Genomic DNA, 131,043 nt, shown 5'->3' with positions numbered 1-131,043 from the left:
AGGTCCAATTGGCCTATTTAAACAGGCTCTTGTTGAGGATGGTCACAGCTGATGGAATAAATAATTTTTGTAATCGTTCTTCCTGGCCATGGGAACTTTCAGTCTGTGGCCTGATGGCAGCAACTGAAATGCTGAGTGGAGGGGAAGGGAGGGGTCATTGTAGATTTGGATTGCCTTTTGGTTGGACATGAGTGTTGGCTTTGTCTAGATGATAGTGGACTTTATCCAAGAGAGGAAGTGTGGCATCTTCAACACCTTAATTAGCTCAGTATATGAAGCCTACATTCCAAAATATAAGTTGATGAAGTCAGTGATCATTCACAAACTTGATTTCCATTGAAAAAGAATAAAAATGTACACATAACAGGAGCTTCTATCAAGAGGAAATATGTAAAAAACTGAGAACTTCAAAATAATCCAAATATTTCATCTCAGTCAAAGAGGAGGCCATATCAAATTTCTTCGGAAAAAATACATGTTAAAGTTAAACTTCAGGAAATCCAGTATGAATGAGGATTTCTCAGTTAATGGGGTTTTGTAGAGCTTTTACAGTTTATAGTGTTTCCATAAGTGTTGCTACTATAACCAAGATACCAGAGATGTTAACCAAACTTTACTGAAGAACTGACCACCAACGAGTCACTGTCAACCTTATACATTTGGCGGAGTGATATTAGTCTGCGGAGTGTGACATTATCATGACAGTAAGCTCTTGTGAAGACACCTGGGAAAAGGCCCTCCCCTCACCACCTAAGAACCAGCAGAGAGCGCCAGAAACACAGCCAGCACAGATTAAATGAAAGTAGTGGGACATTTACACACCAAAAAAATCCTTTTTTATGACAATTACAAGTCATAAGGGGGGGCTTTTCCTTCGTTAGGTGTCCCTTTAGGTGTTCAGATAGCAAAGATGCAATGCAAAATGCACAGTCAGACTTAGACATTGAGGCAGATCTAACCCTTCATAACAAAGAGGTAAAAAAGGTTTATTTGGAGCCCATATGTATAATGTATTACAGATACCTACATAATGAGTTGCACTGCATGTCTAATTCATTATAAGAGTTGCTCTAAACCTTCATTATACATATGTGCTATGCGTTATGTCATAATAAGGCATTATATGTTGTGGATGGTGCATGATACACTAGAAGAGGTAAATAAGAAATAAAATAAAAACATAAATAACTGTCATCTTAACTATAAACTGAGAGAGGACCAAAACATCTGTTTGTATTGGCATGGCAAGGTGTTTCATTGGAACTGCATGGGTGGTACCTGCAAAGTGAGTATGTAGCAGTATGGATACAATAATACAGCAATATGAAAAAATAGTAGTAGAAAATATGACAATATTTTCAATATTTTTTTTAAGGCAAAAAGTCTGATGCTTCACTGTACAGCTGTCAGAAGAGCCCCTGGTCCCAAAACTCCCAGGTGATTGGAGAGTGACAGCTGCTGGTAGGAATAACTTCCTGCAGTGTTCCTTGTGGCACCTGTTTGGCCAGTAGATCGTGGAGGGGATGCAGGACATCCTCAAACAACAAAAGTCGATATAGCATCCCCCTTGCCATTACCAGCTCTAATAAGCAGCCTGTAAAAGGCTCCAGAGTAATCCCCAGCACAGAGCCAGCACAGAGCCAAATGCTCTTGAATGTGTGCTGTTTTGTTAGGATCAACACATGGTGTTATGGTCTTATTCTGCTTCTGTCTGACCTCTACTGGCTATCTGCCCATCCAAGTAGACAATGAGCTGCCATGAGTATTTTAAACCATTACCACACTTTCCACCCACACGGAAAGCATCATTTTATTCATTACACTTTATAACTTTTCATGCAAAACAAACAGAACACCAGCACGCACAGATCAATAGTCCTCTTATTTATTGTAGGTGAAGGTGGTGTGACCACAATAATCAGAGAAAACAGTGACTAATGTCACAAGCTGAAATGTAATGAATATATAAAACTGAATTCCCAAGACCAGAAACATATAGTAAGAGACTATATATGAAGAGCTATACAATCCAGATTAATAAATGAAAATGCACATAAATAAATCAAAACAATTACTACTAAATATTATAAAGAAACATAATGTACACATATTCAAATTGTATATGACCTCAACTGAAGAAAAATTAGTCTATGCTTAAAACTAACCACCATGTACTAATGAATGCTCTATGTAAAGAGAGGGCTCAAAAATAAAAGTAGCATAAGGAATAAAGAAGAAAAATCCCCGGTGGCCAGATAAATTCAGCTGGCCATGATGTATGGTCCCCTTTAAAAGAAAGAAGAGCAAAAATAATCTGTAGCATGGACAAAGTATTTGAAGAACAAGCTTTTGATATCTGCAATCGTTTCAGAGATAGAGGCTATAATGATCATGTGGTTAGTAACACTTTGGATAAAGTGAAAAACACAGACAAAAACGGCTTATTAGTCCTTAAACCTCCCTCTAAGAGGGACTCAAAAATTGTGGTGGCTTCCATGTTCTCTCCATTATCCAATAAGAATAAGAGGTGTGTTATCAAACACTGGCATATTTTATCCAGTGGCCCTTTAGTAGGTCATTCTTTCAAAGATATGCCAATCTTTGCCAATAAACACGCCAAGAACCTGAGTGACTCCTTGGTCAGGGCTGATCGTTAACATTTTCTGTCTAACCTACCAGGTGATCATTTCCCATGTTTGAACTGTTACCATTGTAGCACTATGATTAGAAGAGATATTTTTTGACATCCACATACTGGTAAAAACATCAGCATCAAGAGCAAAAGCTGCAGAACCAAATATGTGGTCTATCTCTCTTGAAATGTTCTTGTGGGTTAGCATATATAGGTAAAACTAAACAGGAGTTAAAAACTAGGATTTCTGAACATAAAAGTAGCATAAGGAATAAAGTTGAAAAATCCCCGGTGGCCAGATAAATTCAGCTGGCCATGATGTATGTTCCCTTAAATTTCAAGGTATAGAAATGGTACATCCTTTAAAAAGGGGTGGTGATAGGGACAGATTTCTGAGAAACATATTGGATTCATAAATTACAAACTGAGAGCCCAAAGGGTCTGAACAAAGAACTGCTGCTGGGTTGTTTCTTATAATCTATTGGGGTCCCCTCTATATTAGGATTCCACATTTAGATTGTGTAGATGTGTTGATTGTGTTGTCATTTATTCTTGACATTGTGTCTACAATATTTTACTGTGCTCTCTTGAAAGGATTCAAGCTAGTTGACAGGGTCATATAGCTTTTAATTACTTTGCTTTTACATGCTATTTATCCTTACTATATTTTGTAGATGTAGTTTTTCCTGACATTTTTTCTATGATATTTTTCTATATACTTGAAATATACTTATATATTTGAAAGGGTTCAAGCTATTTAATGGGGTCACATAGCTCTTAATTAAATTTTACATGCTATTTGTCCTTCCAATATTTGGATTTCTTATATGTATTTTGTGGATGTATCTATTCTTGATATTTTTCTATGCTCTCTTGGTAAAAGTCAAACTACAGGGTCATGTAGCTCCTAATTTATTTCCTTTTACACTTCATGTGTCCCCATCATAGACAAATCTTGTTTCAGAGATTTTTCTGTTAACTGAGCAGTTTGAGCCCTCTATATAAATGAAGCATTCATTAGTGCATTTTTGGACAGTTTTAAGCATAAACTAATTTTATTACCATTCTTCCTCAGTTGAGGTTATACACAATGTGAATGTATGTACACCATAAAGGTTATTTCTTTAATATGTTTTGCAGTAATTGTTTTTTTATTTTATTTATGTGCTTCTTCATTTATTAATCTGGATTGTATAGCTCTTTATATATAGTGTCCTTCATTAGGAGAGGTCCGTATCTATGTGGTTCATTCACAGGTGGATCCTATTATTCAGTAATGTACTCTCTTTGCTGATTGGTGTTTCAGCATTACCTGTTTTGTATATAAATTGCCATTTCTGCAGTTTTGATTATGGTCTAGCTGAAACATTCTTTTTTTCCTACAATAAATAAGAGGACTATTGATCCATGAGTGCTGGTGGTTTATATATAGTCTCTTACTATATGTTTCTGGTCTTGGGAATTCAGTTTTATATATTCATTACATTTCAGCTTGTGACATTAGGCATTGTTTTCTCTGATTATTGTGGTCACACCACCTTCACCTACAATAAGTCAGATGACTATTGATCTGTGAGTGCCGGTGTTCTGTTTGTTTTGCATGAAAAGTTATAAAGTGTAATGAATAAAATGATTCTTTCCGTGTGGGTGGAAAGTGTGGTAATGGTTTAAAATACTCATGGCAGCTCATCGTCTACTTGGGTGGGCAGATAGGTAGTAGAGGTCAGACAGAAGTGGAATAAGACCATAACACCATGTGTTGATCCTAACAAAAGAGCACACATTCAAGAGCATTTGGCTCTGTGCTGGCTCTGTGCCGGGGATTACTCTGGAGCCTTTTACAGGCTGCTTATTAGAGTTGGTAATGGCAAAGGGGATGCTATATCGACTTTTATCCCTAATGGCATCCCCGCCATGACCTACAGGCCAAACAGGTGCCACAAGAAACACTAGAAAGTGGAAAGTGTGGTAATGGTTTGTGCCGGTGTTCTGTTTGTTTTGATCCTTACCACAACTGTATACCCGATACAGTGTTCAAGATTTGGAGCTGTGCGCGCTGCTCCTCTTCACTATAACTTTTCATGCAAAACCTGCAGAATCCATTATGCCTTAGGCTTCATGAAAAGTGTTACTGAACTGTGTTGTGTTCCCAATTTAGCTGTTTGCAAAAAACACTTTTTAAGATTAAATTCTTACATTGGAATTTGTTGTTGGCCCTGCTTTGTTGTCTGTCATATAAGTCAGAAAATGTCTCACACAATTCATATTTCCATATCCATATTGTATCAACGTACACCTTTTACATGCAAAAAGTGTTACTATTATTGTACAAAGTAACATTTTCATACTGTTAGTATATAGTTATGATATAATAATTCAGACACAGAACAGGAATTTCAATTTTAGCTTTTTCATAATGGTAGCTGCATGGCTGTTGTATTGGAAAATATTTCTGCCATGCATGCCACTGTTCCCCATAGGGAAATCCCAGCTGCCATCATCTGTTCCATTTCTCTCATAACTCAGGTGAACTTGATCGATCATGAGGAAATCAGTAATCATGATGTAATCTTCAGGAGCACATATTGACACTTGGTATTTGCAACTGTTTCAGCCTGCTTTGTTGTGCTCAAGGGTTGGTAGATGATGACCAACAAACATGTCCTGAGTGCTCAGCCATTAAGACACAAAATTCTGCGATCACATTTTATACAGATTTTCACTTCAGACTAGCAGCAATCCCAAAGCTGTGTGAAATCTTGTATCACCTGGTCTTTGTTCACAGCAGAACGAATTAAACCCAGGTGACTCAAAGAAGAACACTCCACTGTACAGTGTACAGCAATGCTGTGCTCTAATGCCTAACATACAATAATGCATTCATAATACTCAACAGACACTACAATTTCTACTGGTCCAACACATCAGGTTAAGTCAGGTCAAGATTTATTTATGTGCATCATCACACTGAGGTGCCACACATTTACAAAAAAAAACAAACAACATTTGCAGAAGTAGTAACACTGTACTCTGCATTAATGTTCAATAAGTGAGAAAATAACAACAAAATAGGAACAATGTTAAGGATAAAATTATAAAACAATGAAAACAATGTTGATTATAATGGTAAATAACAGGATCTGTGTTACAGATATGTGGGTTGAACCAGCCAAACAGGTTGCAGTGAACATGTGGGTTTAAGTCTGGCCTTGAAAGTTTCCAAAGAAGGAGCTTTTCTAATTTAGGTGGGAAGACTTTTACAAAAGTAAGGACCATGAAAGGAATATGCTCTGAAACCTGATGACTTTTTATATTAGCAACCATACTCAAGAGAACATTTACTGTGTGCAGGTTTAGTATTATAATGATTTATGAAGCCAAGCGCTAGTCAGGCTGCAGAGGAGGTGAAAAATTATCTTTATGCTTTCAACAAATTCATTTGTACATAGAGTCATCTAAAGGCAAAAATGTTTAAACTTGTTCCGAATGGTCACATTTGAAGGTGGGGGGAAAAGACTGCCATCATAGGGAAAAAATGTGATGAATTGTACAAATGGGGAAAATGACACATACTTTTGGACAGTCTCCCCTGGAAGGCATTCATGTTGTAGTACACAGAAAAAAATGATAGAAGTAGTTGTGTAGAGAATGAAAAATGAAAAGAGAGCTTGAAGCTTCAAACTCTGCTATTCAAAACCTTTCACACCCCTAGACACCTGGCCAATCACAGAGTAAAGTGGGCGTGATTGCCAGTTTTAGAAAGCTAGAAAAGTTATAGTTTGTGTGTGTGTGTGGAACTGGGGGTATTCCTGTTTTATAATTCAACAAGCACTCCTTTTGAAGCACACCGCCTCTTGCTTCTAGTGAATGTGAACAGTTCAACACCATGGTAAATGGACTGTACTTTTATAGCATCTTTCTAGTCGTCCGACCACTCAAAGTGCTTTTACACTACGAATCACATTCACCCATTCATATGCTGAATGGGTACTGGGGCTGCCATGCAAGGTCCCAACCTGCCCATCAGAGGAAATCTAATCATTCACACACATTCTCATACTGATGGCACAGCCATCAGGAGCTTAAGTATCTTGCTCAAGGACACATTGACATGTGAACTGGAGGAGCCGGGAATCGAACTGGCGATCTTCCGATTAGTGGACGACCCGCTCGACTTCCTGAGCCACAGCCGCCCCCATGAATAACTTTGAGAAGAGACTGTCCGAAAGTGTGCTCTGCTTCCCTCTTTTAATTGATTATCACATTTTGCCCCACTCTATGAGGGCAGGCTTTTCACCCCACATTCAAGTGTGGCCATTTGGATAAATTATAAACACTTATGCCTCTAGACGTGGTCTAACAACAGGTCTTACAATCTACTTTGTTTCAAGCATAACCTGGCCTTAAAAGGAAATCTATCAGTTATCCCAGCGTAGCACTTTTACTCTATAACACATTATTAATATACACCCTGCACAAAAAATAACAGATTGCCATCATAGTGATTTGGATACATATCGGAACTTCTTGGGTAAATTTTAAAATATGACTAGCAATTAGACACATAAAATTACAAATAAAAGGCATGTTATTGGGCTTCTTGCTTAGGTCTTCTTTAATCATGGCTTTTGCTACAGTGCTCATATTATATATTATACAATATTTTGTTTTCCAATAAAAGACAATCTACAGTGCATCTAAAAGTCATTCTTTAATTCAGCATGAAACATTTATTCAACTAAATATCTGACTTTTGCTCTGTTCGTGTATGATGTACTGTTGTGAAGTGATTTATTCTCCTTATTAACCATCACATCTTCCACCTTCCCCTCCTCTGCATTCTCTGCTTTTCCCATCATCCTCAGTGGCAACAGAAGCCCACCGTGTTGTTGGGTGGTAGTGTTTACCACCTGACAACAGTGAGCTCCCCCCTTGTCTTTAGTCAGGAAGTAAAGGAGGGCATTGAGCCATGCGTTGAATGATGCCAAGGGCCTCGTGATCTTGTAGCACATGGAGACCATGGTCATGGTGTGACAGGGAACTCCCTTGGTCACTTTCAACAGGAGAAAGATAGTTCTGGTAACATGGAAGGGGAAGAAACACAGAGCAAAGAGGAGGGTGATGGTGATGATGGTCTTGATAGATTTTCGTCTGCGATTGGCATACGGGGAGTGAGTGCCAAGGAAAATGGAAATCCCTTCTTCTCTTCCCAGTGCCCTTGACAGTCCATTGCTTCCTCTTCTCTCTCGTCCAACTATTCTAGGGCTACTCCTTTCTCGTCTGTCCATTCCCTCACGTCCTCCCTCTCTTGGACCTCTGTGGGACGAGGGTTGAGAATGCAGAGTCCTAAATATGGTCAGAACTACGTGAGAGTAACACCAAGCAATTATGGAAAAAGGCACAAAGAAACCTAACAAATGGAGGATGATGCCATAGGGCACATAATCAGAAAACTCTTTATCAATGGCATCATCCCAACAGTTCTGGTACTCTTCAACCATCCCTCCCCAGTTACCCTGGCTGGTATTACCGTTTATCAACAATTGCTCATGGTTGGGGTTGTCAGCACTGCTTGCATTGCCGCCAAGCCCTGCCAATCTTGTGACATGACCAGTCTGAGCAAACCGGAAGATAGGACAGGTCAGAGCAAACACTACAATCCAAACCAGGACACATGTGCACTTTACAGCCTTCTTGGTCTCTAGTGTAATGACTTTCATTGGGTGGCAGATACCAAGGTACCTGTGGACAGAGATGCAAGTGAGGAAGAAGATGGAGCAGTAGAGGTTAAAGTAGAAAAGAAAACGGACCAGTCGGCACATGAAGTCCCCAAAAACCCAGCGGTCACGCATTATGTAACTGGCCACAAGGAAAGGCAGTGATAGACCGTACATAAAGTCTGTGGAGGCCAGGTTCACCATGTAGATCAGTGAAGCATTCCAGCGCTTGGTTCGACGAAAGGAACGGAAGAGGACGACAGAGTTGAGGAAGATGCTAAAGATGAAGGTGAATGAGTAACAGATGGGGAGAAAGATGTACTTGTAGGACTCATCAATGCTGCAAGACGGAGGTGCAGGGGTAGTGGAGGGAGTGGAAAAAGGTGAGAAGGAGCTTAGGAAGTCATGGAGTATAGAGACAGTGATGTTTTGAGAAACTCCACTGCTGGATGCCATCATGAGGGATTAAGTGATTTTCACGTGAGCAAGAAGCTGAACAAAGCTGTGGGTTGTACGTCTGGCATTCTCTCAGGCTTCCTCTCTGTCATCCTTGTACTCCGTGATGTGAAATGTTTTGTAGGATCCTTTACAGTATACTCTAGCTGACTTTAGATGGTCAGGTCCAGGAGTGGGTGTTCACCTAAAGATAAAGAGACAAATTAGTCATAGTCACTTAATCTGATTAACTTTATCTCAATTTACTAGAGTAATCTGAATATTTTACTGGCTCTATGCACAAAACAACCATATCAGTGGAGGTTTGCAAGTATAGCTGATCAATGCCAGTCAGTCAGACAGTTATTTGAATGGCAGCTAAGATTGTAAGCTCTACAACAGAGTCATGTCATACTTACCACTCTGCTACTGTGAGTTTCTCTTCTCTAACCAAAATACTGTTTTCATTCATTATTTTTTTTCCAATTCTACTTCTACTTTGCCATTTCTTTGATTGCTGAATGCTCCTTTCAATGAATCTCAGATGTTTAACATTAAACATTGTGAAGATATGCAACCTCAAGTATTCTTTCTGAAATTGCTTTTTATTCACCCACTGTTTCCAGCAAAGAAGTGGAAACTGGCTCAGTTTTACAGCAACATTATGCAACGTCATGTGGCAACACAAGCTTTGGCCAATTAAATATGTGTGTGCACACATATTACATTACACATTACAGGTAACGTGAAGAGTTAAATTCTACTGTTTACCTGGCATTTGCCATGACTGAAGATAAAATGATTGTTGCCGTGATAACGTTGCAGTTATAAGATCCTGTTTCATTTTATTATAAACCACTGTAAAGTGTTTTGGTGTTTAGAAGGCCTTCAGACTCATGGATCTATCAGTCAAACTCATACTTTGTTGATCACCTGACCTTTCGTCTAGTGCCACACCAGGTCAAAATTTTCAATTTTTCAGTGAAATATCTCAACATCTACTGACTAGTGCTGGTACAAAATTTTATGAATGAATCCTAAAGACTTGGGTGATGCCCTGACTTTTCCTCTAGTGCCACCATATACACATGTATAAATTATTATAATAGCAGGATACATTTTTTGGTGTAGATTAAAATGTTTCAACAACTGTTGGGTGGATATCCATGAGATTTAGTACAGACATTCATGATGATGATGAACTGCACTAACTTTGTTGATCCTCTGAAATTTCATCTAGCGCCATCATCAGGTCAAAATGTCAATTTGTCCAACACCTGCAAAATTAATAACAGTCCCATCAGCCTCAGTTGCACTTCATATTTAGTGCTACTTGGCAAATGTTGGCATCCTAACATGCTAAAGTAAAATGAACATGGTAAACATCACCTCATTAACATCAGCCACATTGTTAGTATTGCCTTTTGAACATATTAGTATGCTAAAATTAGCATTTAGCTCAAGACATCACTTTAAGCACAGCCTCACAGAGCTGCCAGTTGCTGTTGACTCTTAATCTATCTCAAATCCTCTTGAAAAAACTGTCTACATTTGTTTTCTTGGCTCATATTGAGGGGGAGGACTGGAAAGAGGTAGTACTTTCTACTACCCCACCTTCCCCTATCGTTTGACTGTTGACTAGGGCCTTTGCACAATGTGTTGACCTCCTGTTGTATGCTGCTGATTCTTAGTGCTTGTTTGCCTTCCTGTGCACAAGGGTATGCTGCTGATTCAGTCTCTTCTCACCCCATTAACTCAGCAATAAGTAACCACGCTTCCCCTAGGTGTCTCCATGCATCCATCTGTACATTGGTCATACTCTCACTCTACATACTATGTCAGAGATGACCTCACAATCCCAAATTTTAATCAAATTTTCACATATACAGGACCTACAGCAACATCTAAGCCAACATTTTCCAAATAAACAACATTTACTCAGGTGATGCTTCACCATCAGCTGTACCCCTGCATATTAGGATCAGCACACAAGCAGGTGCAACTCTGTATGTTTGTGCAAGTGTTAAGTGAGCCATCGCCAGGTTATACCACCACTTCACCACGGAGTTCAAGTAAATAAGGGTAATGTGTCAACCAGTAACATGACATATTAGCATGTACATCTACATCCTATAACCTAAACATGATCTTACAACCTATGAGAGTCTCACTGATATGCTGAAGTTTAATGATTCTGTCTCACAGCTAAAAACAAGAGCAAAGCACAACATTTTAGAACTGATTTCTGGTGTTAATGGTTTATGAAATAACACACATTAATATAGTAAACCATTAATATAATCATTTGCATCAGGTGGTGTAATTACCGTTTTAAAGGTTAAGCTCTTTGACTACAAATCACACTATACTTTTTAATAAATAATTTTGCAGACAATCAACCAAATTGCTGTAATTGCAGTGAAAAACTGTAAATAAACAGTGAAAGGTCTCCATGGCATTACCTCATGATAACAACTTAAGTTCACAAAAGTGAATTCAGACTTGTTCACTTTGATGAATTATACAACTTTAGCAATTTTCAAGAGTCTGTTAATTGACACAAAATGGAAACCAATGGCTTCCTAAAAGGTTAGGAAAAAAAAGACAGACTTTAAATCACAGATATCCATTTTGCAAACCTGCTGCAATGTTTTACTGTTCTACTCTTCCATTGGTTCCCATTAATTTTTGTATGATATGTAAATCTATTAGTTGTTCCTTGAAACTTACTGGATGTTAAGATTTGATGTTGACCACAAGGATTAGACATCTCACCCAAGTTATAATACCATATGGAAATGAATGGAAACTAATGGCTGCCTGAAATGGTATAGAAAAACATCCAAAATGTAAAGTATACATGATGTGTAGTTAAGGAGCTCAAACACAATGGATGCAAACACATTCCTTTAAGACAGGTTAACTAAAGATCTTACATACAAACATCATGCATTCTTGTTCAAGCACATTCAGCTCTATCATTGATAAATAATTGGCATATTTTTTATGAGGCTTTGTTAAAGGTAAGTACCACATTTTCTTTGATTTTCTCTGTGGAGTTTAGGATGATAGGCCAGTAAGTTATCTTGAAAAACTGACAGCAAGAAGTGTAAAGTATATTAGTTTCAACAAACTGTAGAGGTAAGCAATAGTTTGGCTTGGATTTTACAGGTGATCAAATTTTGCTGCTGCTACTGAAATGCATTAAATCTGCTTAAAAATAAATTGTGTTTTTTTTTACGAGCCCATCAATAAAAATGAATAGTTTCTGTCCAAAACAAGAAGTGAACCGTACTGGATAGAAGCCAAATCAAAGTTGTTTTCCAGGAGTGGCTACTAGCTTCTGAGAAAACCGGGGATACACAAAGTCCAGCCTGTTGTATCATCTCCCTCTGAATTAATATTCACTCTCATTAAGAAATGTTCCAGGGCAGTTTTTGAATGTACTCAAAATTAGTTAAGAAAACAAATCATTAAACTGATATTTAAAAATGAACTGTTTTACTGCTTTGGCAAATGCTCTGGACCAAAACTAATTGCTATGAAGTCTGTATGTGTAAATGGAACTGCATCTAACTCATAAATACCTGCATCACTGCAATCTGCTGTTCAACAAAGAGCTTACCTGTGCCAGCACCGACTTTTGCTCCATATGGCTCCTGTTCTATCTGTCCCCCATCAGAATAATCACAAGAAAATACAAAAACATCCAAAAGGATTTGCCTGCAGTGCAACTACATAACAGCAGCTTCAAAAACACCTTTTCCTGGTTATTCAAAAAAAAAACTCAGCAAACATGAGTTGTAAACAATGACAGTCTTGCTATTGCAGTCTGTGACCTTGACTGTTTGACTACTTCAGCTTTCACCTTTTTCTGGTGCTTCTCTGAATAGTCCAACCAGTTTCTATGGTAATTCAGTCCCTCCCTCTGTCCCTCTGTGTGTCATCCAGTTCTTCTTCCCCACTTCACCTCTGTGTATGTGTGTGTGTGTGTGTGTGTGTGTGTGTGTGAGAGAGAGAGAGAGAGAGAGAGAGAGAGAGAGAGAGAGAGAGAGAGAGAGAGAGAGAGAGAGAGAGAGAGAGAGAGAGAGAGAGAGAGAGAACTCAGACTGCCTCTCTGCTCACCTGTTGATATAAACTGATGTTTTGCAATGGCAGCTGATCACCCTGAGAACACACAGATGGATGAATTGGTCCCACAAATACATTTATATACTTGTGTGGCAATTTATTTACTACATTCATTCCCTGTGCACTAACAGCACTTATACACAGGTCATGTCCTCAGTGTTGTTTCTGGAAATTTGCAAGCTTTAACAACCTGAGGAGTTAACATTCAACAATGACACATTTTATTTAAGTTTATTTAACAGTGGCAATACATATAATGCTAAGTAGGTGGTGCTACACATGTGGGTCATTAATGCAGCAATACATTTAGCGGGGGTTGCCTGGCTTGCACATGCATTTTCATGAATATTGGACATAGCACATCCACTAATTATATGTCATGTTACTGTATATCATGTGTAGACCACACCATGTAAATTTTATGTAAATCAGATGATGTTTGTCACACAAGGCTGACTTCCTGTTGTCAGTAAGTGGCACTATAACTATGACTTAATATTGACATGTACATGTGTTCAGGCCTGGACTCTTATCAAGCATGAGAAATTTGGGGCAGATTGGACAATGTAAAGTCGAGTTACAACAACTTCCTCTCTCATGTTTTGGGCAAAATTGACCTGCACGCCACATCAAGGGCGTTCCACTAAAACTCAAATGCTTTGCAATTTAGCATCACAAAAGTCTTAAGATGTCACCTACCAAATTTGAAGTCACTTGGGTTAATTCTGTAGGAGGTGTTCGTTAAAATACATCTGTAAATGGCCTCACTTTGCAAAAAAAATTGCACAGTAAATTCAAAATGGCTGACTTCCTGTTGGAGTTAGGGTATGGCTCCAAGAGGCTATTTTTTTAGGTCTGAAGATGTTACATCTGCCACATCCAAGCCAAGGACCCATCAGATATCAAGTTTTGCCACTTCTGATGCATGTGCAAAGTTTTGTGAGTTTTCAAGCAACCCTAGCACCTAAAAAATGCTAAAATTAATTAGGGAGGACTATAGCACTGACACTCCACGCCCATGCCCAATTGAGACCAAATCATCAAATCAAAATATATTCTAATTTGAACTTGGGTGAAAAATTCTGTGAGTTTTTGTGCATCCTAAAAACCTCAAAAGTGATGCACGAAATACAAAATGGCTGACCTTTTTCAAAAAAATGTATAATGTCCAGAATGGTGAGAGCAATGATCCCACCAAATTTCATGAACATCAAAGCAACTTTATCCCAATATGGCCCTGTGTTTGGGGGCGCTATAGAACCCACCGGCCATGCCTCAGCCCATTCACTACAGAACTTTCCAATTTGCAAATCCCTCAAAAATGATATTGCATAGGGGAATAATAATAATCTTTTAAAAAAAACCAATAAGTTCCTCTCACTTTCATGCTTGGGCCCTAATAATAATTGAGACACTGGCCGAGGAAATGGAGTTGCAGCCATTTTGAATTTAAGTCTAATAATCAACCCTAGACCTAAACTTAATTATGACACATTTGAAAGCCTTGCTGTTAGTCTTTTACACCCATCCTGGAAAACTTTATGGACAATTCTATTTGTTATAATATACCATCCTCCTGGCTCGTACTCTGAATTTTTATCTGAGTTCTCAGAGTTTTTATCACACGTAGTCCTTAGTACAGATAAAGTAATTATAGTAGGTAGTATAATATATGTATAGTCTTTAATATTCATGTGGACGTTGATAATGATAGCCTTAGATATATATCTAACCTCCCCCTCTCCAAGATCCTTGAGAAAGCAGTCACCAATCAGTTGTGTGACTTTCTACATAACAATAGTTTATTTGAGAATTTTTCACCATTCAGTCAGAGTTTAGAGCGCACCATAGCACAGAGACAGCACTGGTGAAAGTTACAGATGATCTGCTAATTGCATTGAACAGAGGACTTTTCTCTGTACTTGTCTTGTAAGATCTTAGTGCTGCATTTGACACCATTGACTATCACATCGTATTACAGAGACTGGAACATTTAATTGGCATTAAAGGAACTGCATTAAGCTGCTTTAAGTCCTATTTATCAGATCCATATCAGTTTGTGCATGTTAATAATGGATCCTCCATGCATGCAAACGTTAGACATGGAGTTCCACAAGGTTCTGTGCTTGGACCAATACTATTCACCTTACATATACTTCCTTTAGGTAATATTATTCAGAAACATTCATTATTATGCAGATGATACCCAATTAAATTTATCAGTGAAGCCAGATGAAATCAGTTAACTAAACTCCAAGCATGCCTTTAGGACCTTCTGCTTGGCCCTAAAAACCTTAGGAATACATTATCTTGATATAGCTAGTCTGGATGGCATTACCCTGGCCTTCAGCACCACCATAAGGAATGTAGGAATTATCTTTGATCAGGATATGTCCTTCAACTCCCACATAAAACAAATTTCAAGGACTGCCTTTTTTCACCTATGTAATATTGCTTGAGCCCTAATACCAATAATAGTAATAATTCTTCAAATACAATAGGGCCTTCACACCATCTGGTGCTTGGGCCCTAATAAGAGTACCTTCAAATACAATAAGGCCTTTGCACCACTCAGTACTCAGGCCCTTATAATAATTTCTTCAAATACAGGGTCTTCACACTACTCGGTGCTCTGGCCCTAATGAGAATTCTTCAAAATACAATAGGGCCTTTGCACCACTTGGTGCTTGAGCCCTAATAATCTCTACAAAAACAATAGGTTCCTGGCACTTTCAGTGCCAGGACCCTAACAACAATCTTTACAAAAACAATAGGTACATATTGGAACATATCGAGAAAGGACTGGTCATGACCAAACACAACAACTCTACACATTGTGATAACCAGCAGGATGGCTGTTAAATTTTAAAATAAAAGTTTACTGTCTGGATGTGGTATATGTGGGGTGGTGGGGTAGAAGATAAAAGAAATAAAAGAGGAATCAGATCCAGAGGTACTATAGGAATGGGGACCAGGTTTCTTCAAAAGAGTGTATATTGTATTTAAATGATTTAAATGATGATGCAAGTTTCTCCAAATGTGAGTGATCCCTAATTAGGTTTTTAGTGGTTTGTACATAATTTTGTTCTGTCTTTCCAGTTTTATAATATTGTCTCCTTGGCTATAGTTAGTGAGATTAGAAAGCTTGACGTGTTTGGGAATTTGTAATGCAGAGAGGTCTCCAAGCAATGTGATGGTGGGACACAAGGGAATATTCAGGTGGAGAATCCCAGATAGTGTGACCCCTGACCAGAAGTTTTGGACAGCTGGGCAAAGCCAGAAGTCACTGAAATAATTATCTACTGGTGGGACAGTGTGAACAGGTGTTACTTTGGGTAAAACCCATGCTGTAAAGTTATTCAGGACTTTATACTGTGTTAACTAGGTTTTGGCATTACATGACATTGAGAAGATATTTTTTGCATATTTGTTGCCAATTATAATCATGATGTGCATTGTGTATGTCATTAGTCCGTTTCCCAGCCGGGAGAGCAACTGAGGTGTCAAGGGATCCTAGGAATATTTGGGATAATGTTTTTGAGGTTTAAGGGACTGTAGCAGAAGGTATCCTAACCAGATGCCCAAACCACCCCAACTGGCTCCTTTGAATTGAATTGAATTGAATTTAACTGAACTGAACTGAACTGAGCTCCCAACTTTGAGGGAGAAGTCCACCTTTTTCCAGTAGAGCACCATGGCCATCATCTTGACCACTTCATATTCTGCTGCAAACTGTCCCAGTGTGTGATGGAGGTCATGGTGTGTTGAAGCAAACAGAATCACATCATCTGCAAAAAGCAGAGAGAGCATTCCTGAGGTCCCCAAACCAGACACTCTCCTCCCCTGGCTGCGCCTTGAGATCCTGTCCATGAAAATCACAAACAGAATCAGTGACACGGGACAACCCTGGCAGAACCCAACACCCACTGAGAATGAGTCTGACTTACTGCCAAGAATGCGGACACAGCTCTCACTGTGGTTATATAAGGACCAAATGGCTTGCAGCAATGGCCCTGGTACCCAATACTCCAACAGCACCGCCCACAAGATGCCCTGAAGGACACCTCAGAATTTGTAAGCCTTCTCCAAGTCTACAAAGCACATGTAGACTGGATGTGCAAACTGTCATGGCCCGTCAAGTATCCCTGCAAAGGTGAAGAGCTGGTCCATTGTTTTACGGCCACGACGGAATCTGCATGTTCCTCCTGAATCCGAGGTTTTTCAATTGGCCAGAGCCTCCTCTCCAGCACCCTGGCATAAGCTTTCCCTGGGAGCCTGAGTAGTGTGATCCCCCTATAGTTGGAGCACACCCTCTGTTTTTTTTCTGGGTTTTTTCAAAATGGGAACCACCACCCCGGTCTGCCAGTCTACAGGCACTGTCCCCAATCTCTATACGACACTGAAGAGGTGTGCCAGCCATGACAGCCCAACAATGTCCAGAGCCTTCAGCATCTCAGGGTGAATTTCATCCATACCTGGCACCTTGTCACTGAGGAGCACCTTGTCACGGCTATAGGATAGTTGATTTTTGGCAGGATGTTCATTTTAACTCTTGATATTCAGCCAATCAGTGATAAAGGTAGTTTATCCCATCTTTCTAGGTTGTCCTTTATTGCATGGAGTATAACAGATCATCCAAATTCAGAAAGATGTGGATTATTTTATTATTATTATTTATTGATGAGTGTGGTTGCATATTTAAGAGGTAAAATGCTGTCCTTCAAGTTACATTCAGTTGTAGGTCAGATTTTTACCAGTTGACGGAGTAGCCTGACACTGTGCTGTAATTAGTAATTAGATTATGGACTGACAAAAGAGAGGATGATGGTTTTGTGATGCGTAGTAAAATGTAGTTGTTACATGGGCTTATTGTATAGTAGTATGATTTGGTCTGGATTCCTGAAATGTGGTCACACTGCCTGATAGATGCAGACAGTAGTGGAGATAATGTTGAGTACAACTTTGTTGCTGAAATAGTTTAGATTTATGATTGTTGGTAATTACAGATGCTGTAGGTGAGTTGTATAATGTTTTTCTCCAGTTGGTGAAATATTCTCTAAATGCAAAGTGGCTCAGAGGAGTGAAAAGGAGGGTCCAGTCTACCCAAACAAACACCTTTTCAGCATTAAGAGATGCTATGGTGAAGGGTGGCTTGTTGGGGGAGTTACAGTTTTCATGGTACTGAATCAGTTCAAATAGTCATCTTGTATTTTCTGAGGAATTCCTCCTTTGATAAAAACCAGTTTGGTCTGTCTATCAGAGATGAGATGAAAGATTCCAATCTGAGTGATAAAGCTTTGCTTATGATTTAATGTCAGTGCTGATTAATGATTAGATGGTAGTTAGAACATTGTAGAACATGTGTGGTCTTTATCTAGGGATTTCTGTTATATAGGCAGTATTCATGTTCGGTGGAATGGCTCAGTCTTTGTAAATATCAGTTATCTTTTTAGAGAAAGGGGGTGATATAAGGTATTCTGTTTGATATCAGTAATTGATGCCTGCGAAATATGGCCAATGGGGAAGGAACCTGATAAATTTTCATTTGGAAATTTTATGATTTCTAATGTTGCTTTGCCCCCCTTAATATACACTTTTAAGGTAAAAAAAAAAAAAAAAAGTCGGGTGAAACTAGTGAACAATATAACAAGTAACAAGTAAAAGTGTAATTTTTCATATTTCCATTGTTTTTATGTATTTATGTATTTTCTCTTCCTTGGTGATCCAATTGGTCAAAGTGTAACTTTGAGACTGTAAAGGAAGAGTAAGGGAAAAGATTCCCTTGGATAATAGAGACAGCTGTCTTGATGATGAATCTAATGAAAATTGATTTGAACCTAGATGTTTTCTTTTTTTTGCTTGCTTGTTTGTTTCCTTCCTTTAAGCACTTGATTTTGTTGTGATATATAATATACAAAACAGGTGGGAAGTACAGTATTTGTAATTGTCCTTTGTAAATCCTCTGGCTGCCAATAGAAAAAAAAGAAAAAAAAGAATAAACATAACAGACGACAGTCATACAACAGGACTGTGAGACACTGGTGTGATGTGATGAACAGTCCTTGGTGTTGGTAGTGGGGTTTTGGGGTCATCACGAGATTCAGCTATGGAGAGGGGTCTTTGGTATTGGACATGGAGTGGAGATGTACCATTGCAATGCAGAGGTTATAAAAATGCTGTGGACAGAGGTATCTGGGAACATATTGAAATAAGGTAAGGGAGTGGAATGTGAGGATTGGGAAGGGGCAAGTGTAAGGCAAAGAGGCAAAAGGGACTGGAGGAATGAGGAGCAAGGTAGGTAATAGTAGCAAGATCACTAAAATGGCCAGGCTGATAAAAGCGTATTGCATGTATTATTTGTATCCGTGTATATGTAAACCATGATAGAAAACATTTAAGGACTTATATTCCATGAGGGAAAAAATAATTTAAAAAAAGAATGAACATTTTCCAAACCAGTTTATTTCATATCAGTGTGAACACAGACGTATATGAGGAAACAGTTTCAACCTGCTGATTTTTGATGAGAATTGGTGATGCTCCCTCTTTCCTTTTTTTGAATGTCAATAATTAAACCCTCCTCCTTCCTAGTATTAATGTTCAGGTAATTATCAGTTCACTGGCTGAAAAAAGCTGTCAACCTCACCTCTGAAAGTCTGATCCTCACCACTACATGTGAGGCTCACAATGGGCAGAATCATCAGGACATTTCTGAAGATGACATAACGCCTGGCTATGCCTATGATCAGTGGTGTGAAGGGTGAATAAATATGGTGAAAAATGTTTCCTTGGAAGCTGCCTTCAGAAGGTTTGTTGATCAGTCTGACATACTGGAGATTAGATCACCTAAAATGTGAGCAGTTGTGGAACTGTGAAGGTTAAAATCCAGCCTGGCGAATAATTTTCTGCTGATACATAAATGACTGAGTTATCTGCATACATTTGACAGGCAACATCTTTATAGCTTTCAGGAAGATCATTTATATGTAAGCTGAAGAGAAGAGGCCCAGTATTTAACCTTGTGGTACACCCATTTCGCAATTTTGAGGGGGTGATTTCACAAAGGTAATTTTAACACACTACTGTTGTAACAGAATTTATATTGTATGTGATTCCACTTGCCATAACTGTATTAACTCATAATCCCATCAAACCATAGTTCCATAAATTCATATAGCAATTGTAGTTATGGGCTCATAGGTGCCCTCTCTCAGTAGTTAAAATCAGCATGGTAACTGTGAAACTTGAACTGATATGCCTGAGATAGGCTGCTTAGCTCAGCACTGCACATAAATATTGTGTATCAATATCAACATGTCCTCTGTATGAATGCGGTTGTGGTATGACTTATTGAAATGCTATTGAGAAGTGTTATGAGTGGTTGTAACACATTTTTGAATGCTAATTTCATCATGTAACAAGGAAAAGTACCATCTGTAAACTAGCCAGCTAGCTGTTGTGCTAAAATAGCTTGTTCTTTTGTAGTGTGCTGTGTATGAGTTGACTGTGGCAAGCCAAATGTATGACTGACCACACAGAGTCAAGGGGTTGCTTAACTGGCCAGTTAGAGTGGCGTTTAACTGAGCTCACACTGTCAACATTCTAAATATGATGTAAACCAGTTTATGGCTTGTTATTTTCACAGCTACCATAGGACTCATCCTATGGTAGCCATAAATATCCAAACTTCATTTCATGGCTATCTGACCAATGGCTGTGAGTATATCTTGGTTTGGATCCAAGTGTTGGACAGAATGACATCATTGCCATTCTCAAATGGGCAATGTGTGGGCCTAAACTGAGAAGCAGAATTATTTCTTTGTTTTTCAACACCAAGGTCCCATGTTAACAGAAATTCACTCACTCACTCACTCACTCACTCACTCGCATACAAAGAGTGAACAGTGTGACTGAGTTATAGGCAGGTGACAATTTATTAATTCACGGACCAATACACAGCACATCAACCTGCCATTGTTCACACACATTGTAAGCAGTGACATCACTGATTGAACTAATACTTGTTCTTTTTAAAGGCACATTCCGTAATTACATTGTAAACAAAAGGGTCACCACCACCAAAATTCAAAACACAGGACTGGAACCTGCAATCACTCCCAAATTGATTGACAGTTTTTTTTTGAAATACACAATATTATATTATATATACTAGACCACAAAATCTAAGATATTAATATTGTTTGCTGTTAAAAATGTTTTTACATTAGTTTGTAAATATATGTAAACAAGGAACAGGGTCCTCTTCTTAGAGTGGAAACTCATGATCAAACCATGACCATAACTTGCATTATTAGCTGAGTGCTGGTCATGTAGGTTTATTTTTAAAGTAAGGACAGACTGTGGTTATTGTTATGTATTAAAATTTCAACACTGACTATGAGAAGTATGAGACAGAAATAAGGTTAACTGACTTCAGTGTCCAAACTACTAATGGTGAGTGTTCTGTTCCTTTACATCTCCTTGGTCCCTGACACACCAAGCTGACTGTTGGAGATTGGGCACCATTGGTCCATTTGTGGCCAACCATGTTAAGGGTGTGTCATGTCTAAGCCCTTTTGGAAACCTTGAAATTCCCAACTCTTGGTCCACAGTATTGGTACAATGCTGAATGTGAGTAAATTTTCAAATAAAAACTGGCATTGAAATAACTGGAAAACTGGAAAACATAAAGGCCACTTTGTTAATTAACATCAGGTAAAAAAACACTGAGTGGGGTTGGGTGGAAGCAGGGTGGGTATTCTGTCCAACAACAGTCCAAAACCTAAAGACATTCAGTCTACCATCACATAATATGAAAAAACAAAACAAAAACAAAAACAAAAAAACCCCAGCAAATCCCCACAATCAAGAAGCAGGAAATAGAGAATGTTTGGCATTTTTGTTATCAAAGTATGATTCTTCTGTTGATCAACTGATCAATTAGTCGACTCAACATTTCAGCTCCAGTGTACATTTCCACAGCATTAATTCCATCAATCCAACAACAGAGTCATGTCCGACTCACCACTCGCTCTGAGTTTTTTTTTTTCATTCATTTGATATTTCCTGTAATTTCTACTTTGACGTTTTGTTGATTGCTTGAAAAATATTTGTGTTTACAATAAAAACGGAGAGAAGCAGATGACATGACTCTATTGTTGTACTGATGGAAGCAGTGCTGTGGCAATGGACATTATGTTGAATTTATTAAGATGACAGGTAAACATAGAGAAAGTGTTGAGTTTGCATTAACAGGCAATGAAAATACTGTAGGACCAGATCAGAAAACAGTGAAACATCTTATTGAAATAAGTTTAAAAAAATACTTTCCAACTATTTTAGAATTTATGGTAAACAACTTTGCAGGTAAACGCATTATCATAGGGTTCTGCAGTTTTTTTTGCAGCTTTTCATGTGGTTTTGTAGTTTTGGTGTTTGGAAGGTGAAAAATATCAAAAACTGTCCCATGACTGTCACAAAAAAGGATGAAACAAAAAAATGAAAAAATACCTTCCCTTTCATATGCAAATAGCACTTTGGTGAAGAAAACAAAAAGATGTGCTGTATGTTGTGAGAAGAGCATGTTCAGATCACAACCACATGCATGAATACAACAATGAAATATTTTCTGACATCAGACACCAGAACTACACTTAGACAAAGTAGAAAACAATGACAGATTGCTCAGTTGGCAGAAGTAGCAGCTTCTTAATAGGAGTCCCTTTTATATTGCAGTTTCAAGCCTTTGGAAAAGATGCTAAACACTACAGCATGTATTTAAGCATTCAGTCCAGTGTTGAATAAAAGAAAGAATCTTTTTTTTACATTTAAAGGTGCACTGAGTAGGATTTAGAGGCATCTAGTGGTGAGGCTGCAAATTGCAACCAACTGAATACCCCTCCCCCTCTCCCCTTCCAAGTGTGTAGGAGAACCTACAGTGGCTGCGAAACTCACAAAAAATGTGAGAGGCCCTCTCTAGAGCCAGTGTTTGATTTGTCCACTCTGGATGACTGTAAAATGGTGGAAGAGGACCTGCTCCCTATGTAGATATAAAGGGCTCATTCTAAGGTGATAAAAAAAAAAAACATTCTTATTTTCCGGTGACTATACACTAATAAACATACTTATGAATACTGTATTAGATTTCTGCCAATTTTGTCCCACTAGATGCCACTAAATTCTGCATGCTTTATACTAAATATGTCCTAGCTGCATTTTCATGTGTTTAACTAATAATATTTGGTATTTTTACTATATACTTGAGTACTGTTTTTTCCACCTGAAAAGGTATAGGCTTCTTTTAACTATCTGAACTTCGATGGTCTTTATACACCCTTTGCAATTTCTTAAGAGCGAGGCCAATCTGGAAAGTGAAGCTAACTGTCATCAACACTGGATGAATCCTTTAAATGAACATTCTGGTATTTGGGAAAAGATGCTTGTTTACCATCAAACCATCATCAGTGTCATCTCTATGCTTGCAGAACAGATCAATGGCTTGATTGGTCCAGGAACTTAAAATCACACAAAGAAAAACAGGAACATGCAACAATTCAATTGTGTCTTCCAAACTCAAATTGTGCCTTCTTAAGCAGCAAGTGTTTGCAACACAGGATTTTCCATCTGCTTCCAGTCTTTGTGCTAAACTGGGTTTAACATGACCCAGTCTACCTCTGCTTTGGAAACAGTGTGGGATGAAACTGACTCTGAGTCAGAAGGCAAAGCTGAATGTTTCCCAGAACATCAGTGCGTTCCTTTAAGACAGCTGTCCATGGCCTGCATCTTGTGTGCAGTTGTTAACTGTACCGTATGGCTCCAGCACCATCACCACCTGCTGGACAAAGCACTCAATGACATGTGGCTTTCTTACAGTGCTGCCATGTGTGTGTTTAAAAGCTGGCTAAAAACAAAATTTCCCTTATAAACATACAACACAGACAACAACATTAAAAAATACTGTGCAACTGAAATGTCCAGGTCCTTTCAGGGAATGACACTCCTCACAGTAACTGGCTGGTCAGACCAACAGCAGCAGCCTAACTGAGATGTTTGTGGAAGCCACTGTGATACCGTCTCATTGACAACAATGTTCACAGACTGTGACAAATGTTTGTGTGACATAACTGATGCTGAGCTAGACGTGGTCAGCAGGTTCACAGCGATGTCAGATCTTGGACCTCCAGCAGCATTGCATCCTGCTCTGTCCTCAGCTGGTCCCGGACCTGGAGGCGACCCACCAAATCTGAGCTTAGGTCTGAAAAGGACAGAGGCACAAAAAAAAAAAAAAAGTCAGAGGGCATTCACGTGAAGTCATATATTGTTTCCACTAGTAGCAACACCAGCAGGTGACAGCGTTGTACTCAATGAGTAAGAGGCTAAAGGGTTCAAAAAGCTGAACTGCAGCTGCATCAGGAAATATCCTGATGGCATGAGGGAATAAAATATTGTTCCCGCTATATGACCCTGTGGCGGATGACAACATCCTCCCACTGTCAAACCCTTTTGAACCCCCAGCCGACCTAGAGGACAACCTGGAGGATATCTCAGCTCCATCTTCTCCGCTCCCCGCTGACCATATGAGTACACCCCAAATCAGGAAGCGTGTCTCCAAATCCTCCTGCCACTCTCCCCACCTCTCCCCTGTATCCAAGTGTCCGTGGATATCTGACCCCTCTACTGCGCCCAGCCCTGCTGCTCCTCAGCCCATGTCTTTGCAGTCAATGCAGAGGTACCATTCTACTCATCCACACAACTGGTGGCATGCTAGCGTTGCTAATGGGCGTTAACAGCTTACCGGTTTCTGTAGTTTTAAGGTTGCTGATATGACTGAACAAGCCCCTGCTATTATTGATTTGCATCCCTCTATTCACACTGATTGTGCATCTGAAAACTAATGACGTCATGAGGAAAATTCAGCAAAATTCCACTACGAGTTCCAGTCCATATCAAGCACTATTGAGAGCCCTGGAAAGACCTGTATTCTGTCAGGTTCAATTCCTTCCTTGAGGAAAAGCTCTGAACGTTTTAGCGGCTTTTCAGTCTTCATTCCTGGTTACAGACTTTCTATACAGCTACTAATGTGATTTTATTGACCACTTTGATTCATTTTGGAACAAAGAACATTTACTTAAATGGGATGGCATTCATCTATCCAGACATAGGGTGAAGCAATTTGTGTTGAATGTGAGGAAATCTTTTGACTGATTGACATATCTCTCTGCAGGCCCCTATCCAAGATAGTCCCTATTATTCCTGTGCTTATCAACAACCAATCCAAACTGCCCAGGGCTAAGTTAAATTTTAGGAATGAATATCACTCAAATGTCAATAGTAACCTAATTTCAACTGAGTATAAACCAATTCTGGATGCTGTTCAGCCCACCCTCTTCACTACTAAGCTTGGTCTTCTTAATGTCAGATACCTTTCTAACAAATTATTTTTTATGTTACAATTTTATTGTCAGTAATGATCTTGATTTTATTTCTGATCATCGAATCCTTGCTGACCTAAAATACTATAGTTCCCCTAGTTGAAACTTGCCCCCCTGGTGATTCTACCTGAACCAGCCCAGATTAACTGGCTGAGGGGGTGGTCTAGTTGTTTTTTTACAACAATAGTCTTAAATGTTGCAACATTATCTTTGGGTCTTTCTCTGACTTTGAAGCCCTCTGTTTTATTTTTTCAGGCAATCCACGGACCTTCTGCATTCTGATTTATAGACCATCCAAATCTGCAACTGGTTTATATCACAGAATTCTCAGAACTATCATCAATTGTTATCCCTAAATTTGACAATATTCTGATTCCTGGCGACTTTAATATGCATGCTTGCTGCCCTGAGAATTTTTTAGCTAATGAGTTTTCAAATTTGGTAGAATCCTTTAATCTGCTTCTTGCTCCTACTGGTCCTACCCATATCAAAGGCCACACAATAGATCTTGATTTATATACTTGAATTTTTTGTGGTTTTATTTGAATAATTATTTATTTGTTTTAAAGTTTTAACAAGTTTTAAGTACATAGCAGAATGTAAACCTGTGAGATAAAGTGTAAAATTGAATAAAAATTGAATAAAATGAATCAAATTAAATAAACCCATAAAAAGAAATATACAAACAAAACAGGCAAACAAATAAATAAAAAAAGTATTGTTTGTGAGGAAAGCATGTGCTATTACGGAAATAACATATGATCAAAAAGCCAGAAGGCTGGGCAAAATTGAAGATGTTTATCAAGTAAATTTACTAATGTTTCAATAACATGTACCCAGAGAGATTTTATAGTTACACAATCCCAAAAAATACGTATGCATAAAGGTTCCTTGTTCAGAATGGGAACACCTGTCACATAGATCAATATCAGTAAGTTTCAGTCTAAATCTGTGCTCCAGTATAAGGAAAACTCTATGTACAAGCTTAAAATGCACCAGCTGATGAGCAAGGTTCTTGGAAGAGGAGAAAAAACATTATTCCATATCTTAGGCCAATCTGATTCAAATCCAAGCTCATCAAGGTCTCTATCCCAGACTGATGTAACAGGTAAGGGGGTTAATGTTGTGTTTTGATAATCTATTATAGATTGAGGATACAAATGTTAAATGAAAAACTTTTCCCAAAGGGGATGGTAAACTGTGGGAGAGTCCCAAGGTACTCCATACGTTTTGAGGGCAGTATGAAATTTAAAATAGAACAACCACGAGGAGCCTGGTAAAGAATAAGAATCCTTGAGATCTTGGAAAGAACAGAGACCTTGTTGATAATATCACTAAGAACATATATACTCTGTATAGCTCATTGGGGGAAGGTGAAAGGCATGGAGCCTGTCAAGAGAAAGTTATTGTTCCATATATGGGTCAAATCATGAAACCTACGAGTGTAACATAAATATTTTTCCATTTGGTACCATGCAGTCAGGGAATTTGACATGATAGATTCCATATGTATCTGTGTTAGGAGTCTGATAGGATGACACAAGGTGTTCTCAAGAGGTCACCATGGTACACAGGAGAAGGAGTCAAGCCAAACTGGAATTATTTTCACTCTGCTTGGATATTGGGGTTACTGATCATAATTGTATTTTATTTAACACTATCCTGCCTATTATCTCAAACTGACATGAAGGTCAGACAAGCTCACACATTTTTAATTCCACTTCTGACACAATGTTCTGCCAAGACTTTGCCTCCTCTGATTCCAGATTTGCTCTTCAATGGACACCAATTATATTTTAAATGGTTTTAACAGTACCTGTTCAGCCATTCTAGACAGAGTTGCACTTTTTAAAACAAGAAAGCCCAAAATACTTCTAAGCCCTGAATAAATGAGGAAATTCATTCATTGAATAGAATCTGTCATAAAGCAGAACAGAAATGGAATGCCACACAATTAACTGTCCACCTTGACAGTCTACAAACATTAATGAAAACACACGATTCAGCAATTAAAAATGCTCGAGCAAACTATTTCACTGAGATCATTGAGAAAAACCAGCATAAAATTAGGTTGCTCTTTGATATTATTAGCCACACTACAGATGCCCTCCCTAATGTGATTGAGCCCTCCACAGAGATATGTGAGGAGTTTCTATTTTTCTTTTCCAACAAAGTCATCACAATAAGAAATCAAATTACCCCACTGTCTCTTGTAACACCCAAACCTCCTAGTCATTTGTCTTGCTCTCTAAATTTATTTCACCGTCTCAATTGATCATTTAGCGAAGACCATTACCAATATGAAGCCTGCATCCTGTTCTCTTTCATATCTGGCACTGTCCACAATCATTTTAAGTCTGCAATAGTCCACCCGGTTCTCAAAAAACCCTCACTAGATCCCACTATCCTGAACAACTTTTGTCCCATCTTCAAATTTCCATTCCTGGCCAAGATTCTAGAAAAAATAGTTGCAGAACAAGTAATTTCACTTTTGACTGGAAATGGCCTCTTTGAGAAATTTCAGTCAGGCTTTAGAGTGGGTCATAGCACAGAGACTGCACTACTCAAAGTGCTTGATGATCTTCTTTTAAGCAGCTGACTTTGGCCACTCATCTATTTTAATCCTTTTAGATCCCACCCCAGCCTTTGATACCATAGATCATTCAATTTTAATTGAGCATCTCTAAAAATGGGTTGACATCTCTGGCACTGTATTAGACTGGTTTCACTCTTATTTCTGAAATAGGACTTTTAGTGTTCCATTTACATGTTATCACTTGGACACATAATACGCAGACACAATATTAGTTTCCATTTATTTTTCTGTTGGGAAGCACTTTGTAACTATGTCTTGAAAATGCTATACAAGTACACACAAGTAGTTGATGATGATGATGATGATGATGATGATGATGATGATGATGATGATGATAATGGGGTGTTCTTGGTCTGCAACAATGTTTAGATAGGTGGTATATGTCAAAGTAACATCCACATGAATGCCAGGACCCAAGGTTTCCAAGCTTAACATTGCCCAGATCATCACACTGCCTCTGCCAGCTTGCCTTCTTCCCTTCTTCCATCCTGGTGCCATCTTTTCCCCCAGTAAACGATGCACACGCACCCGGCCGTCCACATGATGTAAAAGAAAACGTGATTCATCAGACCAGGCCACCTTCTTCAATTGCTCTATAGTCCAGTTCTGATGCTCACCTGCCCATTGTAGGCGCTTTTGGCGGTAGACAGGGGTCAGCATGGGCACTCTGGTCTGCAGCTACACAGCCCCATACACAACAAGCTGTGATGCAGTGTGTTTTGACCTAACCTGTCTATCACAGCCAGCATGAACTTTTTCAGCAAATTGTGCTACAGTAGCTCTTCTGTGGGATCAGAATGGACAGCTTTCGCTGCCTACATCAATGAACCTTGGGCGCCCATGACCCTGTTGCCAGTTCACCAGTTTTCCTTTCCTGGACCACTTTTGGTAGATACTGACCACTGCATATTGGGAGCACCCCACAAGACCTGCCTTTTAGGAGATGCTCTGACCCAGTCATCTAGCCATCACAATTTGACCCTTGTCAAAGTTGCTTAGACCCTTATGCTGGCCCATTTTTCCCACTCCCAACACATCAACTTCAAGAACTGACTGTTCACTTGGTGCCTAATATATCCCAACCCTTAACAGGTGCCATTGAAACAAGATAGTCAATGTTATTTACTTCACCTGTCAGTGGTTTTAATGTTGTGGTTGATATTTTAAACACTTACTTTTGATTACATTATTGAGAGTATTTAGGGCTCAGGTGGATTGATAAATGACTATTACTCATAACAGGTCTTTATTATGTAAAGCAGTAACAGTTTTGAGCAGCAGCCTGAGTAATGTTGATAACCTGTAACTCACAGCAAGAGAAATAATATAATCAAATATGGCTCTGTATTGTAATAACAGGTGAAGCCTACTTGCTGTTTCACACTGTTAATGAGATGCTTGATTCAAGTACTGGACGTCCTGATTCACAACTATTAAATCTATCAGTTTAAATCATTGATATGATATGTATAAAAGTTGTGGGAAACTGGCTTCTGAAGTAGATGAGATGCAATCAGCTGATTATTTCACCAGAAAAGACAGTTCTCTGTTGGTCTTGCTGAACTGCAAAGATACACCGTCCACTTGTAAGCGAAGTTACAGGGTCATGTTTGTCTTCCTAACAAAATATAACCTGCCGCTGGCTACATTTGTCATTTCAACCAGCGAAAGTGATGGTATTCACTGGTTAAAAAATAAAAAATGATGCTACCCAGAATCAAAAGTTTTGATAAGAGATATATTAGCATTTTGGGATTTTGTCAAACAGGAACTGGAAAAATGGAAGTGGATACTGGAATTCAAGCCTAAACTAGTAGCAGTGTAGTTATTCTGTGTGTGAGTACCTTGTATGGTTTGGCTGAGGGACGTGCAAAGAGCATTTAGCTCCTTGACACTGAAGCTTTGTAAATCACTGCGCTCCAAATGTTTCCTCTGGACTACAGGATCACTACGAGCTGGAGTCTTGAGAGGTGAGGAGAGGAAAGGGAGAAGAGAGGAGAGGAGAGGGAGAGAGAAGAGGATTATCAAATCTGCATTCGCAGCTTAACAAGGTGATATACAGTATTTGGGAGAAGGCATAACTAGAGGACATTTTTCTCACCAGTGGTTTATGGTCAGTTCTCAGTCTGTCTCGCAGGTTTCTCAGAGTGTTCCTGAAGCCTCTGGATTTTGGCTTCTCTGGCTTGGCAGGAGGCTGAGGATTCTTATGAACCTGAAGAGTTCCTCTCTTTACCAGCAGGGATGGAAAATAAGATGAGGGGGGTGAGTATGGAGGCCCTGCAGTGTTTACAATTAAATGCATAACTATGATATTATGAATAATGCTGATATGAACCAATGCTGAGAAAAACGAAGGGAAATAGTGTATCAGCTCATTTTTTAAATGTCCTGCTTCTTTTCAAAATAAAAGTTTATGGCAGCTCATTTTTATTTAATTCCAGGTTTTCTGACTTGAAATGTCCTTTTTCCAAAGTTTATTATTTCACTTTTCATTTTCCCCAATGAGACTTTTGTTCCATAAAGATTTTCCATCACAAAATCTTTGTCAATCAAGATAAAAACAACAGAACCTTTTTAGTGATTCAGTCTAAATGAGTGGCTATGTGGCATTAAAAAATTGGTCATTGGGAAAAAAACATGAAATAGAACAGAATTTGGAAAAATTACATTTTAAATGACATAAAAACTGGGATTAAATGAAAATGCACTAAAGTAGACTGTTATTGTGAAAAGATGTAGGATGAAATAACATTTCATAATATTGAGTCATGTTTTAAAAATGTATTGTATGACAATGACTCGGTACTACACCATACATTTCTCAAAGAACTTCAATAAAAAGTCAATAGGTTGTGATATGTAGCACAACAAGCTCTGTAAACAGAACCATGTTTCTGCTCAGTGGTATCTGCTGTACAAGGAACCTCACTCCTGAGGGTAACTATCTTATCGCTGTTTTTTTACTCTATGTAGCCATTTCTAAACAAACTGCGGTATCCACTATTTTCATGGATGAAGGAACATGTCACCTTGTGCACCTGTGTGACTCATTGACACGTTTTTAATAGTTTTTGGACAACAATGGAGGTCTACGGCACAAAGGAAAAAGATATATCAGGCTTTGGATACACACACATGAATACATGAAAGTAGATCAATTCATTGTTGGTTTGGATCCAAACATGAGATTTATTGATAATAAGAAAAATGTCTTTTCTTTTTATACTCCTCTGCATTGACACAGTTACACCACAGGAATCATTCAGTTTTAGCTATAAACTAGTTAATGAAACTAGTGTAAACTAATGTAATGTATTGTGGTTACCCGTGTGTTGTTGCTTTCCTTCTTGCTGATGTCTCCCTCCTTCTCCTCCTCTTCCTCACTTTCACTGTTGTTGATGAAGCAGAGCTGAAGATTCATCTGTGTCTGCAGGCTGGAGGATACACTCAGTGTTAGAATGGATCAACACAAACCTCACAGTCTTCACAGACTGGATTTATACCAGCTGGTGACCATTTAGGGACATCTGATTGAATGATGTGTGGCTTGAAAATACAACTAAACATGTTTGCATTGGGACATCACATGCATTCAGTCACCGGTGTTTCCCCTAGGTTGACTCCGGGGGAGGTTGGGGGGAGGTCAGGTTAGGCTAATCCATTGTTGCTAACTTTGGAGCTAACCCCCTTCACTTTTCCAGCAGTTGGGGAAACAACAGGCATGACTTTTCTTGGTCTTGAAAGCTGCATCATTTAACTGACAAACTGCAGCCTGTACTGTACATTTACTGCCAGACTGACCAGTTACTGCTAACCTTTTCCTTTGCTCTGCTCTCATTCACCCCGTCACTTTTCTACTGCTCGTTCTATCATTCAACCACTCACTCACTATGCACACACATTAGGCACTGCCCCTACCAAGAGTTTCCCGGGCAACAACATAGAGGTTGACTCACGTTTCGGATCAGTGCTGCACAGAGGCTCACAAATGTTATTGATTTTCGAATGAATGGATATTTGGTGTTATTTTTGGCATTAAAAAAAAAAAATTTTGGCCTGGCGGGGGATCTCATTGGCCTGGTGGCCTGCCAGGTCTGTTCAATTATAGGGGAAACACTGGTCACAACTATCAAAACTTAGCTCACAGGGGGGAAAAGTGTAGAATTAAAGCTATAGGAAGTTCAATTGTTGCATGTACTCTACTAATTATGAGGAAAGAAACATACTGGTTCACACACATGTGGGAATGACAGTTATGTTATGAGAGCCTTACTACCAGTTTGTGCCAGTGGCCAACGCCAGTGCTGTAACAAAAAGTCCCAAAAGGCATTTTCCTCAGACTGCCATATAACGTGAAAATGTTGATGGGACAACTCCAACTGAAAACAAGGTAAATTATTACTCTTTGTATTAAGAAATTTCAATACATGAGGGATTTATATATATATTTGTGAAACTTTCCCAGATCCTAGAAAGTCCAGTATCAATCAGAGTCAGGTTATTCTAGAAAATAACAACAACAACCACATCAGAAGGAAAAGGGTTTAGAGTTGTTCAGAAAGGCTACACTTGTAGGTGGGGGGAAAAGGCCTGTCGTCATAGAGAGGGGGGAGACACGAGAATTGTTTAAAAATGGGAATAACAATGCACATTTCAGACAGATTCTCCTGGAAGACATTAATAGTGTTGCACTCGGCTGTAAACACAAAAACTTACAAAAATAGTAAGGGAGCTAGAGAGACACTTTCAAAGCTTTCTTACTTTCTCACCTCTGTACAACCAACCAATCACGGCGTGAAGTGGGTGTGAATGTTGAATTGTCAGTTTCGGTAAGTTACAGATATTAAGCCTTGCTAAATACAAAGTATGCAAAGTTGCATACTTGCATACTTTGGAGTTTGAACTTGGCAAGTACAAACTCCTGAGGACAGGAGGACCCAGCACGATCATTCTTAGATTTTTTCTCAAGAAAAAAAATAACCTCATTGACAGAGAGATGCAGTGAATTATGATAAAAATCCAAACTGTAGATTAATAAAATGAAATTTAAGTTTAATATAGACTGATCTATTCATTCTAATATATTTACATTCATAAATATGTATTGAAATGTGGCGATATCTGTACATATAAAGCCCCAGAGGCAGCACTGTTGTTGTGTCCAATAAAACATGAAGCTTAACTTTACATTCAGACAGACTAATTGGTTAAACTGACTACACCTTAGGAATCTAAATGGTTACTTTCTCGCCTTATAGCTGAGTTTAAAATCTCCGCCACTGCTGCAAGTTGGTGCAAAATGCAATATGGGATACTTGGCTGTCCCAAGTCCACAAAAGTCAGCTCCCGATGTATTCTCAATGAAACAGGCTGCGCAAAAACACTTCCTGTCATTTGGACTGGACTTAGTGAGGTGTGGACTTTGAATTGCAACAGTTCTTGGGTTGTGACTGATGACGTTTCACAAGCCCACAAGAACAGACAAGAGCGCAGATTGAGAAAGGCCTATTGTTGGACACAGACCCCCAATTCTGACATTAGAAAGGTGTGAGGAGAAGCTGTTCAACCAATCCGACATGCAGTTCTGATGACGTATACTGGCACTTTTACGATCAGTCACACCTGGAAGCTGCCCGGTACAACCACAGTCTGATTTGTTTCTGTAGACTGATAACAACTCCAACCTATTTGTCAGTGGTGGCCCCGGATCACAATGTGGGACATGTCCACTGATGGCCAATTTAGAGCCATTTAAGACTAAGGCTATGATGGCAGGCTTTTCACTCCGCCTTTGAGTGTGGCCTTCTGGAACAACTATACACACTTTTGCCTTCAGACGTGTTTTTTTCTAGCATAACCCCTCCCCTAGAACACAACAAGCACTGAACTGTGTAATAGCCCACCTCTGCTCACTTGCCATTCACGTAACAATGTGATTCATCTTTTCATCAACATAATCTGGTGAAAGACCCGGTTGCACAAAGTATTGCACTAATATATATCCAGTCTGCAGATATACAGGCATATAAGTTGCCTAATACTTGACTATGATGTGTAGGACTAATTTGCTATGTATTCTGGAAATATTATGTCTGCTTTCAAAGTAAAATTCCTGGTCTGAGCTGCACTACTTTACTGATGGTTAAGTCTTCACATTGTTTTCATTCCGTCCAGCACTTTCATATTATAGACTTGAATGTAAACCTCAGCTTGAAAAGGGTGTTTGTTTGTTGTGTCAAACTTAGATTTTGTTTTTTTTCTTGGTATTCTTCCTCCATTACACTGATGAAACCTCCAAAATCAAGTTTGGGCGTGTTAGGCTGAGGGATGAAACACACCAAATCTGAATGACATCAAGCACATGAGTAATAGCAGTCTCATGAGAGACTAGCAGTCTCATAATAAGTGTGTGTGTGTGTGTGCGTGCATGTACGTACCGGGAGGTAAGTGCCAGCACGTGGCTGTTGCAGGCGTCGTCTCCGTCCTCCCAGCTCTCCGCTCTCCTCCCTCTCTCTTCCGTCCAGCCCACTGGAGCTCTGCCTCGTTCCAGAGAAACTCCACTCTGAAGACCACACCAGGCAATACACAACATTTCACCATCCCATTCACTGAACCTACTATTATGTGCATACTATGAAACTGTTACCAATTTCACCATGTTTCAATACAGACAGGTGACAAAATCAAGCAAAAACCCAGTGGGAAATCAGACTCAGTGAATGGTGTGATGAGGATGAAAATGATTTAACTCATATGGTCCTCACAGTCACCAGATCTCAACCCAAGTGAACACCTATGGGAGATTTATGGAGCACTCTCTCCACCACCATCATCAGTAGACCACATGAGATGTTTTGGAAGAATACTCCCTCCAGTAAAGTGTGTGTTCCACACGTTTAGAGAATCTTTGATATGGAGCACTGAAGCTGCTCTGGAGGCTCATGGTGGAACAAAACTTTACTTAGGTCACTGAATATTGGGTTTTACTGTCCTTTCAATCAATCAATCAATCAATTTTTATATATATAGCGCCATATCACAACAGAAGTCATCTCAAGGCACTTTTCACATAGAGCAGGTCAAGACCGTACTCTTTAATTTACAGAGACCCAACAATTCCCCCATGAGCAAGCACTTGGCGACAGCGGTAAGGAAAAACTCCCCTTTAACGGGTAGAAACCTCAAGCAGACCCCGGCTCTTGACCTAGACTGCTTTGTCACTCATCTATAGATATCTCAGTGGTTTGATTGAGTCACACTGTAACTGATAACCTGGTCATGATAAGTAGGTTTGCTCATAATTACAAAGGACTGAAACGTCTCTATTACTTTGTTAGGTTAAATCACATATTAATTTCCTGATACTGTTGACGCTGACTCTTCAACCTAAATTAATGACATAATTCAGGAAATACTTCATGGTGACAAATGCAACTGTTAAACCAATATATGTTTCCAAAAAGCTTATATTAATATTTGGTTTCATGTAAACTTGCAAACATCATATCCCATACTGTACACTGCAGAGATTTTCTTTACTCACTTACTGGAATTTATGGAATTTGATTTAACAGTGTTGCAAATTACACTGCAGTTTCCAAAAGCTGCTGCAAATTCAGTTTTTCAGTAAAATTCACCAACAGTGAAAGTGCAGGGCTGAATTACAAGTTCTCATCCTTTCCTTACCAGCATGAGACAGACAGCACACAAGACAGTAAGTGAGCTCTCCAAATTGAACATTTAGAGGGGAGTGCTGCTTTGATCATTATTGGAGTATGAGTATATAATTTTTTTAACCTGTTTGCTCCACACTGCAAATGGAAAACATATTTTCAGTGGTGGAAAGTAGCTAAGTTTTTGAGGTACTTGTACTTTACTTGAGTATTTCCATGTGATGCTACTTTATACTTCCACTCCACTACATTTCAGATGGAAATATTGTACTTTCTACTCCACTACATTTATTTGACAGCTTTAGTTACTTTTCAGATGAAGATTTGACTCAATGGATAATATAACAAGCTTTTAAAATACAACAAATTGTTAAAGATGAAACCAGTGGTTTTGGTTTTTGGTGTCTTACATAAAGCAGTGTGTAGTCGGCTTCACATTTCAGATGTCTATGAGTTGTTAACAGCTCCATCAAATAGAGTTTTTTCCCTCTAAACTTCTCACATGCTTTCATTTCAATAAATGTTCAAATGATCCAATATTTCACCAAAAATCAAAGATTAGAGAAAAAGTCCAAAAACTGAAAACAGATTTGTGTATCAGAACTTTTTCTTCTTTCCTCTCCCATTAATCATCTCATGACCCCTCAGATTCATCTGGTGACCGTTTGGAGGGGTCCAACCCCTAGTTTGAGAACCACTGGACTAAACTAGCTAACTGTATATAAAGTAGTGGAAACTAGCTCCACCTCCAGCAGCTACAACAGTAACATGCTGCTCTAACACTGATGCTTCACTATTAATAATCTAATGATGTCATATATAATAATATATCAGTCAGAGGGACCAAACCACTACTTTTACTGCAATACTTTAACTACATCAAGCTCATAATACTTATGTACTTTTACTTCAGTAGGATTTTTCATGCAGGACCTCTACTTGTAATGGAGTATTTTTACATTGTTGTATTGATACTTTTACTTGAGCAAAGGATATGAATATTTCTTTTACCACTGCATATTTTTACAGACTGATCAGACATGAGAAGAATCTCCTAAACAACATAGTGGCTCATTCGCAGCATTGGTTTATTTAACCGATTTTATTTTCTTTGTGTAGACGAGATAATAATTAAGGTATACATTTATTACAGGGCTCTTCAGACGTGACACAAGATTTACATGTCTGTTGACTGCATTGTTGACTGCAATGACTGCAGCCTTACTATCTGACAGCGTTCAGTTCCGACTTGTGCTGTCGGCTGACCTCATCAAAGTGCTGTTTATAAAAAAGTGCTTCTTCAGACATGTATCCGATGTAAAATTGCCATAACATTTGTGTCACAAGGTGTCTTGTGACACAAATGTCTGAAATCACAATGTCTGAGAGGGGCTTTATTACTCAGTGGATCATGTCACTGTCATCTGTATGAATCCGACAATCCTCATCTCCTTTTTCATTTTCCTTCACCTTTACTGAGATATTCAAACTGACCCTTTCCCAGCCCAGGCATTAAATATCTGACCTTTGCCCTCTTCTCCTTCTTCTCCTCTTCCTGCTTTTCCAGTTCAGCGATGCGTAGGCTCAGCGCCTCCCAATGCATGATGGGAAGGCCCAGATTATCCTCTCCGTAGCCTTCCTGCCAGACCAGTGCCGCACCTTCAGAATCTTCATCTTCCTCCTCTTCATTGTCAGCTTCCTCATCACTCCTCGTCTCATCCTCCGCCTCATTGCTCTCCTTCTCCTCCCGCTGCTGCCTCTGCCTCTCCTTCTCTCCCTCCATCTTTAAGTGCACTCACTCATTCTGCAGGGGTGGAAGCAGCAGGAAACAGGTTATGTGTGAATCACTAATACATTCTTATCAATAACAACAAGACTGCAATTATAAATACATTGTGATGGGGTTTTAGAAAACTACGGTGGGGTTACATTCTATCATTCAAAACCTATGCTTGTAAGTATTTTTTAGGCTGATTGTAGTATTTAGTGTTTTTACTGAACATATTTGGACACAATATTGACTAATCTTCGTCTATTTCAATTTCAGCTTCAACAAAAACCTAAAAAAAAGTTTTCTTTTTCCCACATTTTATTTCTGCCAATGAGAGCATGGCTTTGAAATAGCTCCAGTTTATGGCTCTAATGTATCACCATTACAATACTAAATGCAATGCTAAACGTTTTACTTTTTTAAGAAAAAAAAAGAATCTAGCTTTGAAACAGCATTTAGACCTTAATGTTGGGGAAAAGAAACGTTCACAAAATGAACCTCACAAGATTTTTGGAACTGATCTAAATGCGTCCAAAGCACAGTGTTGAAAATTACGGGTACATATAGTGGGTCTGGTAAGATTTGTGATGATTTAGGTATTGGATCATGTTAATTAATAATTTGATCAGAGAGTTCCTGATTTAATTCCAAATGTTGCCAGTCTTAGACTTTTTTTCTTTAAACATTTGAGAATGTAAGTTTATTTTGTTCTATGAAAAATAAGGTTTAATTTTTTTAAAAAAAAGAAGAAGAAAAAGAGTAAGGTATCGAGTAGAGCTGATGGGGGTGGGGATAAAACCTGGATACGGCCCTGCTAAAAAAAAGTGGCGTGTTTCATAAACTTTCAAACAAAGGTTTTTGGCGGAAATATCAAACCATAAACAATGGATCACATCAAACTATACTTAGTGGTTAAAATGTAACTCACCACTTTCTCCCGAAAACAAACACGACTGTACTGCTCTCGTTGTTAGAGAAGTAGTTGAGAGTTTTGCCACATAGCTCAGCTCTTTCCCCAGCTCCTCCTAGTTATCTTCCTCCTTCCCTTCCTTCATCAGGAGTTTCACTCTCTCTGTCCACTACTCCAAAGTCTAAATATGTCCACAAGAGCCCTTCAAGTCCCATTCGTATCAGTCCGCACTCCCAATTCAGTTGTGTTTTGGTGGCTTTATCTTTTTGGTGATAATCATGCCAGAAATCCACTTACTCCTGGTCCAAGTATTCGAACAATAAGGTTCAACTTTAGGAATTTCACGCACATGAACAAGTCGGCAGTTCTCAAATGTAACTGCGGGACTTCCCGTCGCAGCTTTCAAAATAAAACCCTTCTTGTTCGCTGGATGGTGGTAGCTAAAGGCTAGCTAAAAATGATTGTTGTCTCACCCGCGCTAATAAACGTATTTAACAGAAGCTAGCATTAACAGGTGAACAATATCTATTTAAGCTGCATTTCCCCGTTTACAGAATAATGATCATTCTTGCTTGAAAACCCTTACTGCTAGTGAAGTTTAAAATGTGCAGATTGTAGACAAGAGTTAGAGAAACGGTCAGATATTTGAGTCTGCACCTAAAACTGTGCTCCTATTTCATTTGATTCATATATATAGATGTAGTCCAGTCTTTCTAAAAATTGCGTTGTTTCCGGTCTGACCCAGCTGTGCGAGCTTGACGCAGCCAGTAGAGGAAGAGGAGAGGTGTCCGGTTTCACTATTAATCTGTCCAAATTCAATCGTCTGGAAGAAACCAGACTGACTGTGTGTATATATATATATATATATATATATATATATATATATATATATATATATATATATATATATATATATATATATATATATATTTATAGCTATAACAATGCATATAACAAATTGATCATATGTTTTATGTATAAAATATTATCTGAAAAGTAAGTACAATATTTCCCTCTGAAACATAGTAGAGTGGAAGTATAAAGTATTAGAAAATGAAAATACTCAAGTAAAGTACAATTACCTCAAAATTGTACTTAGGTAGAGTACTTGACTAAATGTACTTAGTTACATTACACCACTGCGCTTCACACAAACACTCACATGCACTGCACATACCTTTCCTGTATATGTATGTTGTCATGCCTGCCATGTCTGTGTCCATCTGTTGTATATACTTTATCTCTCTGTCAATAAAGCTTAGCAAATTAAACATGTGAAAGTTTGTCCATTTAAGAAGGTCATGGTTTAAAGAACTTTTTCACTAGCTGTCTGGTGAACATAGTTGAGTTTTTAGCAGAGGCAGATATTTTACTCAGGATTTGATATCTCAATAATGAAAAATATTAAAAGTTACCTTGAGAGTCACTTTGACACAAATTCTTTTGCAGCAAAAAGTGATGACATTTGTGGTTTCAGTTGGACTTTCGATTTCACTGGCGGTGCCAGCACAATCTACACGAGCTGTCAGCCTAATTTTCTGTGCTCTTCACCTTTCAACATTTCAGAATACAAATAAACTTTACAACATAGATAAACAGAAAATACAGTTTGACACTGAGGTTTTAAGGGGATCAAAGGTGTTAATTCAGGGATCCAAGACACATGCTTGTGACAAAATAATACACACTATGTACAAAACAATCTAGAAATTACAGTCTGTAGGCTCAAATGAGTTAACATTTCATCAGCTGTCAGTGGCAATGATTGACATGTAGTAATGGAGAACAGAAACCAGCAGTCTGTTGTAGTGTATGCTTTGCTTTCAATAACAGTTATGTTTGAAGTCTTGAATGAGAAGTAACAACAAGGAGCTAGTAAGACTGTTTCATACTACTAGGCCTCTGACTGTAACTGTGAAGTGTCTGTCTGTGTTACAGATCAGTGAATCTACAGGGAACAACCAAAATAACATAAAGGACTTTAAATTAAGCCAAATCACCATTGCAAATATATGCTACACTCCAGAGGAACTATGTAATGACTGTCAACAGGGTTAGAATGCTGGAATGGTCTTCATCACAGTGGAACAGTAACACATATAAATATGTTAGTTCCAAACTCAGTTTAACCTCAACTTTGGAAGAGGTAAGATTACTGTGGCTTATTTCTGTTGAGGAAAGAGCTTATTCTGTCAAATATATTACTTTTCTCATCAGCTACTTTCCGTATCATAACACTCAGATGTGCATCTTGCAGTGGTGGTATTTTTACTGAAATACTGTACTTAGACAAAGATTTGAGATACAAGTATTTTACTTGAGCATTTCCATTTTATTTCACTTTATACTTTTCCTGTATTTCAGGAGGAAATATTGCACTTTTTACTCCATTACATTTATTGGACAGCTGTAATTACCTTGGAGATTAATATTTTACACATAAAACAAATCATCATATATAACATAATGTTATATAATGCAATGTTATGAAGTACCTACTAATAAAAACTTACAGTATAAAATGGGTTATTTTGCATAATGAGTACTTCTACATTTGACACTTCAGTACATTTCCCTGACAACATTTATGCATGTGTACTTTTACTGATATTTCATATTTACATTGCATATTTCATCCACCACTGCTAAATTGTTTGATAGTTGTGTAAAATGGACAGTTATTCCTTTTCACCTACAAAGGTTCACATGGACTGAAAGGTTTGCAGTCCTTGTAGTTGTCTGTTTTTGCACTTTTATGAACAGATGCCTTGTGAATTTAGTAATCTATCTATCTATCTATCTATCTATCTATCTATCTATCTATCTATCTATCTATCTATTTATCTATCTATCTATCTATCTATCTATCTATCTATCTATCTATCTATCTGTCTGTCTGTCTGTCTGTCTATCTGTCTATCTGTCTATCTGTCTATCTATCTATCTATCTATCTATCTATCTATCTATCTAATTTTATAATCTAGTCTATTTTTTAATTCCTGTGTGCCAGTCTCTCTCTGATCTTAAAGAATCTTTCTATTTAAGACTTATATTTAACTAATCAGGAAGAGAGGATGATTCACCTTGTAACACTGAGATTTGTGATTTGATTTCCCCCAATTATCATTATTAACACTGAAAGTAAAGTTGTATTAATGCATTTATTGCAAGTAATGGCTTTAGTTCAAGTTGTATTATTATTATTATTATCATCATTATTATTATAGCAGTGGAAGTTCAGTGTCAATTGTCATCATGTGTTGTTGTAGCAGTACCAGTAGCAGAAATAGCAATACTAAATCAATGAATATATTAATACTACATGTGTAATATGTCTGTAAGTTTTACATTCATACTATTTGATTTGAATTGGAAAATTGGACACTACATGGTAGGCAGTTTTAAGAGTTTTGGTATATATAGCAGATCTACTTTTATATGACAAATTAACTTTTAAATTGTTGAGAGATATTGTGTCCTTGCAGATAAACACTGTTGGTACACGTACATATGTTTGAGAAGATGGCAATGCCCAACTCTGGATCCCAGACTTCGGTAGAAGTCATCAAGAAGGAGTTGAGGAGGTGTGAGAGACCTCCTTTGCCAGGACAAACCACCCCTTCTAACACCTGGGAGGCCTTACAGAGGAATGAGAGACCTCCGTTTTCTGGACAAGCCGCCCCTTTTAATGCCTGGGAGGCCTTGCGGAGGAGTGAGAGACCTCAATTTCCTGGACAAACCGCCCCTTCTAACACCTGGGAGGCCTTGCGGAGGTGTGAGAGACCTCCGCTTCCTGGAAAAAACGCCCCTTCTAGCGCCTGGGAGGCCTTGCGGAGGAGTGAGAGACCTCAATTTCCTGGACAAACCGCCCCTTCTAACACCTGGGAGGCCTTGCGGATGGGTGAGAGACCTCCGCTTCCTGGACAAACTGCCCCTTTTGACGCTTGGGAGGCCTTGCGGACAAGTGAGAGACCTCTGTTTCCTGGACAAACTGCCCCCTCTAACATCTTGGCAGAGTTGCGGAGGAGTGAGAGTGAGAGACCTCCGTTTCCTAAACAAATCGCTCCTTCTGAGATCTGGGAGGAATTAAGAGGTGGTGACAGACCACCATCTGCTGGACAAATTGACCCTTCCATAGTCTGGAAGGACTTGAGAAGGATCGAGATCCCTTGGTCTTGTGGAGAAAGCACTCCCTGTGTGAACTGGAGGGAGTTGCAGAGGAGTGAACCACTTCAGTCTCGAGGAGAACCAGCTCCTTCTGTGACCTGGGAGGAGTTGAGGAGGAGTGACGGACCTAGGTCTCAAGGAGAACATGCTCCTTCAAAGATCTGGGAGGAGTTGCAGAAGAGTGTAAGACCTCAGCCTCCTCAATCATCTACATCTACAATCTGTGAGGAGTTACAAGGGAGTGACAGACCTCTGTCTGATGTAGAAATGGATGCTTGTTTGGTCTGGAAGGAGTTAGCGAGGAGTGAGAGACCTCGGTCTCCTGGAGAAATAGCCCCTTCTGTGACCTGGGAGGAGTTAAGGAGTGTGAGACCTCAGTCTCCTGAAAAAGCTGCCCCTCCTGTAATGAAGGGGAAGACGAAGAGAAGTGAGCAAAGTCGGCTTAGGAGGAAGATAAGGTTACCCTTTGAAGAGGGTGTTAAAGACCTCAGTCTTATGGATAAAATGCAGCTACTGTGGTTTGGGAGGAAATAAGGAGGAGTAGGGGACCTCGGCCTTGGAGGAGGATAAGACTGGCTTTTAGAATAAATGTAGCGAGATAAGGGGAGCAGGAGGCAGGAGCTTGATCATGTCCTTCATGTAAGTACGCAAGACAGCACAAATTAGAAGAAGAGAACAATACAGAGGAGGAGTAGTATGCAACCATCTCAAATTTGGCAAAATGTAAGTTAAGAACTAGTCAGACAGAAAATACCCTAGCAACCACCCTGACGACCACTAAATAACACTAAATGTTTCTTTTATGATATTGGCCTCAAAATTTATACAAACAATGTAATGTAACCTCCTATCATCAAAGCTATTCTGGTGCAATCAAACTGCATTAGATCAGATGTAATCTCATCGAATCTAGTGCCATTACTAACATTACTATTATGGGTTAGGGCTAAACCCTTAATCCTTATCCTTACCCTAACCCTAAATAACATTACACGTCAAAACCCTAGAATTACCCAAGTAGAGTCCTGAAAATGAAAAATATCAAGCACACAAGATAATGCATTGTGCCATTGAAAGTTCTTAAAAATGTGGTGTTATTTACTGCAATGTTAGCGATTTGAAGACCACCAGCCTTAAAAGGTTGGAAAACAAACATTTTTCAGGTCCCAGCCCTGCTAGGGAATTTGCATGTCAGTCTAGATATAGAGATAGATATTCATGTTTGAATTGTAGTACAGAACAGTTTATGATCCTAAATATCAAAACTGCCCAAATGTGTGCAATATCGTGACAGAGGATGTATAGAATGCATGCACACACCTCTTTCTGATACATAAAGAGCAAAGTGAATGAGGTCACTGGGGTGATTCCTGAGTCCCTTATGTATTGATTGAGCACCAATCAGGTCGGGCATGTTGAGATTCTCCGCAAAGCTGGACTGGTATAATATGTTATGATAGGTAAGTTAAAGCCAGCAAAAGACATAGCAAATGTTGAAAAATGGGGCAAGTATGGAAGACTGGTTAGCCAATGACGGGTAAGATCCCCCTGTAAAACTCTGGGACAACCTAAGGCAGGCACAGCCACGAGTACTTGACCCTGCAGCCACTGTGAGCAGGCACAGTGTGCATGAACCCCAGACATGGTGGTTCTACAGCTGATGGAAAGCTGAAAGATAAGAGTGAGAAAAAAGGCAAGTATGGAAGACTGGTTTGCCTATGACGGGTAAGATCCACCTGTGGTACTCTGGGTCAACCTAAAGCAGGCACAGTCACGAGTACTTGACCTTAATGCTCCTGTGAGCAGGCACAGTGTGCAAGAAAAGAAAGTGCTACCTATTGGTATGTGCATAACAGACTGGTACAGATTCAGGAGGATGTGGTGTGCTTTGGCCTTGAGTGGTGTACATCTATTGATACATGGGACTGGGAGAGACACCCTACCACTGGCCTCTAAACTTTTGTTAGGGTCTGATGCCCCATAAGGTAGGATTGTAAAAACTTTGATAATGAATGGGCCTCAGACAGAGAGAAAACACAGACAGCCATGTGACACAGTAACATGTGTATGAGAACATAACTAGCTACAAATCCTTGGAATGTTTACAAGGTATTGCAAATGATCAAAGTATGAAAACAAAACAAACAAAATCCAGAAAAAAACAATAAATCATAATAATGACAATAAATTGCCTCAAGGGCAAAAAATGGGAATATCTGACATGCAGATCCCCCCTTTTTAAAACAACATTTCATCTTTGACCCCCACCCCCCCAAAATATACCATTCTCCTTGATAGCACAACATGCAGACCATGACAGACAAAAAAAAAAAAAACGCTCAAGAGTTGACTGCATGCTTGTTTCACAAGCTCCTCTTCAGTTGTGTGGGTTTCCAGTTGTGTTTTGGGGGGTTGCTAAGGTATTAATAGGTGGTTGCTGCATGGTCATGGTTGCCTTGCCACATGCACCTCAGAAAACTCTTGTCAGAGAGATATGCAAGGCTTCCTTGAACCCTGCATTTCTGCCCTCTCCACAGACAGCGGGTTGGTGGGGTTCAAGTGCTCCTTCCACTGCCCAACTATATCACCAGTCTAGCTCAGTAGTTCTTCACTGCTGAGAACAGCCAGGACAAAGTCCTGCCTCCTCCTCCTCAGTTGTCTGACACCCTGTTCACACATATCGACTCAAAGTAAAATGCTCCCTCCTGCCTCCCACAAGCCTGAAGCTTCTGGTCGTGTTTGGTGTAAAGTGTTAATTTGCAAATTCAGCTCTAAATGGTCATTGTCTCCAACTAAGTAATTCAATTTCTGAGCGATGTGTCTCCATGCATCATTTTTAAAGTTTTTTGCAAGTTATATAATATTAAATGGAGAAGCTGTTAATGATGTGAATGGCAGCCTGTTCTGTCTCTAGTGTTTGAGTCCATATGTGTTAACAGGGGTTTCACTTTTCCAGAACCTTCTTGAGCTCCTCCTCCAGCTTTTCCTCCTGTAACCACAGAAGCTGCAGTCCCTCTGTCTCTATCATATGTGTCTATCAAGAGTTCCACAAACTAACCAAGTCTCTATGACATTCTAACTATCTATGACATTCAATGTCTCTACAATTCTCTGAGTCCATGTCCTCAACCTCCACCATGCAGAATGCAATTGAAATATCTCTGTAGTTGTAGTAACGTCTTTCAGACATTCCCCTTTAATCACTGCACATTTAGATTCTAAATATGCCCTCTCTACAGAGTTGTGTTTTTATTTTTTTCAAGTGTTACTTTCACTGTGTGATTATTTATCTATTTTCAAGGTCAGTATTTCTCCTCCCCTGCTGAGAAAACACTGGGCAAAGCCCTACCTCCCACCCCTCAGTTGTCTTGCAGTTTGTCACAATGTCTTTGAAGACTCCCTCAGCTCCTCCACACCCCAGCTTTTGCCTCTGCAACCACAGAGCATGCAGTCCCTCAGCACTCTTATTCCTACCTGTCTGTAAGTTTTTCTCCTCCCCTGCTGAAACTAGCCTGGGCAAAGCCTGGCCACCCACTCCTCAGCCATCTGACAATTTGCCAGAACCTCACTAAATAATACATTCTGTTTATTTCCAGTGTAGCTCTCTACATTCATGGTCACTAGTTCCCCTTTCTCAGTTGAGAACAGGCTGGGTAAAACCCTGCCTCCCACATCTCAGTTATCTGATGGTGTGCCAGAGCCTCTTTGAGGCTTTCCTGAGCTCCTCCCACACTTCAGTATTTGCTTCTGCAACCAAAAAAGTTGTAATCCTTTCATTTTGCTAATTCTAACTTGTCTATAGGTAGTTGTCCTTCCCTGCTGAAAACAGCCTGGACATACCCTGCCTCCCAGAAACTCACTGAGGCGCCTTGATACTCCTCTCAAACCAAAGCTTTTGCTACCCTGTGCATAATGACGTGTCTGTTGACTCAGAAGTCCCCTGAGCTAACCAAACCCCAAAAGCTGTCCTTCAGTGTTGGTAACCTTTTGGTTTCAGCCAGACACTCTCATTTAACCCTCATTGTGTGCCCTTCTCTATGTTGGTCAGGTTCAAATATTCCTTCAGCCCACTGATTATATACCTCCAGTGGAGGTCAGTAATCGGTCTTCTCCTCTGATAATTGCCTAGACATACCCCCGCCTCTCATTCCTCAGTTATCCAACATTTTGCTAAAACATCACTTAGGCTTACTGATGCTCCTCACACCCCAGCTCTTCTTCTGAAAGCACAGAAGCTGCAGTCATCCAAGCCTGTTGATACCTCACTGTATATCACTTCAGATGTCACACAGTCTAACCAAGCCCAAACACTTTCCTGTTTGACCTGGAGGCTTTCTCAAATGATGTCGTCCACCTACAGCATGTCCGACATGGCCCACCCAGAATCCATGTCTCCAACCTTCCCTGAGATGCAAGAAATTCAGAGGGCAGGACTCACATCTTTTAGCCAGTCACTCCTGTTTAACCCTTAAGCATGTGTATACCCAAGTCTGTCAGTTGGAGTTGGATCCATCTGATCCAACCACAAAATGGAAATCTCTTCACCCTCTCTGATGTCGATCATCAATTATCAGCCTAATGTGTTCTGAAACTAAGTACAACTTACTTCCACTGCACCTGAAAACCTCTGTTGTCCTCTTGATGGAAAGTACTGACAAAGCCTGTTCATGGCTTAATCTATTTTTAAAGCCTAGATTTTTTCTATTGCTCTAGTCCTTCTTATAGTAAGTATGTTTAAGCCTTCCCTGAGAAATGTGAGGATTTCTGTTTTACAGCGTAAGGTTTCATATCTCTCCTGCGCCTGGAGGAAGTTATTCAAAACATTACTCCCTTGTCCACTGCCTTACTTATCAGTTTTAAATAGATGTCACTGAAAACTATTTCTTATAATCATCTTGGTCAATAAATAATACCCAAATAATTCCTGAACACAATTTCACACAATTGCCCAAACTGAACAAACCTCAGCTATCTGATGGTGTGCCAGAACCTCTTTGAGGCTTTCCTGAGCTCCTCCCACACTTCAGCCTTTGCCTCTGCAGCCAAAAAAGTTGTAATCCTTTCCTTTAGCTAATTCCCACCTGTCTGTATTTTTCCTTCCCTGCTGAAAAAGCCTGGACAAAAACCTGCCTCCCATTCTTCCATCACCTGAGTTTGCTGGAACCTCATTTATGCTCCTCTGACACTCCAGTTTTTACTTTTGCAACAACAGAAACTGCAGTCCTTCTAACCTCCTGATACCTACCTGTATGTTGATTTAGCCAACCAATTCCAAAAGGCTTCTATGTTTGATGAGGAGGCCTCCTCCATTGTCATTGTCCACTATCAGATTCATGGTTGTCTGCCACAGCAAGCACAGATTTTGGCCTCCACAATAGAGTTTTGAACACGGCCCACTGAAGAGGAATACATATGGCTGAAGATCAGATTAAATTATTCCAATGCTGAACCTAAATGTTTTGCCTAATGTGTTCTGAAACCAAGTACAACCTATGCTTGTCCTTGGAGCCAGTCATGGACAGTCCTTGGCACCATAGCCAAGTCCACTCTGCGTTTGATAAAAAAAAAAGTTTAACCAAGAAAGAAATTCAAAACATAGCCCTGTGTATCCAGTGCTCCATAGTCTTACCTACTTGTTGACCTTTGACTATCTGCTGCTTTATTCCTCCTTCCAGTCAGTACAGTCAAGACTCCCCTCTACAACAATTTGTCCAGCAAATTTGAGGCTTCATAACCCTTCTGTGTACAGATAATTCAATATTACTCCCTTGTCAACCACCTTGCTGTTGCATTTTAAACAAATCTCACTGTCAACTTTATAATGATATCATGTCTGTCAAGTCAGACATTCCTACAGCATTTTCATATTTACAGCTTCCAGCTTGTCATTAGCCTCTGTCTGCATTTTGTTTAACCTTTGTTTTATTTATGATTTTCTTATGTATGTCCATATTGTTGTCCTTGTTTGTTGGTGTATTTTCCTGTCTGGGCCAGCTGGACATGAAGGCAGCACAGTGAGTGGTCCTGGTGAGATCTAAACCAGAGTACAATCCAGAGACACCCCCCTCCCTCCCCTCATAGCTTTCTGCTGCTTTATTTTTAATTTTGCAACTCAATGTGTTTGTTGTAAATAAATGTGCTTTATATTTCAGTATACCTGTGTGTCTCCTGTTCTTGTCACTTGTCACAGCTTAAGAGCAAGGCGCTTACAAAATTCTTGTCTTCATTTATGGTTTATGAAGAACTTTGACTTTAACTATAAAAAGGAAGGAAACCTTTAATTTAAAGATAGAAGAAGGTGAGTTAAAGGTTTCCTCATTGAAAAAATCAGAGTCTGTGAATATGTGAATATTTTTTATTTCAAAACTGCTGGACACAAAATGTCTCCTACTTCACTGTTAAGTCCATTCTCAGTGTATCTGCACTTGAGGCTTCAAGTTTTCACATCACACTTGTGTAAGTCGCTTACTGGATCATGATTGGCTCCAAATTAGTTGTGGTGTCACAAATCATGATTGCAGTTAAACATCTTCCGCTCAAAAGTATATTTTTCTTCTTGTTACTTCACTTGGATGTTATTTTTTTCACTGTGCAGTTTGTTTTCACATTCATCTGCTGAAGGAGGAAAGTCTCTCTGTGCTCATCTTAAAACACATTTTTAAATGGAGGGTGTACTTGAACTTGATTTGTGCCACACAAATCAAGTTATTGTTACTAATATTATTTAATTACAGCTGTTTCATGAATGAACTGGATAATTTAATAATCACATCTTCTCAGATAGTTTGGTGTTTATCCTTTGAAGAAACATAAGTTTTTAATATTTTACAAGAAAATACACATTATTTTGTGAAACGTTGTTTCTCAACCTTTCTTGTGACCCCTTCAAATTTGTCTTTGGAACCCCTGCCTAGTTCTGACCCCCACATTGGGAACCACTGGTTTAGTTTTGTATTGCCACAGAATCTTAAGAGATATATTATTTTGTAACAAAATGTTCTTCTCCATGACCCGTTTGAGACATCAGTGCCATCTGTGGTTCTGGGGGAGTAGCAGATCCAGTATGAAAAAAAGAATATCTGATATCTGCTGTACAGTTTTAATCTGTATCTCTCAAGTCTTTATGTAAGGGCAGGACTAAAACAGTAGATAAACCTTGTAGGGTATCCAAGAAAAACTGTCAAATCCTGTCACTGACACCTGAATCACTGTCAAATCAATTAGACCAAATGTTTGTGCAGTATTAGAGAGACACACCACACGTGTTCAGTATAATGATCATCAGTTATACATAGAAAAAACACTAGGTGGCAGCATGAAACCTTTATAAGTCTGTGACTGAACACTTCTCACACTTCTTTCCTCTGGAAACACGAGACTGTCTCACCTTCCTCTCTGTGTTTGTCCTGCACAGTCTCCAAAACTTTATTATGTCTGATTTAAAGCAATATAGTTCTTTTTCCCATGTGTATATGTGCTGAAGCTTTATTCTGTGTGTGTGTGATCCTTTGGGGATTTCAGCCACAGGATGCTTTGGAGGAACCCTGTCATTAGAAGAATTGGACCAGTTCATCCAGGTTTAACCTGCCTCTCAGCTCCAGCCCTGATTCACTCACCACAGCAAAGCTGAGGTTTTAGTAAACTAGACAGCTGCTGCCACAGGGAGGCCCAAAAATGAATTTCAAATGCAAAATCTCTGTGGTCATATTTAAGATAGGCTCCTTGATTTTGTTAAATTACTTTGGTTTTTAATGTACAAAACTCTTACAGAAAAGAGTCAAACTGTTAAATTCTTAGGTGTAAACACAAAACACTGTCCTTACATACAAAATGCAAAACAGTAAATTACAAGTTTTCAAATACAGCCAATTCATATAAGCACAAGTTCATGCTCAAGTGAGTTTTGCTTTCCAGTTTTATTATGCTTTACTGTATTTTCAGTGATTAAGTTAAATTTTACCTTATTTCATGTCTTTGCCCTTTATGAAAGTAGGAATTACTATAACATAAAGCCATAATCTACAGGAACACAGTATTGAAAATAAATTTTAAAAATAAATTTTCCAAAAGGGATTCATCATTTCACATATTATTTTGTGAAAGTTGCATTCTTCTCATTGCCATTTGTATAGCGTTGATGAAATGACCACTGCAGTCTGTTTTGAGGAAGTTGTTACAGCATTATATGATTATGACTATTTTATTTTACAGTACAATAATGATTATAATTCAGTGATGAATATATACAATGTGGTGATGCTCTAATAAACTTGATTAATGATTATTTGATAGATATATTTTCATATTGCATGCTATGTAAGATGTGAAAATTGAGCGTAAGCAATCGTAAATTACAGCAAGAGTGTAGTCTATGTGCTGTCCTGTTATGTCTCTTTGTACATTGAGACAGATTCCTATCAGCCTTGATTCATATGATAAAAAATCTTGGAGGTGCTGATGGTGCATGCTGAGACTCAATAAAAGCTTGAGGTGGACAGAAGCAGCAGGGTGTCTTTATTTCTGTTGCTATAGCTTAACCAAGTCAGCATTCATGATACACAGAGACATACTGGGAAGCTACAGAAGCCTTCAACATTTACAGTACTAGTGACCGGAACAAACAACGATGAGGCAGAGGACTGGAAACAAAGTCAAACAAACAGAACAATACAAGAAAAAAGATTTATGGCACTCATTTTTAGTTAATACTCAGAATAATATTGCTTTTAAAATACAACCTCTATCCATCATCATTGCTGTTTTATCACGTTATATTTTCACTGCATTTAAATATCAAATATATTCCTTTACTGATGTATTTATGTTATTGCTAACATCAAACGTACCTAACATTAGAGATATATTACTTACTTTGATAATAGTTTTGTTCAAAAGTACAAATTTTACAGAAAATAACAGTCCGAGTTTGGTAAGGGGGACTGGGGACGGGTGGATTCAGGACATGCACAAGGATTTGATAGGAGGGCAAGGGAAGGAGTGGGCTTAAGCGGGGTCTCCCATTGCATGAGAGGAGCTGGAGGAGCTGTCACTCACACAGCCATTCACACATGCATTCCTCACTGGTATTTTTTAAACATCAGGTATAATTATTTATTCATATTTAGTTCTTTTTAAAGCTAGACTACCACTACTCTAGTCCATAAACAGGAGCTTCACATGCCAACACAGATGCTTCCCCTGGGACAGCCATCAACCAATCAGAGTGCTGATGCAGTTCTCTCCCAGTGTTCAAATAAAAATAAATGGCAGAGGTTGACAGATGAGTACAGTCAGTGAATACACACACACACATGCACGCGCACTACACACACACACACACACACACACACACACACACACACACACACACGCACACACACACACACACACACACACACGTGAAGTGAGAAGGCAGCCAAAGTCAAAAGTCCCATTTAGCAAGTGACAATGTAACAAGTCAGAAATGTTTCCTTGAGAGGCCTTTGAAGATTTGTTATCTTGTACACACCAGATAATGACTCAACGTATGGGTATTGTGTTCACTAAGTTATCTTGTTGGAACAAGATCAGTTACTTGTTAGCTTGTACGTACAAGATCCAAATGCTTTGTGCACTACATAATAACTAAAAACATATGGATCTTCTGAATCTTGTTCCCATTAGATAGTAACTTGTGCACACAGTATATACAACTGTATATAATTGTAGATACAACAAAGTTATTATATCTAGTGCACACAAAATATAAAATGTCATTCTCTGAGACTTTTCTATGAAATAGTTAAAATATTAAGTACATTTTTTGTGCAAATTTTGACTCAAGTATTTAATTTGTCTAGTTTTACATTTTGTAATTCACCATATGGATTTCCATTATTTAAATTTCAACTGGTTAATTTTTTCAGTTTGAGTTGATTTTCACTCTTTCTGTAATTTAAAGGTAAGTGATTGTTTTCAAATAAATGCTTTTAGTACATATAACTAAATATAAATGGATTAATGGAAAGCATGTCTATATACAATAAATACTATTTACTCTTCAGTTGATGTATTAATGAGTCAAGTTTAGGAGTAAACCTGATCTAACAGTCAGCCACTTGTGTTCCAGGGTGAAAAAAACTAACTAAGCAGTTTGTGTAACAGCTAGCTTAAAGGTCTTATGGTTTTGTTGTGTTACTTTTCAGTACACCACACTCCTAAAGTCACTAGTGTCAGTGTCACTTCTGATAACATTAAACAACACTGCACCAGCTACTGTATATTTTGGCGAGGGCTGGTGGCCAATAAAATTGTTGGGTGCAGCCCTGCATGTAAGGAAACCAAATCTGAGGTGGATATCAGAATTAATTATTAAGTGAACTCATAATGTGTGTCAATTTAAGTTTAGAATGTTTATTACATTTTAAAGATTTATGATGTCAACAGTGCGATGTGTGTGATATGTGTGAGCTGCAGTTAAACATGATGACATCCAGCATGAACACACACATACAGTTTTTCTATGGACAAGAGTTATGTAATGATGTATTTCTTTACTGTCTTGTCATTTTTCCATCAGATCTCGCCTCTCCTTCTGCCTCCTCCATCCCTCTCTCCCAGCCTCATCTCTCTACCTCCACCTCCTTTTTCTTTCCATCCATCCATCCATCCATAAATCCATCGTGTCCTGTTAGCTGGCAGGCCAGAGGCTGAGCCAGCGCTCTGTCACATTATCCTGCTGCTGAGTGAATTACTCTGCCTCCATTAGACTAACGAAAATGCAGGAGGACAGAGAGAGATGGGAGAGGGGGCAGGGACAGAGAGCAGGATGGTGGGGGGTGGGGGGGTGGAGGAAAGGGAAGAGCGATGCAGCTGAGAGATGGATGAAGAAGGAGAGATGAGGAAGATGATGAAGGGGAGAAAAGTTAGATGAGGTGGAAGGAGAAAGAGATGGGGGAGGGGCAAATAAAGGAGTGGTCTGACACAAAAGTGAGAGGAGGAAGGGAGAGGAGGGAGCGAAGGATGAAAGGAAGAGAGTAGGAAAGACAGGAGGGTGGGTGGAGGTTGATTAGAGATGAAGATGACAGCCGGAGTAGAGAGGAAGATTAAAGAGGAGGAAGACGGAGAGGCGGAAAGCAGGGCAACAGAGAGGAGATGGAGGGAGAGGAACAGATGCAGGAGGAGAAGGACAGAGGAGATGGAGGATGGGTTAGAGACAGGGGGAAGGAGAGGATAGTGGTGGGCAGTGGTGGGCAATGAAGGAAAGGAAAGAAACAGGGAGATGTGAGGACATGGAAGGATAAGAAGAGAAAGATAAATGACAGGACAGACAGATAAAGCAGTGAAGTGAACAGAGAGGAAGGGGTGTCACACACACACACACACACAGACATGTTAATGAAATACATTACAGCTGTACACGACACTGAGTGGAAGCACACACATCATTTAGTGCAGTTGTTCAGTAGACTAATGGCTCCCACACAGAGCCAGGACCAAAATTTCAGAAGGACTGAGGTCATGAGTCCATGATTCTTACATCTCACCAAAGGTTTCGGATTGAAAGACACACACACAGACCTGTACAGACAACATGTAGACGTTATATATTTAAAGGGTTACCTTAATTATGTCGACATGAAGAACAAAGGAGTCTGAAGAGAAAGTTGACAGAATTCAAGGTATCCCTTCGATCAGAAGTTTGCGTTTATCGTTTGCAGAGATATTTTATGACATTTTGACAGTTTTTACATTATCAGCAGCCACATTCCTTTCACATTTACACTTCCTTCCTCTGCTCACCGTCTGCATGCTATTCTGTCTATCTGTGCTGATATGGAAAAAAGCAAGGGACAAATATAAACTGCAGACAGCGGCATACCTGAGGAGGACCATAAACATAAACAGGAATTGTTTCTGTTTCTATTCAACCATCAAGCTGATTTAACATGAACTTTTGAAATGTTATAAAAATCAGTGCATCTGAACATCACACACCATCTATATTAGAAATGGAAGGATCTAACTTTTGTCAGCAATCATGCCAAACCTACATGTAACATCAAGCTAGCATAAAGTGGTTTTCCCAGTACAGAAGAAAAGCTTAGGGAGTCTTTTTTCACACAAAAACACTTGGATCTAACCCGGTTTATGGCTTTACCACATGAGAAATACACAAGACAAAGTCAGGCAAATTACGAGAAGTAATGGGAATAGTGGTCATAACAGTAATTAATTAACAAGAACAAGACTAAAAGGCTTCAACAGAAACATAAGACACAAATGAACAGTACTGTTGAGTCAAAAAAACAAAAACAAAACCCTGATATGTTGAAAAGAAGGAATCCTCAGAAAACAAAAGTTGACGGTATGAGATTAACACAAAGACAAGTGAGTCAGCAGTAAACCAGCAGTGTCATGGGCCTGTCGAGATCTGAGTTCAACTGGGTTCTTCCAAGCCACACACACACACACACACACACACACACACACACACACACATACACACACATACACACACACACACACACACGCACGCACGCACACACACACGCACACACCCGAGGTAATGACACGTCATTGACATTTCAAATATTCCTCCATATTGATGACGAGTTCCCTCCATAGCCCTTAATTTCCACAGACACACACAATGTCAGAAGAAACAAAAACACATAAATAAATAGTATAAATAATATAAATAAGAATCATCAGTGCCTGTGTTTGTGTGTGTATTGAAATAGAAAACAAAACAAAAAAAGTTTGAAATGAAGTTAGAATTCACTGAGGGGCTATGGAGGGAAATGGCCATAGCTTGTTCTCTCTGCCTCCCCCTCCCCATCATTCTCTCATCTCTCAGCTGAGGTTCTCAGAGGTCAGTGCAGCGCTCCTGCTTGCTGTAGTGGTCGAACTGGCTCTTCCAGTGCATCATGTAGGAGGACCAGCGGTGGAACTCCACCTTCCACTGACGCTCTGCCTCATCTATGTTATCTGATGGGAGAAACACAGGGACATAAAGATAATGTTGGTTTAAGCAGCGCTTCACACTAATTCAGTCCTGTTACCAGTAAGGTTAATAAGAACATTTACTGTAAATTCTCTATCTTGGCTCGTTACTATATTAACCTCAACTGTAGAGAATCTGCGGCTTCATTTATCAGTTTTGTGCTTAAACCATATATACACAAATGTCTATGCATAGAATCCAATTCGTCAATTTCTTCTTGTGTTTGAGAATGTGCGCACATTCAGAACTTCCTTACTAAGTGTACTGACAACAGTGGTGGAAGAAGGACTCAGATCCAAGTACTTAAGTAGAACCAATACAGTAATGTAAAAATACTCCATTACAAGTAAAAGTCCTGTTTGCAAAATCCGTGGTTTGGTCCCTCTGACTGATATACTATTATATATGACATCATTAGATTATTAATAGTGAAGCATCAGTGTTAGAGCAGCATGTTACTGTTGTAGCTGCTGGAGGTGGAGCTAGTTTACACTACTTTATATACAGTTAGCTAGTTTAGTCCAGTGGTTCCCAACCTAGGGGTCGAGCCAAAGTTCTGATACACTAATCTGTTTTCAGTTTTTGACTTTTTCTCTAATCTTGGATTTTTGGTGAAATATTGGATCATTTGAACATTTATTGAAATGAAAGCATGCGAGAAGTTTAGAGGGAAAAATCACTATTTGGTGGAGCTGTTAACAACTCATAGACATGTGAAATGTGAACCCGACTACACACTGCTTTTTGTAAGACGTCAAAAGCCAAAAAGGTTGGAAACCACTGGTTCCATCTTTAACAATGTGTTGTATTTTAAGAGCTTGTTATATTATCCATTGTGTCAAATCTTCATCTGAAAAGTAACTAAAGCTGTCAAATAAATGTAGTGGAGTAGAAAGTACAATATTTCCCTCTGAAATGTAGTGGAGTGGAAGTATAAAGTACCATCACATGGAAATACTCACAGGGTTGTAAAACATGTTACAGGTTACATTACTTGACACCTGCTACACAAAACAGTATGTAAAATTATGAGATTTCAGCACCATTTCACACATAACCATGGTCTCTAATGCTGCCATCAAGTTTAAATACTCTAGACCAATAGTCCTTTGAGGGAAGAAGACGCTTTTGAACTGTTGAGCTTTTCTAGTGCCAGTTTTCTTTTTTGTCATTTCAATGCCATTTTCAATCTATAAAATGAAACTGATATTTTTTCTTTTTCTGCAAACTCTTTCAAATAATCAACCATCTACATAACCTTTCAGTACATATGTTTTTATCTTTCTTATTAATTAATTATTACTATACACATAAGATTAAGGGAAGACAACACATCTGAAATTGCTATATTTGTTCTGACTTATTTCATGAGTTTGCGTAATTTGCATAATTTCATGATAAAGAATAAAGGTTATAATACAGAAATATATTGTATGTGGGTCTATATTAATGAGTTTCAGTCTGATAGAAGAACAAAATTATTTTGTTCCTATTCAACTGTGGTGCCTGGCTTTAAAACACATCAACCACCCACGTTTAGGTTATTAAGAAATTTCACATAGCTTGGTTATGTTCCTTCACACTTAAGCCTACTAGTACAGAGAAAACAGATGATATAAAGTACGGAGGTCAATGATCAGTTGATTATCGGTTATTTTCTGTTAATAATTCAACTGATTAAAAATATATTAACCAATAATGAATAAGGCAGTGTAACTGTCTGAAAATGTTCTGTAGATTTGCTTTAGTATGCTGTTGTGCCACAACTGGGTCATGCTAATCCTAAACTAGTATCTTGAATAGAGGAAGCTACTCGGTTAATGCAGGCTGAGAGCTGAGTGTCAGACAGCAGGACTCTAATTACACATGCTTCCAACAAAATCAACGCAAAAGTGGTCTGTTTAGCTGGGCAGCTGTTTCCAGCAGCTGGACTACAGTTAAACATTAGGGGTGTTGCGATTCTCAAAATCGATGATTCAATTTAAGTTTTGATTTTAAGGTCACGATTCGACTTGATTTTTGATCGAAGCATTTCTTTTCCAGCACTGATGGCTATACCATTGTTAGACTATCAAGTCTTGATTTGTAAAGATCAACAGATCATTGGTTTTATGCCCTGACAACTGTCATTTACATTTTCAAATTCTTCTTTAAAAAGAGGCTACATGGTATTAAGTGTGATATAACGGTGTGAATGGGTACCTTCGGTATACCATAGGTGTACCGTAGGCAGAGCCTGCACACCACTGAACAGTTATTGTAGTGGGCAGATATGCTGGTTCCGCTGCCAAATTTCAGCGGCGATAGCAGCGTTTACGTCACCATGACTACATGACCCATACAAACGCAAACAAGTCAAGGAAGACTGATAAGACAGAGAACTGATAAGTGTCATTCAGGCTTACATGAAATCATATTGTGAACATTACTGTCCATACTGGCAAGTATTTGTCAGCTAGGAAAGCTAACATGGCTTTTGCCCTGTAGGCTGACACTGTTGTTTGTTTTGTCAGCTGACAATTACATGGTTGCTGCTGCTGGCTGACAGATTACACTCCATTTAAACAGTGTTCCCAGCCTTTGCTGTTATGTGTTAAGCAGTGCACTGGCGCACTGAAATTGAGCGGTCACAATCAAGCGAGAAAAAAACGGAAAACAAGCCGGGAGTAACCATGGCTAGTGAGGATTAACCATGCCTTTTTCAATAGGGGTGCGCAAAAAAATCAATTCACATAAGAATTGCGATTCTATCTCTGCCGATTCAGAATCATTCAGAAATTCCAAGAATAGACGCTGTTTTCCATTTTTTTCCTGACATGAGTTAGCTTGCTAAATCCCATAGATGGCACAGTGACACCACACTGGTTTTCGCCCGGACCCAACTCCGGGGGCAAGAAGGAAGTGAAGTGTGTGTCATGGAGAGGCCGCGAGCGATGGAGTACTTGACAGAAAAACAAATGCAACCTGCCCCATCGGCAATGACGGCAATCATTTGGACATATTTTGGATTTTCTTATCTCGAAGGAAAGAAGTAGCTTGACAAGACTGTTATCAGGCGTTGCCGCTCACCTCCGCAGGTTTGTGTGGATGTTGGCTTATTTATTTGTAACTGCTGTGAAACAGTCAGAAAATAACATTTTATTCCTCTCATTCAAAGGATTTCTCACTACCACAGCTGCAGGGTTGAGCGGAGGTGTATGGGGATGTTTGTGCTTTAGAACGTAGCCGCTGTGAAACAGTCAGATAAAAATGGTTATTAATCTGATTCACCAGCTTCCTCACTAACGTTAACAGCCCTTCCTCTCCTCATCCATCTCCTCTTTAGCTCGACCACTACTCTCTCTCTCTTGTCTTTTTGAAATGAGTCGGGAAACTGTCAGCAAAGCCTAACTTTACTTTTCACGTTATCAAACAAAGAGAAATGTCCTCCCCTCTTCCTAGTAATGTTTTTGTCATACGGCAGGTTGTACAGCGTTACAGGTTGTGTTTCTCCAAAAGTTGATTCTGGTTCAACTTTCTTGCTGCGGCCCCTGCAGCCCCTACCCCCGCAGCCTAAACGCACAACGCACAACCCATCAGCCTGCCAGCTGGTTACCTGAGGATGAGAATGAGAGTCATTTTATCTCAATGAAAAACGTAGTCTCCTTGAAGCTTATGACAAACTGCCAAAAGCAGCTGTTCTGTATTTTGAAACAGTCAATAAAATTCAGTAAATAGCGGAGCTGCCCGTTTCATTACATTATATTCATGTAATAAGTATACAAATGTCAATTAGATGGTAATCTGTATGAGAAATTAAGAAAAAGAAACAAAATCGGTTATAATAATCATCTGCTTATAGTGATCAATTTGACCAATTTGATCAATTTTCTTGTTTGCACTTTGCAGCTAAATGTAGCAGGCAGCTATTGTTTGTTTGATTTTGTTATTTGAAGTATGAATTTAAGTTATTATTGAATTTTTGCACTTAGCAGTTCATCTTTGCAGTCAATTTTATTTTTGTATTAAGTATTCATTTGACTCTGTCTCAGGGCTGGTTTCCTATTGACTGAGTGAACTAAAGGAACATAAATCTTACTCAGGGTTGACATTGAGTAGCAAATGTTTACATTTGATTCAGCATGATCTTTTTTATTTGAGACCTATAAAAGTGTCTACCTCAGGCAAATGGAAAGAATAACTCAAAACATCAATCTACAATCAAATCTATGAATGTATTGAATTGAGTATTGATTTTGAATCAAAATCAAATCGTTTTTAAATTGTGAATCGTTTTGAATTGCGAATCGATTGTGAATCGAATCATGACCCCAAGAATCGGAATCGGAATCGAAACAAATCGTGAGATTTCCTGAATTGTGCTCCCCTATTTTTCAAGATTAACTTTTAATGAAAAATTGGAGTTAATCAGCAAAGGAAAACCTACACCAGAGCTTTTTTCAACCCCAGGATTTTGTTTTCAAGTAACTTTTGTTAATGTGATCATCAAAGGGTAAGTTTTTAAAATCTAATAACTGATATTATTCTGGCCACTGCTGCCACTGTTGTGTGTGTTACGGTTTATTTGGGAAAACAGTCATTACTATGCACGTCACATGTCACTAATGTTGGCTGTGTGTGTGCTGTGGTGTGTGTGTGTGTGTGTGTGTGATGTGTAGGCTTATTAAATGTTGGTTTTGTGTGGTAGGAGGGGTGGCTGTCATGCACCCATATTCTGCTGAAGTACACATACAGGTTTGTTTTGGTGATAAGTCTCACTCCCTCCATGCTGTTTGCTCATTAAACTGGTTGGACTAAGTTAGTGTCTTATTTTTGTTTCAGAGCTGGGCTTGTCATAGGTAACTTTTACAGTAACTTGCTATAGGAGAGGACACAGTAAAATGGGCTGGTAGTTTGCTTTTTTCCCCGATGAGGGAAGGGGGGTCAGAGGACCAAGCTTTAAGAGTCACGGTTTGTTATTAAACATAATGGTTGGAAATGGTCAGCCTTTGCTTTTTATTTCCTCCAATACTACCTACCTTTGGTATGAATATAATAAAATGTGGTTATTTAGGTGGAGGGAGGGTCAAGATAAAAAAAACAGAAGACAAAAAAAACAGAGTCATACCCCAGCCACCCTCCTCTCTCTGATAAATAACGAACAGTCCCTAACAATAACTTATTTCACCAGTCAGTTGGGAACAAACTGTTAAACACAGTAACAAAAAGGAGAACCACTAGATGGCAGAAGGGTACTTTACAACAACAGCTTGAGTTTCCCAACCTGCAAAAAGTAACCAGGAAACTAAGTTTATGTGTGTTGCACTTTGTAAACGGTCCCTGTGCACCTGTCTCACAGCTGTACAAAAAGACCAACGGTGTTAGTTCAGCTCAGAGGACGGCTCGTTGTGGTGAAAATGAGGTTTTAGCTTGTTGTCTACCTTACTATGGTAGGAAAGAGGCGTTGTTTGTGTTTTAACAGTGTTTCGCTTACGAGTTATTGATCCAGGAATTTCTGAATCTGTCATTATATTTTCAACTTTACTGTGTGTAGCATATCTTACAAATTGCATTTTTTCCGTCAACTACACATTCGTTTTTTACACAACTCATGGGGAAGGCAAAATGTTGCCACACCCTTCACTTCAGGGAAGCAGGAGGATTCTCCCGTCCTGCTGTGTCTCCATCATCTCCGACTCTGGCAGTAGCAATGGTGAAATGCAGCTGCAGACTACTGGTATCCTACGCTGTGTCATCTTTGAAATGTTTTTTTCTCATTGGATGTGTGGAAGTAGGCGGGGTGGAGAGGAAAAAAACTACAGGGAGAATCGCTGATCCTACTTTTGATTTGAAGGTCGAAATCAAATGCTCATTTAATTCGATTTAGAATCGAAATTGTGAAACCCCTAGTAAACGCACACATTACTCCCTCATGTAGATCAGATCTCCAGATTATTTTATATAAAACCAGTCAGTCAGCTCTGGTGAGACTGGGGTGGTGTATGGGCTAACAGTTAGGCCTACAGCCTATGGGACACAATTAAATGTCTATCTGCATGTTATTTTTTTTTAATAATAACGTGTTATTTACTTTCAATTGGTAAGTTAAATGTAAACTTGCCAAGCACAAGGCTAATGTTAGCTGGCCAGCTACCACCAGTAGCAAACCGTTATCTATCTGTCCATCGTTTATGTTAACTCATTTTCACTCATTGAACATTCAACAACAATAATACATATCTTACTGTTGTTATTCCGTCATGTGGATTTCTGATGTTTGATCTGTCACTAGGAGCTAAAGTTGAGTGATGCTCTGTGTTTAGATATTCTGCGCTGGTCTGCAAAAAACAACATCTGGTTGGATGATGCAGCTCTCACTGTTTTTTACAACATCGAAGCCCACAAACAAGATGAAAGGGAACTTAACTCTCTCTCTCTCGATCATTGCAGCTCACAGGAATAAGGTATATCAGGCTTTGGATACACACAAAATACTTGCTAGTATTGTAAGAGTTCATTGTTGGTTTGGCTTGGCACATGAGATTTGTTGACAATAAGAGAAATATAGAAAATTGCCAGCCTTATCCTTTAAACTTTCATTTGTATCAATATTTTAAGTTGATCAGCTTATTAATTATGAATCAGGACCTTCAGTATTTAGAGCATGTAGCTTGTAAAAAATAAAGTGTGCTAAGTCAGCAGATTACAGCTGTAATTTCAATGTGTCAGATACATATTTAATCAATATTTCATATCTTCTGCTGCTCAGCTCATTTTCATGTTTTATGAATAATGATCTAATGATCTAAGAGAAGTTATAATTGTCGTCAAATACTGTTACAGTACCGTTATTTTCTACTTCTGTTACAAATGTCTAAAGTTGAAGACAAATTAATTCAATAACAGATTCAGATGTAATAAAATTGCATATCAAACCCCAACAAGAGTGCCAAGAACTGTTATAAATGTTTTAAATACAAATTTCAAAAAGCATTTATTATTTATGTGAATTCAATGTACAGCTGTGATACTTTTCGGAATACTAAGTCTAGGACTTGGACTTGATTTAAGACATGTTGGTCTTGACTTGTGATGAATGTGGAGTTTCAATGACAATAGCAACAATAACACCAAATGAAAGAAATGCAAAGTGTTGTGGAAATTTAAATGAAGCTGCATTTACCATGAAATAAAATGTCCCTTCAAATACATAACTTCACAGTTCTTCAACCAAATAAGAGATAATCATCAAAAGGTTTTGTTTTTGTGTTAGCTGTCAGATATTTAAACTCTCAAATACTGATATCGATTGGGCTATACATTATAATTTTAGTTCTGATATTTTCATCTCTCCACAGTGTTTTTTACCTGGCCTTTTTTAGAGACTGGTCTTTATTGGATTGAGCCACTCATGCCAGCTGTAATTAGAGACTCAGCTATTGTTTGAATATCAGCTTTTATGTGAGAATTTACGATAAGACCTTTTAGGGACACCTTCAGACCTATAATGTTGCAGACCTATAATGCATTGTTTCCTGATGTGACCATGCCATGAGTTTAACTGGGAGGAAATTGACTAGTGAAGAATAGTTTCCTGTACAGATGTCATGTGCTGAGTAGTGATGAATGTGGAGTTTCAATGACAATAGCATGTGACCATGCCATGAGTTTAACTGGGAGGAAAATGACTAGTGAAGAATAGTTTCCTGTACAGATGTCATGTGCTGAGTAGTGATGAATGTGGAGTTTCAATGACAATAGCAACAATAACACCAAATGAAAGAAATGCAAAGTGTTGTGGAAATTTAAATGAAGCTGCATTTACCATGAAATAAAATGTCCCTTCAAATACATAACTTCACAGTTCTTCAACCAAATAAGAGATAATCATTAAAAGGTTTTGTTTTTGTGTTAGCTGTCAGATATTTAAACTCTCAAATACTGATATCGATTGGGCTATACATTATAATTTTAGTTCTGATATTTTCATCTCTCCACAGTGTTTTTTACCTGGCCTTTTTTAGAGACTGGTCTTTATTGGATTGAGCCACTCATGCCAGCTGTAATTAGAGACTCAGCTATTGTTTGAATATCAGCTTTTATGTGAGAATTTACAATAAGACCTTTGATGTCATGTGCTGAGTAGTTTACCAGTGATGTTGAGGAGTCGTGGCAAGAAGCGGTTCCAGAAAGCACACATCTGATTCCTGAGACCCTTGTGGACCTTCAGTGGTTCAGTGTTGAGTCCAACGTGTTTCTGCTCGCTGACAGTGAACAGAGGCCAGCGCCTCTTGTTTTCCACAGAGCTGTCATGGTTCACATTGGGATTTCTGACAGGGAGGAGGAGAGGGGTAAGAAGAAGGAAGGATACAGGAAGAAGGAAGGTTATTATAATTTCCTATTTTTTTCTGAATGTTTGTGCCTATATTTTCTTCTATGATAAAACTTAATTTTAGATGTTATTGTTTTTTTTCCCTTTTTGGTGAGGTGTCTCAATAAGCCATTTAACTCATTATTTTTTTGTGTCTTACTATTTGTGCAAATAAATAAAACATCACATAATAAAAAGTTAACTAAAACTAAAAAGAAGACAATACCATATACAAACTTTGAACATGATCTCTACAATAATTTGCCTGTTTCAAGGTTCCAGGTTCAAGGTTATCTTTATTTTCCCACTAGGGGAAATTTGTTTTGCAGCCAGGGTTCACATTAAGACAGAATACAAAAAGACAACATCAACAACACATTAACACAATGAAACACAGAGCTAGAGCAGGGAAATGGAAATTCATACCAAGTACAAATGTGCAAGAGTGCAGATGTGCAAGTGTGCAAGGGAAGTTCAAAGAATGCAGCCAGATTGCTATTTGCCATTAAGCATATCAATAACACTAGGGATGAGGGAGACTCTTCTAGTCCTCAAAATGGGTGCCCTGAAATGATGTCCTGAGAGCAATAGCTTAAAGTTGCAATAAACGACATTTAGTGCCACTGGGGTCTGCAAACAACTATTTTCTATGTAAAGATATCATGGAATAATGACGTCCTAGGCAGAGAATTAAGTCATACTCCTCCACCCCATCCATCTCCATGGCCGTGTCACGGAAGCTCGCTCCTCTCCCCTTCCTTCCTGGATCACCATCTCGCCTTCTCCACTCGGCACTAGGGCCGAGTTCATTGGAAGCTCCACCACTCCAGCTAGATCTACGCCTCTTCATCACTACAACCAGTGTCTAGACTCCATCGGGGGGTTATCCTATTCTATCGTCGCATTCATCTCTTCCCTTTCATATCCGGTGACATCTTGATGAGGTTTAATTGACAAAGACTTTTCCACCTTCAACTATCATGCTTGTTCAATAAATATCATTTACTTCATAAGAAGTTGAGTCTCTCCTGATTGAAATGGATTTGCATGAAACCAAGTTACAATGACGTAAGTATGACGTAAATTTTCATGGGGGCTGTAGTTTTTTTTTTGTGTTAAAAAACTGAATATAAATTGTGAACATTTTAACTTCTAAAAGCAGCTGCTGTAGTGGAGCCAGTTTGTCTTAGAATATGGAAAGTAAACTCCTGGAACATTCTTTCTTAAAGATGAATGAAAGAAGTGCTGGATGAGAAACTTGTATTGAGTTACAGAACCTAGTGGAACAGAGGCTAAATGGGAAGTGAAATGTCTGGCAGTGGCAGTGTAATTCAGCCACCTGTCTTTTTCCAAAGTTTAGCTAAATTAAAATTTTACTACAAACCTCTCCATAACCTCCAAAGTCCAGAGAGATCTTTTTCTATGTTGCGTGAACAAGTTCAGAGCTCCTATCAGCGCTTTCACTACAAAGACTTTGTGGTAATTTTATGTAGCATCCAGTTAAACTCACAGTACAATCTGGACTTTATTGGCAAACCCCCCCACTTATTTGTATATTCCACACATTATGATGCAAACCAATTCTGGATAGCAGCCTGTAATTAAATAATCATATTACACCTGAAAGTGTTACAGAGCTGATTTCTAGTCGATAAATCTGCTGAGCTGATAAGTAATAAGAAATGTCAGCGATATCAACATATATTTGAGCAACTTTCAGTCACAGTGTATCAGTTTAGAAGTTGAATGATCATTTATTGCTTTTAGGTCAGACAATGGGGTGGAGTACGATGATTTGACAGAGGAAAAATCAGCTGGACAACTTGATTTGTGTTGTCAGATGAGCTGTGGAAAGTTTTGGATGGATGGAGATCAGATCAGAAGACTCTGTATCTTCTGATCTGGTCTGATCTGTAACTGACAGCAACTCAGTAATGAAGCAAACTAATCAAGATGTGTCTGTCCCCTCTGGTGTAATCTATACTATCTGCTGATTATTATAGTTAATAAGTACATAGCAGATTCACTCTTTGCAGTCTGTGATGTCTCACCCAGTCCGTGCAAAGTTGGCCCAGTATCTCATCATGCGTCGGCTCAGTTTCTCCTCTTCTAGGGTGTAGTTGAGTCTCTTCTCCAGTGGCAGGCCAAAGACAAACTCGATCTCGTAGCCGTGGATCACACCCATCCACTCTGGCCACACCAGATTAGATGCTCGGTGGTCAAACAGGTAAAGGTAGACCCCTCCTTGAGGAGCAGGTAGATGAAAGGGTGAGAGGTTATTTTTTGTCCACAGTAATGCTGTGAAATCACCAGCCTTCGCAGATGGTGGTAGAATGTTTTTTGATGGATAATTCACTGTCATGATGGATAATTCACTGTCAATGCGGGGAGATACATCCTGATCTTTTTCTTAAGTGATTGAATAAGTTTTAAACTAGAATGTTTAATACGATATCTGATTGTCCACACAATATATTGATTCCAAATGGTTATGATAGGTCTAGCAATTTCTTTCATTCATCGAATTATCAGGATATAAAACCAAGGATTTGGTGACCTTTACAAATCAAGACTCCATAGTCTTATCAATGGCATAGCAAGCAGTTTAAATCAAAAATCAAATCAAATTGTTACCTTACCTAAAAATCGAAAGTTGAAAATCGAACCATGGATTTGGAAAATTGTGACACCCCTAGTAAATATAACCTGCATCACAGTTTTTATGTTCCTGTCCAACACTAACTACATTAGTGTAGTTCAATCATTCAGTTCATGTCATCAGTAGAAACATATACCCATATAACCACTGGTTAACTGTGACCATTTAAGGTCATCTATCTATCTTCTGAGCAAAAATCACAAACAAACTGCACTGTACTGTACTGTACACACTGCATTTTTATTACATTTGGAAACATAATCAAGCCATCTGATGCTAGAATACCAAGACATACAGTGTTTTTTGGTGCACCAAGAGAATGGAGAATGGAGAAAATCAAACATGACATGTACACTATCATCCAGTCTTTAATATTCAATATTTTAGGTGTATAAGCAAGACTATTTACAACATTATACAAGAACCACCAATCAGAAAGCTCCCTCACATGTTTTTTTACCTAATAACTAGCCAAAGTAAGGTCCTGATAAGGCAGGACCAGGACATGGGTATTTATTTCCATTTCTGTACTTGATTTAAATTGTGGTGGTGTTGTGAAGGTTAATCTAGGCAATGTAGATATTATGGTTAATTATTTTGAGAGTATAAAAAATATAAAAGATCACAGACATGAAGCAGGGGAGTAAAATGTTGTAGGTAGCAGATTGCAACACACACAAACACACACACACACACACACACACACACACACACACACACCTTACCTTGTGAGTTTCCTCCGCTGTTCATCACCCCAGAGCCAGCTCCCCCCATGTTGGCTTTGAGGGCGTTGTGCTGGGCGTAGGAGCGAGCAAAGTGGGCCAGAGGGCAGATGACATTGTGGTCGCCCACAATATCGTCCATGGCATCCCGGTTCTTCACCCCGTTATTTTCATCCATCCAGTCAGTGTACTGCAACACCACTGCCTCCAGGCCGATATCATTTGCATGTGGTACACTCAGCTTTACACCTGCCAGGGTGAGGTTTAAAGTTTTAGGTGCCTTTTTAATTGACTTAGTGGTATAACTGTGGCTGTGATGAACAATATGTGGTAAAGTTCAATGGCTGCAAAGGTTTTGACTGAATTTGATAATGGTGATTCCCACATTATTCTCACTAGTTAGATTATCAGAATGGTTATGCAGAAGTGTCAGTGTATGTAAATATAGAAAAAGTTTAGACTATTGCTTCACTTTCTGTTTTGTGGTGACATTAATGTTTCATCACAACACTAGCCACATCTATTTATACCTTATTCATTATATACAGCAGGTAACTGCACAGATAATAATTGTACAGATCATTCAACCATGTGTCATTACTCATGGAAAGTAATGGGATTGAGCTTTCAGCAGAATCTGTGCTGGTTGTTGTAACTGCAGTCCAGTTTAAATAAGCTTTTCTTTATTCATGTAGAGCACATCTCAAATTCTACTTCAATCTAAGTCAGATTTGAGCTGGATTTGGTATTCTTTCTGTCTCTGTCCATTCTTGTCAGCTGAGTGAGCTTCACCTTCTAGGAAGTCCTCTCTGGAGATGAGGCTCTCGTTGTCCTTGCTGAAGCCTGGTGCACCGTACAGCAGGAAGTAGGAGCCCTCATCCTGGTTGACCCCGAGGAGGAGCTGAGTGTCTTTAAAGTTGCCTGAGTTTAGCATGGCATCAGGGGTGTCGGGCAGAACCTCGCCATCCACAACTGGGACGAATGAAAATCGGAAGAGGGCCGACCATGGCAACACCTGCTCAGAACAGAATGACAACCCCCAAGTGCACAACTGGGTTCATCTGTGTGACTGTGAAATATGCAAACATGTAAAATGAGAAATTAAATGTAACTGAATCCACTTCAACTTCCATTTTAAGACATAGGCGCAAAGTGCAAAGTGTTTTTGCGCAGCACCTAAGCCGAATGAAGCTGGAAGAAAAACTCTAAGAGTTCTGTGATGCTCTGGAGAGAAAGGTTTGACAGAATGGTGGGAAAACAAAACATTTTGTGTTCCATATAGAGTTCCTAGCACCCACTGCAGGGGTGGGAACACCGAGATAGATTCCTCTCGGTGGGCTGGAAACATAAAAGTTGTGTGAGAGAAGAATCGACTCGCTACAGTAACTCATTCAGCTGGCTAGTGGCTTCGTCTTGGCTATGGGAGGATGAGAAAATAACACATATAATCGACGTACTAAGAAAATGGCGTTGTGCAAATGTGCACTGTAGTTTTCATTAAGTTTGTAGCTGCAATCTGCATATATTCAGCATATGGCTAAAAATCATACCATAGCAAAACAACCACAGGGCGACACTGGCAGACTGTAGTTAAGACACCAAAGTTAAGTTCAAGACATGCTCGTTACCAAGACCAAGCTTGATTTAAGATATTAGCAGTGCACATTATTATCTGTTATTTCAGAGTTGCCTATGATATAACCTCAACATTCAATTATGACAATCCACTGAAATGTATATTAAAGTGACACAATGTCAGACCTGCCAACCCTGGACACATTTTTTGAGTATCACTTTGGTGACCTAGATACATGAGATGCAAATCACTGCTGTTTGCACAATTAATTATTATACATAATTTGCATACATACACATAACAGTACATCATTTGCATACATGCAGCAGTCAAACAAACAAAAAAGTGAGGGTGCCATTCTTGATACCAATAACAGATTGTTTATGAAAATATCTGCAGATCCAGAACTGTTAGTTGGTCATTTATGCCTATGTTCGTCCATTTGTCTTTCACTTGCCTAAACATAGCTTACCAAAGAACACAATTTCACTTAGGCTACACACTAACCTACTACTACTGCTGTATTTATATTGTTTACACCTCCACAATAATAAAACTTTAAGCCAATTTGATTTTTGAAAATATGCTTTTCAGATAATTTGAAAAGATAATAACAATGTATATGTAAAACCCAAACCAGCCTAAACAGAATATTTTGTGGCTATGGTGAAATAAATATTTTAGAGCTGGTTAATACAATTGCTCTCATTATAGGTAGGCTATTACTTAATGGTATGATGACTTAATAACAGTACAGGCTGAATATGAACATGGCTGTTAAAACTGTGGAAGCAATCACATACCTCCTTACATATTGCACTTAATTTGCAATTGGGGTGTTTCCTTTCCTTGAAATTTTCCTAGAATAGGCAAAGTTATAGACTACAGTGCCAACACACACGCACAACATACAAAAACACACGCACACACACACACACACACACGCACACACTGCTGGTAACTTTCTGGGTAACTTTCTGCAGCACGTGCACTCGCTTTTTTTCATTGTGCCATGATCTTCTTACCTTGCGAGGCAGCTTGATTTGCGAGATCATGACATCACAAGATCATGCAAGAATCCATCTTTTCAGACTTAGTTATGTGCTTGTGTGGTTTGGACCAATCAGCGTTGCAAATCCAGCTACCTCGCAAGGTAAGACAGTAATAGACGGTGACAGACAGATGGTTCATCCAATCACCGGCCAAGTATTTTTTAAAAGTGCCTGCACTTTTCCAAACAGTTTCCATGGATGACTTCCAGGGATGTCACAAGACCAAGTTGATGCCAAAATTCTGAAAAAGTGGTGGTACTCGTTTTTCTACTGTACCGTAGGTACCGGGGATGCAATTCTTCCGGGCCTGACGGCGACAGCACATAAGCCTACAAGTGATTTAGTCTGCCAGTAAATGCCAAAGTAAGAAACAGAGCGCCTACCTGCATGGAAGAACAACAACAAGTGGAAGATGGTGACAAGTGCAGCTGCAGCAACAGCTCTGTCTCGACTCATCGAAAAGCAAAATAGTAAGAGTTGTGTGTGGAAGTATGCACTGATATGGATCATCAGGGATTAATAATAAATTCGTAAAAACCAGTATGCAAACAGTGCCATCGAACTTTTCAGATGAAAGGAGAAAACTTAGCGAAGCACCTCAAAGACAGACATCCAGATTTATTCAAAGAATTCAAGGTGACTGAGTTTCAGCTCATGTTAACATTACATTAACAAAGTATCCAAAGTGTTCTTTAACAAGTGTCCTTGTTATCCTTATCCTGAAATATACCTTACCATTATTTTTGTTTGAGACAGCTGGCACTGCTGTGTAGCCAACTATGTTTACATATGATGTAAACATAGTTTACATCATAGCTGGTCACCAGCCTGGTCACACACTGCTGTGGGATGGCATCCCATTCTTCAACCAGCATTTGTCTGTTTGTGGGGTTTATCAGAGACTACCTCCAGAATGTGGGAGTGGAGAGGATGGAATGGCCTGCCAGCAGTCCTGACCTCAACCCCACTGAACACTTGTGGGATCAGCTTGGGAGTGCTGTTTGTGCCAAAGTGACTAACACAACCACGTTGGCTGACTTGCGACAATTGCTGGTTGAAGAATGGGATGCCATCCCACAGCAGTGCGTGACCAGGCTGTTGACCAGCATGAGGAGGAGGTGCCAGGCTGTTGTGGCTGTGTATGGTTCTTCCACACACTACTGAGGCTCCTGTTTGTTAAATGAATAAATTGTTAAATTGCCAATATGTCTTGTTTCTTCAAACTTCAATCATCCAATCCACCAAACACCAAACAAGAGTCAATGGCAGAATAAGCTGTTAGGCATTGGCAGAGAAGATTTGGCATATTTTACATGGGCGCAACCCATATACTCAGCTCTGCTGCTCATCCCACAAATGCATGTTCCTCACAAATGTGGCACCATTTAAAAGGGAAATAAACTGGCTTTCCAACGGTGTAAGATTTATTGGGCCAAGTTTATATATATATATATATATATATATATATATGTAAATGTTAAAAAAACATAATAAGCTAATTGTGTGCGAAAGTGACATATTCCCGCATGAAACTGCCATGTCTTGGCCTCAAGACAAGATGAAGTGAACTTCACTGAGTGTTCACTGATAGAGTTGTCAATACCTGCCACTCCTGGTCGATAAGCTCCTGCGGACTTTTACTGCGCAGACAATCCACCAGCTCTGTGTCATTCCCCCCATTGCAGCCCACCAATTTGCCCAGCAGCGTGGCCCGTCGGCGGGCCTCAGCAGGGCTGACTGAAGCCCAGGGGGAATTGGGGACGCCGCTCTGAAGAATGGCCCTGGTGAAGGTAGGCCGGCTGTCGGGAGACAAGAGGTGGAATCCTACTGAAGCACCACCAGCACTCTCACCAAAGATGGTCACCTGTTAAAAGACAGCAAATAGAAAGATCAGGATCAAAACAAGCTCACATCAATTTCCTAGTGTAGGAACAAAAGGATAGATGAATAAAACAGTGGGAAATTAACCTGTTTGGGGTTGCCACCAAAGGAATGGATGTTATCTTGTACCCACTGCAGTGCCATCCTCTGGTCAAGCAGGCCCATATTGCCAGGAGCCTCAGATGAACCATGCAGAGCAAGAAAACCGAAGGCACCAATTCGGTAGTTCATGGAAACCACGATGACTGTCTCACTGTGAGCTAGGTAACGGCCATCATACACGTCCAGTGAAGAAGAACCACTGTAGAACCCTGAAAATATTAGATATTACAGTGCAGTATTAAGCCATTATATCACATTCTCCCAAAACAGACAAAATATCCAGCAAACCAGGGTGATTATCATTCAAGGATACAGTGGATTCAGCTGGTAGTTTGGCAGGGATGATACAAGTTCCAATTTACAGTATGAAGAAGCATGTCGTCTGCATATAATAAAACCTGGTGCTCCTTACCACCTCTCAATTCCTTTTATATGCAAGTCACTGCTAATTACCATGGGAATGTTGTGATCAAATCCAAAGATTTCAATCTGAACACGTACTGTGAGTCCACTCAATCTAATAATTCTAATAATAACTTGATTGTCTATTTACAGGGACACACAATGGACCGTTACCACCTGCAAGGAGAGGATAACTGCTGGGGGTAGTTGAGCTTGCACTACTGCTAGAAAGCTAATCCACTAGCGTGTTCACAACTGACTAACCACTGTGCGAGCTAGTACGATGTTATCTTACATACTGTGGGTTTGGTGGTTTTATAATGAACACATTCCAGTAGGAATTTATTCTTGAAAAATCACCAAGTTTTTGTGTTTTTACTACATTGGCATTGAGTTGTTTCCTCTTTATTGGCTGAAGAGACAATCTGAACAGAGTTGAAGAATTTCAGGGAAAATGCAGACCTATGATACAGAAATTGGAAAGTAATTAATGTGGTTTATTTAAGGGGGGTCAGCTTATACAAGTGTTTAATTTGTTTCTCTCATGGTCAACATTTTTAGATTTCAAATGTTTACATTTTCAAATTTTACATTGTTCCAATCAAAATGTATTAAAACTAAAAAGATGAGTGAAAAAAGGCATCAAGTTTATTGACAGCTTTAATAATGATCAGTTTTACTCATTTTCTAATGACCGTTGTGTTTTGCTGTCTTCACTGTTTATCTTCTGTTACAGAATAATAACCTAGCATGGCTACCTAAAATTTGCCTACTGGCCGTCAGTCACATGACCCGACTTGCAGGTTGTAGTGGTCCACTGAGGGTCTCCCCTATTTACAGAGAGTGCAGGAGTGGACATTATACTAAACGGATGCCTAATATTCAACTTGTGGACTCCTGTTGTTAGACCACAAGCCATGCTAATTCCTGAAATACATGCTTACAACTCTGCCCAGACTTTATTTGCCTGCTTTTTGCCACAGCATGCCAGTCGAAATCTGGTCTGACCGTGTTCTCTTCATTTGAGCTGAATTGCAACACATTGCCTGGTGCACTTTTGCACTGTAAATTTTTAATTCAATTCAATTCAGTTTTATTTATATAGCGCAAATCACAACAGAAGTTATCTCAGGGCACTTTTCACATAGAGCGGGTGTAGAACGTACTCTTTATTTTACAGTGACCCAACATTCCCCCATAAGCAAGTACTTGGTGACAGTGGCAAGAAAAAAATCCCCTTAAACGGTAAGAAACCTCAAGCTTAATTTGAATTTGAATGGATGATTACAGATCAAATACTTATTTTTCCCACCTTCAAAACGCAGCTTGAATTTCGATAAAATATTGACAGCCCTACCCTATACTGTGAACTGGACATATCAACATGCTGGAAAACAATATAATGAGAATATCTTCTGCTGTAATTTTGGTCAAGATAGTTGTAGGTACATGCCTACTACATTACATTACTGCTGACCATTTCAACACCATGCTAGTATTCTTTTGTGCTTTATATCCAACTTACTGTCATTATTAGCTGGCTTCTATTGAGTCATTTTATGTGTTCTGTTGTTTGCTGTCCACTGCTGACCCACTGTAAGAATGACTCATGTCTGACCTATCTAAACTTAGCACAAAAAGTAAGGAAATTTGTGTTTGGTAGCTTATTTCTTTGTTGTAACAATGCTTCTTGGCAATTAATCTTATACCGTTGGAAAGCCTGTTTATTTCCCTTTTAAATGGTGCATGCATTTGTGGGATGAGTAGCAGAGCTGAGTATGTGGATTGCACCCATGAAAAATTTGCCAAATCTTCTCTGCCAATGCCAAACAGCTTATTTTGCTGTTGCTTTTGACTCTCGTTTTGAGCTTCTGTGAGCATGGGCCCTGCTACAGTGGTCAGTAGGTGTCTGCTCCAAGAATCAGCATGCCACGTTTGACTGATCTGGATGGGGCCCGTGAGATAGGGCAACTTTAAGCTGGTGTTCTGCAAAACCAAGTTGCGGCATTATTTGGAGTGAGCCCTAGCACCATCTCCAAAGTAAAGGCCAAGTTCCATATAATGGGGGATGTCAGAGACAGGCCGCAAAGTGGGCGTCCCAAGAAGACGACACCCCAAGAAGACTGTTTCCTCACCCTGTCAGCACTTAGGTACCGTAGGCTGTCTTCTACAGATTTGTAGTCAAGGTTTGCAGGACGATATGGCTGACGGCTCCCTGCCAAGACAAACCGGAACAGACTGCACGCAGCCGATCCCTGGTCTCATAGGGCTGGCAGGAGGCCTGCCATGACTGCCCTTCACCATCAGGCCTGCTTTTCGCTGGTGTCAGCAACACGTGCACTGGAACATGGCAGTTGGATGATAGGGTCAAAGTGTGGAGAAGGCTATGCTAATTGCTGCAATGATAGAGTAACATCTTTTGGTGGAGGCAGTGTGATGGTGTGGGGTGGCATCTCCCTCACTGGAAAAATGAGGCTTGTCATCATTGGAGGCAATCTCAATGCAGAGAGATATTGAGATGAGATTCTGCAACCAGTGGCAATCCCATATCTCCACAGTCTGGGACTGAACTCTATCCTCCAAGATGACAACGCTCGCCCCCACAAAGCGGGGTTTATCAGAGATTACCTCCAGAATGTGGGAGTGGAGAGGATGGAATGGCCTGCCAGCAGTCCTGACCTCAACCCCATTGAACACTTGTGGGATCAGCTTGGGTGTGCTGTTTGTGCCAGAGTGACCAACACAACCACGTTGGCTGACTTGCACCAAATGCTGGTTGAAGAATGGGATGCCATCCCACAGCAGTGTGTGACCAGGCTGGTGACCAGCATGAGTGGGAGGTGCCAGGCTGTTGTGGCTGTGTATGGTTCTTCCACAGGCACATGCACCAATGAATAAATTGTTAAATTGCCAATATGTCTTGTTTCTTAAAGCTTCAATCATCCAATCCACCAAACACCAAACAAGAGTCAATGGCAGAATAAGCTGTTTGGCATTGGCAGAGAAGATTTGGCACATTTTTCATGGGCGCAACCCACATACTCAGCTCTGCTGCTCATCCCATAAATGTATGTTCCTTACAAATGTGGCACCATTTAAAAGGGAAATAAACTGGCTTTCCAATGATATAAGATCCATTGTCAAGAAGCATTGTTACAACAAAGAAATAATCTACCAAACACAAATTTCCTTACTTTTTGTGCTTTTTTTATATTTGACTCATTCTGAAGAAGTCATGACCAAGTACCTCCACCGTAGATCCACACCATGACAGTTAGATTGTGTGGTCTGATTGAGGAGGGCACCCAGACATTGAGGTACAGGCAGTCCTCGCTCATCTCTCTGTTGGGATTCCACATCTCACTACCCTGGAAGCCTGGGAACGTCGTGTCCACAAACTGGTAGCAGGCGTTAGGATAGGCGTTGGCCTCATATAGCCCTGCCCATGAATGCTTTGGCTCAGCATGACGGAAACGCCGCTTCCCTACCGGTGGCTCAGCGAAGGGGATTCCCAGAAAAGCGGTGACGTAGCTCCGGTCCGGCACCGGCATGCGGACACCGCGAACCCGGCCTGTACGTGTCTGAACGATGAGGTCTGCCTCACTCTGGGAGGAGCAGGTGGTGATGAGAAGAGAAAAGAGGAGGACTGGGGAGAGAAGGAGAGGGATGGAGGTCTGCATGATGGAGACAAAGATGGTTTGTGTGGCTGGAGCTGTGGTTGTGATTTTCTCTTCAATCAGGGAGGGCTGGATCTGCTCTGCTTCCCCTCAGATCTATGGACAGAGAGAGAGAGAGAGAGAGAGAGAGAGAGAGAAATGTGATTACCGTAAAGGAGTGATGGAGAACAGATTGAATGAGAGAGGGATAAATCAGATGAGGAAAGGGATGAGAGGACAGAAGAAGGAAGTCTGGATGTGTCATCAAGGTAGATTCAAAGATTCCTTCAAACAGGCAGACAACTAATCTAATTCTTATTTTTATTTTTACATGTGGAATATTGCTCACACATAACATTTTTGCAACTTGCCAAATACATTAATTAACATTTTTTCATTATGTTTGGATAAAATGTAATTCAGCAGCATTACATTTCTAGCAAAACACATTTGCTGTTGCACTTGAGTCATATATGAACATTATTTCTAGGAGACAGGGTTGAACAGGAGACAGGGCTGACAGTGCAACATCACCTGTAGTGACATTCACGATTTGACCACCTCCTGTTTCAGTCATGACCTGCTTTGCTTTAACAAGGCATCTTTATTTATGACAAGCTGCAGTTATGAGAGTTTGGTGAATCCGACTTAAACACTTGTATAAGCAAAACTGGTGGGAAAAAGTATGAGTTTCAGCATAAGAATTCAAAAATGTTCTTGCTCCAGGCAAATGTCTGGAGTCCATGAATATCCACAGCAAATTACATGTCAATCTGGCCAGTAGTTGATGTATCTTGTTCTGTTCATGTTGGACAGACAGAGAAATCACCATCCTTAGGTACCACAGCTATTAACTAATCAGATATAAAATATAAACCAAACTATAAGCTAATTAATGCATTGCAAAATATGGAAATGCATTTCATTAACATAAGAATAAAACTAAAAAAAATATTCCTATGCTTCAGTGCTTTGGATGCTCCAAAAATCCCTAGCATGTGGATTTTGAGTCAAGATTACTTTATTAAACTAATATTTTCAAGGTCAAGAAGGAACTCTTCATTTAATATATTGTAAATCCATTATAATTTTGCCATCCTGTTTTCAATGTCTTTTCTGTACACACAACATCTATTGCATGTCTGTCTGTCCTGGGAGAGGGATCCCTCCTCTGTTGCTCTTCCTGAGGTTTCTTCCATTTTTTCCCTGTTTTTTCTTCCTTATTTGCATCAAGGATTTGTATTGCTGTACAGACTGTACAGCCCCCTGAGGCAAATTTGTGATTTGTGATAATGAGCTATACAAATAAATGAATTGAAAAAATAAATTGAACTCTTACACTCAAAATTAAATTGTTTTCTGTCAGATTCTTCAGTCAAGTCTGAATATTTTCGCCAATGTTGACTTAAAATACCATTTTTTTGTCTAAAAGTTGACAAAGACTACTATTATTTAAACTAACAAAATAAAACTAAAATGTATTTGTTTAGGTTCTAGCTATGGGTTAAAGTTCAGATGAAAAAATTTACTTTTTAAATATTGTTTTTAATGCATTAAACTAAATTACAGGTACTTCACAAACCAAATATTCCAGATATATACAACAAATGCATTCAGATTTTTTATAATTACAAAGTACAGGGCAACATACACTGGCATCATCAAAACACATTGTTTTCTATGTAAGCCTAAACTGGCATATCTTGACATTGAGTTAGGATATGCAGAATATACTGTACTCAGACTACTTCTTCTGTCTGTCTTGTTCTGTCTGTGTGAACAATCCTGTGGTCCTCTTGTTCTACACTTAGTGAACAGCAATGATGTTTTTATCAACACTTTTTCTCTCATTATTATTACATCTTTAGTTGTGCCTGCACCTGCTATGAGAGAGACGAAGAGCGAATTGTAATACTGCAAAATGACGGATTTGGTGACAATGAAATGTCCCTTTGACTTTTGAAACGAACAAATAATTAATTAAAAAAAACCTTTTCCAGTGGTTGCTAATCTATGAAGGAGTGTAATGCAAATACTTTCCAGACACAGTTGGAAATAAAAGGTCTGAGTAATTTCACTGAGATAAATGTGAAAATTAAAAAACGAAGTGGCCCTATAGGGCTGGGTAATCAATCTATTTGAAAAATGTATACATAATCACACAAATAATGATGTTTACTGCAATGAATCCGTTACGCATTATATCCAACAAATCTCTACACATGTAAAATGCACATGCAACATGCCATTTGGCTTTGAATAATAATTTACTCAGGATTGTTGCTTAGGACAACAGAATATTGTAAAAACGATAAGATCATGTCATCAAATTAAATCACATCTAAACTGAATTTAACTAAAGGCTAGATTGAACAGCATTCTTCAAGCCTTGAATTCAGGCAGCCAGTTGAGCACGTAGTATAGGGCTTATTCAGGATGTATAGACGTGGTGGTGCAGGTTATCAGTGGACAGTACTGTGAGTAGAGAAGTGTAGGTGGGCTCTGGCTTCCCAGAAAAGACTTATTAAATATTCAACACAACACCAAGACAACAGCAGAGTCCTGCTGCTCTACAGCACAGATGAACATGTCAGTGTTATAGTAGAATCAAACACCTTTCACTGTTTCTGCTTGTGTTCAGAAGTAGCTGCTGTTTGGTGGTCCCCAGGATACAGTGTTCCATTATATGGCTTTTTTATAAGTTGACTGTCAACATACTGATCTTGCCAGCTGGGATCTTCCAGTTAGGCTTTTTGGTGCAGATACTGATCACTGTTTAAATGTCATTAGAATCTGCTGATCTGATACCAATCAGTAAGTACTTCCTGTTCTTAAATATCTGTATAGATTTTATATCTCCTGCATAAGAGGCTGTAAAAGCAATTATACTGTCCAAGCTCAGGTGATGCTGAATCCTATTTAGTTTCTACAGTTGCTTCTTACAAATAAAAGGTGAATTTCCATAAATTCAGCAAAGTAAATAGAAATGAAAAAATGGAAATGTGTGCATTTGCATCAACTAGATCTGTGCTAATAATCTGAAGAGTTAGTAACAAGATTACATAATTGGCACAAAACAGTGGGTGGCAGCAGTACCTACATGTACCAACCGGGTACCTGCCCAAGACACGGGACCTTGAGGGGACCACTTAGGTTCACTGTGTTGTAGTTAGCTTGTGGTGGCTAATTAATTGCAAGTTTGCTTGTGAATAGGGTATGCACCACTAAAGCCACCACTTAGTTTGAAGGCCTTTATTATTTCAAATTAAATATTATTCTTTCATGATGCAGTTTAATAAATAGAATTGTAGAGTTTTGATAACTAGTTATTACAAGTGGATCCTCGTTTATTAGTACTATGCAATGCACACAAGGACACACATTATAATAAACCACCTCTGAGTTTTAGAGCCTGACCAATAAATTGTCTGGACGATGTGCTGGCTGATATTAACTCATTGCAGATATATCAATATCAGTATCAGCATATATGTCAGTTCAAGAAATTGAAGCAGAGAAATGACAAAGATTTGTTTTGAAACAATGTCAGCATTCTCTAGTCTGTCCACCACAGAGTAGTGTCAAGGTTATAAAACAACAGTAAAACATCCTGCCTAGTACATTTCTTGATTGCAATTGTTGAAAAAAATAATTTAGGGTAAAAAATGTTAAATCATGTTATAGATTGTGGAAAGAAAATTAATATTGTCTGCTATCATTATCAGATTTTTAATATTTTCAAATATGAATATTGGTATCTGCCTCATATATCCTGTAGAGGTTTGACTCCACTAAATATAATTTGCATTCCTGAAATCTCTCATTTCCAAGTTTCCACTATGAAGGAGGGACAGTTATTTTCTGTCAGCATGCAGACGTTTAAAGCCCCTCACTACCCAGCAACAAAGACTGAGACAGGTGTGTGGTCATAAGGGGTACTATAAAGAGGCATCAGAGTAAAACCCTAGTAAATGCCACATCGTTTGATGGATTAACATGGCACTTGGCAGAGTATGAAACTCAATAACTATAAGAGACAGTATGGACATTTTTGCGGGTGCTGGAGGAAGTATGGGGGAGGGGAATTTTTTTTTTACTTTGGTTTATAGGTGAGTGTAGTCAGAGGAACATGGTAACAGTGACTCCCATTGGGTCAAAGTCAACAACTGTGTCTCAAATAGAATGTTTCCCCGTTCTCCAAGAAAGTTTAACCTGCTAAACTGATTTTTATTGTTTTTTCATATGGTCAAGATGGAAAAAGTTAAGCCAGAACTTAAACCAAAAAGAAAGTACTTGTCTTTTCTTTCCTCTCCAGTTGCTGCAAATTATTGCTACACAATAGGTCTAACATTTTGCTTGTTGCCTTTCATTGGCTCTGAATGTGTTCCATACATCTTCTTGATAAGGATTCAACATTTGGCTGTAGCATAAAATATACGGTATATACATTGTGGTTGTTGATTGTGGGGTGGATAGCAGGAAATCATTATATTTGGTTCTTTAGCCTCTGGATCTCAAGCAGGGCTGTTACTAATGATTATTTTTCTTTCTATTCAAATGAGTTCTACTCAAATTAATTTTCATTTAGTCAATAAAATTTCAGAAAATAAAGTAAAATACTCAGCTCCCCAAAACCCAACGTGACATCTCAAATTTATTTTTTTCAACTCACAGTCCAAAAAAGATATCAAATGAGAGTATCACATCCAAAGAATGGAAGGTGTTTTTATTTGATAAATGACTTAAACAAATAAATTATCGGCATAGTTGGTGATTTTTGGAGTCAGTTAAACCAGATGTTTCGGCACAACTCTCGAGAGAAGGACAAATGATCGTAGATCTCAGTCCATGCTTAGCTCAGCTCAGGAAGAAACTGGAGCACTCTGCTGTCCTTGCACCTAATAAAAAGTAATTAAAGAAACAGCAGTGGGCTACAGTTCCAGCCTGGGCTCAGCTATGACCTGAGATCTATGCTGTTGAGTATTATGCTTTCAACTAATCATAATTGAGGTTTCTATATGCCCTCATTACTTACTCAAGAGGACACAATGCATCTGCAGTGAAATCTCTACAAATAGCCATATTGTTGCTAAGTCTGAACTGTTAAGAAGACCTCAGACATGAATCAGATTCAAACTCAAACTCTTGACAGATGTAAATTCTTGGTTAAAGGGACCCTCCCATTGACTTAGATTTGCGTTTCCATAAAGTTGGAGGACTTATGAGAGACAAACTTTTAAAAGAAGGGACAAATGGAAACAGCAGAGGTGGACACATGCTTACTTTTAGTCCTTAGAATGGGAGAACTGATTACCCTCCAGGGGTTGATGGAGTTGGAGTCTGGTATGGCTGCAATTTATAGGGTCTTATTCCCCAAAATTCCCTCTTTGGTCAATGAAAATAATCCTTGAGATATCTAAATAATCATCTTCAGTTTGTTTGTGGTTTCTTCAATAATAGAGCTGACACACAAAAATATACTGGGCTTAAAAAGCAGCACAGTATAAACACACACACATAGTTTGATGCTGAAGGGGATATCAGCTGGTTAATGTTTGCTGTGTATGTAAAGTGTTGTTAATATTGTAAGACAGTTGTTTAGATGAGACAATATGATGGACCGGCCAGGCTGGAACTTTTTACACAAGCATTTGGGAAGTCTCTGTGGAGCTCAGCAAACACAAAAAGAAAGAGGATCAGTCTCCTCTGTAGCTTCACTCACACTTTCCATGTTGAACATGTTGTGGTATTCAATTGATAATATCACCCTGTTTGTTTGTGTGAATATGTGTGTGAGGGACAGAGAAAAGTGACATCACCAAAATAGATTCTCTATACAACTGAGAGGGAGTGTGTTCAGAAATAGTATACGCACACACACACACAGAGTTGCCCCCTATCCCTTACTGCTCCTCCGAGCTAATCCTGTCACTATGACAACCATACATTGCAAAACATAAACAGAAGCCTCTAACCTGACAGGTGGGAGACAACTGTCTCCAGGCATTGTTGCACAATTGTAAGCAAATACAAAATGAGGTACAACACTGTGTTTGTGAGAGCTCATCACAGCAAGGTGGTGTGCAGAGGACAAATTCAAACCCCCAGTCTGATAAAGTTTGAAGAAATTTATAGCTAACCCTGACCTCTGTATGTGAACATGTGAACACTATCACCTACCCAGACACACAAAGCAGTACAAACAGATAAAGTATAAATGCATGTGTTTGAGTAAACAGCCCTTTATACACAACTATAAGTCTTGTGTGTGTCCTTCTGCAGATTAAGCTTCTGGTGCTTGGAGGTTCGGTGAACAAATGAAATGTAACAGGATGCATTATAGAGCTATTTGATCATGTTTTAGGAGTTCATAAGTTCACATCAGTTTCACATCATCTTTGGAGATATGAGATGGGAACCTCCAAACGTCAGAGAAACGTGAGACGGACCGGCTCTGGAATAGACTTGTGAACAGTGTCTCACTACTAAGATCATATTTTGCACGGACATGCCTACTAGTGAGATAAAATCTTCAGTTCCAAGTTCCAGTGTGTGCTCGAAGTGGTAGAGGTCTGGTACTCACTGGTATGCAGTACCAGACCTCTACATTTTACTCTTTGGAGTACCATGACTTCTTCTTGGGCACCAGCACTTCTCAAAGGCTGCTGGTACTCTCGCTCTTCTATCGGTTTCTGTCTCTGTTGTGTATCCTAGCAGCGGCAAAACTACCATATGAAGGTAATGCAGCTGCACTGGGGCCTGGAACCCCTCTTGCCACTATCGTATCAAAATATCGTGAACATCTCAAGCACTGAGTCTACAGTATACATGCAGCAACCAAAATTTTATTGTGAACTGTAAGTATTTATAGTACTCAATGAGTCATCTACTCCATGGTGTCACATACTTGATGTCAGTCATTCACCAAATTAATAACAACACAATAACATAAAACAGTTTACATTTCCAAATTAAGTATCAATAAGGATTAAAGGGCGATTTGATGTTCAAAAATGTGAAAAGTGTGCCCACATGGAATTCTGGGTAATTATGGACATGCGAATTACTGGGTAGCAAAATCGACATAGTAAGTTAAGTGAAAAACAAGCAATGGAGTACAAACACAAAAGCAGGTTTCAGGAGCAAAAGTTGGAAAAAGCAGCCGAGAAAGAAAAAGCAAAGCTTCCAAAAATAGGCAGTTTCTTTAAATAAGAAAGACAAGATAGCAAGCACTAGTTGTTCCACTGAGGGAGAGCCAAATAAGACACCCGCTAATGCTAGCAGAGAGTCCGCCTATGATGTAGGTAGAATTTATTTATTATTTGACTAATAATCAACCTACACACTTGTGTTTTGTGTTTATAAGGCCTGTGTGCAGACATGAATAATGTCAATGTGTGGGCGCGCTGTCAACAATCATGTTTTCATCTGGTATGATGGTCCGACACCAGATTTTGTCAAGTAGGCTTGTCTATCACTATCTTGGCCTTGTTATCATGACTCCTCTTCCATAGCATGGTGGTCTGTTTTCCTTGTAATAATTTCATTTGGGTGTCAACATAGCAGTGCATTTTGCTGTTGCTGGTCATTTTAAACCTGTGTGCTTTCACTTCTTTTATGTGCTGCTGATATTACATTATGTTACGTCTGGTTGTGCTGGGCAGGCCCGCACTGACCATCTTGCATTGGGGCCTGGTGCTGACTCGTTGCGTGCCTCCCCTCCTGCTTTAGGAGAAAGAAGGGGGGAAGTTCTCTTCTTTTCTGACAAATGTTTCACCACTGCAACAAATTATTTGGTGTCTTGTAAGTTTGTGGGCCCTATCTTACGCCCGGCGCAAAGTGGCGCCAAGCGCAATGCAAGTGTCTTTGATAGTTTAAGATCGATGCAGTTGTCATTTTCCCATCCAGTGCCCACGTTGTTTAAATAGCAAATGCACTTGTGCCCATCTGAGCGCCCATGGGTGTGTTGGTCATAAAATGAGGTGTGGTCAGGCACATTGTTGGCGCATTGCTATTGAGGCAGCAGAGAGCGATTGCGTGATTGAACAAAAATCTAGTCTGAAGTGAATGGTGCAGTGTTTCACTGTTATTTTGAGGGCGCATTATCAAGACAGTAATATTCACCTACACAGGCGGGCGCACAACGCGCATACACTCTGCTTGTTACACACACACACGGACAGACAGCAGCGCACAGACATTCAAACGATGACAAATAAAAGGATTACAGTGTGAAAGATTATTATTGTGTACAAAAACATATTTAAAAAAATACATGTCATAATGGTTAGTCATAATATTTATCAGTTTGAACTAATGAACTAATCACAGTAACAACGGCTGAAGTTGTCTAATTATTTGACCAAATCGTGGCAATACATGTAGGTATTTAAACAGACCGACAGCAACGGATCAGACACAGATTGACTTTCCTGCTACATCAGTACATGAGGACATGAGGAACATACGAGGAAATAAATGAGGTGAAAACAATGATTAAAGAAAGAAATGAATCTGGACAGCTCCTGGCTGCTGCCAGCAGCAGGATCAGCACCTTGGAGAGCTGATCCAAGTCCTGACAATTATGTTAATGATTCCTCACATGATTAAAATTAATGATTTAATTTTTTAACAGTATTTAACAAATATTCTTTAACATTTTTTGAGAGTACAGTGATCAGGTTTCTATACTTTCAGCAATTAACCTGACCTGACATTCCATGTCTGAACAACACAATTTTAAAGAAACAAAGCTGTAATCAAAAAAAAACCTTTTCAAAAAACAAACGAAAATAAATTTGCAACAAATTAATGAACATGACCTTAAACTGGTGGTCTGGGGCTGACCACAGGAGGGCCCAGGAGCAGCAGGGGCCAGTGTGCTCGTTATGGATCGTGCGCTTTCACTTTGCGCAAGAGCAGATCCGTTTCCTCTGCAGAGAAGAGCTCCTTCTTTCTACTTGGCAAATGCGCCGTTATAATAGCAATCCGCCAAGGTGCAAGTGCACCTGGCTTTTAAAGGGAATGGGAGATGACACTCTGATTGTTTTTTTGCATGTTACGCCCAAAACAAACCCATGATTAATTAAGAGACTAAGGACAACCCCTTTGAACCATGCGCCTGGTGCTCCGACCATTTTTTCTGCTGTTAAACTAGCAAAAGTGGATTTGGACCCACCCTAACTGCACTTGCACCATGCACTTCAGACCTTGCATTTTAGATCATTAAAATAGGGCCCTTCAAGTTTATTTGTATAGCACCTTTAAAAAACAGGTCAGGTTAAAAAACAAAGACAGATCAGCCATAACATTAAAACCACCTGCCTAATATTATGTAGGTCCCCCTAGGGCCACCGAAACAGCTCTGACCCATCAATGCATGGACTCCAAAAGACCTCTGAAGGTGTCCTCTGGTATTTAGCACCAAGACGTTAGCAGCAAGATGTTAGCAGCAGATCCTTTACGTCCTGTAAGTTGCGAGATGGGGCCTCCATGGATCTGACTTGTTTTTCCAGCACATCCCACAGATACTTGATCAGACTGAGATGTGGGGAATTTGGAGGCCAAGGAAACACCATGAACTCTTTGTCATGTTCCTAAAACCAATCCTGAACAATTTTGCAGTGTGGCAGGGTGCATTATCCTGCTGAAAGAGGCTAACTAACTGCGCTGCCAGGCAAATAGCATCTTGGTGCTCCTTTGCTATTTGTATGTATTTAAATTAGGTAATATGCATGTATTTGGTGCAAAATTGGCCGCTTTCTATGCAAATGAGCCTAATTGCAGAAACAGTCCAATTCGCAAAGACCAGTGCTAATAGCTACATGCAAATGATCACAATCTAATTCAGAGAGTTGGTGTTAACTGAAGCGCATTCATAAGCGGTGTCACACCCTAGTCTGATTGTTCCTTCCATTACTGTTCATCAATTCAAATGATGAAGTGCAACTGACTACATGAGTTAGTTTAGCAAAATCCAGGAAATTAATGAAATTAACAATTTTTTTTTGTGATTTCTGCCTTTCTTCCGAACAAAATTTCTGTGGATGTAACAGGGACAGTACGGTATAACCACAGACTCTGGGCATCATAAATTGCTTTCATAAGCCAATGGGTCTGTTTATAATAATAATTGGTGGAATTTCTGGGGAAGACGTGGTCTGATTGGGAGAGACAGCATACATTTCACTTTAGATGGAGCTGCTCTCATATCTAGAAATATGGCCAAGTTTATTAGTAGACCAAAAGCATGACAACCCAGAGTTAAGGCCAGGAGGCAGAGCTTGCAGTCCTACCCAAAACCTCATAGAAACAGTGTCTGCCCCCCAACCACTTAAATCAATTAAATCTAAGGTAAACAGAGGAGTTATACATAAAAATCAAATAAAAATCAAGACCACCACCGCAATAGTACAACAAAATAGGATAATTAAATATTCTATATTATATATTTCCTGAATGAAATCATGACATGCTCCACTGTTTCCCTCTCTCTACACTGATCACAATGGCCAGTTGAGTGTTTTCCAATTATGAATAGTGTGCTGTTCAGATTGCTATGACAAGTTCTTAACCTACTTACAGTTCTTTTCTGTTCCTTCCACTATTTCTTTCCACTCCTACTTTATTCTGTTCCATATCAGTGTCTTCCCTTTGCTGCACTATCCCAATACTGTTGCCACTGCCTAATCACACTATGCTTTTCCCCTCTGATTTTGACAGTTTCACATTAATATCCATTAGTTCTCTCTTGACCGCCAGACCTAGACTTAATTATAACTCATTCGAAAGCCTTGTTCTTAGTCTTTCACACCCAACCTGGAAATTCCATTTGTTATTGTGTACCACCCTCCTGGCCCATACTCTGAATTTTTATCTGAATTCTCTTGAGTTTTTATCAAACTTAGTTAGGGATGCACAATATTATCGGCACGTCATCGGTATCGGCCGATAAAAGCTCTAAAATGAAATATCGGCATCGGCCATTTCTGCCAATTATGAGAGGCCGATGTGTTGCCTTCTCCTCCGCCACCTGCCTGTGCTTCCCTCCACGGACTGTTTCACCCTGACGGTCCTGGTGCTTCCTCCACAGGCTCCACTTCACTCAAGCTGCCCGTAAGACCTGCTGCTTCTTCCCACTTTAAGTTTTTATTATTAAGGGAGAAAAAAAATCCAAACCTACATGGCCCTGTGTGAAAAAGTGTTTGCTCCCCCTGTTAAAACATAACTTAACTGTGGTTTATCACACCTGAGTTCAATTTCTCTAGCCACACCCAGGCCTGATGCCACACTGCCACTCCTGTTCTCAATCAAGAAATCACTTAAATAGGACCTGTCTGACAAAGTGAAGTAGACCAAAAGATCTTCAAAAGCTAGACATCATGCCGAGATCCAAAGAAATTTAGGAACAAATGAGAAAGAAAATAAAGTAAGTAGTGAGATCTATCAGTCTGGAAAAGGTTATAAAGCCATTTCTAAAGCTTTGGGACTCCAACAGTGAAAACATGGAACAGTGGTGAACCTTCCCAGGAGTGGCTCGACCAAAATTACTCCAATAGCGCAGTGATGACTCATCCAAGAGGTCACAAAAGACCCCATAACAACAACCAAAGAACTGCAGGCCTCACTTGCCTCAGTTAAGGTCAGTGTTCATGACTCCACCATAAGAAAGAGACTGGGCAAAAATGGCCTGCATGGCAGAGTTCCAAGACGAAAACCACTGCTGAGCAAAAAGAACAGTAAGGCTTGTCTCATTTTTGCCAGAAAAAAATCTTGATGATCCAAGACTTTTGGGAAAATACTCTGTGGACTGACAAGACAAAAGTTGAACTTTTTGGAAGGTGTGTGTCCCATTACATCTGGCGTAAAAGTAACACCGCATTTCAGAAAACGAACATCATACCAACAGTAAAATATGGTGGTGGTGGTAGTGTGATGGTCTGGGGCTGTTTTGCTGCTTCAGGGCCTAGAAGACCTGCTGTGATAAATGGAACCATGAATTCTGCTAGTCTACCAAAACTCCTGAAGGAGAATATTCGGCCATCTGTTCGTGACCTCAAGCTGAAGCAAACTTGGGTTCTGCAGCAGGACAATGATCCAAAACACACCAGCAAGTCCACCTCTGAATGGCTGAAGGAAAAACAAAATGAAGACTTTGGAGTGGCCTGGTCAAAGTCCTGACCTGAATCCTATTGAGATGCTGTGGCATGACCTTAAAAAGGTGGTTCATGCTCGAAAACCCTCCAATGTAGCTGAATTACAACATTTCTGCAAAGATGAGTGGGCCAAAATTCATCCACAGCGCTGTAAAAGACTCATTGCAAGTTATCGCAAACGCTTGATTGCAGTTGTTGCTGCTACGGCTGACCCAACCAGTTATTAGGTTTAGAGGGCAATCACTTTTTCACACAGGGCCATGTAGGTTTGGATTTAGTTTTCCCTTAATAAAAACCTTCATTTAAAAACTGCATTTTGTGTTGTCTTTGTCTTATATTTAAATTTGTGTGTTGATCTGAAACATTTAGGTGTGACACACATGCAAAAAAAAAAAAAAGAAATCAGGAAGGGGGCAAACAATTATCCACACCACTGTATGTGTTCACCTCGAACATAGTGTGGAGTTAGCTGCTAGCTGTCAAATTGTGATAGCGTAAAGCCCAGTTTAACTTGTGGCAACATCTGTAATGTTATGTACCATCGATCATGTTTCATATCGAAGGTTACAGGCATTTATCCCTCTCATCACATCGATATAGTTGTACGATTCAGCACGCTCATTCATCGATGTTACACATGACTGTTAACTCTTATTTAGCAAATAGTGACAGAAATTGGATAATGTTTACCCACAGGCGTAGAAACCAAAATCACCACGGGGGTACAATAGTCTATAAAAGTTCGGTGAACATGTCACAACTTATTTGGTTTTTGAAAGCCTGTCTGTGGATGTAACACTGACCAATGTTGTGCAGCTGTCCTGGGCGATTTCATGTGTGTGGATGTGTATGAATGATTAGATTTCCTCTGATGGGCAGGTTGGGACCTTGCATGGCAGCCCCTGTACCCATTCAGCGTATGAATGTGTGTGAATGGGTGAATGTGATTTGTAGTGTAAAAAGCGCTTTGAGTGGTCGGAAGACTAGAAAGGCGTTATACAAGTACAGTCCTTTTACCATTTACCAAATGAAACGACGAGGGGGGAGTGGAAGCTATATAAAGTCGATTAACATGCTACAACTTTGTGGGTTTGTTTGTTGGGCGTTTTGATAGAGCTTTTGCAGCGGCTAGACAGGATATTAGTGAGCGAGATATAGTGAGAGATAGAGAGACACATAGTGCGTCATTGAGTGTCTGTGAGTGAAAGTGGCTGAGTAAGTGAGGTGTGTACTTGTTTTGTTTGTGTATTTGTGTGCATTGTAATTGTTTGTGTGTGAAAAGGTAAGGGAGAGGAGGTAGGAGTAGGTAGGGTAAGTAAAATGGATCTCAATATTGTTAAGGAGGTACTGGATGTAAAAATCAATAACCAGTATCCAGCAGGATTAACCAATAAACAACAATATGTAATTAAGAGAAGAGCTGATAACTTCAGGATAAAGGGTGAGGATGCATGCCATGTGCTCCCAACAATACAATGATCAACTGCTATGGTACAACTCCCAATAATCTAATATCATGACAATGAAACACCAGAGGAAACAAGCTCAATCTTTTAACGTTTACATTTCACGTTACTTCCCAAGTAATGTTAAACCACGTTACTTCCTTTAAAAATGAAAAAAAAACTTCTAGCAGTGTATGTGCCACAACATAAAACATATGAAAGTATAATTTGTATGTATTAAACAACATTTTTATAAAATGCTGTTCGACTCCAGCATGGGTTGTTTTTACATGACCAGACAGCGAATGGTGTTTTTGTAATGGAGAGATCTACTATTTTCACTTTTTTTTTTTTTTGCCGACACCCAGCAACCTGTTTCTTATTATTCTATTATTGTTGTTGTTATTGTTGTTGCTGTGCTTCTCTGTGTTTCTCTTTCTCCTCTCCCCTCCCTCTTTCTCTCTCAACCCAACTGGTCAAGGAAGATGGCTGCCCACCTAAAGCCCGGTTCTGTTCAAGTTTCTTCCTCTTAAAGGGGAGTTCTCCTTGCCACTGTCGCCAAGTGCTTACTCATGGGGAAAATGTTGGGTCTCTGTAATTTAAAGAGTACAGTCTAGACCTGTTCTATGTGCCCTGAGATAACTTCTGCTGTGATTTGAGGCTATATAAATAAAACTGACTTGATTTGACATCACAGAAACCTGGTTCATGTTTCTGTACAGTTTATAGAATGCACTAAGTAATGCTATCTCAATAGAGGAGAACTGAAAATTAGTGGAAGACCTCATACAGTGTAAGACAGAAGAGAGAGGGAAGGGGAGAGAATGCAGGAATGGCAGGAGGAAAGATGTTTTTTATGGGGGGTGTGCATCGCAATTATTAATAGCAGTGACAGCTGCATGGTGGGAACAACAAGGAGGTAGAAGAGAGGAGGGGGAGTGAGGCTGCAGGGAAGTAGGGGATAAGGATGCTGGAGAAGGAAAAGAGAGGGAAGGGTGGAATTGGTGATTACCAGTGGGTACCAAATTGCTTCTAAATGCCTAAAAGTGCAGTTCTCAAGGCCTTGGCATACTTTGAAGGAAATGCTTGTCTGATCGTCTAACAGTATCTTGAAACTGCCTTTGTGACAGTGGAATGCAAGTGCAAGTTTTTGCTACTAACCAAAAGAGACAGTTGCCAATTTCCCTCTCAAGATCTCCTTAATATTGCTTACACAAATACTTCCTCCACGTTTCGTGTGAACAGCTGAGTACAGAACCATGAATACCTTCAGAAAGCACAATTCTTCATGTCATGCCTACAAACACCACACAAAAGACTTTGTGAAGAGAGATTGGAGGCAGTGGGATGCAGCCAGTAGGACATTATGATGGCAGGCTTTGGGTCCAGCCAGTGGGAACATGTAGAACAGGTAGAATTACTTCTGACATGGTAGGACGACATGTCATGTAACCTTGTTCGTTTGAATCATACTGAGGCCTGAAGTCCCATTCCCTGAGAAATGCAGTGGGGTTTATTTGGAATGAGAAGGTATACCCTGGTAGCAGTGTTTCATATTAGTTGTAGTCTTTGGGATGTTTCACCTACTTAGACCAAAATTAAGTGCACTGCAGTAGTCAGGTCGAGAGGATATAAAAGCATGGATGACCTTCTCTGGATCTGCAAATGAGAGGAATGACCTTATCTTGGTTACATGTCTCAGTTTGACAAAGCAGGACTGCACCACTTTAGTCACCTGAGCATCAAAAGACAACTGTGAATGAAAAGCTGTCAAAATCATCCATTGCTGTCTTAATCTTACACCTCCCACAGCTTGTTAAGACACTGCTAAATATAGTTATAATTAAAATCACAACAAATCGCTATTTCGTACTAAAATTATTAATTGTTCAAACCAACTTCCATGATCTATCTTTTGTGAATGATGATCATCATCAGTACTGCAGTCACAAATTTCAGCGCTTTTATACTGCTTCATTATGTAATTTTGTCAGAGGAAATGCACTAAATACTGAAAACACTGTTAGAATTTAAATAGTGTAGTGTGTAACTGGGCCACAGCTATTAAGATGTTAATTATGCACCATGCGGGTAATTTGCTTGAGTATATGCAAAATGAAACCCAAATGCTAGTAATTTATTTTATGCAGCAGTGTTAATTTAGTCAACAAAAAGTATGACAGACATTTTTTGTTTATGACGTTTTTTTCACAACAAAAATGCGACTAAAAGTAAATAAAAAGTGACCTTTGAAAATTCGAACTATGAAGAAATGTTTGATATCTTTCATCAACAAATAAAAAAAAAACGTAAAAGATGGAAAAATGGACACATTAATTAATGACTTTTAATTGTCTTGTTCAGTGAGCTGCAGCATCGGTGGAATCACACACTGTAGCTCCTTATTAGTAAAACAGTCTCCTCCAGTAGCCAATCATATCTGTTGCTCAGAAGTTGATTTAGCTGTTTGAGCTGTTGCTCTAACTGTTAATAAGAAGCATCTTGCATTCAATAACGTTCTGTCTGTCAGTAATGTGATGTGACAAAGAAATAGATTTATGGACTAAATACATCCACAATCCATTGAGAATTAGAAAAGAAGCAGCAACAAAACAGCTGTGAAAACATGTAGTGAGCTTGGCCACATTTATAAAAAGGTAAGATAATGTAATATTATCAAGTGTTGTGGATGTGGATTTCAAGTAATAAGTCTGTTCCAGGAATAATGTTGGCAGTCAACCATCTAAATTTTTGATGCTCACCAAAGAAAAATCACTTTGTTATCCCTCTTCTCCTCTCCTCTCAAGATAAACCCAGACAGTGAACAGGATTTAGACTACATCTACATTAAGCCAGCTAAATTCTAAAATGCTGTTTTTGCGCAAAAATTACATCCAAAGAAGGAGTTTCACCTTGTTTCTGGAAATACCTGCCCACATTAAGACGCCATAACAGCTAATTCTCCTCCTACTGGGCATACACAGAGGACAGACAAGCAAGTCAGCTACAGAAAACCAGCGAAGACAAAACGGTATACTATGTCTGTTGCCCCAGCAGCTTCCTGACATTTAGTTTATTGCAAGCAGATTGCAAATTAGTAATTGGCAGATTAATTTCAGCAGTGAAAAGTGGTAGACAGCTATATTTAACTATAAACAAGCTGTCAAAGTAGACAATAAAGAGAACAACACTCGCATGAAGCCATCCGCGATTGTTGTTATTGTGTTTCTTCTTTGTCCTCTTCCAATGAAATGCTGCACTACTGCCACCATCTGTTTTGTCACTGATATAACAGCGTTTCTACAAAGTTCCGTTTTCTCCATACACACAACGTCAAGCTGGCATTTTCACATTTACACACTCAGGAGGATGTTTTGGAAAAACTCTGTTTTCACAGCTTTAGTCTTGAGGGAGGATCAAAACGGAGAGAAATGGATGCAGTCTTAGTGAACAGGTGAGTGATCAGCTGCTCTGCAGTGGAGAGCACAGGTAGCCTTGCTAATGTTCATGCTAATGGTGGGTGAACAGGAATACTCTGTTCAAACAGACAGTGTCACATGGATACTGTGTTTGTCAACAAGTAAACGCTAACCTTTAGCCATGGTAACTGTACACAACAAAGATGGTGAAAGTGGCGCCTCAAAATAAAAAATAAAAAGGCATGATGAAAACTAGACTAAAATGTTTTTAGTTTTTGTTGACTAAAACTAACAAAAATCAAATGAATAAAATGTGACTAAAGGTAACATCATTTTTTGTCAAAAGACTATTAAATCAAAATCAGGTGCCACCGAAATGCTGCAGAAAATAGCACCAGTTTAAGTTGTGAAGACTTCTGAAGGTGATCTGTGAGAAGAGAGAACGAAAAGAGGAACAGATGAATACAAAACAGAGAGAGGAGATGGAAGGAGGAGGAGTTTGAGAGAGTGAGGAAATAAGAGAGGGGGGCACAGGGAGACACTCAGTGGAGGGGTCGTGGACAGGGTGGGGAGAAAGTGTGTCACTTCTCAAATTAGACTGAGGAATTTGTGTATGAAGTTCACAGGAGGATTGGTTTCACTGGGGGCGGGGGCATGTCATGTGTCTCTTAGGATAAAACATTGGACAGAGTATGGAAGACGCTGTCTATCTGTATACTGAATAACAAATCAGTCCTCTAAAAAAAAACCATCCTGAAAAGTCACATAAATAGAGCACAGATCTTTGATCAGCCTGGTGTAGCTTCATTATAGATATTCACTGAAGAAGTGCATGTGGTTAAATAATAGCTATATATAGGAACAAAGCTCAAATCAAATGGAAAAGATAAAAGGAGCCCCAAGGCAAAAACTCCAACAACAAAATGGAAGAGTTAAAGGGTGTAAAAAGACTCAGTGATCAAATTGACTGTGGTACTTTGCAATACAACGATACAGATTTTTCGCATTATACTCGTCCCCATCATGCAGTATTTTTTTTCATAACATAGAACATTCTCTTATGGTAGAGTTAGATTCAGAAGCTAAAAAATAATCAAGAATTGTCTGACCTGCAAACAAAAAATCTATTTAAATAAATAAATGATGAATAACCAAAAATCTTCAATCTTGTCAGTTTGGATCACTGTATATAAAGATGGACGTAGCGAAGTGTGACCTCCTGTTGGTTTGCATTGGAGCAGGTTTGAAGCCCAGAGTTGCAGCTTACAGTTGGCACCATCTCTTCTGTTTGGAGCCAGGACCTTCCAGATAAGGAGTGTGGGGTGTTGCCTTTCACGCTCTGGAAACAAGCCCCGCTACCTTGGACCCAAACAAACGCTAGCTTACTGGGAACACCAAGCACTGCACAAGTGGGCTTATGTTAACTACTTTAGCTAAATTGCACTAACAGGGCAGGTATCGTAATCAAGTGACATTAAACTTAGTGAAATATTGCGACAATAGTCCGACTCAGTGCGAGTCCAGGAGCCAGGGAGAGCAGCAGGTGAGCCAGCTGTCAATCACAGCTGTAAATCAACGGCCACTCGGCAGACATCAAAGCTACTGTAAGTCTTCAAATCTTATTAACGGAGTAGTAATTTCCAAAATGACCACCATCACACTTATTAGAGGGCTTGAATTTAGAGATTGAGACCATAACGACTTGAAATATTGATTTAGTATGTCGAGAGAAGTTGAGGATTTCTGAATGGGAGTCAGTTGGAGTCAGCATTTGGCGGCCGTCTGTGGCACTTTAAGGTACTTCCACATAGGCTACATCCTCAAGCCATGGTAGTTGCAGCTTGGTATAGATCCCACAGTGTGTTTACAGCCAGGGTTTATCAGTTAAAAGCTCTCATTTTCCACCATGCGTATTTCTTTTACCATTCAAAAAGCAACAGGATATGTGATGTGTCTATCAACACCAGGAAAGGCAGATAGTAATGTTGCAGTTTGTTGCTGGGTGTTTCTCTGCTTGTTTCAGGGGATGGGTTCTGACTGCAAATGCTTGTCTGCATGCTTTATTGGATGCAGATACTTTGGGTGAGAAACGTTTGTGGTATTCCTGTCTTTATGAACACTGCTTTTCAGCAGAGTTTACAATATACACTACCAATCTCTCTCTCTATATCATACTAAATAATCGGTTCATGTACCATTCATGTAAGGCGACATGACAATAAATATTGTGAGATGATAATTTATTGACCATCAGATATTTTGCCTTCTTGTTTATTTGTCAGGTATTTAGATAACTAAAAATGGTCATTCCCATTTACCTGTAAACTCTTTCTGAATTACATTTACAGAAAATGTACTATGTCACAAAATGGATCAATATTTTGATATACTGTGATAGAAGATTGTATTCATATTGTTCTCCCCACATGCTATGATAATTTGCAATTCTTTAGATTCCTGCCATGTTAGTAAAGCAAGAGAAGAACCTTCTCTAACAGAATCTAACACACAGAACCCAGTGCCACTGAAGCATCTCAGCCCTGTGATAGTTTGACTGGCAGCAGGGGAATCACTGGAATTTTCCATTTTGCAGTTTGGCTGTCTAATGTTTCACACAGCACCACGATTACAGGACATAACACACACACACAACACACACACACACACACACACACACACACACACACACACACACACACACACACCAACAAAAGCACACTAAGTCGTCGCAGCACAGCAGAACACCATGAGAAATTAGAGGGTATTGAACAAAACTTAGAATAGGTTAGACTACAATAGATCAGAATATAATAGCAAACAAAAACAAAGCCCTAAAGGGAGTCAAGCATCGCTCACACTTAAACTATCTCTCTATCTCTATCTCTATAAACTATTTGTAGTTACTCTGTAGTGAGTATACTCTATGCTGCATACATTTTACACTACACAAATTGTCAGTGATTCAGTGAACTGTCAGTGATCTAACCAGTCAGTGGTATAAGATTGAAAAGTTGTGGGAAAATTAAAAATAATGTGGTAACATTTATCTGCTATCATCAAGTACCATTAGATAATTGATGATAGCAGATGATAGATACCCAAACTCTTTTCTCTTTATTTTATTTGAAAGGGACCATGTACAGTTTTAAACATAAATGTTGCCTTTTGATGCACTGTACCAGAGTTAGCTCATAGCTAGTTTTCATCTGCAGTCCCTTGTCACAACTGAAACATATTACAGCACAATGACAAACTGTGTAAAAACTTAGTACTGGTCAAAAAACTTAATACAAAGGATAAAGAATAATAAAATACAAAGTACAAAGGATACAAAATAATACAGGATAGATAACATAAGGTTACACACAATAGCATAACACACATAGCCACAATTAAAATCAAGAATATTTGTGTTCATGTGAAGACCATAGGATAAAATGTCAAATCAGTAGTTACAAAGCTGAGTAGATTTTAGTAAACTTTTAATTTGGTTTTATAAGTATTGAAGGAGCTGCAGCTCTTCATGTCATCAGGTAGGGCATTCCACTGAGTTGTGGCTTTTACAGAAAATGCTGACTGCCCAAATGCTGTGCGATCACTGTGTGATGCTTTCCATTGAAAGTGTAAGTTTAGCAGCTGCTAACTCAGATGTTTTTAGATGTGTGTATACAACAGTGTCATCTGCATACATATGCAGTTCTACATCATGACACTGTTGAGGGAAGTCATTAATATATAGGCTAAATAATAGGGGGCCTAACACAGACCCTTGTGGAACACCCATTGTACACTTCATGTGCATCACCAACTTAAACACATTGCATCCTATTTGATAAATATGAAGACATCCATGCCAATGCTCTAGATGAAAAGTAAAATTTAGAGAGTTTTGAAATTAAAACATCATGATTGACTATGTCAAATGCTTTATGCAGATCTAAAACACAGCACCAACTAGGGATGCACGATATTTTTGGCATGTCATCGGTATCGGCTGATATAAGCTCTAAAATGAAATATCGGCATCGGCCCGAAATGAACATTTTTTGCCGATTATGAGAGGCCAATTTGTTGCGTTCTCCTTTGCCGCCTGACTGTGCTTCCCTCCATGGACTGTTTCACCCTGATGATCCCAGTGCTTCCTCCGCAGGCTCCACTTCACTCAGCTGCCAGTCCGACCAGCTGCTTCTTCTAGCGGAGGCTAGCTGGCTGTGCTTCCCTCCGGCCATGCTGCTGCTAACGCTCTGCTAGCCTCTCAGCTAACGTTATCCCCGGCTCTCTGTGTGGATCCAACCGGAGCACCGAGCCCCGGTTTCTTATTCAGGTTAAAGTGGGAAGAAGCAGCGGGTCTGACGGGCAGCTTGAGTGAAGTGGAGCCTGCGGAGGAAGCACCAGGACCATCAGGGTAAAATAGTCCGCGGAGGAGCTGCTATGTTCAGCTGCACAGATAGGAAACACCTTGTCTGTCTAATAAACTCATCAAAAACTCTACTTCTCCACCCACTTGGCAAGTTCATTTAAGTTTTTAATGCTGAGCTCATTAATCCAGTATTCCTAAGTTCTTCCTTCATATATTGTCTTTCTTGATCATACTTATTACAATCTATGATTGCATGTGTAATAGTCTCCTAAGCCAGCTGCAAAAAAAATATGTACGTATATTGGTGTCGGCATTGGCAATCGGCCACAATAAGTTGGAAATATCAGATAACAGCAAAAAATCCAATATTGTGCATCCCTAGCATCAACCACTCCTTGTCCATTAAGCCTAGATTTAATTTGCTCTATTAAGTGCAAGGTAGCAGTTTTGGTGGAATGATTTGCTATAAAGCCGAACTGCATGTAATGTAGACAAAAATTGCTTGTGTGAAGAAATGTTGTCAACTGTTCAACAGCAATTTTCTCTGCAACCTTTGAGAGTACTGCCAGTATACTTGTTGGTCTGTGGTTACTGATTTCAAGGCAGTCTCCAGATTTAAATATAGGTGTTACAATCAGGAAAGGAGCTGTGTTTAAAAACCAAATTGATTAAGTGAGCAATGGGAGGAGTTGAAGTATGTGTGATTTAACAAATATGGTGTCAAACTGGAAAGCATCTATACTTTTGGAACTTTTTAAGGAGTTGATGATTTTGTTTACTTGTGTCTCAGTGGTCTCTGTCAGCTTAAAACCTGGCCTGTAGCATCTGTAGGAACAATATCCAATTCCCTTTTTGTAAATGTTTTTCCTATCTATTTTTTTCCTCAACAGACTCCAGAGAAAAATTATTAAAGACAGAAGAAATAGAAAGATGATCTTCAATTAACTCTCTCTGTACTTTGAGCTGAAAACTTTAAGTCTGCCCTCATGAGATTATCAGTATTTTTCCAGATCAGTTTACTGTTTCCTTTTGCCTCATTAATTAAGTAAAGATGAAAATGAGATTTAGCTAATGGAGTAACTCAGACCTTTAAAAATCTGCATATCAGTGTCTCTTCCAGTTTTCATTGCTTTCCTCAGTGCTGCATATCTTGAATTCATCAGTTTCCAGTTTTCATTAAACCAAGGTAGGTTATTTTTATTTTTAGATTTTTTCTGGACCCTCACAGTAAATCTTTCCCTAATAGGATTAATTGTACGAGTAAATGTGTTACAACCTTCCGATACAGTTCTTCAGAAGATAGTAAATCAGCCCATTTCAAACTAGTAATTTCATTGTAAAATTTTGTGTAGCTTTAGGTATGCTGTGAAAGATGTTTGTCTTGGTGGTTGCAGTATTCCTAAATCTATTTTTTGTCAGTTTTCTCGCAAATAGAGTTAGACTGTGATCAGATAAACCAGTAATCATCAACTTTATTCATCATAACTTTTGGTTATTCTTTCTGGTTTGTTAGTAAATATCGGATCTAATTGTGTACTAGAGAGTTTTGCAGTCTTTGTTGAGCCTTTGACTAATTGTTGTAGGTGGAATTTCTCTGTAATCATTTTTAGCTTTTTTCTCTTTAACTTATCCTCCCAATTCACATTAAAAATCACCCTTAAGAAGTAGTTCTTTGTTGTGGTTGCACTCTTTCAGGATTTCAGCAAGTTGATCATAGAATATTGTTGTAATAAAGTCATTTGCTGAGGGGGGCCTGTTTACACCTGTGACATTTGAGATTATTTTTTACCTGACATTCTAGAGTGTCAACCACTTTGAACAGAACATGTTGACATTTTATGCTATTTTTCACATATATAAGCACCCCCCCTCCTCTTCCAGTTCTGTCCCATCTGAAACATCATATCCTGGTACCATAGATACACTAGCAGGATTTGATTCTTTCAGCCATGTCTCAGAAATACACAGAAAGTCCAGATTCGAGTTAGATTAAATTAATTACCTGATTGCTCTGATGTTTAAGTGTCCTCCAAATAGTCCCCTCAGTTTCAGTACTTTGGTATGATTGACAGTTTGAAATGTTTTGGACATCCTCTGCTTCCTCACTGCAGGGTTCCGGCACAAACGCTGCCTGTAGGGGGTGTCAGAGGACAGGGTGGCTCTGGGCAGAGCGGAGGTGACCATATCAGGGTTAATCCTCACAGTGATGTTGGAGATAGATGATCCGAGCCCAGTAGATAGTGTGCTGGTGTATGAGGTGGAACCATTGTTGTAGGGACTAGGATCGGGGGAACATCATCAGTTGACGCACCGGTCAGAAATGGACTGATGAATGGTCACGTTGTAGTGACATGCAGGTGGACTGGGAGCATGTGGATGGCAAATGCTATACGCCAGGTTGGCAGAAACTACCCTTGCGCCAGCTCCATTCAAATGGAGACCATCTGCACCAAAAAGATGTCCCTGTTCCCTGAAGAGGTTGAAGCTGTCAACAAAGTGCACACCATAGATGTCACATACAGATGACAGCCAGCTCCTGAGGCTGAGAAAGCGACTAAAACACCCCCCTCCATGCCCGAAAGAGGGGGTTGGTCCAGAGACGTACACTCTGCTCTGGGACTGCGTGACGATGTTGAAGAGGTTTACAATGTCACGTTTCCAACAGTTCAGACTGTTGTTTTTTGATGTCATGTGTACCCATGTCATACCCATGACAATCATGTCAACCTCAGGGTGGGAAATTTTAATTAGGTCAGTTACTTCCTCAGTGATGTCCTGCACTGTAGCACCAGGGAAAAGAGAGTATGAGCTCAGTCGACTCTCACATTTCTGACTTTTGAGTCACAAATGATGAACGTTAATGGCAGAGGAGACGGCACTGGCTGATGGTTGCGGTGGGAGCAGACAGCAGCTCTGCGGGTCACCGAGCTGGTATGGCGGTGGTGAGATGGAGTGTTACGCTGTGTCCTATGTCACTGGACATCTGCTGTTCCTGGATGAGTAGGTGAATGAGAGAGACCAGTCCAGCAGAAGCACGTCAGGCTGGACGGAGACAGAGCTGCAACTTTATTCACGTTGCGCAGCAGATGTGCAGTGAAGTTAGCCAGAGACCAAAACAAAGGTTTTATCATGGGAGGTGGACGAGGCCATGGATTCCAAGCCAGTGCAGGGAATTCATGTGAATCAAGGATGTAAAATCAATTCACTAGCCGGATGTCTATTGCAGTCGCCTACCACAACCTAAGGCTGGTGATGATGTGGCTGTGGATGTGATGGATTGGAGTTGATTGGGGCTTTAGGTTTAGTTCTGCGCTAAAGCCAGGGGTTCTCAGGGACAGTGACTGGAGCAGGAGAAGAAGCATAGACTGGAGAAGAAGCAGTGGCTGCAGCAGCAACAGGCAGAGTAGAGGCAGCTGCCGGAGAAGCAGCAGCATCAGCAGGATAGGGAGCAGTGACAGTCAGCTCTTAGAGTGTGGAAATTCTTTGTTCTAGCTCAGTGATCTTCTCGCTGAGACAGATGCAGCTCTCTTTAGGCCTGTTTTGTGCTAGTGGAAATTAGCATTAGCATTAGTGTTATCACTGTTAACCATAGATTGTAAATGCACCATGCTAACCAAGCTAGCAGCTAGCGCTATGGTCAGCCCGACCCTCTCGTCCAAATATGGTCACTTCTGGTTCCAAAAATCACACATGGTGATGGTCAAATCCAAGTTGGCTATGGTCATATTGCCAAACTCAAGGCTTCAAAACAGTAGTTCACAAACCAATAGGTGACGTCACGGTGACTATGTTCATATTTTTCCAGTCCATGGTACCAAGTTTCATTTAATTAAAGACAACAGAAGTGTAGAAATATGATGTTATACTAAAAATATTTGCATTTTCTGAAGAAAATGTGTTTGAGAGCTACAAGCTGTTAGCTGCTGCTGCCACTGCAAGGCTCTGCTCCAGAAGCAATTTTTAAAAATTTTGTATCTCCACCTACAGGTGAAATTGTATCAAATGCTACAGACTTGTTCAGCATCTCAATCAAACTTTGCTGAATTTGGTTACCATGGAATGTTACATTTAAGAGATACAGTGGTTCGTAAGTATTATGGTGGTGTTTCACTAATGGCCACAAGATGGGGCTATTGGTGCCATGCTTCAATATCTTGTGCACATTCTCATGGAGAACTTGTGTATCAAATTTCATTATATTACAGACAAAAGAACTGTAGAAATATCATGTTATAATATTAAAGTATTCAGTATTGAGGAGTTATGGCCTGTTAAGTGCATCAGTCCATGCCCTCAAAAGGTTGGTAACCAATTACAGACAAATGGAAGGTGATACCCAAAAACAAACTAGGGGTTATCTAAATGTGATATGTACCAAACTTGGTGAAGATTAGTTGAAATATGTGCCAACAGAAGCAAAAAATGTGCTTACTTAAAAATCCAAAATGGGAGACAATTCTTTTAGGTGGAAATAGGCGTGGCTTATATCAGTCTAATCGTCATTATCCAACGAACACACTCCAACGAACACAAATACTGTTTTGATAGGCCTCACGGTTCATGAGTTATTAGCCAAAACTTTAAACACATAATAACTAACCACATAGTGGCACTATTGGCCATGAAGTATGAGCACTTTAAGTTTTCAGCCGGACCGGCCAACGGACCAGCCCAATAACCACGGTTGTCCGTGAGTGAGTGAGTGAGTGAGTGAGTGATGAAGTTACACCATTGGTAAGCCGGCCAAGTGTTGGAGTTTCTCCATTGGCCGTTGCTCTTTCAAAATGAATGATGGAGGCGGAGGACAGCAGCGCCATGCAGAGTAATGCTCTCAGCTCCTGTGTTAAATGCAGAGAAGTTGGCTAAACTTCTATTTAAACAGACACATAACATCGTCTCTATCATCTCCTCTCTACCATCCAGCGTGATTGACTCTCCAGCTCCGGTAACTCCACTTGACATTGTCCAATCTGCCCCAAATTTCTCATGTTTGATAAGAGTCCAGGCCTGAACACATCTACATGTCAATATTAAGTCATAGCACCACCTACTGTAAACAGGAAGTCAGCCTTATGTAACAAACATCATCCAATTTGTGGTGTATACATGATATACAGCAACATGATGTATAATTAGTGGGTGTTCTCTAGTGCCAACATCCCCAACAGCTGTGCTATATGCAAAGAAATGCTGTACACAGCTGGGTAGGGCAAAGAAAAAAGATCTTCAATCAAAGAATATCGTTGAGTTGACCACAAAATGGGACTCCCTTTTGAGGCAGTTGTCAGAATGTAAGTATTAAATTTACAATAACATTATCAGTAACAAATATTTTTGCACAGTTTAGCTTGAACTCTGTCATAAGGCCAGCTCAGCCAGGGTTTACTTGCCTGTTTGTGACAGGTAGTAGTAGGTAGTGGGAAAAACATTGTTTTTCTGTACTGTTACAGCACACATAAGTGTTCAGGAACTAACTTGCAAACACAAAAAGGCACACTGAAACCATAGACTGTAAAAAATATGGATGTAGCCACTGTCATCCATTGGTTTCTGAAGAGTGGTTTTGAAGCTCAAAGTGGGCGGCTCCGGCCGTTGCCATCTTGGCAGTGCCTGAAAATGGGCAAAGAGGTGGAGTTGAGATGGGCTGAATGAAGCCTGGTTGCTGAAACAAGCCACTTAGCAGATAACGACCTGTCACTCAAAGGAGCCACGTCCTTAATTATGCATAACTTACAGGTAAATAAAATTTAAACGGGTGAGTCATAAAAAAAATTCACTCCCCATAGAGTTGTCATGAAAGGGGAAATTAGCTATAGAGACTAAAACCATTTTTTTGTGCCAGGCTGTAAACATGTTTATTTCTGCTCTAAATTTGGGCATTTTAACATAGGGGTCTTTGGGGATTGACTCACTTTTGGAGCCAGCCTCAAGAGGCCATTCGAGGAACTGCAGTTTTTGGCACTGCCGCATTGGCTTTATTTTTCAGCCCCGGAGGTTGCCGCTTGATTGAAACACACTTACTTACTTGAGCGGAGGCAGCGATCTAGCAACAGGCTGTGTCTAAACTCAACGAGCCCTTTTCACATGACCTATTTTCCTTTCTACCGCGTACTTTTCTTTCTCTATTTATTGTTATGAGGTCTTAAATGTAATTTTGTTATCCATGTGTCAAAGTTCTACTATTTTTTCTTTCTCTGTATTAGACAAGAAGAAAAGCAGTGCTGGGACAGATCATGGCTTTTCAGCTGACCAAAGCGACATAGTTATCTGACTCATCAGAGACATTCAAGCCAGTCTCATCTTCCTCCTCAACATTGTCTTCCTTGTCTTCATCCTCCTCTACTTCATCATCTGAAGATGAGAGAAAGAAAGTCAGTGAGTGCAATAAGGACATGAAAAAGAAGAAAAAAAAGAAAAGAGCAAAATCACAGAAGGGTAAAAAAGAGAGGGAAAGAAAGATGCTTTGTAAGGAGAGGTAAGTAGGCTCTAAAAACCTGTTTATCCCCAGGACCAGTAATTTCAAAAACATACTATATGAGCATGTTAAACCTAAATCTATTCTTGATGTTTAACAATACACTATTATAATTTTATAATTAGCTAATAATGCACTATCACATGGTATATGACAAAGGTTTTACAAAATCAATTTTGAGTTCCTGATGGAAAACATAGTTTACGTTTGTCATAAATAAAGGTTACACTAACAAGAGAAGAGTCATACAAGGATTTGCAAGTTTTGGTTGGTTTTGGTTTTTAAAAAATTAAAAACTTAATGTATTGTTTTGTTTTTCTTTTCAATTGTAGCTTTTACTCCACAGCAGCTTGTGAAAAGATACAAGAAGGTCTTACGTGAGTTCAGAAGAAGGAAGAACTTGAGAGCTTCCTACGCAGCTGTCGGTGTGGACAGGAACACAGTGGTGGCCAGTGCTGCGATTGCAGAGCTTGCTAATGTGTCACAGGCAAAGTATGAAGAACTCCTACGAGGCCATCTCAGATGGCAAAAGCTGAAGATCTTTATTATGAAGTGTCGAGATGCTTTAAGTAATGACCCTGTACTGTTGTCCGAGGTTGAGCATTTAAAAAAAAAAAAAAAAAAGGAAAGCTTCTCCCCATAGTTAAGAGAGAGTACAAGGTGGGGCAGGGTGCTGGTTTGGCATGGGTATGGGTTTTTCTTTTTCCTTAGCAGGAAGAAATTACACTGTGTCATAATGTTGCACAGATCCTAAAACAAAATACGAAAACATTTAGAGAGGGCCTGGAGCACCAAAAGGCCATTGGGAGGAGACTTAGTGTAATGAAAAAAAAAAAATTTTGTTTAGCAATGTGTTAATTATTGAAATATAGTTTCTGAACAGTTGTCACGAACAGTTGTGGAGATTGTTTATTAGAATACTGATGCTGCACAAAAGAAGGAGTCTCGTGTCTGGTTATGTTTTTTTTTAAAATTGTTTAACTTTGCAGCATGTGAATGTTTTTGTTACACCATTGTTGCAATAAATCTTTTGTCACTTTTGTCCTGTGACTGTAAATTGTTTTCCAATTTAATAGTCTACGACAAGCTTTTCACACGAGTAGTAATTTAAACATTTACGTGTCTTTTGTAACAGGTGAGGAACAGTTAAAATGGTATGTTACTCCTAAGTAGATGAAAAAACATTGAAAAAAACATTGAAAAAAAAGCCCTCTAATCGTAAGTTTCAATTTACGATTGTCTAAAAGTTTATAAATAACTTACACATAGATCATTTGTAACAGGTAAGGAAGAACTACAAATGACATGTAACACATTCTCTGGTGATGAATTGTTTACACTTTAGATTAGGGCAATGCAAAAATGTTTGTAAAAGCTTTGTGTACATGCATAGACCCTTGGTAACAGGTAAGAGTAATCTGAAAGTGATAGATTAGACATTTATGTTTAATTAATTGTTCACTTTAGGGAGATGCAAAAGCACTTGTAAATGACTTATAAATGATACACTAATATATTTACACATAATTTATAACAGATGAGGAACAGGCCTTATTCATAATATATCAACAAAGCATTAGGTAAACATTTACTTATGATTTGTTTATGAATATTTCATAATCATTTGTAGATAATTTACAACATATTTGTGATATGTTAACATAGAATTAACTAATCATTTACAAATGATTAATGTTTTGTTCATGATTTGTTCATCATTTACTAATGTCTTATAAATGACTTACTAATGGTCGCTATTATATAGTGTTACCCGAGTTCTCAGTGTCAAATGAAAAACAGACTCCTCATATTAAGAACATGCAAATGAAAACGAAAATGAGATTTACAATTTCAAAACAACTACATGACAAGTTGAATTAACAGATCTAAATCCACCAAAGAAAGACAAGGGTTTATACAACATGCAATATTTAGTCAAGATCATTTTGGTGTCATTACAAGTGTTTTCACTCAGTTTTTAAGTTATATTTGTGCTCAGTGGCACATCAAGACCTTCATCATAGAGATCCATTTTCATCTATAGACTATTAAATACACATCAATGAGCCGCACTTTTTCACTGGGTGACATGTTCCTTCATCACCATGAATACACACGCTATAGTTTATTTTGACATAATCTCACACACACCATCATGCTGTAAGAAAACTAACTAGAACACCAAAGGTGGATTAATCAGCCACTGCAAATAGTACCCAACAATTTCCTCCTGCTTGAGTAACGCTTGTTAAACACTACAGTGGCCAGCTGTTTTAGGAAATTAGAATTGCCTTATAAACAATGTGTTTATGAAGCATTGTTTGTTTTCAGTAGGAACCAATGGCCTTGGAGCTGACAGACAAAGACAGGTAGTGAGAGATGGACTAACACATTCATGGGTTTGATCTGATTTGTGAGATTTGTTGACAATCAGAAAAATCTAGAATAACACCAGCCTTGTCCTGTTTTCCTCTAAGCTTGTAAGGCAAAGCAGTGTAACAGAACCACAGCGCGGAACAAGTCCCCAGAGATCAAAAATGCAGAGTCAGAATTCACTTAGAGAAATGATCCCTTACTCAAATACAACATTTTACAAATGAGTAAAAGCTGCAGCATTGATTACATTTTGGCAGTCGTTACACTAAGAATGCAGATAAGGAGGGTGCACTGCCAGCTGCCAAAACTGCATTTACTATTATGACTTACAGAAGCAATAAATTGAGACTACAGTGAAGTGCAGCAGCAGCAGGGAGGGAGGAGAGGAGAGGAGGATCACTTTGTTTTAACCATACACACACACGCGCGTGCACACACACACACACACACACACACACACACGCAAATATCATCAACTAATTCAGCCAACATGCAGCATCCCTGAAAGCACTGGCTGTTATGCAATATGCAACACAGGAGAGTGCCCTGGAGATCTGATCTGCCATCACACAGAGAGATATTTGAGTGTCTAAGGGATGAAACGCAGAATATGCAACCTGAGAGAACACAGCTTCTGTACTGAGATAATTGTCATCACAATATGCAGTGTTACTGTATGTTACTACAGACTGACCATACTTACAAACGCCCCTGCTTGGAAATAATGACATTATCACACAACAACATTGCCACTGGTTGAAATATCATGTCATTATAATAATGGGCATGTAATAATGACAAATAAAGCACTGGTTAAGGATGCTGAGTAAGACAATAAGAAAAATTTACTGAGAAATACTGAACACTGGTAGGAATACGTGAGAAAGGCCTTAGTATAACAAACAGCCGCGATTAAAACATGTAACCACCAAAACCATGCAAATTTTCACGGGAGAGGTTCAATCTGAGCTCTCTGCAAACCTAAGACCTATGCAGATATAATACTGTGTGTGCGTGTGAGAGAGAGAGAGAGAGAGAAAGAGAGAGAGAGAGAGCGAGACATGGGAACAGACAGAGAGAACGTGTGTAACGAAAGAAGACACCAACAACACACAGCAGCCACATGCGTCTGCCATAGAGGCGCGTCACACATCGATTTCTCCGAACTGTCTCCTCCAGCTATATCACATAGCCAACCGTGTTCATTAATTTCACAATGTCTCACAATTAGATTAATTAATTGACCCTGTTAAACTAAATGCAATCTTTCCAGGACGTTCACTTGCTGTTCCTACAACCTTGTGGGCAGCATAAGGCGAATTGTTAATACATTTTACAAAAACACATTATTCCTCACGTGATATATGTATGCCGAAATGACACACCACTCTTGCAGATTCAGAGTGTATATCCAGATTTATTCCATTAGTTATGTATATTTGCTGATTAACAATCTAACCATAAATTGCCAGTATATTAAATGGAGTTTTGCGTGAGAACTACACGTACGGTGACAGGGCTCCAGTAAAAGCCCAGTCTGACCTGCTGTCGGTTCTGTGGAGAAATGGTTAGTAACCATGGCTACCGACGATAAAGCAAAGATTAAAGGGCATCACATCAGTCATGTACAGTGTTATAACGACAGTGTGCACAGTGTAAGTGAACGTTGTTCATTACTGCACGAGACAGATAGGTTTGCAGCTCTCGCGGTGCAAAAGGCTGATACGGGCACGTACAGATCGAGTGAAGAAATTCATTCCACAATAACTGTATCGTATAATAACTGTCATTTCATATCAGCTGTCAGACGGGTTATCGAGTAACATTAGCTGGTCGGCACCAGTTTTCTGTCTTACCTGGCTACTCCTGCGGAGCAAATCGAAGCCGACGACTTGCGAGCAGATTTCTTCCTCTCCTTGCTCTGCTTAGACAGAAAACAACGACAGGGGTTCGAGGCAAATGAAAATGTTTCCCGACGGAGAGGTGTCTCCGGCCGGCTGTCAAAGACGAAATGTCGGTAATGCCTCCTCCCTGCAGTAGCGCGCTGACTGCACATTCACACAGCCGGAGCGTACAGCACTGACGGTAGGGGGAGACTGCTGCAAATAAATACCGCTTGTAAACATTGGACAGACATCTCTTCTCGCGAGAACAGGTACATCTGCGTTGCTTCTGTCAAACAGCATGGACATGCCTATGGTGCCAAATTTGCCTAAGCCAGAGGTTTGTCAACCAGTGTTTATAATTCACTGATTGTGAGAAAAAAAAAGAATTAAATGAAATGAGAAGAAGATATTGCATTGTGTCACTACTAGTGCAGCTGTTTTAAATGAAGATTAAATTACAAATAGGCCTATTGATTAGGCTACTGGCTACAAACACTCAGTGGCAATTTTACAGCTCTGTAGGTAACAGTTCAACCAGCAGATCAAGACAGCCTGGTAAATTAAAAGAGAGTTTATGGAAAAAAGACAATTTATCAACTTGGAAGAATGCTGTAATGCTTCATGTGCAATTCTAAATACCAAACATGCTGTACAACCATTGCCACCATGACTGTCTCACAAAAGGTCATACAAAACAGCTTTTAATTAATTAATTAATTCACTTAAATATCACAATTATTATGCTATATTACTTCTCCAGTTGTGAGAAACATATACAGTACGTGAATTCAGTATATGTGTTAGGAAATTCAATGTCTGGCAGCATTTCACAGTCCACAGACCACTAACCATCTGAGTACAGGTCAGTACAGTACAGGTCAGTGTCGATTCAAATAATCTATTTGTAAAGTTCTTGTTTTTCCTCCTGATATCACAGCTCTACTCATAGCAGCTACCTTTGGTTTGTTTGACCTCTCAGTGGTTTCAGGGAGGTGGTATCACATGAAAAATTGACATCAGTGCTCACCCTCTATGGTGGTTCGGCATAGGCATCACCACCTTGCCCCTCTTGCTAAATTGAAGGGTATAAGAAATGCACTGGCACCTATAAACTTCAAGCTATATCACTGTTTTTGAGCTTGTGACACAGTTGTTTCATTTGTTGATCACCTGTCTCACCTTAGCTCTAAGAAGATAGAGACATACAATGGAACAATAAGGTAATTACTGTGTATGTGTGGAACTCTGTACTTCGTCAGCTTAGTTGTTCCCTTGACTAAAATCTTTGTATTCCTGACTCTATGATAATCCAATAAAAATCCAATGAAATGAAAACAAAGTGTGGCTACTGATTTGTGGGCAGCTCTCATCAATATTGACAGGCTTTCCCTTGAGTGGCAACAAAAGGATGCCTGTTTGTTTGTTAATTAGTGTGTCTATGGCAAACACCACATCCCTCTAGAGCCTTCATGGTGTAAAGGGCTACCACAGCAATTTGATATAGAACTTCCATAAAGTCGGGAGACTCACAAAAGACAGACTGAAGCAACAGAGGTCCTGATATCCTGACTTTCAGTCCCTAGTGTGGGTCAAGCATTTTTTGTGAGAAATTTGTAGTCTCTGAAGTTGAGAGAAAACATTAGGGCAGCAACTAACAATTCTTTTTATTATCGATTAATTACTAACCATGACCAGTAATGATCTTCATGTACAAAAATAGTTTTTCCCTTATTGGAGTTTTCCTTCAAGGTATAAAGGCAGTGGCCAAATCCATTGCAGATATCAGACCACTCTCTGTGCTATAAACCTTAACTGGTTGTATTTATTGTAATTTGTAAGGTTACAGAAAAAAGTCCAAATGCCTCTTTCCTCTTTCCACTCTTCTTTGATGATGGCACAAACAGATCTGCCCCCACACAACCATTACCCATGGGTTCTGTCGATGTCCCACCTGCTTCAGTAGTGTTGGTATGCCCTAACTTCAACCATGGGCCTGATTCTTGGCATCTCACATAAAGCTTAGCTGGAGCAGGTAGAGCTTACTGGATGTCCTGGGAGTGTGCACAGCAAAAACATTTACCTCAAACAACTCTTTACTGTGGAGGCTTTAATGAATTGATGCACAGGGATAGACTATCTATTCTAGCTAGGTTATATTTGTGGCACTGTTCCCAATAATTTATAAGAATGTGGTTGGCTGTCCTCTTAAACACACACACACACACACACACACACACACACACACACACACACACACAGGGTCATGGTCCCTGCCTTAACCAAGCCGTAAAGGGACAACTGTTGGCTTTTATTGGCACTGGAGACAACAACTGTTCCCACAAGTGTATACAACAGAGGTCATGCTCAGAATTGTAGGAATGTTTTGTATGTGTGTGTGTGTCTGCATGTCTCTGTAGAAGTCTTCAAATAACCACAACAAATAATGATTCCTGACATTGTCAAATAACATCACATAATAAAAACATCAAATAATGAATATCCACCTCAAACAATAAAAGGCCAATCTTCTTGTAATGAATACACTGGAAAAAGCTAGTAGCCATGAATCTGCAGATGAAATGGCATGTGGTCTGGTGCAGTCGGCATGAGTTTGTAAAGACTGACCCATGGGCAGGTTTGAAAAGCCCATCCTTAATTGTTAAAACAGGAGAAAAATTAATTGTAAGATTGACTATGACAGACGTAGTAAACGGAATGACAATTCATCATTTAAAAACAGAGAAGGGACATTAAATCAACAACACATCATATATTCTGGGCATTTAATGACTAATGGGATGCAGGTGATCAGCAGAAGAAGGAAACTCACTGAGGGTAAGTAGTGGACAAGTGAGGGCTGAAATGATTACAACACGCTCAAACCAAACAGCAACTACAACAGTTTGGGGGTGAAGCCAATGCGGAAGTGCCTTAAAGTGCCACAGATGGCTGCTAGATGTTCCAACTGACTCCCATTCAAAAAGCCTGAATTTCTCTCTAGAAATACAAAGTCATTTTTTTCAGTGACTCATTGTGGTCTAATTGCTAAATTCAGGCCCTTTAACAAGTGTGCTAGTGGTCATCTCGGAAATTATTACTCTGTTAATAAGATTTGAAGACTTATAGTAGCTTTAATGTCTTCCGTGTGGGCGTTTATTGACAGCTGTGATTGACAACTGGCTCACCTGCTGCTCTCCCAGGACTTGCACTGAGTTGGACTATTATTGCAGTATTTCACTAAGTTTAATGTTACTTGATTATGATGCCTGCCCTGTTAGCACAATTTAGCGACAGACGAGGTAGCAGGGTGTGTTTCCAGAGCATGAAAGGCAACACCCCATACTCCTTATTTGGAAGGTCCTGACTCCAAATGGAAAAGATGGCGCTGACAATAAGCAGCAACTGTGATGTCACACCTTGCTATGTCCATCTTTATATACAATCTATGATACAAACCCAACATGAAGGTGAACTAGAGACAGGAAGAGAGGACAAAGGGATAAAAATCACTACGACATCTTAAGTGTTGACTCCACAGCTATCCCAGTGGTCCCTCTCAGGGGAGCTATAGACAGGGCCTTAACAGTAGAGGTGCTGTGATGGTGGAAGGCCAGCACAGTGTATGCTGCAATGATAGTAAAGCAGATAAACAACAGTGGAGCAGGTAAACAAGTTTAAATGATATTCAGGTTTATCCACCGGCATGTTTACTTGTTCTACTCGTCAGATTTCTATAATGCTGCAGGTGCACATCACAATTTGGTTCATCCATCATTTTGGCCAATTATTCCTTTGGTAACATCGTAGCTATCCAGTAAATTGCTAAGATCTGGCAACAAACCCAAAGGTTAGTTAAACTTGTTTGGTAGAACAAAGAAGCTGAACAGTGAAATTATCATTCAAATTTTCTGTCGTAAACATCTATCACAATTTTTATACCCTCTTCCTGCTTTAACTTTTTTCCTACTGTTCTTATTGTAGTTTTGCACACAGTTTTCCTGTGCAATTAGCAGCAAGCTACTCTGAAACACTTTTGTATGCAGTAAGTAGTTATGATGCAGCAGCACTATATTTTTTGTTAATGGTAGCAAGCTACACTGACAGCATATTATTGGAAAATGTAGCTAAACTGTGCATTGCTATATTTAGCAACACTACTCCAACATTAGCAATGACAAATTGTAAGTGTAATTTCCGGTGCGCTCACTTTCAGTTTTGACCTACAAATGATTAGATAATCAACCTGTCTCATCATCTGACTGCTTCTGTCTCTTGCCCTGCTGGACTTCTTTGTAGCAATATTGTACCAATAAAGAAGCATTCATTGATTCTTGGCCACTTGGGGACATCAGAATAAAATAAGAACATAACATTGACAGATTATCGCCTTATAAACTTGTTAAACATTATAGCAAACATTTGCAGTTCACAAACAGGAGACACAAAGCAATATTCTGAGACTGAAAACCAAAACAATGAGCTGAAAGAGGCTAAAAAGGAGACCTGCTGAGTTGGTGATAATTCTCTGAGTTCATCGCTATGAGCAACACCTATCACATTATCATCTGACCCATTGTTAATACACTGCCTGGCCAAAAAATAAGTCGCAACATTGTGTGCCCAAAGAATGAGGGTTCGATGGATTTTTTCTTCCCTGATGGCACAGGCATATTCCAAGATGACGATGCCAGGATTCATCGAGCTCAAATTGTGAAAGAGTGGTTCAGGGAGCATGAGACATCATTTTCACACATGGATTGGCCTCCACAGAGTCCAGACCTTAACCCCATTGAGAATCTTTGGGATGTGCTGGAGAAGGCTTTGCGCAGTGGTCCAACTCTCCCATCATCCATACGAGATCTTGGTGAAAAATTAATGCAACACTGGACGGAAATAAATCTTGTGACATTGCAGAATCTTATCGAAACAATGCCACAGCGATTGAGTGCCGTAATCAAAGCTAAAGGCAGTCCAACAAAATATTAGTGTGTGACCTTTTTTTTTTTAAGTGACGACTTTTTTTTTTGGCCAGGCAGTGTATAAAGGAATGATTAGTTTTGCTTTAAAGTATAAATTGATACTCTTATACTCTTCAGCTAGTCTGATCAGTTTTTGACAGAGAAGTGTGTGAACTGAAAAAAGCCAATAGAAATCAATTCTTTGGGTAAAAATAGAGAAGTGAAGACCCACTGTGATGAGGAAATTCTCCAGCATAAACTTACAATAAAGATTCATATGTGAGCTTGAAGGAACCTGGCTACTTTCCTCCTGCCTTTGGTTAATAAGGTTGGTGTATTGCAGCAGTCTCTGAAAAGGAGAGGGGGAGAGGATAGTACAAAGAAGGAGAAGAGTAAAGGAAAGTGTAAATGAGTGGAGCAGGAGAGAGAAGGCATGGAGGACAGGAGGTACTGCAGTAGAGAGAGATTTTAATCAACTTAAGTGCCTTGAAGCTGACCTGTCCCACCTATCTCCTCTCCTCAGGGTACATTAAAACACACACACACACACACACACACACACACACACACACACACACACACACACACACACACTTACTTAGGTCACTTTTGGGGACATTACATAGACTTATATTCATTTCCTTCATTTCCATGAGACTTACCCTAACCCTAACTAACCATAACCACTATTTGCCTAAGCCTAACCCTTACCCTAACCTTAACCACTGATCCAAAAAAATCTGCTGTCATACCACCAGACTACAGAGCAGCTTCTTTCCTCAGATTGTGAGACTACTCAATTCATCCTCTGCACTCCAACATAAAAAATAGTTTTATTTTTATGACTTATTATTTGTTAATCAATTTATATAATTTCTGGTTTTGTGAGTAGCATAAAGGGACTACAAACTATATTTTGTCATACAACCTTGTGTTGTAAAATGATAATAATAAATTAATCTTGAGTCTTGAATTAAGTGGTCTTTAATCTGCAATGTGTCCCTGAAAGTAAGATAAGTCCCACACACACACACACACACACACACACACACACACACATGCATACACACACATGCTCTCATGCAGTTGTAGGGGGGGATCCTCTACAAGAGCAGAATGGGATGAATATTTTGTCTCGCCTTCATGAGGCATACAATCTGGTTGCACCTGTACTGGGTGGCAGTGCCAATAAAGTCTCTGAACACAACACAGCTCACATCGTGTTTAACTTTGTATAATAATTTCTTGCAATTCCCTTATAAATAATCCTGTCTTTGAACTCCATCATTTACTCTGTACTAATAGCCCTATATTAATCTTCTACCTCATTCTTTCATCCTTTTTCATCTGAAGCTGATGACATCATCAGACAGGCATAGGCAGTCATAAATATCAGCACCACCAGCAGTTGACTCTAACAGATGAGTGATAGCTGCTTTGCTCTAATTTCAAACATGTCTTGCTCTTTCTTTCTCTTCATTTTCTCTTATTCAATTTCAGTTTTCTTAAGCAGTATGTCACATGTAAATATATTGATTTGTCCACATACACAAAGGCACAGCACTAGAAGTCTAATGCCACACACCCCTGGAGCCTGCAATGTTTGTCAGTCTCCTCCATATGAACGTGTAGGACAAAAGAAACAACATACTGACATTTTTTCTATCAGAGGGCTACAAAGTCATTAAAACCAAAAAGGTTAATCCCCTTAACTGGGAGCATGAAAGTACAATTTTCATAGCAATCTGCCCATTAGGTTCCCAAAGTGGGAGCCAGAACACCCTGGGGTGCCTTAAGGAGTGGCTAAAGATGCTGGAAGCTTTGTTCCTTTTTACTTTTTATTGTGCATTTTTAACATTTCAACAGATTAGAAAAGGAGACAACATTTACATTAATCATATTCTTACGTTTTCATGATTATCAAAACTGGGAAAATAAGCATTACAACTGAAAGCTCTATATTACACACTTATTAAGTCTGCATTTATGTCAAAGCTGAGATTGGTGACATGACAGCTCATGTTTTTCAGTTATCATCTATGAAGTGGTCCATCCATCCATAGTTTTAGTAGTAGTAATACTTATGACTGTAAATACATTGCAGCTACATAGAGTCAAATCTGGGAAGGTGCCAACAACAAGTGTGCATCAGTTGGCATTGAAATGCATCATAAACCATTTAAACCATTTTTGGGTTGTACCCACTGGACAAATGCACCCAGCAATTACACTAGCTGCTCTTCTCTGATTAGGGGTGTGTTAAAACTGGAGCCAACAGGAAGAGGATTCGATATCATGAACACACACACACACACACACACACACACACACACACCTTTGGAGGACATTACACTGACTTACATTAAGTTCCTGGAGATTTATCCTAACCTTAACCATAACCACCACATGACTAACCCAAACGCTAAGCTTAACATAACCCTAACCTTGCCTTAACTTTAAACCAAGTCTTCACCCTAAAATCAATGATTTACATTAAGGGGACTTGCTTTTTGTCCCCATAAGGGAGGAATACTGAGACCACACACACACAGTCACACACCCGTGAATGTGCAGCCGGTTCCTGCTCCTCTATTGAATTAATCTCATTCTGTCTTCCTCTTCTGCTTTATCCCGACCCCCCCCCACCCTCTCTCTCTCTCTCTCTCTCTCTCCCTCTCTCTCTCCATTACAGTGTCTGTCTCAGCATAATGGCAAACAGCTCTCAGTGAATTACGAAGGAGTCATTGCAGTACCACTGGTTATATATTACATAATCAATATGGTCTGCCCTAAAAGTGCAGACACTGTTCACTGTCGTCCACACTGCTGCACACAACAATCTGTCCATCTACTAAATGGCATATCCATACATTTATCTGTCCGTTGATTGTGAGGTAGAAACTGTATCCATCTATCTATTGTATTTCTTTGCCTTTGAGGAAAAACATACTGTAAACTCTTAACCCTGCACTGTCTAGACTGAAATGGGAATATATGAAACATCAGTTTTTTTAACTGCAGTTAAGGACGCAATGCAGAGAAATTGTCATGAAGAGTAGCAGGAAATGGACCCAAATGCAGGATAGTAGGCCAAGCAACTCTAAAGAAACTTTTTTATTAAAGGATTGCAGGCAAAAAACAAAGTTAGCTGACCGAAACAAAACACAATGCAGAACGACACTGAACAAATAGAAAAGAACCAGAATAAACTAGAACAAAGGATCCAACAAAGACTGAACTGAAAATCAGGGCTAAAATACAAACTGAACTAATGACGGAATGGAGAACAGGTGACTAGACACAAGGGCAGACTGGGAGTTGATTGGCTGGGGAAGACACTGGGAGCAGGGCAGGGCTAACAAGGATAATGCAGGGCAGGTGAGAAGGGAAAGTGTGGAGGGAAAAGCAGAACAGAGACAGACACACCCACACCACACACAGAGACAGATTGGGAGGCAGAGGAAAAAACACCAGGAAGACACAGAGAATAGATCAACTAATAAAGGCAAAGTAATATCATGTCAGATAGTCGAACTCAAAATAATCCTTCTCCCTCACAGTCCAGTCCAAACAAACAAGGGTAAAAAATTAAAGGTCTCTGGAGGACTGGTGGAGAATGGCAGCTAGACATAAGACGTGACAGAATCATGACAGTAGCCCCCCTCAAGGGACGTCCCCAGACGTCACCAAACATTGGCATGGCGCTCTGATGACCAGAGCACAGGAAACCAAGTAGGCAGCACTCAGGGAGGGGCCCAGAGTGCAAGGAACCAGGAAGGTTGTGCTCAGGTGGGCAGCCTGGGGGCTGAACAGGGGCAGAGCAAGAGATCTCAGGTGGGCGGCGTGTATGCATTTTGCTCGGGAGGGCGACCAGAAGGCAGGACAGATGGCTGATGTTGCTCCGGAGGGTGACCAGAAGGCAGGACAGATGGCCAGTGTCACTCCAGAGGGCAACCAGGTGGATGACCAGATGTGCCGGGCTGCGGTGGTGAAGGCTGGGCCGATCTGGAGGTTGGTGATGAGGGCTGAGGCCAGGAAGGGCAGCCAGCATCAGAAGATTCGGCTGCAGGTCGAGGCAGGGTGCAGAGGAGGCAGGTCACTGGGGTGCAGAGCAGGAGACGGGAAGCTGGAGATCTGACTTAGCATTGGGGAAGATGGCTGACTGACAATCTGGGAGGTCTGGCTGGTGGAGACGGCCAACTGGAGGTCTGGTTGAGCCTCGGCGAAGACAGCAGACTAGCTGTTGGTCAGCGGAGACTGCCAACTGGAGGTCTGGAAGGTCTGGCTATGGGTCGGTGGAGAATACGAACTGGAGGTCTAAAAGGTCTGGAAGGTCGGTGAAGACTGCCAACTTAAGGTTTAGAAGGTCTGGAAGGTCTAGAAGGTCTGGAAGGTGGTCGACAAAGACAGCTGACTGCTAAAGGTCTCTCAGGTCACTAGCTGGTGCGCTGGGCAGAGGAGATGAGCGGCGTCCCTGGGAGTGTAGCAGACTCTCCCACAGGGGATGCTGCAGACTCTGAAGGCGGAGCCACTGGGGGTGCTGCAGACTCTGAAGGCGGAGCCACTGGGGACGCTGCAGATTCAGGAACTGCTGGAATCAGGTGATCTTGGCAGGAACAGAAGATTGCTGCGGCCCAGCAGGGACAGGAGGTTGCTTCAGATCAGCAGGGACAAGACACTGCTTAAGCATGGGCTCAGGAGGATGGGGTGGCTGCTTGGGCTGGTGCTTGAGCTGAAAGCAAGGAACTGGGGTCAGAGTCTTAATGGAGCTGGGGAGCAGAGACTCTGCAGCGCTGGGGAACAGAGACTCTGCAGCACTGGGGAGCAGTGTGGCAAGCTCAGGACAGACATGCTGCAAATTAGTTTTAGTCAGTCAGGACTCGGGAGAACAGACGCTGTATTGTTTTTTCTCATTTGTTATTCTTTTTTTTTTTTTTAACTATAACTGCTACATTACTCAACACTTAATCATGAGATTTTATCCTTGTTTTAATTTCTTTATTTAAATATTATCAGCAGCTTACAGTTAATGGTCTGTGTCAGTCAGTGGGTGTACCAGAGGACCCGCCTCCTGGAAGTATTTTCCTTACTAAGGTTTTCTTTTAACCCTCTGGAATGGAGTGTAGTGTCAATGCTATGCTAGACCATGTTCTACAAAACATTCAATAACTTTGGAACCATTTGTGATGTCGACGAGCATTTTCTTTTTGTCCTAAATGTGAGATTCTCAGCTTTCTGAGGCCGATTTATGATGTATGCATTCACATGATACAGGCACTGGCTTCACTCGAGTCACTGTGTGCACTCACTGTGCAAAAAGTTAACAAATGCAGTTTTCCATATATCAACAGATTAGGTTGTCTATTTTCCAATGATATGTAACACTTTGATGTAATAATAATAATAATAATAATAATATCTTTATTTATACAGCACCTTTAAAAACAGAGTTTACAAAGTGCTTTGACAGACAAAGCAAAGGCAGTGCAATACAAAAGCAAAGACACATGACACAGAAAGCAATAACAAGTCTGACATTAAGAAGACAACAGTAGAAGACAATGAAAAACAATGGAGAGATGATAAAAAGATTAAAAGATAGAAAGACGATAAAAAGACAACATCACATAAAAGCAAGTCGTAGAAATGGGTTTTAAGAAGTGATTTAAAAGAAGTTACTGATTCTGCTAACCTTATCTCCTCAGACGGGTTGCTCCAAAGCTGAGGGGCCCTGATGGCAAAGGCATGGTCACCTTTCGATTTAAGCCTCGACTTTGGAACAGCCAGAAGGGCCCCACGTGAAGATCCAAGGCTGCGGGCTGGCTTGTACGGGGTCAACATATCTGTTACGTAGCTTGGAGCCAGACCTGGACGTGCTTTAAAAGCGATCAGTAAAATCTTAAAATCAATTCTAAAATGAACAGGGAGCCAATGAAGAGAAGCTAGGATTGGGTTGATGTGATATCGTCTGTTAAAACCAGTAAGAAGCCGAGCTGCTGCGTTCTGAACTAGTTGGAGGTGAGAGAGGGAGTCACAGTAAACGGGAGTTACAGAGGGAGTTACAGAAAAATGATGCTAAAGGGGTACCCAGTGCGTTAAAAAGTGACGCCACGGGGTCCTGACCAAGCTTCAGTATGTGACAAGTTGGGAGTGAGAGCGGGCTGGATATCAGATAAAAATGACAATGATATAGGTTTAAAATTACTAAAATAACAATGAATGTCCCTGCTGGTATGTACAACACCAAAGAAGAGGAGTTAGTTAGAAACTGATTTGCTAAAATTAAACTAGAAAAAAAAGATGTTTTAGCCTCCTTAACTGCCTTTTGATAATTTCTCATTGCGTCTTTCCAGATATCATAAAATATGTATAAACCTGTTTTTTTTCCATTTGCATTCCTTTCTCCTACAGTCTCTCTTTAATTCTTGAGTGGATTCATTTAGCCAGGGTTGTGGTTCTCTCTTTGACTTTTTATCCTTGTGGGGGGGCGACAGAGTCCAGGACAGACTGACAAGTGTGATTAAAAAGGGAGACCAGCTCCTCTGTATTAAAATGAGGATTAAAGGCAGTTAAAAAGGCGATGGAAAAAAGCTCAGAAAACTTGCAACCAGACATAGAATTAAAAACACAGGTGGTGGATGGGTATACTGTGATTAAAAAGTAATTGGGTTAAAACCACATTGAACAAAACTGCTTTGTGATCAGACACACAGATATCCTTAATCTCAAAATTGCAAGGGCTGAGACCGCTGTACAGAACTAAGTCAAGAGTGTGACTCTTGGAGTGTGTGGGTTCTTGTATTGCCTGAGTGAGGTTAAAAGATTCTAAAGTGTCCATAAAATCAGTTACAAACATCTGAGAAGGGCAGCAGATATGGATGTTAAAATTACCTAAAATGAAAATTTTGTCATACTTTGATGTGAAATGGGATAGTAACTTGGCAAACTCTTGGATAAAAACGTTGTTTGGCTTGGGTGGTCTGTAGATTATTAAAATAATTACAGGATCTTTAGGGTGTACCATAAAACCAAGGTGTTAAAAAGAAGTAAGATTACTAAGTAAAATGGGAATGCACTTAAAATCATTTCTGTAAATGACAGCAACCCCCCCTCCCCTGCCTGACAGCTGAGGTTGATGTAAGTCTCTGTGATTATAAAAAAGTCCAGGTTATTAAAAGTAATAAAATCATGGCATAAAAAAGACTTGCTATTAAGGGATCTGATATTTAAAGGACCAAAATTTACAGGTTTAGATTTAAGAGCAGGGGCTAAAAGAGTTTACCCATGGACTTAAATTATATTTTTATGATTTACAGCAGTTGGGCATGATGATGAGCCTGCTGCAGTGAGTCTATGGTGGGAAATAATAGTCTATATGGGGAAGGTGACTAGTGAAGGTGGTAGTGACAGACAAAGCCTGTGGGGGGAGCTGGTAGGGAGAAAAGTACTGTGAGCTGTTACTATAAGAGGAGAAGAAGGCACCGGGGAGGGGGTATGGGATGTAAACCATGGATGTATGAAGAGAACTGACTACAGCGTCGGAGGCAGGGCCCCGTTCATTTCTATGAAAGTTGCTCAGTGGCGCATGAAGCCAAAAAAGTGTGACTTCCGGGTATAAAATTACCCGGATCTTCCAGGATCATTGGCACTAGCGACTTTCGCCAGCCAAGCCAGCTACTTCCAGTTTAGCCGTCCGGCTTACTTGAATGGGGATAAAACAATTCAGTTATGCAACTCTTCTAGACTTTTGAAATGTGATCGAACTGAAAGGATCAAATTGTGATAGTGAGACAAGTCATTTCGCGGGGGTTGTGATGCTCAGAAAAAATTATCCACTGATTTACAAACGTCTCTTTCACAATATAAGTCTATGGGAAAAGTCTTTTTGGGCCCAATAGCATCACGTGACGTAATTACACGGTTTGGCTGCTATGTCAAATTGATTTCACAGCCCAGTGCTGTTCCTGGGAGCTTAATGTAAACAGTCATTCACGTGGGGCAGACTGGACAGCGTACTGCATGTTAGCCCCTAGCATTTGGCTACTCATCCAGTTGGGTCAGTTAGTCAGTTCAGACTGCTGACGAGCTGTGTCATTAGACCCCACGTGGCCTAATACCCGGTTTATAGAGGGTGGGAGTGAGTTCAGCAATCCGTGCAGCCTATCCAGGATAACTGGGACCGTGGCACCGGGGAAACAAAGAAAGGCATCATTAAAAAAGCAGGTGTTCCTAATTATGGAATCTCCTACAATCAGTGTGGTTAGAGAAAAGAGGGGATGAGGAGATGAAGGCAGAGGATTCCTATGGCGGGAGAGTGCCCGGTCCACACTATGTGTCCGGGTAGGCAAGTGCTGTGGTGAGGCAGCAGCATCGGACCTGGGTGAAGGATTCCCCACTGGCTCAGTGCAAGGGAGAGTGCCAGAGCATCAGAACACAGCCTCCTTCAGGATCCTGCGCCGAGAAGAGGAGGTTGAGGACCAGGATGAGTGCCATTTATTTAGCTTTCCAACGGATTGGCCAGCCACCCGAGCACTGTCAGCCACCAGTGGAGGGAAAGCTTTGGTGTCGACAGATGCTGTTGTCGGGTCCAGATCTGGTAGAGATGGAGTAGCGGGGGCATCAGCTGGATGGACCAGAGTGTCATCGGCTGCATAGTGGTTAGAGAGGGTCATCTCAGAGGTGATATTGACTGCACCAAAATCTATATATTATCACACTGTCTACTGAAAAAAGCCCAGGAAATTAAGCAAATAAATGGATGTAAGTCACTGAGGAAAAGGTGGATTTGCACCAAAGCTCCAAAACGCCTAAATACAACTTTTCATGTTGAAAAACAAAAATTCCTTTTCCTTTTTTCCTTCGACTATGGAGTTATTCAACAAAACACACGTTTTTTTCAATTCAATTGAATTTTTATGTATATAGCGCCAGATCATAACAGAATTTATCTCAGATCACTTTTCAGATAGAATGGGACTGTAATCTAGGACCTAGACCATACTCTTTATTTTACAGAGACACAACATTCACTGGGCGTTTTTTTTTGTTCGTCAAATATTGTATGCTCACACAAAGGTAATGCATGATGGTGACTTAACACTGCACCAGAAAGAAAGGGCAGGTTCCACTGAATCATATGATGTATAACAATTGATACTCATTGAAAGAATAAGCTCAGAATCGGCAAAATATAAAACTATGTCCAGGACCTTCTTTGTCTATGTAGGTTTAAGAGGTTTAATGGTGTCTTTAACATTTCTCAACACAAAAAATGAAAGTGTCCTTGATAAATAAACAATACGATAGGTTAAAGTTGTGGCCATCAGTTTTAATTATATATCATTCGATTCCGAGAAATTCTGAGAAAAAGTTTTTTTGTCAGTTTTTGATAGCAGTAGGCTATGGAAGAGCATTGTGTTGTAGGTGGATATGACACGTTCGACTACTGTTTTGAGCTGTCTGCCGTCAGTTGGCTTCATTCTTTTTCAAATTGTCACTGGACCACCGCAACCTGAATCCAAACACCACTATCTCTGTTAAGAAAAGGCATTTTATAGCCTGTGATTGTAAAATGGGAAGTTGCTAATTTAATTTTATATCTCCAAGAAAATGTGGCTGAGGATATTTAATATGAAATCATCTTTCTTAAATCATAGAGTCTTCCTCAATTAATATTGAGCCACGTCATCCAATAAAGCACTCCAAAGTCACGTGTGTGTGTGTGTGTGTGTGTGCGCATGTGCGTGTGCGTGTGCGGGGGGTGTGTGTGTGTGTGCATCAAATCTTGTACCATGGTCACATAAACGGGATGAAGATGGGGTATCAAACTAGACTGTCACTTTCATATATTTCATCAAACTGGACTTTAGATTGTGCATTGCATTCAACCTCCACTGTTACATAATTATTATTATGCATAATTATTTTTATGCATGTCACATTTCAATTTTTTCTCTCGTCACCCTCATATATTTCATACACTTCATTTCTTATTCCATAGCACAGTCCATATTTCCTTTGTAAAATCAATATTTCATTTCAAGTTTTATATCCCATTTCAGAACTATTACTATTCCATTCTGTAAATAGATTTTAAAATTTCAATTTAAGTTTAATATTACTTTTAATTTAATTAAATTAATATTACCTTACTTTTGTCTACTTTTATTCTTCTGTGTTGCTTTTTTTGGGAGCAAATACCAAGAAACATTATTTGTATGCTTGCATTGGTTAATGAAACAGCTTCTAAAACAGATTCTAAAACAGATAATATTGGACCTTCAAAGTGCTCTCTGAAACTAGGCCTGGGATGGCTTGTGTCCATGAAATGAGAAAATAAAAAATTTGTCATAGAGCTAAACCAAATACATTGTTGGAAAGGTCTCGACCTGGAGAGTAACATATGTCAGTATGAAGATACTACATGGCTCCTGCTTTGAAATACTGTCCTTTGAACCTTGACCCTGGTGCATGTTTGAAGGCTTATAAGTCCGCAAGGAACTGGGCAACAGACATGGTACCAACTGTTATAGAGAGCTCTTCAACTGGGGGCACTGTCAAATATGGGTAAAATATTGTTAAAATTAAATTTCACCCATTTAACAATTAGATATTTAAAATCTGATTTAACAAATGTGTTTACCATCTCCTTAAGTGCACAATATGTAAATTTCTGCCACCAGAGGGGTCAAGCCGGCTAATGGGATAGCCTGGCTTATTTCAATAAGCCTCGCTAATTTAAGTGAGAGTTCCATTCCGTCACTGCGGCTTATATGAGTCCCAGCTCAGTAACCATGGTAACTTAGTCAGCAGAACTAGCCTGCTCCATGCAGGCTAACGGTCAAGCTTAATTTAGCTGCATATCAAAGAATGTCCGCCAGACGGAAACAGACTCCCAAAACACGGTTCCATCAAGTGTCTTTTCACACTCGCATCACTTGTCTGTGTTTGGAAACATAAAATAGAAGAACTATGAGGGACGTTTACAAAAATACTTAAGTTATCCCCATTTTATTTGGGATCACTTCTGTGTTGGAGTGAACCCTTTTATTTAAAAGCTTAGCATTCGTAATTTAAGAAATAAAAGTGTGCCAGCTTTATTTTGAAGTTATTCATTTATTTATTTATTCATTCACTCATTTTGTTCAAGCTGTGAAGACAAAAAGAAAATTAAATGAAGTCCAAACCATGATCTTCTGCTGTGTTTAAATATATACAGTGGTAACTGCTTATAATGATCACAGTAACAGTGATCAGCTGTTTATATGGATCAAAAAGCTCTGAGATAGAATCATTCATATACAAAATGTATGATTATAAATAAGTTGCCTATAGAAATCAAGTAGTCCGCCTACAGTGTTCATTTTGGGTCTCTTCATACATGACAACATATGGAATAACACTTTAAACTAAGTAAATCTATTTTTGTACTTTACTCCCATGATAAGCGGCTGCTGCTGTGTGCACACTGAAATCACGACGGAGACAAACGTAGTCTCCTCAAAGCTTATGACAATAAAAAGGGGGGAAGAAATTTAAGTAAATTACACCGCTATCTTCGCCTGTTCTGCCGTTGACGAAAATAAGGAACTTGTCATTGGCAAATGTCAGAACCCCGGCTGCTTCAAAAATGTGCACACTTCGCTTGAAACAGCTGTACTCTATTTTGAAACAATCAATAAAAATCAGTAACTTTATATTCATGTAGGCTAATAAATATACAAATGTCAATCAGATGGTATTTTGCATGACATGCTGCTCATTCCAGCCGGGTTAGACTTAGCATTGACTAGACACGGCTAAGCTGCGTTGGTGGAACAGCATGAGCCTCAAGTGAAAGTTGACATTAATTCTAGCCAGGCTTTTCAGGTAAGTGCAGCTTTCTTTAGCTGCGTTGATGAAACAGCCCCCTGGGGTCTCTCAATCAAAACAATAACAAAAGACAGAGTTCAATGACATTTTGAGGTAGCGTGAGATCACGGGAGTTGTTAAACAACCACCATTGCCATACAGATGGTGCTCTGGAGTCAGCTTCTTCTGGGTAGGATTCCTTCAGTGTTCATCAGTGTTATCCACAGATGTCTCTTCCTCTAAAAACAAACAGACCTGGTGATGAAAATGAGTAAAAACACTGAATAAAGCAGTTTCATGTTAAAAATCAGTGTTTCTCTGACGCTGTTCGGTGGACAGAGGACATCCAGAGGGGCAGTGAGCCAAACTGCTGCTAAGGTTTGCTCACTTGTTTCTCTGATAACATCCAGGCATCCAATGACTAAAATCATTAATCTGGTTAAAACATATAGTTAAAAACAACCAAGCTCTAAAAAGTGTGTCATAAAAATGTGGCTTAAAACTGGATAAAAAGTCAATTTATAACAGCTTCTGGTGGACAACCACGATGCTGACGCATGCGCAAAGGGGATTTGACGCCATTAATAGCATTGATAGGTGACCAAATTTGATTTGATTTATTGATTGGGAAAGTGTGCAGTTTTAAACATTAAAGATGAACTGCACTGGAGTAAGCTCAATTTGCATCTATAGTCCCCCACAATCAAAACATACAACAGCACAACAACAAACAGTACAAAGCAACAAAAAACAAACAAACAAAAAAAAAAACCCACACAGAACACACCATACAACATACAAAGCTACACACAACAGCACATCACATACACCCACAATGTCAATTAGAAATTAATAATGAAAACTAGACTCAGTGGTCACACAGCTGATTTATCTTTAGTTGATTTTTTAATTTGGCCTGCATTGATAGAACTACAGTTCTTCATATCATCAGGTAGGGCATTCCACTGAGTTGTGGCTTTCACAGAGAATTTACTGAGCGAGTGTACACAAAGTGACATAGTGGAGGACCATTTAAAATTTTATAAACTAGGCACAAATTTCAGAATAATCTAAAAATGTCAAAGCTCAGTAAATTGTATTTCTCCAGTACCCTACAGTGATGGAAATGCATTTGCTTTTTGTCCAGACTTTTTAGAGTTTGTTTGTATAAGGACTCAAGAGGTTTTATGGCTGTTTCTCCAGCCTGACCCCAACATGTGATGCAATAAGACATATGGGAAATAATCATAGCATGCATAAATATCTTGGCTGCGTCCAAAGAGAGACAGTTTCTAATATGTCTAAAATTTGCTAAGTTGTACTTTATGGTATTAACCGTTTTTTTTAACATGTTTCTTAAAGTTCAAATTTGGATCCAGTGTCACACCAGTGTCAATTTTTTCACCTTTGATGAAAATATCAGCATTAGGAGGTTGTACCATAGTTTTAGAGAAAAAGATACCTTTTGTCTTTACATTTAGACTCAGACATGATTGATCAAGCCAATGTGTGATCCTTTCCAATGCAATTGTTAGCTTAGCAGCAGCTAACTCAGCTGTTTTTGCATGTGTGTACACAACGTTGTCATCTGCATACATTCATAGTTCTACATCATGACACTGTTGAGGGAGCTCATTTATATATAGGCTAAATAATAGGGGACCTAACACTGACCCTTGTGGAACACCCATTGTGCACTTCATGTTGCTGGACAGAGTGTCACCAACTTTAACACACTGTATCCTACTGGAGAAAATTGAAGACATCCATGCCAGTGCTCTAGATGAGAAGTTAAATTTAGAGAGTTTCAATATTAAAACATCATGATTGAATCTATTGAATGCTTTACGCAGATCTACAAACACAGCACCAACTACTCCTCTTGTCAAGTCTTGATTTAATTTGTTCTATTAAGTGCAAGGTAACAGTTTCGGTGGAATGATTTGCTCTAAAGCCAAATTGCATACAATGTAGACCAAAATTGCTTGTATTAAGAAATGTTGTCAGTTGTTTAAAGACAACTTTCTCAGCAACCTTTGAGAGTACTGGCAGTATACTTATTGGTCTGTAGTAACTGGCTTCAAGGCAGCCTCCAGATTTAAAAATAGGCGTGACAATGGCTCATTTCCAGTCATCAGGAAAGGAGCTGTGTTTAAAAGACAAGTTAATTAAATGAGCAACTTAAGTAACCATTACCTTGATTAAAATGAATACTTCTCTAGATTTAAAACTTGTTGGAAACATTTGGGATAATGTAAGCACTCAGCTCAACAAAATATATATCATAGGTCTAGTTGTTTTTAGACATTTTAATGCAGAAAAGTTACATATTGGGCCTTTAAATTCCTAAGTGTACTCTCAATTCAGTATTTACAACTTCCAATTCTAGGAAGAACACAATTTTTTTTTCTACAATTACCTAGAGCCGCACCATGCAGCTTGATACAAATCAGCACCACAGTTGTAGTTCTTCTGGTTTAGGGTTGTAAATAGGGTCGGAAAAATCTGAATATATCAAATATCTAGTACAGCTGAGTTAGTAATTACACTGCATTTAGATTATTTATGTTAAGAAAAAAATAAAGATGTTAGATATTTTTGCCAAAGCAGGAACTGAATGCACCAAGTCAGCCCAAAACACAATAGTCCCTATTCACGATTGCCATTTTCCTCTGATGTTACTCTCAGGGTGGGAACATAGACTGTATAGACTGTATAAAAATATGGACGTAGTCACTGTGATGTCACCCATTGGATTCTGAAGAGTGGTTTTGAAGCTCAAAGTTAGCAGCTCTGGCTGTCGCCATCTTGGCAGTGCATGACTCTGACTAACTCCCGGCCAATCCAAAATGAGCAAAGAAGCGGGCCGAATGGCTGAAACAAGCCACCTAGCGGCTGGCGAACCTGTCACTCAAAGCAGCCATGTCCTTCATTATACATAACTTTACGGCTTATTAAAATTTAAACGGGTGAGTTATAAAAAAAATTCACCCCCGTACAGTTGTCATGAAAGGGGAAATTATCTATAGAGACCAAAACCGTTTTTCGTACCAGGCTATAAACATATCGACTCACTTTTGGAGCCAGCCTCAAGAGGCCATTTGAGGAACTGCAGTTTTTGGCACTTCCGCATTGGCTTCATTTTTCAGCCCCGGAGGTTGCAGCTTGGGTGGGAACCACACAGTTCCTCTGTCTGGACCGCTGCTAATGCATTGTCACTAACACACTGTTAGCTTAGTCTGTTAGCACCTGCTACCACCAATGTTACTGAGAAAACCACATAAAACATCTTGCAAGCTAATTAAATCTATATCAACGGAGCTGTGAGAAAGTAAATCAGTGATCCTTTCTAAGAAATGGAACAAAACCAGCTGATGCTTCATTGCAGACAGACTGGAAATAAAGCTGCTAACATTAACTAGCCAGATACACTCAACACTCAACAATTCATAAAAACTTTATAAAAACTGTGATCCCACTGCTTTGCTTGTTAAACTATCACATTCAGTCGGTCTGTCAGTCAAACTGTCTGGTTTTATCATGTTTTATGTGAGCAGCCTGCTCTCATTAAAGGGCAGCAATATTAAATCTCAACTTTTTTGAATGGAGTTCTGCACACAAGTCAGGACCTCCGATCTGCCCACCAGACTTTGACTGTACTGATAAAATTAAAATAAAGAAATAAAAACGAGGACAAAATCTTGTGATTAAATGTTGAGTAATGTAGTGGTTATAGTTAAAAGCAAAAAGAATAACAAATGAGAAAAAACAATATAGCTTCTGTGCTCCTTCTGAGTCCAGACTGATAGTAAAAGAAAATGTGGTGCAGGCACAAAACATCCTTCCAACTGACATACATTTGTTTGAAAGTCATGCTGACTGTCATGAAAAAAATGTGAAACATGAAAGTTACAATTTGCAACATGATATAATTTCCTCTCCTGTTATTTTCAACATTTCACTAATCAGAACAAGCACTACATTAACAACCCATGCCAGAGACATTGCAAGATTCATTTGTGAAAGGTGATGCTGCTACCATTTGTTATCAGCATGTAAGCAGGGCATGCAAATCGCTATTTTGAAGAGCTCCTGGTTGGGTTGCCTGGGTGAGGGTGTTAAAAGACCCAAAACACTGGATGAACCCAGGTTACATCACTGATGATATATGCCAGAATACAGAAGGCTGTATCTCAGAGCCACCTGTTTATTCCTATGTTTCATATAAATAAACAGGCCAAGAGAATAGATGGATTAAAGCATGGAGGATATATAAAAAATAAATTGATCTATAGAGCATTTTTATCCAGTGTGCCAGTGTAGTGTTTCTCTTTAAGGTCTACAGGGTTAGACAGGTGTACAGATGAGATCCATAAAGACAAAGCGGTCACGAACAGGTCCACATCCAGCAGTGAAACAGCTTTCTCAGGCTAATCTCTAATGGTGTTGAGCAGGCTGTGTGCTGCTGATCCAGACCTATTATCTAATTGCTACTGCAGCAACACTGACTGGGCATAACACATCAATTTCTCTCCTCCTCCTCCTCTCTTTCTCTCTCTCCCTTCCTCCCATATCTGCTGTGTAATTTGTTTTTTCTCTGTCCCTGACTCTCTGCTTACTAAGACACTCTGCACACACTGTATTGTGCACATTACCAGGCATTGTCATACATTTACTATTTCTTCACATCACCATTTTCTTATTTGTTTTCTTATATTTTCTAATCAAAATGGATCTGCCCTCCAGACCCCACATAACCTGGTCCACGTTCTCCCCTCTAGTAGGTGCTACAGAGCTCTGTATGGCAAAACTTCACTTTCCACACATAATTACAAATATGAGATGTTAGATCATCCATGTAAAGTCTAAAAACAATTCCTTTGAAATAAATGCCCTACCAAATACTAACCTACTGTACCTACTGTACTAAAACTGTATAATATCCACATTATGCAATAGCATGTATCAATTTACCACATGCCATATGCAGTTGCATAGTGTTCATCAATACACACACATGAACCACCTCTGAATATAGACTAATTTTTATAGTACTCATGCAAAAAGAGTTTCAGCATTGCACTGCCAGCACTATTGAACTACTTGTATAGGACAGACCACAAGCCTGTTTATACAAAATACAGTAATAATTTGACCTGTATGATACTGTAGGTTTGCTGTCCAGTACAGTTGTTATCAGCATGTTAGCACTGAACAAGAACAGTATACAGGCCAAATTCTTACTGTTTATAGTGACTATATAATATACAGTAACTGTTGAACTCACAGGATTTGTTGTTACTATCCCTTACAATAATCAGCACTCCCTTGATGTCAGAAGGGGTAATCACTTCATTGGGGTCATCAGGTTGGCACCGATTCTTTGATGATAAGCCCACGACACCTCCAGAAGGCTCAACTACAACACCTGGCATCCCAGGTGCGCCCCTCTTCCTGTAGGTTGATGTTCATCTTGCAGTCCAGCTCAGGTCCTTTCTCTCCAGCCAGTTGCTGCTACACTCTGAAGCCTCTGACAATGACCTGGTTGCTTGCCATAGGGCCCGTCCTCAAACTCCCATCTCTTTCAGGAGCCCAGTGGTTGATTTGGCCATAAAACCTCTGCAGCCCACCTACACCAGTAGCACCTGTGCTCTCCAGCCACACTTCACTACTTCATCTGATATGTGTACATATTTCAGCCTTTTTCATTCATACACTTCACCCACTGCAACCTCAAAAGGGACAGGTAGCTCCACGATGCATAGGGACCTCTGCGATGTAGACCACAAGACCAGTGCCAGCCTGAGATTGGTTGTGGATGAGCTTCTGGTCTATACCCACCTGCATCCTCCAGTCATGGACTGTGTCCAGCAGGCTTGATTCCCTTCTTGTAGTAAGCCTTGGGAGTTGCCCTGCTGGTATGAAGGCAGTGGTGTTAGAGAAGCTAGTTGTTAGGGGAGTTAGGGCTTTGGCAACAGTGCTCCTTTTCTCCAGGATAATTACCAGTTGCCAGAGAATCTGGTTGTGTCTCCAGGTATAGTGGCCTTTGGAAAGACTTGTTTTGCCGCTGGTAAGGATGTGCCTTAGAGTTGCCAATTTTTGGCAGAGTGGAATATACTATACAGTGTATGGAAAACAAAACAAGAGGTTATATTCATATATATTTGCCTATACAATAATTAAAATAGTTTGCAGATCTATTGCCTTTATCATGCTTTTATTTGATAGTTGACAGAAGAGAAAACCAGTAATGTAAAGAGAAAGAGCAAG

At 39.6% G+C, this 131,043-nt stretch overlaps 3 protein-coding genes and 1 long non-coding RNA gene across 6 annotated transcripts; 1 reads left to right on the top strand and 3 right to left on the bottom strand.

The window, feature by feature from the left end:
• Positions 1-5,561: 5,561 nt before the first annotated feature.
• si:dkey-6n21.13 (P2Y purinoceptor 3) lies at positions 5,562-12,678 on the bottom strand. The gene is made up of 2 exons (XM_067580455.1): positions 12,410-12,678; positions 5,562-8,989 (listed from the first exon to the last, which is right to left on the bottom strand). The coding sequence occupies exon 2, from the start codon at positions 8,806-8,808 to the stop codon at positions 7,363-7,365; it is 1,446 nt and encodes a 481-aa protein (XP_067436556.1). The 5' UTR covers positions 8,809-8,989; positions 12,410-12,678; the 3' UTR covers positions 5,562-7,362.
• Positions 12,679-20,825: 8,147 nt separating this feature from the next.
• Positions 20,826-38,843, bottom strand: si:dkey-6n21.12 (schwannomin-interacting protein 1). Of its 2 annotated transcripts, none has more exons than XM_067579467.1 (7): positions 38,315-38,811; positions 37,141-37,419; positions 34,380-34,504; positions 31,268-31,376; positions 30,044-30,169; positions 29,787-29,904; positions 20,826-24,169 (listed from the first exon to the last, which is right to left on the bottom strand). In XM_067579467.1, exons 2-7 carry the CDS (start codon positions 37,396-37,398, stop codon positions 24,069-24,071), a joined length of 837 nt encoding a protein of 278 aa, XP_067435568.1. In that variant the 5' UTR covers positions 37,399-37,419; positions 38,315-38,811; the 3' UTR covers positions 20,826-24,068. The 2 variants fall into 2 exon arrangements, with proteins under 2 accessions (XP_067435568.1, XP_067435567.1); XM_067579466.1 differs by lacking the exon at positions 20,826-24,169 and adding an exon at positions 26,004-28,440 and having other exon boundaries at positions 38,315-38,843.
• A 12,112-nt stretch (positions 38,844-50,955) lies between these two features.
• ache (acetylcholinesterase (Yt blood group)) lies at positions 50,956-108,170 on the bottom strand. Its single transcript, XM_067579257.1, has 9 exons — positions 107,936-108,170; positions 75,441-75,966; positions 71,777-72,000; positions 71,412-71,672; positions 67,973-68,195; positions 67,184-67,429; positions 65,851-66,043; positions 63,580-63,758; positions 50,956-55,433 (listed from the first exon to the last, which is right to left on the bottom strand). Exons 2-9 carry the CDS (start codon positions 75,871-75,873, stop codon positions 55,312-55,314), a joined length of 1,881 nt encoding a protein of 626 aa, XP_067435358.1. The 5' UTR covers positions 75,874-75,966; positions 107,936-108,170; the 3' UTR covers positions 50,956-55,311.
• Positions 93,943-104,851, top strand: LOC137174755 (uncharacterized). Of its 2 annotated transcripts, none has more exons than XR_010925459.1 (3): positions 93,943-94,472; positions 103,432-103,703; positions 104,036-104,851. It is a non-coding gene; the product is annotated as an uncharacterized lncRNA (long non-coding RNA). The 2 variants fall into 2 exon arrangements; XR_010925458.1 differs by lacking the exon at positions 93,943-94,472 and adding an exon at positions 94,745-102,519.
• Positions 108,171-131,043: the final 22,873 nt, after the last annotated feature.

Source organism: Thunnus thynnus, chromosome 22 (genome assembly GCF_963924715.1).
Source record: "Thunnus thynnus chromosome 22, fThuThy2.1, whole genome shotgun sequence".
Lineage (NCBI taxonomy): Eukaryota > Metazoa > Chordata > Actinopteri > Scombriformes > Scombridae > Thunnus > Thunnus thynnus.
The sequence above is the reverse complement of the archived record's forward strand: the minus strand, read 5'-3'. Positions and strand labels throughout refer to the sequence as shown.

Bases quoted from the DNA above. Each gene is read 5' to 3' on its own strand.
- ache (XM_067579257.1), bottom strand. From the start codon at position 75,873: ATGCAGACCTCCATCCCTCTCCTTCTCTCCCCAGTCCTCCTCTTTTCT. The intron at 72,001-75,440 runs GTACTTGGTCAT...TAATATTTTCAG, and splicing joins GGTGTGGATCTACGGTGGAG to GGTTCTACAGTGGTTCTTCT. The intron at 55,434-63,579 runs GTAAACTACTCA...TTCTCCCATCAG, and splicing joins ACGACTCCTCAACATCACTG to ATAACATAGATGAGGCAGAG.
- si:dkey-6n21.12 (XM_067579466.1), bottom strand. From the start codon at position 37,398: ATGGAGGGAGAGAAGGAGAGGCAGAGGCAGCAGCGGGAGGAGAAGGAG. The intron at 30,170-31,267 runs GTAACCACAATA...CTGCTGGTAAAG, and splicing joins AGGAAAGCAACAACACACGG to AGAGGAACTCTTCAGGTTCA. The intron at 28,441-29,786 runs GTACTCACACAC...CTGGGGGAAAAG, and splicing joins CCTCAGCCAAACCATACAAG to ATGGCACCAGGATGGAAGAA.
- si:dkey-6n21.13 (XM_067580455.1), bottom strand. From the start codon at position 8,808: ATGATGGCATCCAGCAGTGGAGTTTCTCAAAACATCACTGTCTCTATA.